At 39.7% G+C, this 144,179-nt stretch overlaps 2 pseudogenes; both read left to right on the top strand.

Moving 5' to 3' along the window:
* Nucleotides 1-38,392: 38,392 nt before the first annotated feature.
* LOC103352042 (eukaryotic translation initiation factor 3 subunit C pseudogene) lies at nucleotides 38,393-70,502 on the top strand (annotated as a pseudogene).
* Nucleotides 70,503-72,721: 2,219 nt separating this feature from the next.
* LOC100352450 (fructose-bisphosphate aldolase A pseudogene) lies at nucleotides 72,722-99,335 on the top strand (annotated as a pseudogene).
* Nucleotides 99,336-144,179: the final 44,844 nt, after the last annotated feature.

The following is a 144,179-nucleotide window of genomic DNA, read 5'->3' as shown; positions in this document are numbered from 1 at the left end:
AGGTGCATAGTATGATTTGATTTTTTGAATTTACTGAGACTTCCTTTATGGCATAGTATATTGTCTATCCTGGAGAAAGTTCTGTGCACTGCTGAGAAGAATGTGTATTCCACAACTGTATGGTGAAAAGTTCAGTAGATATCAGTTAGATCCATTTGGTCCATAGTGTCAATTAGCTCTCTTCCTTTGTTGATTTTCTGTCTGGTTGATCTATCCATTGGTGAAAGTGTGGTGTTGAAGTCCCTCATTACTATTGTACTGGAGTCTATGTCTCCCTTTATATCCATTACCAGATCTTTTAAATACCCAGGCACCCTCTTATTGGGTGCATATATATTTATTATAGTCAAGTCTTTCTTTTGTATTGATCCCTTAATCATTACATAGCTTCATTCTTTTATCTCTTTTAACAGTTTTTATGTTAAAGTCTATTTTGTCTGATATTAGGATGGCTGCACTTGCCCCCTGCCCTTTTTTTCTGTTCACATATAATATCTCTTCCCATCCTTTCACTTTCAGTCTATGTGTATCTTTGTTGGTGAGTTATGTTTATTGTAGGCAGTAGATAGATAAATCTATCTACAAGATTTATCTATAGATAAATCTTGATTTTTAATCCATTTGGTCAATCTGTATCTTTTAACTGGAGAGTTGAGGCTATTTACATTCAAGGTACTGTTGATAAGTAAATACATTTTTTTCCATGAATATTTCTATCATTTACTTTGGGTTTCTTTTGTACTTTCACGGGGGGACTTTCTGTCTTTGCATTATTTCATGATGGTGGGTTTCTTTCTGTGTTTCTGTGTGTAGCACATCTTTTAGCATATTTGTAAGGCTGAACATGTGGTGACAAATTCTTTCAATTTCTTTTGTTGTGGAAGGTCTTAATTTCAGCTTCATTCATACGTGAGATCTTTGCAGGTACAGTATTCTGGGTTAACAGTTTTTTTCTCTTAACATTTGGACTATATCTTGCCATTGTCTTTTAGCCTGTAGGGGTTCTGATGAGAAGTCAGCTGTGAGTCTAATTGGCGATCTTCTGAAAGCAATCTGGCATTTCTCTCATGCACATTTTAGAATCTTTTCTTTATTCTTTACTGTGGAAAGTTTGACTACAATTTGTTGTGGTGAAGATTTTTTCTGGGCATACCTATTAAGAGTTCTATTTGCTTCCTGTACTTGGACCTTCTTTTCTTTCTCCATGTTAGGGAAGTTTTCTATAATTATTTTACTAAGTAGGCCTTATATTTCCTTCTCTTTTTCTACTCCCTCAGGAACTCCTAAGACCCTATGTTGGGTCATTGAATAGTATCCCATACATCCCCAACATCATTTTTAAGTTTTCTAATTTCTTCTTGCTGTTTTTGGTCTGACACTAAAATTTCCAGAGATTTGTCTTCTAGCTCAGATATTCTTTCTTTTACCTCACCAACTCTATGGTTGTGGCTTTCCACTGCATTTTTTAAAAAATATATTGAGTTCTTTGTTTCATGTATTTCATTTTGATCTCTCTTTACAATCTCAATTTCATGTGCAAAATTCTCATTCATATCATATATGGTTTTCTTAGCTCATGTATTTGCTTTGATTACTTTTGAGTAATATTATGATTCTTTTTTTTTTGAATTCTATTTCTGGCATTTCCTCAATCTCTTCATCTTCACATTCTAATATTGAAGTAGTGTTGTACTCCTTTGTGGAGGTCATAGTGTCTTCCTTATTCATGTTTCTTGAGTTTTCACATTTTATTTTTTGGAATTTTTTTTGACAGGCAGAGTGGACAGTGAGAGAGAGACAGAGAGAAAGGTCTTCCTTTGCCATTGGTTCACCCTCTAATGGCCACCGCGGCCAGTGCGCGGCCGCCGGCGCACCGCGCTGATCCGATGGCATGAGCCAGGTACTTCTCCTGGTCTCCTATGGGGTGCAGGGCCCAAGTACTTGGGCCATCCTCCACTGCACTCCCGGGCCACAGCAGAGAGCTGGCCTGGAAGAGGGGCAACCAGGACAGAATCCGGAGCCCCGACCGGGACTAGAACCCGGTGTGCCAGCACCCCAAGGTGGAAGATTAGCCTAGTGAGCCGCAGTGCCGGCCTATTTTTTGGAATTTTTATAATTTTTTTCCTCTGATGGCTTTTTATCTTTGAACTATGCCTCTGTGGTTTAGTGAAATGTTTATTCTTTCAGTGAATACCAAGACATGTGTGATGGGTGTGACCAGGGAGTTCTGGTTAGCGCTCCAGGATGGGGTAGTATCTTCAGTAACACCCAGATTGGGCTTAGTAGCTTTCCTCTTGTAAACTGGATGGAGAGGAATGATCACCTCTATTGGTGCAACTATTCTTTCTCCTCCAGGCTGAGGAGTGCCCGGGTGTTAACCCCCAGTGTGTACAACACTTATGCACACCAATGCAAATTTGATCTGCCCAGCTCCTTCTGTGAGCACTGTTCCCTCTCCTATGAGCTACTTTTAACCACCCAGGAGCTCTGAGAGTGTGCGGCAGCACTCAGTGATAGCCCAGAACCCAGCCACTCTCTATCTCTTTTTATGTGCTCACAGTGTTTTCTCAGTCTCAGCACTCAGGGTTCTTGTGTTCATAGAATGCAGGTGGAGCCATTCCACATCGCTAGCCTATTCTGACAGCCGGGGGACTACAGCACTCCTAGAGCTGCTGTCCATGTGCGTTCCAGCCCGCTGGATCGAGTCCTGTCCTCCCAAACAGATTCTATGCTAATGTGGTATATGGGTTTTTCTTTCAGGCAAGATCTCTGGGTCACAGGTGCGCACTGTACCCACCAGCCACAGTCCTGCTCACTTCATAATTGTGCTGGGCACTTAGGAAGAGTCCCACAGGCTGCACTTCTCTTCTGTAGGGATGGCTCCCCCGCCCCTCCCATTGCAGAGTGAGTAAAGCTAGAGTGATTGAGGACACCTCAATTGGCTGTTCCTGCACTGCTGTGAGTGCCCCCGCTGACTGGGTGGAGGGTGGCCTTAAGAATTGCTGGGTGCGTGCACACAATCTGGGGTGGCTGCTATGTGCCTAAATCCAAAAATGGCACCTGCCTTCCCACTGCTGGCTGCAGGCCACTGTTGCAGGAGTGAGGAGGGGAGAGAGAGAGACATACTGCCTTTTTTCCTTTCCTCCTCCACGCAGGGTGAGTGGTTGCCCTGCTGTTTCAAAAGATCCCTGGTGGGCTTGAAGGGATACAGTTCTCCAAGCTTTGCCTCTAGGGCACAGCCCTGGAGTCCGATCTCACCTCCTTTGACAAGGCAGGCAGACACCCCCCCTTCCTGGATCCAAGTTGCAGGTGCTCTATAATCTTGCTGTACCCCAATGCATGTCTTCAGCTTCTGCCCAGATTCTGGCAGTTCCTACTGCTTTCGCTGGATGTTCCACTAGTTTACCCTGAGGCTTTACCCTGAGAATGCACTTTCTCCACTTTTTTTATATTAATTTTGTCCTGCATAAATCAGACCACCCTGTTGCTATTCCACTGTCTTGGAACCTGTATTTTTTTTCTTTATACAACATTTCCACACATTTCTAGCTCTTCCCTAGTTTAAGTTAATGTTTCTTGTAGAGCACTTATTAAGTTTTATGTTGTATTATAACTGGATAAAATAATTTGGCCACTTCTCAGCCACAACTTTTGCAATCTGTGTTTTATCAACCTAAAATTCGGGATACTATTTTCAAAGCTATGATACTATTAACAGGTCTTCTTCTTAACAAGCTTTAGCTTTTAAAATCTATTAAATCTATTTAACTTTGAAAATCTTTTTAAAATTTTTATTAAGATCTATTGACAGCAAGCACATGTGGATATTACATATGCATACACATGACCTAGAGATACCATTAAATGCTATTCAAGGAATATGTTTTTTTTTTGTTTGTTACCAGAACAGAAACAGCTGTGTCTTATTTATTTTATTATCCACAATAATAATGGTAATAGCTAGCATTTATTGATTTTTCCAGTGTACCCAATTGATCACACACATTTCATCTTCATAAAGGTTACATGAAATAAATGTTGATTTAATTACAAAGGAGAGAAAGATGCCACAGAGCGATGAAGCCACATACTCCAAAATCCCACACCTGGACCAGCATTGTGACACAGTAGGTAAAGCCCCCATTGCGATGCCAGCATCCCATATGGGTGCTGGTTCAAAACCAGGCTGCTCCAGTTTCCTGCTCTGGCCATTGCATCTGTTTGGGGAGTGAACCAGCTGATGGAAGATTCCCCGTACCCCATCCCCCATATTAAAAACTCTGCCTTTCAAATAAATAAATAAATCTTTAAAAAAAATCCACACTTATTAACTCAGACCACAGGGGTTTTTTTTCTAGTAATATTTTAATTGTTTCACTGCTTACTTTAAAGCATATTCTATATGATGCCTATATCCACAGACTCAGGATAAGTAGCTGAATTTCTTTTAGTTAAGCTGGCTAAGCTACGTAACAGATGTTGATTTAGAGTCTAAAAAGATCTCTGCAGATAAAGAATCCTCTTTTCTCCCTTAGCTTGCTAGGACAGGGAAAGTGGTACACCTTTAAGTTGCCAAAGTCATCATTTATCTTACCTGTTAATCAGATTTCAATTTTTGTATCTTGTCCTCCTGAGGGATGTCTTGCCCTTCTGAGACTCACTCATATCCATTGATCTTTTTGCCTAAATCCTGAGAGATAGCTACTTTTTTTGATAAAAATCCCTACTGTCATTTTTATTTGCTGAATCATCAAAGAGTGGGTAGTGAAAACCGAAGGTAAGAAGACGACTTAGCATCCACAGGACTTGGTTCCTGATTAGAAGGTAAAGAAGTCACCAAAAGAAACAGAAAATCCTATAGTGACTGTGATTTTTTCCTATGTAAAACTAGGACAAGAAACAGTGTATTTAACAATAATGGTAAGGACAGATAGCATTTATTGAGAGCTTACTATATATCAGCTTTATTTTGAGAATGGTACTGTGTTAACTTATTTAATTCTTAGTTCATATTTGATACAAATGAAAACAAACACATAGAAGCAGGGGAGATGAAGCAACCCGCAAGAGGTAGGGAATTATGTAGTAAAGTAATCAAGAAAGGGTTTCTACTTGAGTTTTAGGCAGTAGTAGACACCAGTTGGAGTTCTGTGATTATGTCTACTTATTTTATTCAGCAGAAGGAAGTGTGGACTGGTAGCCTGGGTTGGTGCCCTTGTTACCACGTACATTAGCCTTTGGACTTCACAGTTTTCTTAACTACAAAACACACTGAAATATTAATCCCATGACTCTAAGTTGTCCCTAGGACTGAACAGGGTAAAGTCTGTGAAACATCTGGCCCACGGCAGATTCCTGACCCATGCTACCTCCCTCTTGCTTTCCCTCCTTCTCTGTCTATGCTTCTGTAGGAATAGCTGTAAGCAACAAATAAATAACAACCATGAAAAATGGTATATAAATACAAGCTGATTTATTTACAAACATTTTTAGATTATAAAAGTAAAACTATTTCTCATTACACAGAGCAAAGAAGAAAGGAAGATACAAAATCATGTTCAATAGCATCATTCAAATATAACAGCTTTTACCTAGGTCATAAGCTCCTTGAAGGAACAATCCAGATCTGTACTCAGTTTTATTAAGCATTGTATTGCCAACAATTATCTTAAAATCTAGCATACAGGCAGAGCTCAATATAGACTTGCTGAATAAATAAATATAAATTACTTCGGAGCTGGTGCTATGACGTGATGAGTGAAGTCACCTCCTGCAGTGCCAGCATCCCATGTGGATGCCAGTTCAAGTCCATGCTGCTCTGTTTCCTATCCAGCTCTCTGCTATGGCCTGGAAGGGCAAGTCCTTGGGCCCCTCAGCTCTGGCCCTTGCAGCCAACTGGGGAGTAGTCCAGCAGATGAAAGACCTCTCTCCCTCTCTACCTCTCCTCTTGGTGTAACTCTTTCAAAGAAATAAATAAATCTTTTTTTAAAGATTATTTCTTTGAAAGACAGAGTTACAGACAGAGGTACAGAGAGAGAGGTCTTCCATCTGCTGGTTCACTCCCCAGATGGCCGCAATGGCGGGAGCTGTGCTGATTTGAAGTCAGGAGCCAGGAGCTTCTTCCGGGTCTCCCACATGGGTGCAGAGGCCCAAGGACTTGGGCCATCTTCTATTGCTTTCCAAGGCCATAGCAGAGAGCTGGACTGGAAGAGGAGCAGCCAGGACTAGAACCAGCACCTATATGGGATACTGGCGCTTCAGGCCAGGGCTTTAACCTGCTGTGCCACTGTGCCGGCCCCAATAAATCTTATTAAAAAGAAAATAAAAAGCATTACTTCAATCCTACCATGTTCCTAACCTAGTAATTTTTACTATTTATAACTCTAGTAATTCTTTTCTCTTAGCTCTGTGTGTGTGTGTGTGTGTTTCTGTTGTAGAGATAAAGTGAACTCCAATGTGCAGTCTCTTCCTTACTGTTGACTCTTTGGTTTCTCATTGCTTTCTGGTATAGCTTATTCATTTATATCTTTTAATGGCAGTATTATGTTCTTTTAGGAATCTCTGTATGCCTTCATAATTAGCTCTTCAGTACCAATTTTCAGATACAGAATTGCTGGGTCAGTCTGTGTACTTTCAAATTTTTAGACACATATTTTCAAATCATCTTCCACTAAATCATTATGTAACTAACATGTAAGATATCTTAAAATTTGTTTCACTTGCTTGACATATTCTCTTATCAATTGTTTCTTTCCTTCACAACTCTTAGGAATATTTTATATACCATGAGGAGACACATGAACAAAGAACAATAAACACAGTAGAAATTTTACCCTTTTTGTTTTAGTAATCACAGGAAAAGACTGACATAATACCGCAGTAGGAGATGAAAGTGTGGTTTGAAACACAGTAATAATTCTGAAGTCTATAGTGGCCTCTTAAACAAGAGAAGATTGTGAAATATTCAGCCAAACTGTTAAAATGTAAGAAGAAAAACATTCAGCAGGTATTGGATGTGGGGACCAAATGGCCTCTGGCTATGAAGAATTTTCTTATTCAAATAATTTGCAGAAGATGCTGAAGAATCCCTTTATTTGAGATTCCTTTACTTTACTTTGTTTACTTCCCTAATGTCTAGATTTTTTCCTGTTTGGCTTGAGAGAAGTTACATTCTACTTGAAGATAGGAAAAAGAATGGCCTAAGTTATTTGATCAAACCTGTCTCAAATTTACTGTGTGTGAGACTGGACAATTCATTTGCCTGTCCTCAGTTTCCCCATCTCTCAGATCTATGACAAGGCTCAATTATCTGGTCCCATCTCCTTTTCTCCTCAGTTTATCTCCTCTGTCCCCACTAGCTGTCCTTTCTTTTTAAAATTCACCAGCCCTTTATGGCTCAAGACCTAAGATGTTTCTTCCAAAATCAACCAATTGATTCACTTTTATTGGTCATTCAGTTCTTTTAACAAAAGACCCTCCAGGAATCATCTTCATTCTACTTCATGCCATTCTCCTTTGCAGCATTAATTACACTGAAATCAAATACGTATCTGTGATTGCTTTTATTGACAATCTGCTATACTGCTAACTCTGAAAAAGAATGCCATGTGATCATTTCCCTTGTTTTCTTAAAGCAGCTGCTAATGTGTCCAGAGCATGAACTAGTTGTTTGATGCTGTTGAATGAAGAGGGGAGGAAGAAGAGAGAAGGAAGGAAGGAAGGAAGGAAGGAAGGAAGGAAGGAGGGAAGGAAGGAAGGAAGAAGGGAGGGAGGAAGGAGGAAGGGAGGGAGGAAGGGAGGGAGGAAGGGAGGGAGGAAGGGAGGAAGGGACCCACATTGTTTCAACAACTGAACTACCCTTTTCTTTCAACAAGCATTTATTGAGATTCTACTGTGTACCAAGCAGTGGGCTAGACTCTGGGGATGTAGCAGCAAACATTTTCGTGAGGGAAACAGTGGGTCAATGCGTGGCCTTCAGCTAAGAAGCAGGACAGGGAGTGTGGGGGTCAAGCAGGAGCTCTCGGAGGCAGTGGCGCTGCAGCTGAGACCCGGACAACAGGAAGGAGTGGGGAGAGCATTCCAGGGAGAGGGAAGAACAGGCCTCAGGGGGTCCAAGAGACAGGAAGTCCACTGTGGCTGGAGGGTGGTGAGCAGCGGGCAGCATGGAGCAGGTCCGAGCAGGTGCAAAGATGGTGAAAATACCCTAGTGGTTTGTTTCCTCTTCCTTCAAACTGTCATGCCCAGCCAGTCTCTCAACCCGTGGGCTCAGCAGGGCTCAGTAGTTCAGGAACTACTGCTGGGGGTAGGCGGAGGGTAGGGTGGGATGTGGCCCTTGTTCAAATTTGGCTATAAAATTGGATGCAGGGAGGGGTCATAGCCAGACAACAGTCTGAGAGTCAGCAGCTACAGAGAAAGAAAAGAGATCGCCTTGCACCTTAGATTCTCTCTGCACAGTCAGGGTCCGTGCCGCCCTAGAGGAGAACAGCCTGGTCTGTTCTTTCCGAAGAGAGCAGCCCTGTGCATGGAGAGCGCTCAGGATGTGCTAGGATGAAAGTTCCCACTTGGCCAACTTCAAGGATAAAGGAGGGAGGAGAGGAGAGGTCAGAGTCAGGTTCTATTTCCCTTTCCCAGTCCATGCTGTGACTTCTGGAGTTTACTCCTGGTGACTCTTACAGTTAGGACTCAAGATTTCTAGGACAGCATAGCTTTCCAAGCAACATTTTGCAGAATGACAAAATTCCCAAACCAACTCCTAGCCAGCAAGCCTTCAGCAAGCAAAATGTTATTAAACTCTTTAAAGAAACTGAGCTCTAATCAACTCATACATTTTCCCAGTAGTAGGACACAGGGTGCTAAGGAGGGCTGTCACACACACACACACACACACACACACACATCCAAGTGACTATTACGTAAATTTTCTTTCTTACACAACAGCCAAAAAACAAACAAACAAACAGTGAAACAGAGGAATGAGTACATTCTTTGGAAGATGTGTGGAAGCATGAACAAAATGTCTTCAGAACCCAGTATAAGATGTAAACAGGCAATACTTGTAGAGGTTTTAAGAACTGCTCACTTGCTGTCTTTAGGTAGAGTGTGCCAGTGAGGATGGGGTATCATGCACTGTGACTGTTCTTCAATCTACACTCCTCAGAGGATTATTCTAAAGACACCAACAAGGCAGCATAATAATACCTCTGCAATGCTGCTGCTCCTTCCATCACTTGGCAGGATGCAAACCTAGATCTGTCTCAGTTCATCCTTAACCCTCTATTGGTTCACTTTTCAAATGACTGAGGGCAGCTGTAAGAGAGAAAAGTTCCCCCATCCTCTTTCCTCAATTTTGAATCTTTAGAAGGCAGCCAGGTTGAGGAAGCAGCAGTTCACCAGACTGAGGTAATACCAGGTGCCCCGGGGCTTCTGTGCAGTGAGTTCTGAGCCTCTGGCAAATCGCCTTCCAGTAGCTAAATTTAGATCATCATGACTTCTCTGTTTTCCTGTATTCTCTCTACCCTACCCTACCCACGCTCCAATTCTATACCCCTGCTAAAAAGTCATATTTCTAAAATTGTGCTCCTTGACTGTTCAACCTTATGGATCTTCTAATTCTTTTCTCAGTGTCTTGTGGATGCCTATGATTTACCCAATTTCATTGCTTAAAATGTTGTGATATTGGCCCATTTATTGTAGAATAAAAACCAAACACTTTCATATGGCTTAAGCTCTATTTCCTTCTTTCTTTAGTTACTTTTCCCCCCCAAAATTTTGTCTTCCTCTCTTGATTGAAAGTATCTTTCGGTTCCTGATACGTATCATACATTTGTTACAGACATTTGTGCAGTTCCAATTTGCAATAATGCCTCCTACTTCCCTGATCTTTTACCTGCTTCCCCTTCCCGCCCTTCAGATCTTATTGATCTTGCATCCTCATTGATCACTGCATGCAGCCACTGGAGTAACTGTCCATGGTCCATCTCCCAACTGGACCATAAGAGTTCATGAGGGCAGGGGGCTATATCTACTTTTACACTATTGTCTGTCTAGTACAATTATAAGGTAAGATATTACTAGTAGTTCACTAATATTTATATTCCCATTATAGACATCCTAAACTTTAGCAGGCACTAAGATCACCCAACCACATACTACTAAATATTCTAGCTCTCCTTGCAACTTGGTGTGGACAAGGAATGGACTTCTGATCATTAAGATGTGAGCAGAAACAATGTCACATACAATAAATATTTGTGTACAACCATCCTCTCTAGCCCCTTCCTGATAGTCAGAAGGAACTCTGAACAGAAGAGTCACATTAGAGCCAGAAATGAAAGCCACATTTAGGGGATGGCAGAGCTTCCTACCAGGCTTGGACAGCATAATTCTATAGGGACACATGAAAGAAAAGTAGAATTTCAATTTGTAAAAGTCACTAATTTGGAATCTTTTCATTATAGCCCAGATTCTAAATTTTGGTACGTAAGTGTTCAGTAAATATTTCTTAAATGAATGAATGCATTTGTGGAGTTTGAGGAGCAGCTTAACTTTGCTGTTTTAGTTTTGATCTCCACATGTTTACTGGGTCATTCTTTCTATCTTAGGACGAAGAATACGCTACGGTCAAAAAATGTGGAAGTGACCAGGGATTTGTACATGATATACTTTTACTAAATTCTAGTTAGCAAAGTGTTATGCACTGCTGTAGGTACTTTATATTCACTAGTTCACTTGAAACTCATAACCATTTTATGAATAGGTACTACTGTTATCCCCGTTTTACAGATGGGGACACTGAAGGACATGAAAGGTAAATGTCTTTCTGAAATTAGACATGGTTTAACCCAGGTTCTCTGACTCTAGAGCCTAAATTCTTTTTTTTAAAGATTTATTTTATTTATTTGAAAAACAGATTTAAAGAGAGAGAGAGAGAGAGAATCTTCTATCTACTGGTTCACTCCTCAGATGGCCATAATGGCCAGAATTGGGCCAACCCGAAGCCAGGAGCCAGGGGCTTTATCTGTGTTTCCTTACCGTTGTAGAGGCCCAAGCACTCGGAGCATCTTCTACTGCTTTCTCAGGCACATTAGCAGGAAGCTGGATCAGAAGTGGAACAGCTGGGACTTGAAGAAGTGCCCATATGGGATGCCAGCATTACAGGCAGCAGCTTAACCCACTATGCCTTAATGCTGATTCCCAGATCCTAAACTCTTAATCATTCTATCATACTTCCTTCTGAAGAATACAAGTCATCACAAACAGTGTCAGAGCTGAAGAAACATTAATCTAATGTAGCTTATTAATTTTACAGATGAGGAAACTGAGGCCCAGGGAAAGGAAATAATTTGCTGATAGTGACACAAATAGAAAGAGAGTTCCTATTTCCTACAGAAAGAGTTGTTCCAATGGACATCTCCAGGAGAGGCAAATTTGATCAGTTTCATGTTAAGAATAGGTGAAGCAGAGTGCCATGACAGAGAGAAGTGATACATGACACGTGTGTAGGAATAGTGAACAGTAGAAGGCATATGTGGTAGATTGGATATTGTCTAATTCCTCATTCCCCTGTGGAGAATTACGTGTTCATACTCTATGTCATCTGACTTTTCATAGTCCTCCTATTGTGCACAGTGTACAACCCCACACTGTTAATAATGGGCTTGTTCATGTAATTTGATTTAGTTGATGGAATGTTATCAGATATCACATGAGAAAGGTAAAAATGTGCTTGCGCAAGTTGGTTTTTTCACTTGCATTCCTGTGATTTTTTCACACATCAAAGAGTTTATTCAAGGACAGAATGAAGACATATGGAAGTACCAAAACCAAATACAAATCCTAGCAACAGACTCATTGAACTTGAAGAGCAAAGCAAACTTCCACAGCTGAACTACAGACTCTTTGAGACAAAAAAATGCTGTGTTGCCAGCTACTGAGAGTTGGGGTGGTTCTTCATTACATTATTATTATGCCAATAGCTAACTAAAGCATTACGATTCACCATGGCTACCTTGTCTTACACTAGGCTATTTTATAAGCATTTCACCTTTCCTTGAAATCAGTTTACTGCCTCGAGTTTCTAGTTTGGAATTCGAAGGAAGATGAATAGCATCCAATATGGTTTTATGAACTTAGAGAAATTTGAAGGGGTGTGGAAAATACTGATGGGGAGCTGTTTGGAATACGTCCTTCTCCTAAAGTCTATGAGACAAATAGTGACTATCCTGTAGGAGTCCCAAGAAAGGAACTAACGTTGCAGCCTATAGAAGCAGCAAAATGGATGGAAAGGCTTATCCCTTAGGATCTTCAAATAATAATTCTGGTTGAGTACAATGTGGATAATTCTTGCCACTTTGTTCATTGTGATGTAATTTTGTGTGCTCAAAGCTGCTATCTCTACAACCAGCAAGTCAATGAGTTAAGGGCTTGAACTTATTTCATCAAAATCTAGCTTAAAATTTTGATAGCATTAGGTGATGTTAGAGCCAGAAATCTAATAAATCCTCAATTTCTGTTGAGTTAATCACCTCTGCTTTTCTGGGTCCCTAGGAGTTAATAAATAACTACTACCATTAAAGGACTAAAGAGAAATAGTAATTGTCCAAGCACCTGATATGGCAGTACAGCACTCTAGGTAAAGATTAGGTTGGTGCACATGACTTTAGTTTAATGAAAATAGGGTGTTTTAATCCTCCTATTACACCTCCTCTGCCCCATTCCCAACATAAATCTTGAAAATTATAATTTTAAAAAATTAATAAATGTATTTATTTAAGAGGGATGCACTCACATCTGCTATTTTACTCCCCACATGCCTGCAGAGGCTAGAGCTGGGAGAGGTTAAAGTTAGACAAGATTGAATTCTTATGTATAAGGGACCCAGTGACTTGAGCTACCACCCGCTATCTGTCTGGGTGGACAGCAGTAGGAAACTGGAACAAGGAGCAGAGCTAGAACTGGAATCCAAGTCTGTTATGGGATATAAGCATCCCAAAAGGCATCTTACTGCTGGGTCAAATTCCCAGTTTCAAATTCCACGATTTGTTGACAACTGGTCAAAGGAAATGAAATGAAGATTAGCATAGCACAGCACAGTCAGGTCTCAGAAGCTGTGTGTGGCTTGTCTCTTCTACCACAGGGGTTAGAAGCTAAAGCACAAGAGAGGAGACTTGCTTGTCCCAGGTGTTCCACTTGTTCTTTGAGTAAGTACGTGAGAAACACAGGATCCTGTATTTAAGGTATGGCAACCCTGTTTCTTAGAGAAAGTGGTTTCTGATTGCACCAGTAAAATGATTCCATCTTTTTTTTTTTTTTTCTGACAGGCAGAGTGGACAGTGAGAGAGACAGAGAGAAAGGTCTTCCTTTTGCCATTGGTTCACCCTCCAATGGCCGCCGCGGCCAGCACACTGCGGCCCATACACCACGCTGATCCGAAGGCAGGAGCCAGGTACTTCTCCTGGTCTCCCATGGGGTTCAGGGCCCAAGCACTTGGGCCATCCTCCACTGCACTCCCTGGCCATAGCAGATAGCTGGCCTGGAAGAGGGGCAACCGGGACAGAATCTGGCGCCCCATCCGGGACTAGAACCTGGTGTGCCGGCGCCGCTAGGCAGAGGATTAGCCTATTGAGCCACAGCGCCGGCCCAAAATGACTCCATCTTCTCTACTGAGTGACACAGGCTAGACTGACATGGAGATAAGGGTCCTCAGTGCTACTTGCCCTACACCATGAATCACTATACCTGATCATCTACATTAGGTACAAACAGATTGCAGTCACTCAAAAATATTTGCTGAATAAATAAATACTTGTGATAAAAACAATTGAGGCTAGCAAGCCCAAGTAATGATCCACATTCTGGAAGAGTTGATAATATATCAGGAGAAACATATCCAGAAATTGATCAATACATATTTATTGTGCTCAATGTGCTAGGACTTGGTGATAGAATGCGCATGAGATAAAATGTCTGCTTTCAGTGAACTCATAGTCTGGTGAGTAAAACAGTCACTTCTAGTGATAGTTTCAGAGGAGTAGATGGGATAAAGAGGGGTAGATGAGGCTTATATTAGATATCTCAGGATTTTCCAGAGGGTTTAAAATATAAGCTGAATTTGGAAAATGATTTAAGGTCAGAAAAAAAGACATGTTCCTTTGTTCTTTCAGGCTGCTATTTCTTTAGGCTGTATATTTTATCAATAACATGCATTATTTATTCACAGTTCTGGAGGTGGGGAAGTCCAAGGTTGAGGCACCAGCAGATTTGGTATCTGATGAGGATTTCATCTCTACTTCATTAGATTGTGCTTTCTCACTGCATCCCCACATAGCAGAAGGGCCTACAAGCTGCCTTGAACCTCTTTATGTGGGTACTAATCTCATTCATGAGTGCTCCACCCTCCAAGGCCCACCTGCTAAGACTATTGCAGTGGGCATTACATTTCAACATATGAGTTTTGAGGGGACACAGATATTCAGACCAAAGTAGGCTACAAAATCTTGGCATGCTGAGACAATGAAAGTGAAATTCTGTGTGGTTCAAGTGTAGGTTGTATATGTGTATGTTGCTGGACAATTAGAAAGTAGTGGGGCCAGTGTTGTGGCACAGCAGGTTAAGTCACCATTTGTGACACCAGCATGTCATATAGGTGCCAGTTTGAGTCCTAGCCGCCGTGCTTCTGAACAGCTCCCTGCAAATGTACTTAGGAAAGCAGTGGAGGGTGACCCAAGTGCTTGGGTCCTTGCACTCACGTGGGAGACCTGAATGGGGTTTCTGGCTCCTGGATTTGGCGTGGCTCACCCCAACTTTTTTTTTAAAGATTCACTTATTTATTTGAAAGGCAGAAACACAGAAAGAGAGAGAGAGAGGTCTTCTACCCATTGGTTCACTCACAAAATGGCTGCCACAGCTGGGGTTGGGCCAGGCCTAAGCCAGGGACCAAGAGCTTCTTCCGGGTCTCCCATGAGGGCACAGGGGCCCAAGCGTTTGGGCTATGCTCTGCTATTTTCCGAGGCACATTAGCAGGTAACTGAATAAGAAGTGGAGCAGCTGGCACTTGAATTGGTGTGCATGTGGGATGCCAGCACTGTAGGCAGATGCTTAGCCTTCTACGCCACAGTGCTGGCCCCAGATCCCAACTTTGTGGCTATCTGGGGAGTAAGGCTGTGCATGGAAGATCTCTCTCTTTCTCTCTGTCTCTCTTTGTATTTCTGTCACAGTCTTTTAAATAAAATAAATAAATCTTAAAAAATAAAATGGCAAATGTTATGCATCTGAAGTTCAGTGTAAGGTCAGATAAGTACAAGACAGAGATAGAGCTAGAGAGGAAGAAAACATTATTTGTAAATGAGGCAGTGATACTAATATTACAAGAAAAATTGGCAATGAATACAGCTCTTTATCCTTTATTGTGTGCCATATGTTTTGTATGTATCACTTCATGGTATCCTTACCATCTCTTTGAAGTAGCTGTATTTATTTTCCACATTGTCTAGAAGGAAATGGTCTCAGAGAAGTCGAGTGACTCACTCATCACACACCAGCAATTCTGAAGAAAGCTTGTCTATTCTCAAAACAGATTCTCTTAACCTCTGACTCCTCTAATTGTGAAATATGCTTTAATGGTAGACGAAGGATAGAGATGCAGAGATGAGGTTTATACATTTTATGCAAAGGCTGCAGCATTAGTCATCTCCAGAATTGTGAGGTATCGGGGCTCTCAGAGATCCTGAGATATCACAAAGATGATAAAATGAGTCCCCAGGTATCTGTGCTCACCTCCCTAATGCATTCTCCCAGGAGAGCCTGCCGTCATCCAGTCCAAGAGATGGATATTCACCCTGAACTCGTAAAGAGCAATTTATAAAATGTGCACCAGAAAAGTAAAACCCAGCACTTGAAGCTGATGGTTAGACAAACTAGGGCAGAGCATAGTTTGTTATTATTCTTTAATTTTCCACAAAGGGTTCAGTTTCATCCTATTATAATAAAAGCCACCGATAGAATAAAAGCATCTCATCACATCAGCAGTCATTTCTACAAATAGAGCATTGACGCTTTAGATATTAACATGTGTTATAAATGTCATTGATATATTAAGACTGCTCAGACTGTCTATCTAAAAATAGAGGGAAAGCCAACGAGAGGGGAGAGAAAAATACAGAGCAAACGAGTTCAATAAAAAAGGGGAACTTATTCTTGCCCAATTAAATCCCCTATTTATGCACAATTCAGGTAAACACACAAATCTGATTCATGCCTGGGATTTAATTCATCAGCAGAGTCTAATGCAGGTAGAAGAAAGAGGCAGGGAGAACGTGAGGAGGAGGAAGAAGTGTAGAAAGAGGAAGATTAACAGGAGGAAGAGAAAATGCATGAAATTAAATGATTTTAACATAGGAAAAGACTTAAAAATTATATTCTCTGATCCTCCATTTACAGCTGGGAAAAGAATCTTGTAAAGTTTATACAATTCATCCTGGTTGTGCGTTGCTTGATAAAAACAAAACAAAGCAAAGAACACTTCAGAAATCTGACTACCAAGTCCAACATTTATAGGAGAAAGTTGAAAATTTTTTTTTCTAAAGGGAAGTGGAGAGCTCTGTGTGTGGGGGTGAGGGAGAGCATTGATGTGGAAGGCTTTGGAGGCATAAATACAAAGGAAAAGAATGGGAACAGTCACAACATTCCGAATCTGTCTTTGGATGGAAATATTTCCAAAACACACAATTTGATGTTCAAGCCAGCCCTGGAAGGAAGGGCAATTGGAATCATTTCATTCAAGAAGGCCCAGAGAAGTTAAGGCACACGCTTATGGACTGGTAACTAAACTGGCTTCACTGGTCCCCGCCACCTAGGGGTCAGACTCATTCTTGGCTGCATGGTCCCCACTCCACACATTAACATAAGCCTCGACTTTGGCTTTTCAGTGTCACAAGGCAACATTGCAGTTACCTGGGCCAAGGACTGCCTGCACAAACGGCAAGACTGAAGATCAGAGGGGAAGGGTTCTTCGGAGGGCTCACAAAAGCTGTAATTACCTAATTCAATGAACAGAATAGAAATCAGTTATTGTGCAATTGTCTTATATTGGTGAGCTGTGCAAATTGGTAAAAGCCTAGTTTAAGATTTGAATTCAGGGCCAGAACTGTGGCTTAGCGGGTCAAGCCACTGTCTGTGGTGCTGGCATCCCATTTGTGCACCGGTTCGAGTTCCAGCTGTTCCACTTCTGATCCAGCTCTCTACTGTGGCCTGGGAAAGCAGTAGAGGATGGCTCAAGTCCTAGGGCCCCAGCACCCACATGGTAAGACCCAGAGGAAGCTCCTGGCTCCTGGCTTCGGATCAGCACAGCTCCAGCCAGTGTGGCCAATTAGGGGAGTGAACCAATGGATGGAAGACCTCTCTCTCTCTCTCTCTGCTTCTCCTTCTCTCTCTAACTCTGACTTTCAAATAAAAAAATAATTTTTTTAAAAAGATTTGAATTTGACTCACCATCTCTGTATGTTGCAGACCACTTGATGGGGGTGCACTATGGGGTGGAAAGGGAATACGAGAAAAAGGACAGACAAGATTAGAGAAAGTAGAGATTGTGGGCAATTTAAAAAAACCAAATGCTGTGAAAATTGCACTTGTAATTTGCTGGTGTAAACCCATGCTGTTGACGTTACTGTTATTATTCTGGGGCCTTCCCTAAGATTATCTGGCACTCCACAGCCATGAAGAAAGCAAAGGAAGGCTTTTCTGTTACCTCTGCTTCTCCTACTTGCTTCTTCCTCCCCCTACTCCTTCATCTTCCTCTGCCTCCATCTCCTCCCTTATCTTAACTTTCCCTTTTTCTTACTTGCCTAGTCATTAAAATTATAAATGTATACAAATATACCTCTCACATTATATGCTTAGTTCATAATAGCTTTTAATATTCCCTGTGGCATTTTGCCTCAGCTTTTTCAAAATATAAATTATTTCATAATAAAGACAATGTTTGTTTAGTGTAGAAGTGCACTAAACAAAATGGAAGTGCAAGCCATGGAGATGGAGTTCTTCAGGGATCTCACCCCCAGTCATACCCCAGCTGAGTATGGTGGAAAAGCAGAAAGGGGCCTGGGAACCAAGGTTCTGCCTTCCTTTCTCTTGAGTTTGTGTCCCTAATCTGTTGCTTCCCATCTGTTAGACTTTGTGTAAGTGCTTCAACTTCTCTGAGTCAGTTTCTTCAGTGAAGAAACTGGGACTTGATATCATAGCCTGCTTCTCAAGATTTCTTGTGAAGTTGAACTGAAATGTATTAGTCCAATTTCTGTCCCACATGGAGCGCGAGCTACCATGCATTAGCTGCTACAGTACATCCCTCCAGACACACAGCTGGATGGGAACAATTGGGCTCATTCTCTGTATTATATATAAAGAATGCTTTATTCCTCCTAAAATATCATGTGAACATCTTCTAATATCTGTAGACATAAGCTCATCTTTTAAAATATAGCTGTACTGACTCAGTTCCTCACAGATACTCATTGGGAAGGTGTCCTCAGCTCCTTGGTCTTTTCTTTGTGAGCAACGTTGCTGTAAATGTCATAACTCGGGCATTTGAAAGCCTACTCAGTTCTATCACTTAAGTAGTCTGTTTGTTGTACGAAGGCCTGCTGGGTTGCATGAGTCCTTTTGAAAAGATGAGGGGAAGATTCCCAGCAGTCCTTTTGCTTGGACTCTCTTTCCCTGACTGGGCCTCCCATGACAGTTCATTCAGCGAATATTTATCAGGACACCCTTTGTGTTCAAAGTAGAAGCTAGCACAGTTCTGAGTAGGAAGACTGTCCGTCTGATGGAAGGAAGGGATGAGATGCTACAGAGATGCTGAGGCTTTGCACACTCAACAAAGCAAAACACTAACTCTCAGTTTCTCCAAAATCTGATTAAAAATTGTTAGAATTTACATTATTTCTACTCTATAAGTGCTTTTCTGATTCTGGCTACCATTGAGATTTTTGTAAAGGACAATTTGATACCATACCTGTCTTCTCACCCCATCACTGATGTGTGAGTGTCCTGGGTTTTAGGAGGGCTTGTCTCTGGTTATCTGTTTTGTGTCTGTTTCTGGTCTCCTTGGCATCCTATTGCAACCACTGTCAAAAGCACTGTTAGAAACTCTGGATTTTCTGCTTCTCTGCTGTTCAACTCTCTTGTGCTTAGGGAAATATTATCTTATAATGTTTCTATTGCAAAATATCAAGACAGAAACCACTAAGAGTTGGGTCAGCAGCAGTGACTGGGAGGAAAACAAGAGAGAACAATAAAGAGGGAAAGGAAAAGGAACAACTGACATTTCTCCAATGCTGAATAATGTATTTGAATGTTTCATTTTATTGTAGATTGAAAGGGGCTAAAGGGGAAACAAGATGGGAGAGGGAAGCAATGAAAAAGATGGGGAGGGGTGGCATGTGTAAGTCCCAAGAGATGGGCATTGTCATCTAGAAAGCTACTTCTCAGCTTGGCTTTGTTCTTAAAGTTCGACTCTGAATTATGTGTTGGATGTTTGGGGACTTACCCCCGGTGCACTTGTAACACCTGTAATAGAATGTTCTGGGTGTGGAATTATCCTTCTATTTGAGTAACTATTGCAACTTGTTTGGTTTTTCTACGTTTATGTGTTTCAACTTCTTTAATTTTTCACTCTTCTTTCTCATCTCACATTTATTTTAAGTTATAGAGCACAGACTTGTAGACGTTTGCTTACAGCCACATGAACATCTCTTTCTGTAATATAAATTGTATTCAAAACAATGGGACTGGATCAACCCCACACTAAATATGCTTCAGAAAATATATAAATCCAGCAGAACAAAATGTGCTTCAATTTATCCCTGGTGATTGGTCTTCAATGTCTGAAGAAAGTCTGCACATACATAGTCTGAGACTCTCATGAAAATGTCCTTTTGAAAAATAAATTGTTTTAAAATGGGTTAAAATTAGTTAAAATTTCTGTAAATCTTGAATAGCTGATAGTATTTAAAGAAAAATATTAAATCACCAATTTAGTTGTAATGGCATTCAAAATAAGTTGCTAAATACAACTGCAAAGCAGATGAAAAAATTTGTATTAATATTTGGTGCAATTACTTAATTTGAAATCAGAAAAATGCAATTGCTATAAAACACAGTAAGAAAAAATGTTTCTAGGGTAACTTAGTATCTGAGAGTTATTCTAAGGATAACTCTAAGGAGGGAGAAAAGGATCGATTGGAGGAAAGAAGAGAAGGTGTAAAATAGATGCAGTGAATGGAAACCAAGGAAAGGAAAGAGAGACAAGAGGTCAGGGCGAATGGATGAAGGCAAATAGTTATCATTGCTTTCCTCTATTATATAGGAAAAGGAAGCATTTCAAAAAAAGAAATACTCATTGTGAGTTGCTGTTGGGAAAGTCTCTGTGGAGAATTCAAAGGAAAATTATCTGAAAATCTTCAAGATCCTGGCTATATCAACAGCAGGAAGTAAAGGGGAATGTTTAAGTACCCGGCTTAATTAACAACCTTCAACGTCACATTAGACTTTGGTTAATTTACCACTTTTACTGCTTACTAAAAAATCCAGCTTTTGAAAGTAATTTACATGGGCCTCAGTTCATTCATATATAAAATGGGAATTAGAATGTCTAGGGCCATAGAAGGAATGGGATGATGTAATATGTACTGAGAATTCAGCACAGCAGCTATGCAGATGAGTTACCCCTCATTGCTATTATCATGATGATTATTATTTATTGACCTTCTGGAAAACAGTGGCTTAATATGTAGAAATCATCATGCATGTATTTATTCCCTTTGCCCCAGGAATCCTCCTCTTGAAAATGGATCCCAAGAAAATAATTCAACAAAAAGATAAAGCTAAGTGCTTGGTGATGATCACTATAGCATTAGCTATAATTATCAAAAAATAGAACAACTTAAATGTCCGTCAATAGGGGAATAATTTATAGTAAATTATGTATACCAACATAATAGGATATTATGCAATATTATGCAACCATTACAATTATAATTACAATGACAATGTAGCATCATGAACAAATGCTTATAATTTAATGTTAAGCAGAGAAAATATAAAATGATATATATAGTACAATTGTAGCTTTGTAAAAATATGCATACATATGGGTGAGAACAGGCATCTTCTAAGCAGAATTTGAAATAATTATGCATGGGTGTGCAGTTAAAGTTTTTTTTTTTCCTTTTCACAAATTGTTTTTTAATATTGTTTTCAAATCATCTATTCAATAATAAAAACATGCAGCAGGAGATGTCTAAATAGAGAGGTATACTTTTATAACTCACATTAGTAAATTAGTGGTAAAAACAGATTTGCTTAGGGACATGCCATACAAGGGCTTTGGGGCATTTAAGTGTGTAATATTTATAGATAATAAGCAAATAGCTAACATATATAATTTTTACCATGAGCCAGGTACTGGTTTGAGAGCTTAGTTCATTTTCTACAGTGAATTTTTGCAAAAACATCATTTCACTGTTAGGAAAACTGTGTTAAGAGACTGTGTGGTTAAGCAGTTTGTCTAGAAGTCATATAGTGACTAAATAATGACTAGTATTTGAGCCTATATAGTCGGATTCCAAAATATATTCCCAAAACTGTCACATATGCAGTATTTAGCTGTGAACTGGTCTTTCACACTATATAGGGCCTGCATATGGGATTTATTGAATGCTTGGTTATTGATGGCTGAAAATTTTAAATATTATCTCTGAATTTGCCTTTTATAAATAAAATCTGATGTGATAATGGAGTGTGGGCAGAAGACATAGATAGGGCTGCTACTCTCATGTGGCTCTGCCTCTTTCTGGATTTGTTCTCTGCTCCTGCTCTCCACCCTTGTACCTAATCTCCACTTCCTCACATCCACCCCACAACCACTGTCACCCTCCATTAGGATGTCAATCGAATCACAATGGTGGAAGGAAACTGACTTCCACCACCACCCTTTTCTCCAGTGGAGGTCTGCATGAGGTCATTGGGGAAGGTTACCATCTGGAATGAGTCTGATGATATCTTGGGGGCAGGGAAAGGCAGTGGACTCCTTGTTCCACGCTGGCATCACCATGATGCATTCAGTGGGCAACTTTCAGCAACCTTTCACTAACCCCTCATCTAGGTACCAAGCATGTGTTGTTGTAGTCAAAGGTTGTGATGTGTTAGGGTATTATTTGCCTGCCATGAATTGGGGTAGTGGATCTGTGGGATCTTGGTCAGCCCATTCCTGACCAACACCTAGTACATTTATATAATGCTGATCCCAAAAATCATAAATGTGATTAAAATAGAGATTCTTGACTTTGATCTACCACAAATCAGAGGACACAAAAAAGGGTAGAATTACAGATATAACACTGCTGCCAATGACCTGAAACAGGTGCTTTGTACAACGTAAAAAATAAGTAGTATTGTCACAGCTTCTTCAAATATCAGAAGTTAGCAGCATGCTTTTAGCAGACACTGAATCATCTAGGAGATGATGCTGTTCTGTGGTTCACACACATGCTTGTCATCATTGTCCTTGGTCTGGAGTCCCAGAAATGCCATAACTGCTTCACTTGTGCGGCCTTGAACTGGCCACTTTATCCATTAAAGAAAGTGTAAGGTCATCATGCCACAGAGTTGTTCTCAGGAATAACTCAGATAGTATCTGTAAAGTAGCTCAGCACAACACCTGGCTCAGAGCATGCCCTCAGCTTGACTTATTATCCTGAGTTGAGGCTCATCAAGCCTCACAGACATGAAAGTGAGAACTTGAGACCTCAGAAACCACATGGGAGAGGGGACGGTGAAGGCTGACATTCTGTTGGGAAAGTTAAAGAGCAAGACATTTTAACGTTCCCATGAGTTAAGCATACCTTAACAGCAGGTACTAACAGGTAGAGCTTATATAAAGTCTTGGTTGAGTTCCCAAAGTCACTGAAATGCCACATCGTGGAGACAAGTTTGGTTTAACAAATTAAAGCAGGTGCTGTCAGCTCCTGCTTTTGTCCAGAAAAAAAAAAAAAAAAAACACCATCTCAGCATTTCCATATATAGTGTGATATTTTTAGAATTTCAAATGGGTTATTAAATTCGTAGGAACTCACAATTTCAAGGGCTTTTACTAGTTCTCTTCTAAAAATAAATAATTTAGCTAAACTGTGAGAGAAAGAACATATTTTTGACAATTTTTAGTATGATAAAATTATTTGTACATCCTAAAATCAATTATATTGAGGAATAATTTATACATAATGAGGGAAATTTGTCCATTTTAAATACACAATGCAATGAGCTTTATTTTTTACAAGGCAATTATTTTTCAGAAAGGCAAAATGATAGAGAGAGGGAAAGACAGAGAGAGATAGTCCATTCACTAGAATGATTAATTTCCCAAATACCCACAATAGCTGTGGCTGGACCAGGCTGAAGCCAGGAGGCCAGAATCCCCTCCAGGTCTTCTATATGAGTGACAGGGAGCCAAGCAGTTGGCTCCTCATTTGTTGCATTCCCTGATACACTAGCAGGAAGCAAGATGGGAAGTAGAGTAGCCAGGACTCCAAACAGTACTCGGAGATGGGATGTAGGTGTCATGACTAGTGGCTCACTCAATGTGCCACAAGGTCTACCCCTATAATACAAGGACTTTTAACAAATGCATTATACCTATAATCACTACTTGGTTTAAAATAGAGAATCTTTCAATCATGAAAAATTCCATTGGGTCTCTTTCCAGTTAATTCCTTACCTTTAACTCCAGTCAACCACTGATTTGATTTGTGTTACTACAGACTACTTTGCCTATTGTAAAATTTCACATAGGGAGAGTTATATGGCATAGACATTTGTGTTTGGCTTCTTTTGCTCAGCACAATGCTTCTGATATATTGCACGTTCTGGTTAGCTTTTTTTTTTTTTTTTTTTTTGCATTGTGGAGTAGCATATGTACTATGATTATCACTCATTTTGCTCATCTATTCACTTGTTGATGAACACTTTTTCAGTTGTTGACTTCTTTAAATAAAGCTGCATGAATAGTCCTGTAAACATATTTTCTTGTGAATACATATTTTTATTTCTTTAGGGAACACTTTCATTTCCATTGGGGGAATTGCTAGGTCATAGAATAGGTATATATTTATTTAGATATTTATAAAAAGCTTTATACAAGTCTGCTCAGCTGTTTGGTTTTTTTTTAAATATTTATTTATTTATTTGAAAGTCAGAGTTACACAGAGAGAGAGGAGAGGCAGAGAGAGAGAGAGGTCTTCTGTTGGATGGTTCACTCCCTAGATGGCTGCAATGGCCGGAGCTGCGCCAATCCAAAGCCAGGAGCCAGAAGCTTCTTCCACGTCTCCTATGAGGGTGTAGGGGCCCAAGGACTTGGGCCATCTTCTACTGCTATCCCAGGCCATAGCAGAAAGCTGGATCAGAAGAGGAGCAGCCAGTACTAGAACCAGCACCCATATGAGATGCTGGTGCTTCAAGCCAGGGTGTTAACCCACTGCGCCACAGCTGTTTCTTAGTGTATGTAGTATTTATACATCTGCCAGCAACGTTCAATAAATACTTGTTAAGTTACAAAGTATTACATACTTCATAAAAAATGAAAAAAAGGATTTGGAGCACTTCAATTATCCACAAACTAACCCTTTGTGAGAAGTTATTTCATTTCTTAACAGAGTAATAGAAGGTCATAGGAAATTCCTGTCTTAGTTCTCGCTGCTGTAATGCAGCAGCACAGAACAACAGACGTTTGTTTTCTTGCAGTTATTTTTACTGAGGTAAAATTCACATATCATACAATTTACCATTTTAAAGTATAAAATTCCATGGCACTTAGTAAATTTTTAAGTGTGGCACAAATGCCACCTCTGTCTAGTTCCAAAATATTTTCTTTCTTTCCTTCTATTCAAATACTTTAACTTTTTATTAACATGTAATAGTTGCGCATTTTAAGGGGTACAATGTGATATTTCAACATGTATACATATTTTCCAGTTGTAGAGGATGAAAGTCCCATATTAGAATGCCAGCATGGTTGGGTTTTAATGAGGATCTTTTTTTTGGTGGCAGACTGTATCTTCTGGCTGAATGTTCACACGGAGGAAAGAGAGCGAGAATTCTCTGGAGTCCTTCTATAATGGATTAATCCCGTTGTGAAGGGTCCTATTCTCAAGACCTAATTACTTCCCAAATTCTCCCTAACCCCCAATACCATTGCGTTGGGGATTATGTGTTCAAAAAATCAATTTAGAAAGCACAAACACTCAGTGTCTAATAACAAACTGTTTTCAGGAAAAAGTCTTCAGATGTTATGCAATTTGTACAACCAATTTTAGCATGCTGCTATAAGGAGAGTTTAAAATATCAATTTGATGAAAAAGATTCAGAGTGAGCAACATAGATAGTATGCTATAAAGCAAGAGAAGGTTCCAATATATCTACCACAAATAATAGACTTTGGAGATATACTGCCTTTGTAATAGATTAGTGGACTATATTTCAGTTAATGACAGGATTATATATATATCACAAGTTATGGCTGTGTTTGCATTGCTCATGAAATGTCAAAAAATAGAAACTGATTAGAGGATTAAAATTAGTACAAACTGAAATTCCAAATTCTGTCTCCATAGTTTCTTGACATAGACTCAAAGAGAGAGGAAGCCCTTAAAAATGATTGTATTTTTTATTGCATCTTACATATCCAAGAGCAGTGCCAAGAGCCCTCAGTTCTCAACAGGTGCATAGCAAATGGAATTAAACTGATCTTTGTGTCCAGCATGAGCTTAGATCATAGTGGTATGCAAATATTAATGTTTGTATAACACTTTTCAGGCCCCGAAACACTTTATTCTATAGGGTCTGACATGACTGAGTGAATATTCTGTGAAGTTCACAGAACATGAACTCTTATTATCTTTACTTCCAGATGAAGAATTGAGGCTTAGTAGGGGCTTAATAGGCTTGCCCTAGGCCACTCTGACAACAGCACTGCCATAAACTTGATGTCATGGCAGATTGAAGACCCTTATTCTGTCCCCGACTTCAGTGATCCTTGAATCATCATCATCATCCTACAACTGAATTTTGTATGTTTAAATATATTTACATATTTTTCAATAGCCAAGAGTTTTATTATCTAAATCATAATATTACCCCTTTTCATCTCTTTGTTCGAACCTTTCTGGAGGTAGCCTGAGGCTTATGGTGTAGGTGTGAATTGAACTTGCAATTCCTGATGACAAAATTCCCTAAGCCATGCACTGGACTGTGTTTACACATAATCATCTCACCAGGGGGTTATGAGACCTAATTAATTACTGTTTGTAAAGCAGCCTGAGATAAAAAGATGAAATCTTTCACTAGAGTACACTGTATCAGCAACAGCAACTAAGCAAAAAATGACACCCAACCAGTGAGGGAGAGAGTCAGGAGGGAAGGCCTAATTAGTGGGATCCTTGTAACACCCTGTGATATTCCCAGAAGCTGCAGGTTCAAATTCCAGTAGCTCATCCTCAGCCTCCTCAACTTACCCATGCAGTCGAATGGACCACGCTACTGGTGAAACTTGGTGGTAGCTTGAATTTAACCTTGAAACTTGACTGTTTAGCTTTCATGCTTAAGGGACTGTGTTTATGGAAGACAGATTAATGGGATAATAGTTCAATGATTACCTTCATTTGTAAGACCACACTGGGAGCTCTTAAGAGTAATTTTGCCTCCCTTTCTGGATAGACTAGTTAAACTGTTATATAGAACTGCGGTCAAGTTCACAGGTGTGGAGGCAGATCTGAGTTTGAAATCCTATCTCTCCAGTTGGGTTAAGTTGATCTAATTACTGAGTCCTCATTTATCTTATCTGTAAAATAAATTATTTCTAGTGAGAGATTAAGTGAGTGTTTGGCACATTATGACCGCTCCAGAACAAAGAGCCTACATTGTACCTTCTAGCCCCATTGTTTAGAAGATGAGGAGGCCCAGGAGAGGCAAAGTTGTTTGAGATGAAGCAAGTATAAAATTTAGGTAAGCAGAATGCTCAACCCACTGTGAAAATAACAACAAATCTTAGAGGAAGTAAATTCTATTTTCTCTTATTTAAGAACAGATGCAATCTACTGTTACGGACTGATTGTTTATGACTCACTCAAAATGCATATGTTGAATCATTAAGCCCTAACGTGATGGGATGAGGAGGTGGTGTCTTCTGCAGGTAATTAAGGTTTAGATGAGGTAATAAAGGTGGAACTCATGATGGGATTAGGTCCTTACAAGAAGAGGAATTGACTGGTGCTCTCCTAATCTATGCCGTTGGAGGGTACAGGGTAAGAGTGGTTGTCTGCAAACCAAGATGAGAGGACTCACCAGAACACAACTGTCCCAGCACCATGATTTTGGATTTCCAGTTCCAAAACTGTAAGAAGTACATTTATTTGTTTAAGCCATCCAGTCTATTATGTTACTTTTCCTGAGCTTCCATATTATCTATCTATATCTCTATTTCTATCTCTGTATACCCATAATAAATAATCATTTCAAGGTTCAGATAAAGCCAAAACCCTAGCTGTAACATGATGGATGCATTCAATAAATACTAGTTTTCATCTCTTCTTTTATTTCACCGTAGATGTCAGTAAGTTAGCTCTAGTTCCTTGTTGAATAAATGACCTTACTTGTTCTTGAACAACAGGGTTGACTGTTTGACAATCATTCTAATCACTAAAGTGTTTTGGCATATGAGATAAATATTCAGATGAAATATTTATTTCACCTTTAATTTAATAATTATTATTGTTTCTCTGTACTCAAAGAGAGAGAGGTAGGAAGACAAAAGCCCCAAGAGATTAGCGGGAGTATGATTTATTCAGATCTTTCCATTCAGTAGGAACTGGAGTGCACTACTACTTACCAAACATTGCCTTTAAACCATCTGAAAAAAAACTGCAAGAGACTTTTGCTTACTCTGTCTGGCAAGCTGAGACAGTAGAAGGGGTTAATATAGTTCAAAATGAAGCCTGATGTATAAAATATGCCTAGTAGCCTATGAATATGGATGTGATTTCTACAAATGGAAAGTTATATGGCCAATAACTGGGGGAGGCAATATTTAAAAATGCAATGCCATAGCAGGGACTAAAGCGAGGAAAGAAGTTCAGGAAGAGAGTTACAGGAGTTCAAGAACAGTGCTGGTTGGCAAAAGCAGATAAAGATCAAGAGGGCAAGATACAGAGGCTACTCTGATGCTCAACACAGATCAACCAAGGAGAGTATGGGAAACAAACTGAGAGGGATCAGAAAATGTTAGAAAGAAAAAGTGGGAGCCCTAAGCAGTTAGAGAAGACAGGAGAGAATAAACAGGTCAAAACCACCTTGAAGTGTTCATGTCTTCAGAGAGAATGAAAAAAAAATCTTAATAATGGATTGGGGAAAGAAGTTTTGAAAGTCTTTCCTGTGGCTTTTAAGCTAATAAATATGTATAACTCTTAGGGACTGTAAGGTGTATGGTATACGGAAACAGCTATTTTTGGTATGTTTGATTAAAGAATACTCAGTAGAATATAGTCAGCTGTCCTATAGGACTGGTCTCATGACTAAGCTTAAGAACTTTAGTGCTTGGAAGTTTGGTGTAGGTTCTAAAACTTCATACCTGGAGATCAATCTTTAGGATTTTCCAAATAGTTTGATTGACTTATTAAGCATCTGAAATAGCACAGAGGTAGTAATAAAGGAAAGGACATTGTGTGAGGTTCTGCTACAGCCAGGCCTTTCACCTAATAATCTAACCTATTTCCCCAAGAATCTTAGGTCTTTGCCTCATTTAATTTCTTACATAGAGACTAAAGCATTATTTGGTAGCACATTTCCTGTAATTTCTAATTTACTTGTATCTAATCTGACAATAGGACCCCAAATCTTTCCTTTCCTGTTCTTAATCCACCTTGGTTATATCAAAAAGATTTTCTCTTAAGCTTTCCAGGGACAGAGATATTTAATCAGAGTATCCTTTAAATCTGATTATAGTCCCCACTGGTTACATCAGAGATGGGTAAAAAACCCAATTCTGTACTTATATAATTTTTTAAAAGCAAATAATAGTAATCAACCAGGAATAAACAAGGGTTCAGTGTTACCATGTTTGACTTTGTCAATGTAGACCTTTTCTGAGACATTTAAGTTAAAAGGAAAAATACATTATTTCCTCTATTTCTCTCTCTCTCTCTCCTCCCCTCTCCTTTCTTGAGGTGTACCACTTATAAATAAGCATTCTATTATTGATTCTGAAACTAGTTTTTTTGGTGACATTAAATCCCACATATACTTTTGGGGAATTTCATAATTTACATCAACACATGGAAGTATAATCAAGTTCCATCTTAGCTAACTGCATTTAGTTTGCTTTAATATAGCAATTCCCAAAGACATTTGATAATTATATTTCTTCAGAATACCTACGTATATGTCTTATAATAGACACTTTACAGAATGGTTTTAAGGATCTGTCAATCTCAGAGAATCCTTAAAAGGATTATAGGGATGGTATTGTCATTATTATTGTTCCTCTTTTCATACAAATAAACTGAGGCTTAAATAGATAACTTATTGGATAAGGTCCAGAGTAAACGGCAAAGTTAGAAGATGGGAAGAGAAGCCAGCTCAAACCTATACTATAGATCTTGATTCAATCCTTGAGGTCAAAGAGAGCCCAAGAAAATAGCTGAGAAATCAGAACACAAGTCTCATAATTTTTCCGAGGTTCAACAAGAATACTTGCCAAAATTTCTGTAGAACCACCACCAAATGTTCAATTACTGATGCTACTCTGAATACAGAGAAGTTCCCTTTTCATTCAGTTTTTTCAGATATATTTTGGTAAATTTTGGCCATGTCCTGGCACCTGCATTCAAAAAGCTTATGCTTGTACTTTTCATATGTCTAAAGGCCATATTTTAATATTTTATTTTTTTTAATTTTTTAAAAATGTTATATTTCATATATACAGATTTATTAACATAGCCCCCTTACCCTCCCTGCAACCCATATTTCAACCTTCCCCCACCCCCACATTCCTACTCTCAATCTTTATAAAGATGTATTTTCAGTATACTTAATAATCACACAGTTAACCCTACTCTAAGTAAAAGAGTTCAACAAATAGTATTAGGAGAAAAAAAAAACAAAACACTTTTCCTCAATGGAAGAAATAAAGGCTATTAACAATCACTGAATCTCAAAATGCCCAGTACACTCCAGTACATTACATTTCTGGTACTCTGTTAGTTACCTTAGATCAGTGAAACAATTGATATCTGCTTTTTGATACTGGCTTATTTCACTAAATATAATGTTAAAAATAAGAGTGGGAATAAGAGAGGGAGGAGATGTACAGTTCGGCACATGCTTACTCGGGCTTACCCCTAATGGTAGAGCTAGAAATGTGTCAGGGGATTCCAAATCAATCCCATCAAGGAGGTATGTACCAATGCCATCTCACTAGTCAGAATGATCAGTTTAAGCTCATAATTGATCATAAAGATAGGATTAAGTGTCAAAGAAATCACATAAACGAGACTAGTATCTGCTAATAATAACTGATAGAATTAAAAAGGAGAGAACAATCCAACATGGGAAGCAGAATACACAGCAGACTCATAGAATGGCAGATGCCCTAAATAGCACTCTGGCCTCAGAATCAGCCCTTAAGGCATTTGGATCCGACTAAAAAGCCCATGAGAGTTTCTCAGGCATGGAAAGCCAAGATACTGTGGAAAAAAAAAAAAAAACTAAATGAAAGATCTCTGAGTGAAATCCCAGTGGAAAGAATGGGCCATCAAAAAAGGAGGTACCTTTCTCTGAATGGAAGAGAGAACTTCCACTTTGATTATGGCCTTGTCTAAATAAGGTCGGAGTTTGTGAACTCAAGTGGCTTCCATAGCCTTGGCAGCTCATGAGAAGAGCCTAGGGTGATTACTCAACATCATAAATAAGAGTGTCAATTGTTAAATCAACAACAGGAGTCACTATGCACTTATTCCCCATGTAGGATCTCTGTCCTTAATGTATTGTACTATACAAATTAATGGTAAAACTAGTACTCAAAAAGTATTTTATACTTTATCTGTGTGGGTGCAAACTGTTGAAAATTTTATTTAGTATATACTAAGTTCATCTTCTGTATATAAAGATACTTAAAAATGAATCTTGATGAAGAATGAGATGGGAGAAGGAATGGGAGATGGAATGGTTGTAGGTGGGAGGGAGGTAACGGGGGAGAAAAGCTGCTATAATCCAAAAGTTTTACTTTTGAAATTTATATTTATTAAATAAAAGTTAAAAAAATGGTTTACAAGTACATCCATATTGTTGCCAAAGATAGAATTTCATTTTTTTACAGCTGAATAGTACTCCATAGTGTATATACATGATAATTTCTTTATCCAGTCAAGTGTTGGTGAGCATCTTTATTGATTCCATATCGTAGCTATTGTAAATTATCCTGCAATGAACATAGGGTACAGATAACTTTTCATATGCTGATTTCTTTTGATTTGGGTAAATTCCCAGGAATGGGATATCTCATCCTGAGGTAGGTCTAATTCAGATTTCTGAGGTATCTCCATACTGTCTTCCACAGTGACTGTGCCAGTTTACATTCCCACCAAAAGTGGGCCATCGTACATTTTTCCCCACATCCTCACCAGCATTTGTTTTTTGTTGATTTCTATATGTGAGCCTTTCTAACTGGAGTGAAGAGAAATTTTACTATGTATTTTTTTTATTTGACAGGTAGAGTTACAGATAGTGAGAGAGAGAGACAAAGAGAAATGTCTTCCTTCCTCCAGAGATTAATCTTAACTGGTTTGTCAACGATAAGTTAGTTGTAGATGCAGTTTCTATTCTGTTCCATTGATCTAGATGTCTGTTTTTGTGCCAGTACCAGGCTGTTTTGATTATATCTGCCATGTAGTATATCTTGAAATCAGGTATTGTGATGCTTCCAGATTTGTTTTTGTTGTATAAGATTACTTTAGCTATTCAGGGTCTCTTGTGTTTCCATATAAATTTTAGCACTTTTTCTAGATATGGGAAGAATGTCATTGGTATTTTGATTGGAATTACATTGAATATGTAAATTGCTTTTGGTAATATGGACATTTTGATGATGCTGAATCTTCCAATCCATGGACATGGAAGATTTTTTCATTTTAATGTTTTCTTCCATTTCATTCTTTAATGATTTGTAATTTTCATTGTAGAGTTCTTTGACATCCTTTGTTAAATTTTTATCCCAGGTATTTAATTCTGTTTGGAGCTATTGTGAATGGGAATGATCTTATAAGTTCTTTCTCAGCCATGCCATTGTCTGTGTATACAAAGGCTATTGATTTTTCCTTGTTGATTTTATGTCCTGCCACTTTACCAAACTCTTTTATGAGTTCCAATAGTCTCTCAGTGGAGTTTTTTGGATCCCCTATATATAGAATCATGTCACCTGCAAATAAGGATAGTTTGACTTCCTCCTTTCCAATTTGTATTCCTTTGGTTTTTTTTTTTTCTTCCCTAATGGCCCCTGGCTAAAACTTCCAAGACAGTGTTGTACAGCAATGGTGAGAGTGGGCATCTTTGTCTGGTTAAAGATCTCATGGTTAATGCTTTCAGCTTTTCTCCATTCAAAGGATGCTGGCTGTGGGTTTGTCATAAAATCACTTGATTGTCTTGAGCAATGTTCATTCTATCCCCTATTTGCTGAATATTTTATCATGAAAGGATGTTGTATTTTACCAAATGTTTTCTTTGCATCTATTGAGATAACCATATGGTTTTTGTTCTCCAGATGGTTAATATGATGTATCACATTTATTGATTTGCAAATGTTGAACCATCCCTGCATACCAAGGATAATCCCACTTGGTCTGGGTGAAGGATATTTCTGGTGTGTTGTTGGATTTAATTAGCTAATATTTTGTTGAGGATTTTTGCATGTATGTTCATCAGGGATATTGGTCTATAGTTCTCTTTCTCTGTTGTGTCGTCTTCTGACTTAGGAATTACGTTGATACTGGCTTCATAGAAGGAGTTTTGGAGGATTCCCTCCCTTTCAATTGTTTTGAATAGCTTGAGAAGAATTGAAATTACTTTTTAAAATGTCTGGTGGAATTTAACAGTAAAGCTGTCCAGTCTTGAGTTTCTCTTTATTGGGAATGTCTTTATTACTGATAAAATTTCTGTTTTGTTTATTGGTGTTTAAGTTTTCTATGCCTTCATGACTCAATTTTGGTAGATCGTATGTGTACAGAATCTAACCAGTTCTTCTTGGTTTCCCAATTGGTTGCCATACAGCTCTTTGTAGTAATTCTTGATGATTCTTTTTATTTCTGTGGTATCTGTTGTTACATTTTCTTTTTCATCTCTAATTTTATTGATTTGGGTATTATCACTTTTTTTTCACTAGTTGCACCAATGGTATATCAATATTGTTTACTTTTTCAAAAATAACAACTATTCATTTAACTGATTTTCTGGTTTCTTTTGTTTATTCTTCTGCAATTTTAATTATTTCTTTCTTCCTACTAATTTGGGGTTTGCTTTGTTGCTTTTCTAGGTCATTGAGATGCGTTGATAACTTATTTATTGGTTCTTTTCCAATTTCTTTATGTAGGTACTGACTGCTATAAGCTTCCCTCTTCATACTGATTTTGCTGCATGCCATGAATTTTGATATGATATATTGTCATCTTCATTTGTTTTCAGAATTTTTTTATTTCTCTTTTGATTGCTTCTATGACCCACTGTTCATTACAAACATGTTTGGTTCTCATGTGTTTATATATGATTTAGAGAACGTTGAGTTTTTTTATTTCCAGTTTTATTCCCTTGTGGTCAGAGAAGATGCATGGCATGATTTTGATTTTTTTAATACAGTGAGATTTGTTTTATGACCTAGCATATGGTCTATCCTAAAGAAAGTTTCAAGCATTGATAATAATGTGTATTCTGCTATTCTGAGGTGAAAATTTCTGTTGATATCCATTAGGTCCATTTGGTCTATAGTCTCAATTAACTCTGTTGTTTACTTACTGATTTTCTGTCTGGTTGATCTGTGCATTACTGAAAGCAAGATATTGAATCCCCTCTTATTATTGTATTGGAATCTATGTCTCCCATTACATCTATTAACATTACTTTAAAATAGCTAGTCACCCTGTGATTGGGTGCATATACATTTACTATAGATATACCTTCCTATTGAAATGATCCATTAATCATTACATAGTGACATTCTTCATCTTTGTGTCTGATATTAGAATGGCAACGCCTGCTTTTTTATTTTTTATTTATTTATTTTTTTGCATTAGCTTGGAATATCTTTTTCCATCCTTTCACTTTCAGTCTGTGTTTGTCTTTGTTGGTGAGATGTGTTTCTTGTAGGAAGAAATGAGATGGGTCTTGTTTTTTAATCCATTCAGAAAGTCTGTATCTTTTAACTGGAGAGTTGAGCACATTTACATTCAAGATCACTATTGATAAGTAACGACTTGGTCCTGCCATTTTTTCATAGTTATTCCAATTATTTATTTTGGATTTTTCTGTATTTTTCCTGAGGGAATTTCTGCCTTTACATTCTTTCATAATGAAGGCTATCTGTCTGTATTTCTGTGTGTAGCATACACTTAAGCATCTTCTGTGAGACTGGATGAGTATTGACAAATTGTTTCAATTTCTGTTTGTTATGGAAAGTCTTCCTTTTGCCTCCATTCATAAATGAAAACTTTGCAGGGTACAGTATTCTGGATTGACAGTTTTTTTTTTTTCTCTTAAGACTTGGACTCTGTCTCTCATTCCCTTTTAGCCTATAGCGCTTCTGATGAGAAGTCAGCTGTGAGGCTAATTAGAGATCCTCTGACAGTAATCTGGTGTTTCTCTCCTGAACAATCTTTTCTTTTTGTTTTAGTGTGAAAAGTTTGACTATAAGGTGTCATGGTGAAGATATTTTCTGGTTATGCCTGTTAGGAGTCCTATGTGCTTCCTGTGCTTGGATGTACCTTTCTCCACATGAGGGAAATTTTCAGTAATTATTTCATTAAATAGGCCTTCCAGTCCATTCTCTCTTTCCACACTCTCAGGAACTCCTAAGATCCATTTGTTGGGTCATTTAATAGTATCCCATAAATCTCCAACACTGTTTTTAAGTTTTCTAATTTCTTATTCTTCTTTTTACATTTTTGTTCTTACTTTAAGATTTCCAAAGATTTGTTTTCTAGCTCTTATATTTGTCTTCTGCCTCTCCAAGTAGGCTGTTAAGGCTTTCCTCCACAGTTTTTTTAAGATTTATTTATTTTTGCTTTTTCAGAAAGCTTTTATTTAATGCATACAAATTTCACAGGTACAACTTTAGGAATATAGTGGTTCTTCCCCCCATACCCACCCTCCCACCTCCTACTCCTTCTCCCATCCCATTTTTCATTGATTCATTTTTAATTTACTTTATATCTAAGAGAGCAACTCTGTACTAAGTAAAGATTTCAACAGTTTGCACCCACACAGACACACAAAGTATAAAGTACTGTTTGAAAACAAGTTTTACAGTTATTTCTCATAGTGCAACTCATTAAGGACAGAGGCCCTACATAGGGAGTAAGTGCACAGTGACTCCTGTTGTTCATTTAATAATCAACATTCTTATTTATGATGTCATTGATCACCTGAGACTCTTGACATGAGCTGCCTATGCTATGGAAGCCTTTTGAGTCCACAAAGTCCCTCTATTTATACAGGACCATAAGCAAAGTGGAAGTTCTCTCCTCCCTTCAGAGAAAAGTACATCCTTCTTTGATGGCCCCTTCTTTCCACTGGGGTCTCCCTCACAGAGATCCTTCATGTAGATCATTTGTTGCCACAGTGTCTCAGCTTTTCATGTCTGAAATGCTCTCATGGCCTTTCCAGCCAGATCCAAATGCCCTAAGGGCTGATTCTGAGGTCACAGTGCTGTTTAGGGCATTTGTCATTCTATGACTCTGCTGTGTGGTCTGCTTCCCATGTTGTAACATTCTCTCCTTTATAATGATATTGTTATTATCAGACATTTGGTTTTATTTATGTGATCCCTTTGAAAATTAACACTATCTATATGATCAATTATACAATTAATATGATCACTTTAACAGATAAGACAGCATTAGTACCACTCAGCTTAATGGAATTTGGAGTCCCATGGCAAGTTTTCAGCTTTACCTTTAGGAGTAAGTCCATGTGAATGTGTACTGAACTGTATAGTTCCAACCTCTCTTATTCCCACTCTTATTTTTTACTGATATCTATTTTCAGTTGGATTTGTACATCTATGAATAATACTTTGTTAAGTAAAGGTTTGACTAATGGTATTAAGTAGAAAAAGAAAATAAAAAATAATGAACTGTTCCTCTACAATCAAGAAAAGGATTGTTCAAGTCATAGATTCTCATAGTCAAGTTTCTCATAGTCAGTTTCATTTCTACAGATTTTTTTAGGTGCTCTGTTAGTTGTCACAGATCAGGGAGAACATATGGCACTTGTTCCTTTGGGAATGGATTATTTCATTAAGTATGATATTTTTCAGATTCATCCACTTTGTTGCAAATGACCAGATTATATTTTTTGGCTATTTTTTTTACCACTGTGTAGTGTCCCAGAGAGTACATATCCCATAATTTTTTTATCCAATCTTCTTTTGATGGGCATTAGGTTGATTCCATGTCTTAGCTATTGTGAATTGAGCCACAATATACATAAAGGTGCAGATAGCTCTTTTATTTGCTGATGTCGTTTCCCTTGGGGAAATTCCTAGGAGTTGGATGGCTGGGTCAAATGGTAGGTCTATTTTCAGATTTCTGAGGTATCTCCAAGCTTCCTGCCATAGTGGTTTTACCAGTTTGCATTACCATCACCAGTGGATTAGAGTACCCTTTTCTGCACATCCTCCACATTTGTTACTTGGTCTATTGAATTATTCATTTCTAATATTTCATTTTGATTTTTCTTTAAAATCTCAATTTCATGGAAGAATTTTTCATTCACATCATGTATGGTTTCTTCAGTTCATGGATTTGCTTCTGATTGCTTTTGAGTAATCCTATGATTAATTTTTGAATTCCATTTCCAGCATTTCCTCAATCTCTTCATCTTCACATTCTAATATTGAAATGCTCTTATGTTCCTTTGGGGGGTCATATTATCTTCCTTATTATTGTTTCTTGAACTTCTACCTTCGTTTTTAGGCATTTGTGGATTTTATTTTTGTTTTTTTTTTTTTCTTTGCTGGCATTTGTCTTTGAGCTATGCCTCTGTGACTTAGTAGAATGCCTCCACTTTCAACAAATACTAAGAAGTGTGTGGTGGGCACAACCAGGGAGCTCTGGTCAGTGCTCCAGGGTGGGGTGAGTATCCAGAGTAACACCCAAATTGCATGTGATAGATCCTAATACCCAGCTATACCCTGCATCATCTCATGTAACCACTGAGTCCCCACAGTCTCAGCACAAAAGGCTTCTACAATCGTTAGGTCCAGAGGCTTGTCTGTGCCTCACCAGCCCATCCAGTCAACAGAGGGGCAGATGTTCTCTGAGATAGCTCCACCTAGGCATCTTGATTCTGGGAGATGTCAGGCATCTCCCCATCACACATGGTTGCTGAGTTACCTCGCAGCCAGGTTCAAAGTCAGTGGGTTCTTCAAATTCTTCTTTCTAATAGAGCCTACAGATCACATGCATATGCAAAAGCCACCAGCTGGATGCTATTCCCTGCCCACCAGTGCTGCCGGTACTGCCAGAAAGTGTCCTGTCTCAGCCAGTCGCTCTGTGTGCACACAACAGCTTCTGCAGCTGTGCCTAAACCCAAAATGGCACCTGCTGTTTTTCAACCGGTCAGCAGACACTGTTGTGGGGAAGTTGGGGTGAGATAAATGTGCCCCCTCTACTTCCACTGGGTCTATGGGCAGCCTCTAGCAACAGCCAGTCCCCACATCTCCAGTCTGGACTCACACCGTGCTCTCCCTATGGCTATATCACCATGGGTTGCTGCAGTCTGGCCTCACCTCCATCTCTAAACTGCTGCTTGCTCTGGCTCTTGGCTGTTGCAGCTGTGTCCATGTTGTGCTGCACATCCTCACCTTCCAAACAGGTCCACACCATTTCTCTTCTTCTTGAAGGACCTCCAGTGCTGTTTTCTCTCCAGTTCTTCCCTAAGAATGCACTTCATACAGTTCTTTCCTTACTGTGTATCCCTAGCCTAGCAAAGCATTTCACTCCATAATCCACCATCTTGGAATTTCCCATTTGAATGCTTTTAACAGTTCTGGTCTCCTTCCTCCTTGCAAGGAAACAAGAAATATACAGCTATCATGTGGCAGGTATTTGGCCTAGCTGTTACACATGTGGAGTACGGGGATTCAAGACCTGGCCTCAGCTCTTTACTCCCTCCTGCTGCTAGTGAGGATTCTGGGAGATATTGTTAATGGTTCAAGTAATTGGGTTCCTTACACCCATGTAGGAGCTCTGGATTGAGTTTCACCATAGTGAACATTTGGAGAGTGAACAAGCAGCTGAGAATTTTTTTCTCTTAAAATATTGATTATTTTAAAAAGAAATACACAGCTTTTGTCCAGTAAGTCATGTGAGAGCTTTTTGTCCAGTGAGTCATGTGAGAGGCAGGGAAAGGTTCACAGAACATGGCCAGAAGAAGTGCAGAGGAATTCAGAGAAGAAAGTATTCAAGGGGTTAACATTGTGGCATAGTGGGTAAAGCTGCCGCCTGCAGTGCCGACATCCCATATGGGCACTGGTTCAAGTCCTGGCTGCTCCACTTCCCATCCAGCTCTCTGCTATGGCTTGAGAAAGCAGGAAAAGATGGCACAAGTCCTTGTGCCCCTGCACCATTGTGGGAGACCCAGAGGAGGCTCCTGTATCCTGGCTTTGGATCAGCACAGCTCCCGCCATTGCGGCCAGTTGGAGAGTGAACCAGCAGATGGAAGACCTCTCTTTCTCTTCCTCTCCTTCTCTCTCTGAGTAGCTCTGATATTCAAATAAATAAATAATCCTTTATTTTTTAAAAAAGAAAATATTCAATTTATCCCATAAAATGATCAGGGATAATTTCACATGAAGGTGGCTTCTTAGTTGAGTTTTGAAAATCATGGGATTCTGACAGATGAAGAGGATCAGGGGTGACATCTCAGAACCTCTAAGATCATCTCCACATATTTCTTTATTCCTCTAGGGCAGTGAACACATTGACCTCCATTTTGGCATCTGTCTGATTTTCAGTTGACTGGTGAGTACCATTTCCTAAAAGAATTGCTGGCAAGACCTATGTGCACATATGGTCTTAAAATGCCTCTCAGTTAAACTATCCTTGACCTACAAGCTTCTATAGTGCTTGGGGAGAGAAGATTGCAGATGCATACAAACAAAAGTACCCATTTTTAATGATCCTGGTGAACAGGAAGGATGTGTCTTGGAATAGACTCTTCTGAAAGATCAGTCTCCTGGATTGATTAAGTTTCTTTTAGCCCAGTAAACAATACCTAAATGAATATAAAGCAACTGAGGTTTTCACATTAGGATGTAAGTGTCAGTGTTTTCGTAATACTATCTGGTATTTATTTGGTTCTTCTCATGAGTCAGTTCTGTTGTGCAAATGATATCAATTCATTATCTCAATGAATCTCAGGAAACATATGTTATCATCATCCCTCATTTTCTAGATTAGTAAATTAAGGTTCAGAGATTAATTACCCCACCCAAGGCCATACACTTAAATGTAGATCTTGGATTTGAACTCAGGGTCTCTGAGTCTAGAGAACTTTGAAGTTTTTATGCTTTGTTTCCTTCCAAATGCCACCTCTTCTCCATATGTTGCCGCTGATGATTGGCACAGTGGCTACAAGGCACATAGTGAGTCACAGATGCTCTAATTAGAGTTCATGCTGAGTAATGTAGAAGAAATCTTCCATATTATTTCAGATTACACTGGAGGTACCCAGAAAGGAGGAATTAATGAAAACTCAGGATTACAGCACTTTTGAAAAATAAATGGATAGGCCAGCATTGTGGGACAGTAGGTTAAGCCACCACTTGTGACACTGCCATTCCATACTGAAGTGCAGGTTGAGTCCTGACTGCTCAGCTTCTGATTCAGCTCCCTGCTAATGTACCTGGGAAAGCAGCAGAAGATGGCCCAAGTATTTGGGCCCCTGTCACTCATGTAGGAGACAAGGATCAAGTTTTTTTTATTTTACTTGTTTTATTTTTGTCTTTTTTCCCCCAGGAATTTTTTATTTAAGGAACACACACTTCATGAATTTCATAAATATAACTTTACAACTTCAGGAATATAGTGATCTTTTCCACTGTACCTGCCCTACTACCCACACTCCCACCCCTCTTCCTCTTCCCTCTCTTATTCCCATTCTTATTTTTTACTAAGATCTATTTTCAATTAATTTTATATACATATGAGTAACTTTATACTAAGTAAAGAGTTCAACAAATTTTTTAAAAGATTGATTTATTTATTTGAAAGTCAGAGGTACAGAGAGAGAGGGGAGAGGCAGAGAGAGAGGTCTTCCGTCAAATGGTTCACTCTCCAGATGGCCGCAATGGCCGGAGCTTCGCCGATCTGAAGCCAGGAGCCAGGAGCCAGGAGCTTCTTCTGTGTCTCTCACATGGGTGCAGGGGCCCACGGACTTGAGCCATCTTCTACTGCTTTCCCAGGCCATAGCATAGAGCTGGATCAGAAGAGGAGCAGCCAGGACTAGAACCAGTGCCCATATGGGATGCAGGCGCTTCAGGCCAGGGCATTAACCCAGTGTGCCACAGCGCTGGCCCTGGCTTCAACAAAATTTATGGAAAAAAAAAAAGTGTTCCTCAGCAGTCGAGACAAGGGCTATTCAAAGTTATTACATCTCAAAGTGTTAATTTCACTTCTATATGTTACCTTTTTTAAGGTTTTTATTTATTGAATATAAATTTTCATATGTACAGCTTTTAGGGATATAGTGTTTCTTCCCCCCATTCCCGCCTTTCCACCCCCACTCCCATCCCACCTCCCAGTCCCTTTCCCATTCCATTTTCCATTAAGATTCATTTTTAGTTGACTTTATATACAGAAGACCAACTCTATACTAAGTAAAGATTTCAACTATTTGTATGCACACAAACACACAAAATACAAAGTACAGTTTGAAGACAAGTTTTACCATTAATTCTCATTTAACAACTCATTAAGGACAGAGGTCCAACATGAGGAGTAAGTGCACAGTGACTCCTGTTGTTGATTTAATAACTGAAACTCTTATTTATGAGGTCAGTGATCACCTGAGACTCTTGACATGAGCTGCCAAGGACTATGGAAGCCTTTAGAGTTCACAAACGTGGAAATGCTCTCCTCCATTCAGAGAAAAGTGCATCCTTCTTTGATGGCCCCTTCTTTCCACTGGGGTCTAACTCACAGAGATCCTTCATGTAGAACCATTTTTGCCATTATGTCTTGGCTTTCCATGCCTTAAGTTCTCCCATGGTGTTTTCAGTCAGGCCTTAGGGGCTGATTCTGAGAATACATTACATTTTAGGTACTCTATTAGAACAGATCAGACAGAACATATGTTATTTGTCCTTTTGGGACTGGTGTGTTTAACTAAGTATAATGTTTTCTAGTTTCATCCATCGTGTTGCAAATGACAAGACTTCATTTTTTTACCACTGTAGTATTCCATGGTGTACATATCCCATTTCTTTATCTAGTCTTCAGTTGACAGGCATTTAGGTTGATCCTATATCGTAGCTATTGTGAAATGAGGTGCAATAAACATGGACACCCATATTCCATATTCTAGTAACAAGGATTAAGTCTCACCTACCTTCATTTCTGATCCAGTTGTCTGTTAATATGCCTAGGAGGCATTGGATGATGGCTCAGGCATTGGAGTTCTTCTACTCACATGGGAGACCCAGATAGATTCCTGACTCCTGACTTCAACCTGGCCAATTCCTGACTTTTGTGCACATTTGGAAGTGAAACAGCACGTACAAAATTCTCTCTCTCTCCTTGCCTTTCAAGTAACAAAAATGAATAAATGTTGAAAAAATAAAAATTTGTTTATGATATAAATTATCATTTTCAAAAGTTTTATGTATTTATTTGAGAGGCAGAGGGACATACAATAGATACAGGGCTAGAGATAGGATTAGAGATAGAGACAGAGATGATAGAAATAGAGACTGGGAGACAGAGAGAGAGAGAAAGAGAGAGAGAGAGAGAGAGAGAGAGAGAGAGAGTTTCCATTTACTGGTTCCATCCAAAAATACTTGCAACAGTTACCAGCTGAGGCTGAATATTGCAATCCAGGTCTCCCACATGGGTGGTAGGAATCTAGTCAATTGAGCCACTTCCAGCTGCCTTCCAGGGCCTGTGTTAGCAGAAATCTGGGGTCAGGAGTGAAGCCAAGCATAAAACTCAGCTCCGAAATATAGGACATGAATGTCTTAACTGACTGGAAACACCTGCCCCTGAAATTATTTTTTTAAAATCTCTGAAACAGTATCAATTTTAACCAATGCATATATAGTGCTTACCATCTGCTGGATACTTCATATATCAATGAGCTCAATTATTTGAGGAAATCCAATTATCATTACCATTTTATAGATGGGTAAACTGAGTTACAGAATAGTTGAGTCTCTTGTCTGGTGTCCTATTGTTAGTAATTAACATTTCTGGCCGTGAAATTAGTCTGGCCCCAGACACTATGCTTTTGTCTACCATGTTCTACTGCTTAGAATCCATAAAGATGCAGTACTGTTTCTTGTCTTCAGGGCTGACTTCTTTGAGATCTCGTGGTATATTCTTTCAAATACCAGAAATACACTCATTATGGTAACAGGTTCAAACCTTGATTCAAGAACATCTTAAACTTAGACCTTGAATAACACAGGCACATTGGCATGTATGCTTGTCAAATGGACTATTAAAATATTTCCCAAATATAATTCATTTTAACATTCTCTCTTTTGCTCTCTTATAGAATTGACATTTGAGTAAATTTAATGCATTTAGTTTTACACTTGTTTTGGCAGAGGATTCATCAACCTCTTCACACCATGCCTGGAAAATCCTCCAAGTCAAATCTGTTTAGGATGTAACTCCACTCTACTTTTTGAATTATTTTATTTCTACAGAAGACTAATAATAAATTGATACCAAAATTCTTCAGAAAACACTTCATTTTCCCCTTCAGTTTAAAGACCCTGAGTTTGTACTCTTAGCTTCTCTTTCTTTGGAGTCTTAAACTTCCTACCCATCAATTGGAAATTCAGATTGGTTAAGTGTGAATTACTGAGTTAATATTCCTAGTATCTCCTGAACCAATCCATCTATCAGGTAACTAATGAATGCCTTGCACTGATATAGATGAAGCTGGTGATACAAAGAATTCATACAATAGCCCTTGTCCTTAAAGAGGGGTAAGACTTGCAAACATTTTAATTAGTGAATAACCACATATACACATTTTATGGCACTGAATTAAACATGCATAATGTATATAATTGTCAGAAAAGGAGAATATTGCCAATTAAATTTTGGAGGAAAGCATCTTTAAAGGAGGTGAGAAATGGGGCAAAATAGAAACTGACACTCCTTGAATATCTCCAATAATAGCACAAGTAGTAGTTGCAATGACAATATAGTTTTCTGAGTAGTTAATATGCTCTGGACCTTCTGCAGACTGCTTTTTGATCATAAACCCTGACAGTCATAATGCTTCTATAATATTGGCATTATTATTCAACTCTGAAGGTGAATTAACTGAGTCTAACATGTTAAAGGAATTTAACAAGTGGCACAACTGGCAAGGAAACCCAAACAATGCCCAGCTCCCATTGCCCTTGCTGCTCAGTCAGCATTGCACTGGTCCAGACAGTGATGTTTCATTGGCATGATTCTTATCAGATTGGGGATTACATTTGTCTCTTCCATACTGGAAAAATAAGATTACAAATTCACTCTTGCAGATGAAGAAGGAGAAACATGAGGGATGATACATACATTGGCCAGATTCATGTTCATTCGTTCAAAAATATTTGGGTAATGTACTGTGTAAGAAGTTAGGACTGTGTGGTCTGCAAACATATGACGCTGTCCTCTTGATGCTCAGAAGTTTGTGAGATATTGATTATCGCAGAAACACACATGTAACGGCAGGCTGAGATAAAAGGTACACAGAAAAGCGTGAGGGCCATGAACATGCATAGGACAGAGCTTAACCCAGTTTGAGAACCTGAGAAAAATGCCCATGGTAGAAAGACTTGTGACCTGCTATCCGTAGAAGGAGGAGGGGGCTAATTGGTGGGAGGCAGGGCAACTTAAACAGGGGACAATGGGTTTTTTGAGGCAATCTTGGTAGAGGAAAGACCTTATATGAATAAAGTCAGGAGAAAAGGTTCTGTAAAGAGACAGGAGTTTTGTGAGCTCAGAGAACAAAAGGGAGAATTGCAGAGGTGAGGCAGGTAGACCCAGATCATGCAGAGTCCTGTGAGCTGTGTTAAGGCATTTGTCTAGTGTTGTAGACAAACAGGAAGTCCTTGATGAGTTTTAAGCAGAGTGATTCTGCATTTTAAAAAGGTCCCTGGGGTTACAGAGTGAACAAACTCATATTAAATGAAAGTTGGAGTAGAGACAGGGAAGCTGGAAAGGAGGCTCTTCTGGGAGTAGAGGGGAGATTGAAGAGGGCTGTGGTGGCCTGACCCAGGCAGTGTCAGAGGGATTGAAAAGAAGTCAGTGGATAGGAGAGATTTTTAAGACATAAAATTAACACAGCTTGAAGACTAATTGACTTGGGGGTGGAGGAGGATAACGAAATGACAGAGTCAGTCATTTCAGATCCAAGTCTCAAGCTCTACACAATGTGACAATGCCTGCTGGAGCCAGGGACTTGTTCTTAATTTAGATCTTAACTATATCTGGGCAATGAACAGTGAGCACCAGGACTAGGGATACAGAAACTGGTTAGGAAATGAGGCCACTTCCCAAGTTCCACTACTGCATTTTGGATGCTGGACTTCTGGGAATCTGTGGAGGAACTGTGTATAGGGGTGAGTGAGTAGTGTGTGTTTGTGTGTGTGTGTGTGTGTGTGTGTGAAAGAGAAAGAGAGAGAGAGAGAAAGTTTTCTCTCCTGCCCCAGTTTCTAAGAGCTGCTCTGTCTTTTGTGTTCTTTGCCAAGAGGAAAGAAAACAGATTGTTCTTGCCCAGAGCATTCAGCTGACTTGACTGGTGCCAACCAAAAAGAAAACCCCTAAGAATATAATAATCATTGCTCATGTGTACACATCACTTTACAGTTTACCAAGGGATACACATTACACTCATAAAACTCTGCAGCAGGCATCCTGTTCTTAATTTTACTTCCATTTGAAAGATACTAAGAATATTCAGAGAGGTTAAAATGCCTGGCTTCAACCTTCCAGTGTATTTTCATAGTGCCTGTTCTTAGACTTTATACCCCCTCTATTGGCATTATCAGGCTTGAGTTCACTGGAAAGGAGCTGCCAATGATATCAGTCCCTCCCATTTAAAATTCCTTTCACACTGGGCAGCTCACTTTCATCAGCAAACCACACACAAATGACCATCTCATTTCAGATGAGAAAACAGAGGACCCAGACGCCGAAGGTCAAACAGTAAGCACATGGTTGGTGGGAAATCAAGCCTGTTTCTTCTTTTACTGACCTTTACTACTGCCCAGGACTACCATTAAGCTAAGGGGTATGGGACCTTAAGTTTATAGATTTTGTTTTTTGACAGGCAGAGTTATAGACAGTGAGAGAGAGAGACAGAGAGAAAGGTCTTCCTTCTGTTGGTTCACTTCCCAAATGGCTGTTATGGCCGGTGCTGAGCTGATCCAAAGCTAGGAGCCAGGTGCTTCTTCCTGGTCTCCCATGAGGGTGCAGGGACACAAGCACTTGGGCCATCCTCCACTGTCCTCCCAGGCCACAGCAGAGAGCTGGACTGGAAGAGGAGCAGCCGAGACTAGAAACCAGTGCCCATATGGGAAGCTGGCACCACAGGCGGAGGATTAACCAAGTGAGCCATGACGCCAGCCTGGGACCTTAAGTTTAGAGACACTGTTTTAAATAACTCAAATGTGGTGCGTGTTGGGAATGCTCTCAGAAATCTCAAGACCTGGTTACAGCCCTAAACTGAATGAGGCCAAGTCCACAACAGTGAGGAGCAGTTGGGTTAAGAGCAGCTGTCGTTGCAATCTCCTAATTGGAAATAATTGGGATTTTGTCTCAAACCACAGAGCCCTGATTTAGCCAACTCAGCCTCAACCAGGAAGCATCTGTTACCATCTCCAATGGCAACAGTTTAATCCCCACTCCAGCACACCATTCTTCCCTGCCAACTGGCAGGCAGCTATGCTCAGAGCCTGCAGGCTTCCAGACCTGGCCCTGCGGCCCCAGCAAGAATTGCGTCAGGTCAACTTCTCAAGTTAGAATAAGATGTAGAGAGTAAGGGAAAATGCTGAGCACAGCACTAAATGACTCTCCTTAGGGAAAAGTGAACTCATGTTTCTGAGGATATATTGGGCACTGTGCTGGGAGATGGATATATGCATAATTATTTCATCACCCAGTGAGATAGTGAACAGTGCTATTTTATGGAAGAAGAAATAGACTCAGAGAGGTTGTCCCGCTGGCTCAAGGACACAATGCCAGCCAGTGGTGAAACTACAATTAGATCTCTTGTCTCTCAGATCCCAGGGTTATGCTCTTCCCATCTTTCCACTTAGCCTAACTCCTATGCCTATGTTTTTAGACTCAGTGTCCCTGGTCTTATTTCTACCTGTTTCTCAATGCAGAGATTAAGAGCTACCTGCTTTTTTGAAGCTTCCTCTATCCCATCAGATGGAGGTATGCACAGATAATAAAGTTCCCAAACTTAGTCAGCAGGGAGAAGTCCTTGCAAAAGAAACCAGGCAGTTGCTGAGCAGCAAATAATGGCTGTTTTTATATTACCTTGCATGTGGGATATTGGCAAAGACTTCTGTTTATTATGTTAATGAGTCCTCTGTGATTCTCCATTGCTTATGTATAATTAAGATGGCCTTTTTAAAAATACCTCCTTCTAGAGTTTGGGAAAACTAAAGTGTTTGTTTGGATTGGTAATAACTAATAACAGGAAATATAGCAATTGCTTCCAAAGAACAGCAAGAAATGAGCTGCCTGATGCCACACAAGAAATCAAAGTAAATCCAATGCTGCTAGCAGTGTACGGAGGCAGGATAACGGAGGTAGCCTTCTGGGGGTAGGCATCCTATTTTTCTCGCGCCAAACCAAGTTCTACATCCCAAGTTGAATAAACTCCTTTGAGCCTAATTTTTAAAAATGAAGAGATTTTAAGGCAATTTTCATTTCTCAGTTATACTTTGCTGTTTGTTTAATGAGGCAATAATGAATCATGGACCACTTTGAGGATCTATATATCAAATATATACTGAGCACCTTTATATGCCTGATAAAAATTCCAGGTACTAATACAACAGGAATAAGTACAGTCATTCATTTCACAGAACTTACATTCTAGTAAGTGTGGGTTGAAGTAAGTAAGTAGGGGTGGTTGGGCATTGTAGCACAGTAGGTTTAAGCTGCCACTTTGGGCACCTGCATCCCATATCAGAGTTCTGGTTTCAGTACCTGCTACTCTACTTCCCATCTAGCTTTCTGTTAATATGCCTGAAAAAGCAGATGATGACTCAAGTACTTGAGTCCCTGCCACACACTTGGGAGACCAGGATGGAATTCTGAGCTCCTGGCTTTTCTCTGGGCCAGCTCCAGCTGTTGTGGGTACTTGGAGAGTGAACCAGAGGGTGGAAAATCATTCTTTCTCCCTCTCTCTCCTTGGGTCTTGTCACTCTTCTTTTCAAATAAATAAATCTTTATAAAAAGAGAAATATCTAAACAAAAATAGAGAAGATAACTTAAGACTGTGTTAGGGAATAATAAGAAAGCAAAACAGAATTATGAGGATCATATAATTAACAATCATCGGGAAAGTTAATCCTTTGGGTGTGAAGAAGGTGATAGTTAAATTTTATAGCTGACTTATCAGAAGGAAACAGTCAGACACAAACTTTTGGCAGGGCCTTCTAGGCAGAAGCAAGAGCTACACAGATTTCCTAAAGCACGGATTTATTTGTTGTGTTTTTGTAGTATTTTGGGAGAGTAGCTGTGGTTCGGTGAATTAAGGGGAAGGGGCTAGAAGATGAGGTCAGATTGTACAAGGCCAAGGCTTGGTATTAAGAATAGATTTTATTCTAAGTATAATGAAAGAAAGTCTTTTGAAGGTTTTCTTTTTTTTTTAACTTTTATTTAATGAATATAAATTTCCAAAGTACAGAATATTGATTACAATGGCTTCCCCCCCATAACGTCCCTCCAACCCGCAACCCTCCCCTTTCCCACTCCCTCTCCCCTTCCATTCACATCAAGATTCATTTTCGATTCTCTCCATATACAGAAGATCAGTTTAGCATACATTAAGTAAAGATTTCAACAGTCTGCTCCCACACAGAAACATAAAGTGAAAAATACTGTTTGAGTACTAGTATAGCATTAAATCTCAATGTACAGCACACTAAGGACAAAGATCCTACATGAGGAGTAAGTGCACAGTGACTCCTGTTGTTGACTTAACAAATTGACACTCTTGTTTATGGCATCAGTAATCACCCTAGGCTCTTGTCATGAGCTGCCAAGGCTATGGAAGCCCCCTGAGTTCACTGACTCTGATCATTTTTAGACAAGGCCATGGTCAAAGTGGAAGTTCTCTCCTCCCTTCAGAGAAAGGTACCTCCTTCTTTGATGACCCATTCTTTCCACTGGGATCTCACTCGCGGAGATCTTTCATTTAGGTTTTTTTTTTCCCCCAGAGTGTCTTGGCTTTCCATGCCTGAAATACTCTCATGGGCTTTTCAGCCGGATCCGCATGCCTTAAGGGCTGATTATGAGACCAGAGTGCTGTTAGGACATTCGCCATTCTATGGGTCTGCTGTGTATCTCACTTCCCATGTTGGATCATTCTCTCCCTTTTTTATTCTATCAGCTAGTATTTGCAGACACTATTCTTGTTTATGTGATCCCTTTGGTTCTTAGTCCTATCATTACGATCAATGTGAACAGAAATTGATCACTGGGACTAGTGAGATGGCATGGGTACATGCCACCTCGATAGGATTGAATTGGAATCCCCTGGTATGTTTCTAACTCTACTGTTTGAGGTAAGTCAGCTTGAGCATGTCCCGAATTGCACATCTCTTCCCTCTCTTATTCCCACTCTTATATTTAACAGCGATCACTTTTCAGTTAAGTTTCAGCACTTAAGAAGAATTGTGTATTGATTACAGTATTCAACCAAAAGTGACATGAATCCTTAGGTAGTGAGAAACATGGACTCTATACATAACAAAATGCACATGTTCACAAAATTCATTACTGTTCTAGTGACGCCCAGTTCTCCCTAAATCCCATTCATGTTGCCTCTCAGTTTCTAGCATCCTAAAGCTCCTTCCAGTTCTTACATAGTATGAGTTTGCACCGTGCTGAGTTGAAGAATTGGGGTCGTTTGGCTCAAAGGCAAGAACTAGCAATGATCTGTGATAATATTAGGAATGTCAGTCAGGAGAGTGTGGGTCTCGCAGAAGGGATGCTGCGCAGTAGTTAGAACTGCTAGCTCCAGTTTCTCGTGCCCTAAGCCTTCTATCACCTTCCTCACCCCTTGCAGCATCACTGTGTTGAGAGTTTACTGCTGGGTGGGAAGACAAAAGCCCTAACAAAGACCCATGTTATAAAAGACAAAAAGGGAGGAAGTATATACTTCCTTTTATTCAAGTCCTAACTCTATATTTCTTCCAAATACTTGTGTAGCATTTATTAGTAAATGTGTTTTACTTTTCAATTTGAATTTAAGCTCCTAGAGTACTGTGTTCTTTCATGATTTCAATTTAAGTAGGACCTTGGCTCTCCCACTATCCTGTAAAGATTGCAAAAGTAGGGGCCATGTTTCTTTTTGTAGTTTCTTTGTTTTTATATGTAATACAATGCCTGTGTTGTGTTTTGAGTTATGTAGAAGCGCTAACTCTTATTACCTTGGAGTTCATTGTTTTTAGAGATAAGGCTATTAAAGAGGTAATTCTGAGATTGGATGATTGTTTACAGCCCTTTTCTTTTCCATTGAAAAACAGTGATTTTTTTTTCATAGTATTTTTTGAACTCTTGTTATTTAGTGTAGTGTTAACTATATGATCATTAAGTAAACTGGAAATATATCTTTTGCAAAAATTAAAAGGGGGAATATGAGAGAGAGAAGGAGGAAGGGTTGGAACATGTGAGGGAAGGAGGGTCGCAGGGGAAGTTTCACTATGTTCCTAAATCTGTATATATGAAATACATGAAACTTGTATAACTTAAATTAAAAAGAAATAATTAAGGTAAAATGAAGTCATGTGGTTGAGCCCTAATCGAATATGAATGAAACAATGTTCTTATAAAAAAAGTATGCAGACATGCACATGTACTGAGGAAAGCCCTTGGCAGGACGCAGAAAGACAGTGTCTGTCTGAAAGCCAAGGAGAGAGGCCTCAGGAGAAACAAAGCTGGCCTGTACCTTGATCTCAGACTTCTGAATTCCAGAGCACTGAGAAAATAAATTTCTTTTGTTTAAGCCCCCCAAATTTTAGTGTTTCGTTATGACAACTCTGGCAAACTTATATGGCCTGCTACAGTGTGTGTGTGTTAGTAAATGGAATCAATCACTCTGGAAGTAAAATGCTTTGCTATATTGTAAGCTCTGTGAGAAAGATGTTAAGTTCCTGTTTGCATTGCTCTGTCTAGTTCAGCACCTTACACATGGTAGGCACATAGCATATATTTGTTCAATGAGGGAATGTGTTATTATGACTCCTTGGAGCTAGACAGGATCCTAAAGATCATCCAAACTGGTTGCTATTAAACTACCTTTTCAAAGAGAATCTCTTTACAAATAAAATCTTATGTGAAGACCAACTATAAGAAAATTTCTATAAACAGTCAATGAGTAAATATATATGATCTCTTTGCAACTATTCAGTTCTAGCATTGTCACATAAACACAGTCATGAATAATACACACACAAATGATGGTGACTATATTCCAATACCAATTTATTAACAAAAATAAAGAGGATCTGAAATTTGGCCTGTGGGTCATACTTTGCCAACCACTGGTCTAGAGCTTATCTAGTTTCCAGTTGTGGAAATGAACCCCAGAAGATACAATAGAATACTGCATTTATTAGGCCTTGCTACTGAGTTCATTTCTTGTATTTTACAAGAAAGGACATAATTTTTAGGACATATGACCATATTGATCTTCACTTTGTTCAAATGCTGCAGGGCACACCAATGCCAATGTAATAAAGTCCATATTCAGATAGTCTGGAATGTCCTCTGTGAGTTGATTGCTGCTAAATTCTCCCATCTTTTCTCTCCTGCTCCTCTATGATGTCAACTCCTCCCCACTCAATTTCAAATCCAGAGCATTAAGAATTTCCGTTTCGGGCCAGTGCCATGGTGGTGCAGGAGGTTAATACTCTGCCTGCAGCACCAGGATCACATATGGCGCTGGTTCTAGTCCCGTCTGCTCCTCTTCCAATCCAGCTCTCTGCTATGGCCTGGGAGAGCAATAGAAGATGGCCTAAGTGCTTGGGCCCCCGCACTTGCATGGGAGGCTGGAAAGAGGCACTTGGCTCCTGGCTTTGGATCAGTGCAGCTCCAGCTGTTTAGGCCATTTGGGGAGTGAACCAATGGAAGGAAGACCTTTCTCTCTGTCTGCCCTCTTACTATCTGTAACTCTACCTCTCAAATAAATAAATACATCTTTAAAAAAATTATTCTTTCTCGTGTCCCTAAATCTTTTTTAAAAAGATTTATTTTATTTATTTGAACGACAGAGTTACAGATAGAGGTAGAGACACAGAGAGAGGTCTTCCGTCTGCTGCTTCACTCCCCAGATGGCTGCAATGGCCGGAGCTGCGCCGATCTGAAGTCAGGAGCCAGGAGCTTCTTCCGGGTCTCTCATGTGGGTGCAGGAGTCCTAGGAGACTTGGGCCATCTTCTACTGCTATACCAGTCCATAGCAGAGAGCTATATTGGAAGAGGAGCAGCTGGGACTAGAACCGGTGCCCATATGGGCGCTTCAGGCCAAAGCTTTAACCCACTGCACCACAGCACTGGCCCCATCATGTCCCTAAATCTTTTAATATGTTTTTTTCCCCTGGATTTACTTTCTCACACCTATCACCCTGGGAAGCCCTTCCTATCATTCAAGATATGACGGAAGTATTAATCCATTCTTCACTGGGGAACTCTGTGTTACTTAGGGCACAGGGTATGGGCTATAATAACAGACAGGGTTTAAATACAATAGTTCAAATCAAAGACATTTACTTTTTGATATGATCATTTATCAGTCTGGAAGTAGGTGGCATTGCATTATTTTTTCTTTTCTTTTTGTTTAAGATTCTATTCATTTGAGAGGCAAAGTTAGAGAGAGAGAGAGAGAGAGAGAGAGAGAGAGAGAGAAATCTTCCATCTCTTGGTTCATTCCCCAAATGGGCACAACAGCTGGAGCTGGGTGGCTCCAAAGCTGGGAGCCAGGAGCTTTATCTGGGTCTCCCATGTAGGTGCAAAGGCCCAAGTACTTGGTCCATCTTCTGCTGCTTTCCCAGCCTCATTAGCAGGAAGCTGGATCAGAAGTGGAGCAGAAAAGTACCTAGAGGCTAAATGCAATGTTGTCACCACAGGTGGAGGCTTTTACCCATCGCTTCACAGTGATGGCCCTGCCTCATTTCTACAAGATCATACAGGAACCCAGGTTACCTCTAAATGATCACCCCACCTGCCTGCATGGGGGTATGGGTTTCTCCCAGGCAATAAAAGACTGGGCCATGAACACCATGTGTCTGTTAGACTCAATTTGGGGGAAAGGTAGTGAGTTGAAGACAGAAGTTCCCTTTGCAAAGGTTGTGACTCAGCAGTAGAATACAGCACTTCCCTTCCTATTCATTAGTCTGAAGTAGGCCCCATCTCTACAATGAAGTACAAGGCCATGTAGCCAATTAGATACCAGCAGATTCCATTGTTAAGAAGAAGTAGGAAAGACTGAATAGATTCAAAGAAAAACTTAGGAGTCTCCTCCACAATGCTTGGTTAGCATTAGTCTCTTCTTTCTCCTCTCCAACAGCATAGGTGCGACTTCATTCCCAAAATCATCACCTTGTTTTATGGTGGCTCGATGATTTGTCTAAATTGTGACAACTTCAAGGGCAGCACTTTTTCTTTGCTCAGTTTTGTGTCCAAAACTCCTAGTACTAGAGTTAGCATTCAGTCAATGAATCCCACCAGTACTAAAAAACAGAACTGAAATGATTTCCCAAATTCAGTCAGTACCAGAAAAAGAGCCTGAGTCTTCCTTACTCTGGTTTACACAAATCACAAGGAGATGGCCATGACAGCCAGATTCAAGGCAACCAAAGTTAGAGTTTAGGAACCGATGAGAACAGCTACCAGGAGAGGTCCATCTCACTTGAAGTTGGCCAGTGATTGGGGAATAATTCCTAGGCTCGCCAGAGCTGGGACTTGAGGGAGAGTGCTCAGCCCCTGAATGCAGATGGGAACAGTTCTACCATTTTCTTCATATCCCTGTCATTCTTCATCCACTTCCTACCTCTCTGCAAAGACAAGAAGGATTTTTCATCTGATTGGTCATGTTTGAATTGTAAGTTGGCTTGAATCAGAAACAGGCTTGCTGTGCTTCAAAATCAGGAATCAGATATTAGCACCTTCCTTACATGTGCTTTGTATCTTTAAGAAGCAGAAAGCACAAGTTAAACTAGATTCCCCTGGGGAAAACTGTCTTTCCCCACAGGCAATCTGAGTGTGATAGTGCAAGTTATAGTAAAGGAGCAAGAGGGTGTGCACTGAGGTCTTGAATCTGAGCATCAACTCCAATCCAACTAAGTCTCAAAGCTAAGCATCAACTTCAACCCAGATTTCAAATGGAGATCTCATCACTGTGTCATTAGACACTTGCATGAGTATTCACAAAAAGTGGTAAATGTAATTTTCCAGAGTCAATGTTCCTTTTTCTTCAAAATACAATGGGTGGGATTATGTTTGAGATCCCTGTCCATCCAAATCCTCTCCTTGGCTACCCTATCATCTTGCAGCCCCAAAGGCTCCCACCTCACTCAAGTTCCCTGATATCTGCGCAGAGACATTTGGGCTGCACATCTGTGGGCGGTTTAAGATCCTGTGAATTACGCAGATCCTGGCTCTTATATCATCAATTATTCTGGTCCTTCGTGTGGGTCTGTGTGGGCTGCATGGTGTGATTTCTGGTTCTCTCCCTGCGGGGATTCTTAGCAGCCTGACCTTTGAATCACTTCACTGAATCGCTTTTCTAGTAATGGTCCCTCCTCCCACCTTTCTCCTCCTGACACCCATTTTGACTAACATAATGGTGCCTAACCTGCACTGTTGTGTTCTCAGGTCCCCCTTTCTCCCTTTTCAGTGCAAAGTTTGTTACTCTCCCAAAGAAACAAATCAAGCATCACGTTCTCTCTTGGAGTCCTGATGATTTTAAAGCATTGATTTATTTCCCTAAATAATAGGAATAATACAACATTCTAAAAGAACATAGAAAAAAAAATCCTTGCTTTGAACATTAAACTCCCTTGAGATTTTTGCACTAATACATACACACATATGTACACACATGTTCAAATCTGCATATTTACGTACCTTACTTTTCTGAGGGAAAATAGTTGCTAGATAAAACAAATAAATGACACAAATGTGTATATAGATATAAATGCAATTTTCTGCCACAGTCTAACTGCAGAAATGGCCTCCTGAGGTCAGGTGCTCAGAGGGATCCTGTTCCCTTTCTAATAAAGATCCAGTGGCATTTATGCAGGGATATGCTGCCAGGTAATTGTGCTGTTGCTACTTTATTTCTTAAGTTCCCTAAAGCCAGAATAATGTCACCATCTCTAACAGCTGAATCTGGAAAGTACTAAGTTGCTATGAACCACTTTTCCCCAAATCCTGCAGGAGATAGCCACTGACACCACAGGGAGGAGCAGGACTAGTGGCACACGCTGGGCTCACATATTGTATGTATAGGAGTGGTCACACTCCTCAGCTTGTCAGGTGGCTGATGGTTTGGCTATATTTTCCTTTTCTCACTGATAAAGATCTTTGCCAAATCATGAATTAAACTTCTGCATCTGTATTTAATTGTAATTGTCATTCTTTCTTTGCCTATAAGTTTCTTTGTAGAATATGCCAACATAAAATAATAATGAGAGGCGCAAAAATAGTGCTTCTTACCCAAACCCCCCCTCAGTGTATCATCACACTGTTGAATCTATATTTAGAACTTGTCTCTTAGGTCTCCTCTTTGGGTAATATACTGTTCACTTTAGTACAATTTTAACTTACCAATAATTGAGGTTTTTCTGAATAACTTATGGTTATTGATTTCTAGGATAATTTCATTTAGTTAAAGTCTGTACTCTGTAGGATATTGATCTTATAAAATTTATGTTGACCTATTTAATATTCTAGCATATGGTCTATCTTGATACACATAACATACATACTTTATGAGTCTGTATTCTCAGTGTGTCTGAGCTTAGATTAATAAACTCAATATCCTTACTGATTTTTTGTTTAGTTACCTGTCAATTATTGAAGATGGATATTATAATCATCAATTTTGATTGTGGATTTATTTCCTTTTGACTTTAATTCTATCAGTTTTGCTTCATGTATTTTGAAACTCTTATTAGACACTTATACATTTCTGGTTACCATATATTCCTAGTGTATTGACCATTTTTCAGTATTGGATACTGCTCTAAATTTAAATATAACTGTACTCTTTGCTTTCATTTGACAATGACTATAGCAATAATAGCTTCAGATAAAATCAGTAGGTGAAAATTTAATTACAAACAGAATATATTTTGATGGTCTTAAAGTATCTCCCAAGAAGCAACATATTAATGACAAAGGCAAAAACAGTAATCTTAGAAAAACAAAAATTCAGCAGGCACCGCCTAACAAAGTGATCAAAGTTAAGCACCAGAAATAGGACAAATAGGCACTATTTTCTGGATATTTTGTAGTAAAAATGACACAATATTATCTCCAAAGTACTCCTGCCAAAAATGCATCACTTGAGCTTACTCATTAGAGAGCATCCTTCATCCAATTTGAGGAGTATTCGACCAAAGAGCTCCTGGGTTTTCCCAAAGCTCAAGGTTGTGAAGACAGAGGCTGAAAAACCATTCCACAATACTGGAAATCAATGGCACATGACAACTGAGTGCAGCATTTAATCCTGGATTAAATTCTGACCTAGGAGAAAAATTATTTTTGCTGTAAGAAAGACCCTTGTGAGTCAACTGTGAATAAATAAGTAGATTTGCTGATTAGATGATAATACAGTATCAATGTTAATTTCCTGATTTTGATCATTGTATTGGTGCTTACATAAGAGAGTGTCCTGGTTTTAGGGGAAACACATGATGACATACTTAAGCCTACGATGAATTTATGTATGAAAATAGCCTCAAAAATGAAGAAAAATTCAGTACACTTGCACATATAAATCTACACACAGATGAACAGAGAAAGGGAGAGGAAGAGGTTGGGGAGGAAAAGACAGAGAGATATGAAAAGAAAAATGTCAATAAATGTGATCAATGTTAACATTTGGTGAACCTATGTAGAGAACATGTAAAAGTTCTAGAAGCTCATTTGCAACTTTCAATGCATTTTAAATAATTTTAAAAAGAAGTTGAAGTATTCCTTATCTTGAAGTCTATTTTGTCTGATATTAATGTAGTCATTTCAGCTTTTTTAATCTTATTATTTACATGGTGTTTTTTTTTTTATTCCACCCTTTTGCTCCAATCTGTGACTTCGTATTTAAAGCACCATGCAAGGACATTGCATCTTGCTTTTTCAGTTTGACAGTCTCAGGCTTTTAATTGTAGTGTGGATTTCATTTAGACTTAATATTATTATTCATATGGTTGGATTTAGGTCTACTTTATTTTTATTACTTTGCTATTTGTCCTTTCTTGCTTTCATTTGAGTTAATCAAATATTTCCGAGCATTTCATTTTAATTCTTGTATTGACTTTTCAGCTATACTTCTTCACTATTTTTTAAATGGTTGTCAGAGAAAGTGCAATATATATCCTTAGATTATTACAGTCTAGTTAAAGTTAGTGCCACTATTTCTATTAAGGGGAAACCCTTGCAATGTTAGCATTCTAGTCATAACTCTTCTTTCCTCTAAGGTTACACATTGTATAGAGGGTGCTTCAAAGTTTGTGGAAAATTGAATTAAAAGATCAATTTCCAAATTTTAGTAGCACAGCAAAACTTACCTTTTAATTCCGTTTTCTAAACTACTTTGCAGTCATCTCATATTTCTATGATGTACTGCTTTGTTGTGTCCCATAGTCATTGAGGTTTTGCTGTTAAGTCTTTTCTCATTTTCTAGGCTCCATTATTATGTGTTTAAGTTCATTGATTCCTTTTTTCTGCTGTCTCTAATCTGCTCTTCAGGCAAACCAGTGAATATTTTATTTGGAATACTATATTTCTCATTTCTTAAATTTCATTTTGATTCTTCTCTAAAGTTTCCTTTTATGAGCTATAGATACCCTTATTATGATGTTATATTCCTTAGTGTCTGTCGCTCCCCCTCTTCGTGGAGGAACGACACAGGACCCTGCGCTGTTCTTTCGTCTGCTCGGCCCTCCCCGGGTTTGCTGCTGGTTCTTCCTGGGTTGGCTACTGTCCCTTCCACCTCCGTGGAAGGGCAGTTCCCCCTGGCCACATTCCCCACTTCTGCAGGGGAGCGGCACACCGCCGGCCGGCTCTCTCGGGGGCTGCACAGGTGTTCCCTTAGATATTCCCCTTAGATGTTCCTTGTGCATGCCGTCTCTCTCCTCCTTTATAGTCCTCCTCCGCCAATCCCAACTCGGCTGCCCACACGCCGAGTACGCTGCTCTCCTCCAATCAGGAGCAAGTCCTACAGTTTATTGGCTGAACTGGAGGCAGCTGTGTAGAAACTGTTTTCTCCTCTCCCAGCGCCATATTGTGGGAGAGCAGATGCATAGAATAAGTCTTAATTCCAATAACAGTCTAGTCCGGGTTGCTCCCCACAGATCCCCCTTTCTTTTTATTTTTTGGCGTTGATACGCGCCTGTCTTCGGTGTCCCGCGGCACACACTCTGCTCTACTTGCTAGAGTTGCCACAGGTTCTTACAAGTCCTATCAATCAGGCAAACCGAATCCGGGTCCTCTCTTCGCCATGTTGTGAGGAGGTTTTTAGGCGCTGATGCGTACCTGTCTTCGGTGACCTGCGGCTCATACTCTGGTCGAGCCTCCTGCTGGTGCTTACCGCCTTAATCAGGCAGACCTAATCCAAGCTTTCTCATTGCCATATTGTGGGGGAGACTTATTAGTGTTGGTTCGTGCCTATCTTCGGTGACCTGCAGCTCATACTCTGGTCGAGCCGCCTGCTGGTGCTTACCGCCTTACTAATCAGGCAGACCGAATCCAAGCTCTCTCATTGCTGTGTTGTGGGGAGGCCTTACTGATGTTAATTCGTGCCTGTCTTCGGTGACCTGCGGCTCATACTCTGGTCGAGCCGCCCGCAGGTGCTCATCGCCTCACTAATCAGGCAGTCCGAATCCAAGCTCTCTCATTGCCATGTTGTGGGGAGGCCTTTCTATTTCTCTATTTCTCTATCTCCGGGCATTCCTATTTCTCCCATTTTACTTCTATCTTCCAGCATTCCTATTTCTCTCATTTTACTTCTAAACTTCTGTTTCTCTTATCCCTGCGGCTTTCCGGCACCCGCCCCGAGGCTGCTTCTCGGTGCCTCGCTGCCCCGCGGCAGCTTAACGGCTCTGCGCGGCTTCCCGGCGCCTCGCCCCGCCGGCAGGCTCCCGGCTCTGTGCGGCTCGGCTTCACGAGCACACTCTGCAGTCTCCACGCCCTTCGCGTCTGAACCACGGCCTCGCGCCAGCCCCGCGTTCCCTATCTATTCACGCCCCGTGCTCTCTCTGCACGCGGCGGCTTCCGCGAGTCACACAGCGTAGCTTGCGTCTCCGCCACTAGCATTCAATCTAAGTTCCCCGGGCTAACCTGGCGAATTCAACCCAGCTCACGTCTCCGCCCCACGATTTGGCTTCCCGTCCTTTGCTCCCCGGGCTAAACAGATGGATTCCAACTGGGCTTACGTTTCCACTTCTGGTTTTAACTTTTTGCCCCCTATTCCCGGGCTAACTTGAGAATCCCAAAGTGGCTTTCGTTTCCGCCTCGGCCTGCCCCCCGCGGCTTCAATTTCCCTAACATTTTTCTCTACCCGGTATGTTTCCCCAAGCTTTCCTCCAACAATACTCCTCCCTCATTTCTCCTGGCCTCTCCCCACAGTCCGCATCCGAGTCTGTTTGTTCTAGCTTTCACTTTCGCTTTCGACCTTAGAGATTTCTCCCAGCTTCCCCCCGTAGTCCGTATCCGAGTCTATGCCTAGGTTTTCAATAGCTTCTTCCGGCACCTTTTTCGTCCGGCTTTCCCCTAGGCTGTTTTCTAGTCTCTCTCTCCGATATTTTCCACTTCTTCCCGTTTCTTCCCTCCTAAGTTTCCTATCCGACCTAGGTTTCCTATCCGAGTCACGGCACCATTATGTCGCTCCCCCTCTTCGTGGAGGAACGACACAGGACCCTGCACTGTTCTTTCGTCTGCTCGGCCCTCCCCGGGTTTGCTGCTGGTTCTTCCTGGGTTGGCTACTGTCCCTTCCACCTCCGTGGAAGGGCAGTCCCCCTGGCCACATTCCCCACTTCTGCAGGGGAGCGGCACACCGCCGGCCGGCTCTCTCGGGGGCTGCACAGGTGTTCCCTTAGATGTTCCCCTTAGATGTTCCTGGTGCATGCCGTCTCTCTCCTCCTTTATAGTCCTCCTCCGCCAATCCCAACTCGGCTGCCCACACGCCGAGTACGCTGCTCTCCTCCAATCAGGAGCAAGTCCTACAGTTTATTGGCTGAACTGGAGGCAGCTGTGTAGAAACTGTTTTCTCCTCTCCCAGCGCCATATTGTGGGAGAGCAGATGCATAGAATAAGTCTTAATTCCAATAACAGTCTAGTCCAGGTTGCTCCCCACAGTGTCCTTGAGTATATTCACAATAGCTTCTTTAAAGTACCATTTTGCTAATTTCAACACATGGATTATCTCAGGATCTGTTTAATGATTGAGGGTCACATCTTCCATCTTTTTGTTATAAATCTCATTTATTTTAATTTCTTTAATTGTTATTTTAATTTTTAAACATTTTATTTAAGCTATAAATTTCATGTATTTTCTATACACAGATTCAGGTACATAGTGATACTTTCCACCCTTCATGCCTCCTGCCCACATTCCAATCCTTCTTCCTTTGCCCTTTCTATTCCCATTCCTATTTTATAGAAAGATCTATTTCAGTTAACTTTATATTCATAAGATTAACCCTACACTAAGAGATCAACAAATACTGTGAAGAAAAAAAACACTATACCTAAACAATTGACACAAGAGCTGTTAAAAATTATAGAATTTCAAAGTGTCAATTTCCTGTGCTTCTGGGAACTTTTCTAAGAAGTCTTTCCTATGCCAATATCTTGCACTTTTCCCAATGTTCTCTACTAATTTGATAGTATCAGGTTATAGATTTAGGTTTTTGATCCATTTTGAGTAGATTTTTGTATAAGGTATAATGTACAGGGCTATTATCATAATTCTGAGTGTGGAGATCTGGTGTCCCCAGGACCATTTGTTAAAGAGACTGTCCTTGCTCCAGAGATTGATTTAGCTCCTTTGTCAAAGATACTTTGGTTGTAGATGTGTGGATTGATTTCTGGAGTTTCTTTTATGTTCCATTTGTCTACGTGTCTGTTTTTGTGCCACTACCAGGCTGTTTTGATTATGACTGCCCTGTAGTATGTCTTGAAATAAGGTACTGTAATGACTCTGGCTTTGTTTTTGTTGTATAACATTGCTTTAGCTATTTGGGATCTCTTGTGTTTCCATATGAATTTTCGTATCATTTTTTTCTAGATCTGCAAAGAATGTCATTGGGATTTTTATTGGGATCACATCAAATCTTTAAATTGCTTTTGATAGTATGGACATTTTGATGATGTTGATTCTTCTAATCCATGAACATGGAAGATTTTCCATTTTTAAATGTCCTCTTCCATTTATTTCTTTAATGTTTTGTAATTTTCATTATATAGATCTTTGACATCATTGATTAAATTTATTCCAGGATATTTGATTGTTTTTGGAGCTATTGTGAATGAGATTAATCTTAAAAATTCTTTCTCAGCACAGCTCTTCCCTCTCTTATTCCCACTCTTATATTTAACAGTGATCACTTTTCAGTTAAGTTTCAGCACTTAAGAAGAATTGTGTATTGATTACAGTATTCAACCAAAAGTATTAAGTAGAACAAACAAAAAAAAATACTAAGAGGGATAACATATCAAGTTACTCATCAACAGTCAGGGTGAGGGCTGATCAAGTCACCGTTTCTCATAGTGTTCATTTCACTTTAACAGGTTTCCTTTTTGGTGCTCAGTTAGTTGTCACCTATCAAGGAGAACAAGTGGTATTTGTCCCTTTGGGACTGGCTTATTTCACTCAGCATAATGTTTTCCAAATTCCTAACAGGGATCACTTTACAGTTAAAATATAAACACCTGAGAATAATTGTGTGTTAATTACAGAGTTCAACCAACGGTACTAGAACAAAAAAAAATACTAAAATGGACAAAGTATTACATTGTACTTCAACCCTTTTGGTTGAATACTGTAATCAATACACAATTCTTCTTAAGTGCTGAAACTTAACTGAAAAGTGATCGCTGTTAAATATAAGAGTGGGAATAAGAGAGGGAAGAGATGTGCAATTCGGGAACATGCTCAAGCTGACTCACCTAAACGGTAGAGTTAGAAACATACCAGGGGATTCCAATTCAATCCCATCAAGGTGACATGTACCAATGCCATCTTACTAGTCCCAGTGATCAATTTCTGTTCACTATTGATCATAATGATAGGAGTAAGAACCAAAGGGATCACATAAACAAGAATAGTGTCTGCAAATACTAGCTGATAGAATAAAAAAGGGAGAGAATGATCCAACATGGGAAGTGAGATACACAGCAGACCCATAGAATGGCACATGTCCTGAACAGCACTCTGGCCTCAGAATCAGCCCTTAAGGCATGCGGATCTGGCTGAAAAGCCCATGAGAGTATTTCAGGCATGGAAAGCCAAGACACTCTGGAAAAAAAAAAAAAAGAAAAAAAAAAAAAAAGCTAAATGAAAGATCTCCGCGAGTGAGATCCCAGTGGAAAGAGTGGGTCATCAAAGAAGGAGGTACCTTTCTCTGAAGGGAGGAGAGAACTTTCACTTTGACCATGGCCTTGTCTAAAAATTATCAGAGTCAGTGAACTCAGGGGGCTTCCATAGCCTTGGCAGCTCATGACAAGAGTCTAGGGTGATTACTGATACACTCTTGAAACAAGAGTGTCAAGTTGTTAAGTCAACAACAGGAGTCACTGTGCACTTACTCCTCATGTAGGATCTTTGTCCTTAGTGTGCTGTACATTGAGATTTAATGCTATAACTAGTACTCAAACAGTATTTTTCACTTTATGTTTCTGTATGGGAGCAAACTGTTGAAATCTTTACTTAATGTATGCTAAACTGATCTTCTGTGTAGAAAGAGAAATGAAAATGAATCTTGATGTGAATGGAAGGGGAGAGGTAGTGGGAAAGGGGAGGGTTGTGGGTGGGAGAGACGTTATGGGGGGGAAGCCATTGTAATCCATAAGCTGTACTTTGGAAATTTATATTCATTAAATAAAAGTTAAAAAAAAAGAAAAAAATTCTTTCTCAGCCATGGCATTGTCTGTGTATTCAAAGGCTATTTATTTTTCCTTGTTGACTTTATATCCTGCCATTTACCAAACTCTTTTATTAGTTCCAAAAGTCTATCAGTGGAGTCTTTTGGATCCCCTATATATAGAATCATGACATCTGCAAATAGGGATAATATGACTTCCTCCTTTCCAATTTGTAATCTTTTTCCTCCCTAATGGCCCCGGCTAAAACTTCCAAGACGATATTGAATAACAATGGTGAGAGTTAGCATCTTGTCTGGTTATATATTTTAGAGGGAATATTTCCAGCTTTTCCCCACTCAGTAGGATGCTGGCTGTGGTTTTGTCATAAATTCCCTTGATTGTGTTGAGGAATGTTCATTCTATCCCCTGTTTGCTGCAGGTTTTCATCATGAAAAGATGTATTTTATCAAATGCTTTCTTTGCATCTATTGAGATAACCATATGGTTTTTGTACTTCAGTTTGTTTATGTGATTTAACACATTGATTTGTGAATATTGAACCATCCCTGCATACCAGGACTGGGTGAATAATCTTTCTGATGTGTTGCTGGATTCAATTAGCTAATATTTTGTTTGGAATTTTTGAATTTATGTTCATCAGTGATATTGGTATATAGTTCTCTTTCTCTGTTGCATCTTTTTCTGGTTAAGTAATTAAGGTAATACGGGCTTCATAGAAGGAGATTGGGAGGATTCCCTCCCTTTCAATTGTTTTGAATAATTTGAATTACTTCTTTAAATGTCTGATAGAGCTCAGCAGTGAAGCTGTCTGGTGCTGGGCTTTTTGTTATTGGAAAGATTTTATTACTGGTTCAATCTCCATCTTGGTTATTTTTCTGTTTAGGTTTTCTATGTATTCATGACTCAATTTTGGTAGATTGTGTGTGTCTAGGAATCTATCCATTTCTTCTAGGTTTCCTGATTTGTTGCCATGCAGATCTTTTTGGTAATTCCTGATTATTCATTTTTTTCTGTGGTATCTGTTGTTATAGTTTCTATTTTATCTCTGATTTTATTGACCTAGGCAGAGAGAGATAGAATGTTCCTCCATCCAACGGTTCACACCTCAGTTAGCCACAATGGCCAGAGTTGTGCCAATCCGAAGCCAGGAGCCAGGATCTTCCTCTGGGTCTTCCTATGTGGGTTCAGGAGCTCAAGGACCTGGGCCATCCTCCACTTCTTTCCCAGGCCATAGCAGAGATCTGGATCAGAAGTAGAGCAGCCAGGACTCAAACTGGCAGGTTCACTCCTCAAATGGCGGCAATGGGCAGAGCTGCACTGATACAAAGCCAGGAGCCAGATGCTGCTTCTCAGTCTCCCACATGGGTGCAGGGTTCCAAGCACTTGGGTGATCTTCTACTGCTTTCCCAGTCCATAGCAGAGAGCTGAATTAGAAGAGGAATAGCTGGAATTAGAACTGGCACCCATACGGGATGTCAACACTTGTATAATCTAAAAAAAATTTTTAAAAATAAATAAATCAAAGTGTAAATTTATCTCCTGTGTATTACCTTTTGTATTATTAGGGCTACTATTATTGTTATTCATTATTATTGTTGATATTATATACTGGATGTTATGGAGGGTACCTTTTTGAGATTAGATTTTCTTGTACTCTTTTTAAAGAGTGTTTTTGTTACTTTTGCAAAAAGGCAATTGATTTATTACAGAGTTTTCCATATGTATGCGAAACTGTCCCCCATCATTTTCTGGAGCACCTCTTGCAACTGTGAACTCACTATCTCCTGAAAAGCCTAATCTTTCTGACAACTCTATTAAAATATTCTTTTTTTGTGTTTAATCACAATGTTCCATCTTTGTAATTTCACCCAGGAGTCACAGAGACATGTCTGTTACCTTTTTAAAATGACAGTACTTTTTATATCTAAAAATGGTGATCATGTTTCTCATCACTCATTTGTTTTTTTCTGAAAAATGTAGCTTTTGGTTCAATCAGCTCCTTTCCACTTTCTTTTTTTAATCAAAGGTTTCATGGAAGAATTTTTGATTATTGGTGAAGTCGTGAAACTGTGTCTAACTGATATGCTTTCTGTGTGTGGGAAGTTTTCTGGGAGGGGCTCTCATAGATTTCATCAGAGTCTCAAAGGTGTTAGTATTGTTAACTACTTTATTAATGTATTTATTAGAATCTTCTCTTATCTCTGAAACACTATACATAGGGCTTGGGGGGAAGAATGTGGAACAGCCCTATCTGGCTTTGAATTCTTGCTCTGCTGTGTGCTCATGGACCAGTTACAGTTTTCCTCACATATAAAACAAGGATGATATTAATCACCTACTTTGGGGACTGTTTTGAGAGTTAAATAAGGCAATACATATAAAAATCACTCACAGTGCCTAGTGTGTAGTGCTTTATGAAGATCTGTTATAATAGAATTAACATTTCTATTGGAATCATTCTAATCTATCAGGATAACTGGGTTGCCCTTAATCCACTGAGCATGATTTTTTTCTTTCAGCGCTTGTCAGGAACAAGCAGGTGATATATATTTCAAAGGGAAATCTAGGGCAAAAGCTAAGATGGGAGAGGGAGCAGATGTTACAGGTGTTGGAAATCTTCCCTATAATCTGTGAAAGTGCAAAGATCACCTGCAGTCGGTCTCAGACTGGTTCTATCAGAATCATCTGGGTCATGTTTAAAAATTTTGCCTTTTAAGCCCCCTCTCCGGTCTATTCTACTGGAATTCTTGGGCTGTGCCCCACACCTTTCAACCCTCACAGTTCTGAAACAGTAATGTTGTCACTATCCCAAGAAGCACTGTTCAGGGAAGTGCAGGCAAATGACTCCCAAGGAAAGGACCATCATGAGAGTAGCTAACTATAGGTAAGACAGTGATCAGCATCTCCATTGTTTTGATGATAGGTGCATAGAGGAGGAGAAGGGAAAAGTAACTTCAGTCTAATCATTCATAAAAAATAGAAAGGTCAGGCCTGAAACACATCTATTGCCTTCACAGTCAGTGCTTTCTCTGACATACAATTTCATCTAATAATTATTTCAGTTGAGTCAAAGACAGAGCCTCTATCATCTGCTTCGGAGGCTATTGTGACAAATGACCCATCTTGATTTTGTGCTTTATGAGAGTCATTATCATCTCAGTTTATCTCTCTCTAAAATTGGTACAGTCCTGACCTTAAAGAATTAGGGTGCTGTGAAGTTTAATTAATGTGGACTGAGTCCTCAGATGCCTCTGATGAGAGGTGCTGCCTTGATGCACAGTATTATTATTACAATTTACCATTTGTCAGGGCCAGATCACCTGCTGGGCTGTGCATTATGTTGCATTCGAAAGAAGAGCACAGAAATGCTAGCATATCAGCAGCTGCTTAGAAATCCAATCTGATCCTGAACTTGCTCATTCCCTCTATTTCTTTTACTTGAACATCAAATTTATCTCAGATCACAGGGTTGATTTGTAGCTCCCTACAAGTCCTAGAAGAAGCTTGTCGAGAAGTACTAGAATAAAGAGAAATGAGCTCCTGCTTCAGAGGCAAAAGATTATGGGCTTGACTCCTGGTCTCCTGCTCACTAGTTGAGTAACTATGGTAACTCTTTTCATCTCTTCTTGGTGTTGTGGAGATTATACCTCACTTTCTCAGGGTACTTTAGGAGCACAAATGAGCTAAAGTATGCAGGTCATTATACACAACATCTGCCTGAATGATGAATTCCAGGGAAAGAAATTGATGTGAAAGTACCAGGAGAGAGCAAAGTCATAAAACAGAAGAAAAGCACCATGGGCCACAGTTGTTATGTAAAGATTATATGGCTACATTGAGCTAATCAAGAAAATGTTTAGCAAATATTTTCAGATGAAATAAAGGTAAATAGATGTTTATGAACTTACTCTGTCCTTGTAGCAATCCTGATAGACAGTTTCTCCTGTTTTCTTCTCACAGATGCTGTCATTGAATTTCATGGGTAGACCTGGGATCACACAAGCATCAAGGGTGCAGATGTGCTGTTATTGATATTTTTGTTACCCAACACCTCACATCCATGTTGTGGATGAATGTGTGAAGTTAACAGTCACATGTTTCGCTTTTTTTTTTAACCCCAACAGATAATTTTGTATTTGACAAAGTTACTTTAAAGAATCTTATGAAATAAAACAACTTTAAGGAGTATCTTGTCATGATGTTCACTTGATTATTCCTTTGAGTCTCTCAGAAGCTCAGAAAATGAGAATCTGGATGGGCATTTTCTGCAGTGATTGGAATGATGCTTGGGATGCCCACATTCCATACTGGACTGCCTGGGTTCCTGTTCTGGCTCTGTTTCTGATTCTAGCTTCCTGCTAAACATGTCCAGGGAAGCAGCTGTTTTGGTTCAAGTAATTGAGTCCTTGTCAAGCACGTGAGAAAACTGGATTGAGTTCTGGGTTTCTGGCTTCACCATGGCCCAATCTTGAATGTTGCAGGCATTTGAGAAGTGAACCAGAGGAGGAAAATCAATCTCTCTCTCTCTCTCTCTGTGTCTCTCTTTCTCTCCCCTCTCTGCCCCCATCTCTAATATAAGCGAAAATAAATACATGATTTTTAATGTGCATCAGCTTTTTCTATTTTATTTACATTCAAACTGAGACCTGGAGAGATTAAGAACAAGTGAGCAACCAATTAACATGATTTGTTTAAAAATCAAATACCAGGTATGTGCAGGGGCTTACATGCTGCCTTTGATGCCGACATCCCATATGGATACCTATTGATGTCCTGGCTGCTCCACTCCCAATACAGCTCCCTGCTAATGGCATGAGAAAAGCAGTGGAAAATGGCCCAAGCATTTGGATTCCTGCCACCAATGTGGGCGACCCAGATGAAGCTGCTGGCTCCTGGCTTTGGCCTTGCCATTGCAGCCATCTGGGAGAATAAAACAGTGGATGGAAGACCTCTATCTGTCCTTCTCTGTCTCTGTAACTATGATTTTCAACTAACTAACTAAATAAATAAAACTATTTTTTTTAAATCATATGTTCTATTGGATTCTGCACACTTTCCACTTCCCTGTTTTGATCTTAGTCATAAAAGATTTATTTTTTTATTTATTTGAAAGTCAGACTTACATAGAGAGAAGGAGAGAGAGAAAGAGAGATCTTCCATCTGCTGGTTCACTCCCCAAATGGCCACAGTGACCAGGGCTGGGCCAGGCTGAATCCAGGATCCTGGAGCTTCATTTGGGTTTCCCAGTTGGGTGCAGGGACCCAAGTACTTGGGCCATCTTCCACTGCTTTCTCAGGCACATTAGCAGTGAGCTGGATTGGAAGTGGAAGAGCTAGGACTCAAACCAGTACCCCTCTGGGATGATGGCACTGCCTGCAAAGGCTTAGCCACAGTGCCAGCTCCAGTCATATAATAATCTAAGTCAACTTTCCTTAAGCCAGAACAAACTCTTTTTCTTTATCTCCCTAGGGTAGAAACAGTCACTTTCTACCTAAACTGAAAAGGCTTCCAGTAGATAAATGCTTTCCCTCAACACAATCAAATGAGCTCCCAGGTGGGATATTCTGTGCTCGTATATTCAGTCCTCATCTCCCATCCCTACCTGTGTCCCTGAGCACCAATAACGCACTATCTGCCAGGTGAATACCAGCTCCCTTGCTGTGTTCTCTCTGTGGTAGAAATGGTTCATCACAGAGGGCTGCCTTCCAGAGGGCACTCACAGATGAGCCCGAGACATGGCAAGTTTTACTGATGTCTAGGGATTCTCCCTGCTTTCTATTCCATCCTGATTAATTTCACAGCTAATGGTTCTTCAGATTTGGTGATGTATGATGCTCTGTCGAGGACAAAAATATTAAACTTTTACTAATTAAATAGAACATCTTCATGCAGTGAGAGATTTTGCAAATGAGTGTAATTCACAGAAGATTATGTTCGCAAGAGAGTTCCATGGAAAAACTTTCTGATGACCAGGGAGTGATGAAAGGGAGAACTAGTATAGGAGGGAGAAGAGAAGATTAAAAAAAAAGTGAAGAATGAAGATAATGACATGTGTGCATTTATAAAAGGAGACACACAAAAGAAATAGACATAGCTTGAGACAGAGGCAAAGGGATAAAAGAATAAAGGGAAGAGATATAGACAAAGCCAGATATGTGTTAAAGGCATATTTGATTATTTTAGTGAGTGGACTCAAGGCAATATTAAACACTATCATACATATTAGCGCCTATATCATATAAAGATGTCTCCTAGACTTCTGTTTATGCAAATGTATAAATTATTGAAAACCTTCTCTGTGAGATACTAGGCTTGGACCAGGGGATCCAGTAAACAGAAACATACAAAATCTCCTTTCTGAAGTCCAATTAAAAAGAAATTCATCAAACACAGAATAACTGGACATATCCAATTTTTATGTTGCAGTTACAGAGATGGACAGATCTATGGGTGTACAAAAGCATGTTTAACAAATTACATTCATGTTTTATATAAAGAATGAGGGATACCAATCATAGCACTTATTTTTCTTCATTTTTAAGGCTCAGAGATGTAAACAGATGATCAAACTCTTAGGAGCACAATGTATATAGAACCAGTAGCTAATACAATGACTTCAAATAAACCACACATTTTTATTTAGAAATTAAGTAACAATGGAATAGGTCAAACATTTAAAAAAAAAAAGGTATAGCAAATGACACATCAGCCATTCATTTTTCTAACACTGGCTACCATATTTAGTCTTATGAAGTTAATGTTTGTGTCTTCCCAAAATTAATTTTTTAAAATCCCAATACTAGTGTGCTATTAAGAGGTAGAACTTTCTGAGGTGGTTGGATCAAGTGGGTAGAGCCCTTAGGAATGAAGCTAGTGCCATTAGAAAGAGACCTAGATTGCCACCCCCAAGGCCATGAAGATGGGTGACTGGATGACCTGCCACAGTTTCCTCATCAACGAAAAGATGAATGGGAAAGTATGAGACCTTCTTCCTGAGGCCGACAAAGTTAGCACCATGCTGGTGAGGAAGATCCAGAAGAATCACTAAGGACATAGCTCTTCATTTACAGCAGTGTCTATGACTCCATCAGCATGGGGAAACTGTGTGACATGTTTGGGATATGATATGCCCATGGTGCACTCCATCATCAGCAAGATGATCATTAATGAGGAGCTGATGGCCTCACTGGATCAACTGACACAGACAGTGGTGGTGCATCACACTGAGCGCACTGCCCATCAGAACCTGGTTCTGCAGCTGGCCGAGAAGCTGGACAGCCTGATGCAGAATAATGAGCAGGTGTTTGACCACAAACAGCCTGCAGCTACTTTTGAGACAAGAAGGATGGCTGCCACAAAAATGAGGGCTGCATGCACAGGGGTGGTTACTGCCAGCAGCAGTCTCAGATGGCCTACTGAGTGCCTCACTTCTCTGTGATCTGCACCATTCATCCTTTGAGTCCTAACCATTCCCCAGTCATTAAAGGTCTATTTAGAGTTAGAGAGAGAGAGAGAGAGAGAGAGAGAGAAAGATCCAGAGATCTCTCTTAGCCTTTTCACCATGAGAAGACAGAGCTAGAAGATGTCCTATATAAGGAAAAGGCCCTTTCTGGATGCTGATTCTGCTGGTACCTAGGTTTTGGACTTCTCAGCCTCTAGAACTGTGAGAAATACATTTCTATTGTTTTTAGGTGACCTATCTCTGATATTTTGTTATAGCAGCCCAAACAAAAGCATCTAATAAGTTTAAACTCTGAACCATCTGAGCCTTCTGTGGTTCAGGTATTTCATTTGTATTACCTTTGATCTTGAGAATCTCATGATGTGGGTGTCATATCTCTTTTACAAATGAGAGAGCTGAGACTTAGAAGGTTAAGGATCTTCCCTGAAATGTGAAAACTTTTAACTGGTATAGCAAAAAATTCCCACCCAGTGCTATTTAATTCCATGTTCTTTCAGATATGGCACACTGCCCAAGAGTAAAAAGGCAGAAAAGAATAAAAAAAATTTTCAACACTGACATTTGGAAATAGGACACCAGAATACTTTTACTTTCTCTTCTGTCCCGCTTCTCCTCTTCTTTTTATTGGCTAGGTGATTAAGAGACTTATTTTTGTTCCTTAAGGATTACTCACATGCTTACCCTCACTTCATCTCAGGTCTAAGGAATGTTGGCAGGAAAAGTAGCACACCTGTTCCTTCCTTTCTGTTTCTTCCTTTCCTGTTCACATCAGCATCTGAAGCTGCCATACTTTGTTAACACATTGCCATGATCCTTAACTGAAGGCAATAGGCTGCCAACTTGCAGTTGTTGCTATGGTGACCATGATGTCATAAGGTGACATTACGTCTGATGAGTAAAATGATGATTTCTTAAATTTGCTATTAACTTCACAAATATAGAATGCTGGAAGTTAAAGTAGAAGGCATCAAAGTTATGCAGAAACCCAACATTAGTGCATATTTTTCTTAGTTATCAAGTTGGACTCAACAGCCTCCATATGGTCTTGCCCTGCTTTAAGATATTGTAATTATGGGAGATGATGAATAATCACTTGTTGCAGAAAGAAACAGGATCAGTGGCATAGAGTAGCAAGAGTTGGGATTTCAATTGAACTCTATGTTGAAGAGCAAGACGGTCTTCCAGAAAGTCATTCAGATTTTCAAAAATTTTTTTTAATTTTTTAGAATTTTATCTAAGGTAAACAAATTTCATGTATTTCATATATACAATATACAGATTTGGGAACATAGGGATATTTCTCTCCCTTCCCTCCCTCTCACCCACACTCATACCTTTCATCTTCCTTCCTCTCCTAGTCCCTCTCTTAACTTTTATAGATTAACCCTATCTAAGTAAAGAGTTCAACAAGCAGTAAGAAGAAAAAAAATACTGTTCTTCAACTATAGAGACAAGGGCTGTAAACAATCATCAAATCTCAAAATGTCAATTGCACTTCTATACATTACATTTGGTACTCTATCAGTTACCACTCAGCCATAAAAAAGAATGAAATCCTGTCTTTTACAACAAAATGGATGCAATTGGAAGCCATTATACTTAGTGAAGAAAGCCAGTCCGAAAAAGACAAATAGCATGTTTTCCCTGATCTGTGGTAACTAATAGTTAATAGGATTTGAGTTCACTTCTGTAGAACATCCATGAGGATTTATTTTCTCCTAGCCTCAGTTTCACTATCTGTTATATAGGAATGAGAGCACCTATTCTCATGGAGCTCCTGTGACGAGTGCATGAAAACATGTTTCAAAGCAGTTGGCGCAGAGTGGTCCCACATCAGTGTTAGTTCCTTAGCTTTAAGTTCTCCCAAGGATATGTTATCTCACAGCATGAACTCAGACCTGTCGTTCTATTTCTCTTAGGCAACTACTTTGTTGTTGTTTATAAAGATGGGGAGAACAGGAGAAAATAAAGATAAAGGAAATACATAAGCAAATGAGGAAAAAAGAATGCAATATTGTTAAAGCATTTCTACATCTAGATTCAAGAATCTAGAACCTAAAACAAATGATTACAGGAAGGGTACAGATTTGCCTGTGAGTATTTTTGGAACTATGCAGTCAAATCCAACTATTGCCAAATACGACAACTGTTGTCTTACAGCTATAGGCTAGCTAACATGGCTGAGTGGATTGGGGACACTGGATTTGAAGGGACAAAATTTACACAGAGAGCCCTGAAAGTTGTTCTCAACTCTGAATTTTGCATTTTAGAAGTGCAAGACGGGCTTGATATGGCTGCAGAAGTAAGGACAACATCCAGTAGATGAAACTTAAAGAGAATGTGATTTAGGTAGAAATTTCTTATGATCAGACTTGACAAGTGATTAGTGTTAAACCCTTAAGAAGGCTAAATCCATTGCTGAGAATGTCCTTTAATGAGTTAAAGAATGTGTTGAGGTGCTTAGAGTAGATTAACAGATGCAATTAATATGTTCACTGGCAGGAAGAGGATTCGGAAACAGTGGCCCTAACACCTCAAAGACTGATAAACAGCTCTTAAATATTAGGGGGACACTTTATTACTTTTGTTTGTATTTGTTAAGTTTGAAATTGATACATAAGCCAAAATGACTGTATGATAGTACTTATATACATACAGGTTCAATTCAGCTGCTAGAGTCTTATATTCTGGGGATAGCTTTAAAAGATGAGATCTCTAGTTGTCTAAGGGAGATAGTTATTTATAATGTAGGGGATTTTTAGGGTATCAGCTGGATAGCTGAAAAGTGAAACATAGTTTGTACTTGATTAAAAGAGGTTCTACATAAATTCATTAACTAGCCATGATCGTGTAAGCATCAGTCTGTTTCCATTGAAACCCAAAGTACCCTGGTGATATTGGAAGCTAAATAGAGGGAATGGAGAAAAATGAAATCACTCTAAAAGGGAATATCAAAAGTATTTTAGTTCATAGTGATGGGTCTAACAAAAGGGGTTTAGGGTACAGAGTGATATTGGCCAAACATGGTTGAGTGGAATTATATGCCTCATCAGTCATAGACTTGCTCATCTGCAGAATGCTGTAATGTGTTTTAAAAATTTTATGGGCAGTCATTACAAAAACAAGCAGACCATTAAGCTGATCATCTTGAACCATGGGCCAGAAAGATACTTGTGGACAAATAAAAGAAAAACATTGTAGGATATGAGAAGCTGTATGGTGATCACTCAATTTGGGGGTGATCCCAACATTTGTATCCATCTGTCAGTCAAATGCACCTGTCTCTTTGATAGATATGAATTGCAGACATCCTGGAAATGAACCAGGGTTCCACCAGATATATTACCTTGAGATAAAACTGTCCCGTTATCTATATATCAATTTCTTCATCTAGACACTATCCAGCAGGGAGCACAGAAGAGGGCTACAGCAACTAGTTTGATCTCCAGAACCAAAGCTCACAACTCTACTCTTCATAATTTCTCTGGTTGGCTCTCTGACCTCTATGGATCTCTCTAGATTAGGATACCTCCTTTCTATCAGCTTTCACAGAAAATTCAATGTCCTAAGCCCAGATTGTTGGTATTAGATATTTGTAGTTAGTCTTTTTCACTCAACAGCTATGTGCCAGGCATTGTGCTAAATTGGAAAACTATTTTTGAAAAGGACCAGACCATAGGTTTTGCATTTCTTAAAGTCTTTGTATCAACTACTAAATTCTAGCATTGTAGTTTAAAATCAGAGATGAATTAAGCATAAGACAATGGGAATCGCTGTGTACCAATAAGACTTCATTTTCAAAACAGATAGAATACTCAACTGGGTTTCAGGGCCACAACTAGAAGTCCCCTGAAGTGGATGTTTTGCATTACAACTTCAATAAAATCTGATATTTGATATAAGAGTTTAAACTCTCTGGCCCATTCATTTTTGTTTTGCCTATCACTGCTGTAATGCTACAATAGCAGAGCTGAGTGATTCTGACAATAAAAAATCTCAGGGCCCACAGCACCTAGAATATATACAATCTTAAGGCTTGCTGAAAAATGCTTGTCAATTTCTAGTTTAGGATAATAGCAGGGTTATTATCAGAAAATACTTAGGAATAAGGAATTAGGAATGAGACCGATATTGTTTCAAATCCAGTAAAAATGCTATTAACAATAACAAAAATAACCGTGTGTCAACCATGTGATAAGCATTTTATAAATAATTTTTAAATTGCACTTAATGTGCTAATCACAGCAATTATACAACATAATTATTGTTGTACTCAATTTACAAACTCAGACATAGTTTACTAAGCCACACACCAATTAGAATATAAGAACTCAAACCCAGCTCTATGTGTCTCCACAGCTCAGGTTTAATTAATCTGGATCACGAAGGATGAATAGAGAATTTGCTAAGTTGGAGAAGAACATTTGAGACAGAGAAAACAGTCTCTGCAAATGTGCTGGGGCATGAAGGCAAGTTCAGAGAACAGGAAAGCCCTGCACTGATGACACGAAAGAGTTTGTCCTTGCATTTTCCTTAGCTAAGGTGGGTTGGTGTGGATAAAATACTTAGTTATGGTAGAGAGCTTTAAAATCCTGGATTGTGGGTTTTTCCCAAATATTAAACTCCTTGGTTGCATTATGTCAAAGTTTTGATGTCAACTTGACTAATTATGGCACAGGCATCCCTAGCTTGTTGTTCAGGTCCTTTGTTGGATCCAACAGTACCTCATTCTATTCAGAATTCTGGTCTGACACTGTTGTTAACCTCTGATATTTATTTAGAGAAATTAAACAGCCAAAATATTAACCTGCAGGGGTTACTATGGAATTGGAGGCCTGGCTCATTTCAGAAGTTCCCAGAGATGTTAAATTATCTAAAAATAGTCATAAGAATGCTCTAGGACATTCACTTTAAGGTCAAGGCCAAGTGCTTTGAAATGTCTTGGTTCTAAGCCCTATTTACAAATCAAGAGCAGTCAACATAAGGCGTGACAGGTCTGCATTCTCCACATCTCCAGAAAAGGAGACTGAAGCCCCAGGGAGAGAATGCTCTCACCTGAGTCATAGCCTTTCTTGAACACAGGCTAAATGACAGAAAGGCTACGTAATTTGAGTTCCAGATAAGACAGAATAGTGAACGGTACTGTCTAATTGAAATCTGACTGGTGAATCATTTGACTACACAGATAAAATATGCTTAACGACTTTGACTGAACAAAGGATTGTGGCTCCTGAAAAATCATGTTTCATAGATGGATTGGCCATTTCGGCAGAGGAAGCTCAGTACTTGGATTTGCAAAGAAAAGCATATCTCAATTCAAAATATACTTCTGCAAATTACAAATGACTGTGGAATCATCTGAGTCAGTTGGTCTCTGAGAGCTTGCTCATCATCACCCTCCACCCAAGGAAAATCTTACAACTAAGGAGAATGAATAGGTATTCATAGAAATCCAGGAAAATCAGTCTCAAAATGGATTCTGAAAGTACAAAATGCAAATCAAGACTTCTGTTTTATACAAAAATTGTATGCAAACTTTACTTTAAATCCAACAATGTGTGCCTTTTTGTATCCTACAATATGTGAATTATCCATAACATTGATTCTTGCACACTTCTGGAAGTTTGGAAACCCTATTTTGAACAGCAGAAACTGAAAACATGTAGTAATTATCCTATTAACATCTCTTTCTGATTCCTGTCCAGTGCATATATTTGAGTGCAGGGTAATTTAAAGTCATTCATGTTCCTTCTCATTCTGCGAATCTATGAGGTCAGACTTCAATGAATCCTTACACCATTACATTCCCAATGGACCATTGTTTTCATCCTTATTACAGTAACTTTTATGCTACACATTTAAAATATTTCATTGTATTAAACACAAATATACAGAGAGATAAATTTTTCAACATGTTTCATAAGAAAGATACACCTTAGATTATGAGCTTTGCATTTAGGCATACTTGATTTCAAATTCCAGTTTTATAGAGGTGATCACTTCTGTGATTTTATTTTTTTTTATCTTTTATTTAATGAATATAAATTTCCAAAGTACGACTCATGTGTTACAATGGCTTCCCCCCCCATACCGTCCTTCCCACCCACAACCCTCCCCTTTCCCACTCCCTCTCCCCTTCCATTCACATCAAGATTCATTTTCGATTATCTTAATATACAGAAGATCAGCTTAGTATACCTTAAGTAAGTATTTCAACAGTTTGCTCCCACACAGAAACATAAAGTGAAAAATAATCGATGATTTTTTTTAAATGATGATGAAATCAGATCAGACCTATTGTCATGTTTAATCCCAGTGAGAATCAAGTTGGGAATTGATAATTTCTTTTTTTTTTTTTTTTTTTTTTTACAGAAGATCAGTTTAGTGTACATTAAGTAAAGATTTCAATCGTTTGCACCCCCATAGAAACACAAAGTGAAATATACTGTTTGAGTACTCGTTATAGCATTAAGCCTCAGTGTACAGCACGTTAAGGACAGAGATCCTACATGAGGAGTAAGTGCACAGTGACTCCTGTTGTTCACTTTACAAATTGACACTCCTGTTTATGGCATCAGTAATCTCCCTATGCACCAGTTATGAGTTTCCAAGGCTATGGAAGCCCCTTGAGTTCTCCGACTCTTATCTTGTTTAGACACGGTCATAGTCAAAGTGGAGGTTCTCTCCTCCCTTCAGAGAAAGGCACCTCCCTCTTTGAAGACCTGTTCTTTCCACTGGGATCTCACTCACAGAGATCTTTTTGCCAGAGTGTCTTGGCTTTCCATGCCTGAAATACTCTCATGGGCTTTTCAGCCAGATCCGAGTGCCTTTAGGGCTGATTCTGAGGCCAGAGTGCTATTTAGGACATCCTCCATTCTATGAGTCTGCTGAGTATCTCACTTCCCATGTTGGATCACTCTCCCCTTTATTTATTCTATCGGTTGGTGTTAGCAGGTACTAGACTTGTTTATGTGCTCCCTTTGACTCTTAGTCCTTTCATTATGATCAATTGTGAACTGAAATTGATCACTTGGAATAGTGAGATGGCATTGGCACATGCCACCTTGATGGGATTGAATTGGAATCCCCTGGTATGTTTCCAACTCTACCAATTGGGGCAAGTCAGCCCGAGCATGCCCCAAATTATACATCTCTTCCCTCTCTTATTCCCACTCTTATGTTTAACAGGGATCACATTTCAGTTCATTTTCAACACTTAAGAATAACTGTGTGATAATTACAGAATTAAACCAGTCATATTAAGTACAAGAGACAAAAAAAAATACTACGAGGGATAATGTATTAAGTTGTCCATTAGCAGTCAGGTCTATGCTGATCAAGTCACCATTTCTCATAGTGTCCATTTCACTTCAGGAGGTTTCCTTTTTGGTGTTCAGTCAGTTGTCACCGATCAGGGAGAACATATGGTATTTGTCCCTTTGGGACTGGCTTACTTCACTCAGCATGATGTGTTCCAGATTCCTCCATTTTGTTGCAAATGACTGGATTTCGTTGTTTCTTACTGCGGTATAGTACTCTAAAGAATACATATCCCATAATTTCTTTATCCAGTCTACCATTGATGGGCATTTAGGTTGGTTCCAGGTCTTGGCTATTGTGAATTGTGCTGCAATAAACATTAGGGTGCAGACCGCTTTTTTGTTTATCAATTTAAACTCCTTTGGGTAAATTCCAAGGAGTGGGATGGCTGGGTCGAACGGTAAGGTTATATTCAGGTTTCTGAGGAATCTCCAGACTGATTTCCATAGTGGCTTGACCAGTTTGCATTCCCACCAACAGTGGGTTAGTGTCCCTTTTTCCCCACATCCTCGCCAGCATCTGTTGTTGGTAGATTTCTGTATGTGAGCCATTCTAACCGGGGTGAGGTGAAACCTCATTGTGGTTTTGATTTACATTTCCCTGATTGCTAGTGACCTTGAACATTTTTTCATGTGCCTGTTGGCCATTTGGATTTCCTCTTTTGAAAAATGTCTATTGAAGTCCTTGGCCCATCTCTTAAGTGGGTTGTTGGTTTTGTTTTTGTGGAGTTTCTTGATCTCTTTGTAGATTCTGGTTATTAACCCTTTATCTGTTGCATAGTTTGCAAATATTTTTTCCCATTCTGTCGGTTGTCTCTTCACTCTCCTGACTGTTTCTTTTGCAGTACAGAAACTTCTCAATTTGATGCAATCCCAATAGTTGATTTTGGCTTTGACTGTCTGTGCCTCCCGGGTCTTTTCCAGAAATTCTTTGCCTGTGCCAATATCTTGAAGGGTTTCTCCAATGTTCTCTAATAACTTAATGGTGTCAGGACGTAGATTTAGGTCTTTAATCCACGTTGAGTGGATTTTTGTGTAAGGTGTAAGGTAGGGGTCTTGCTTCATGCTTCTGCACGTGGAAATCCAGTTTTCCCAGCACCATTTATTGAATAGACTGTCCTTGCTCCAGGAATTAGTTTTAGATCCTTGATCAAATATAAGTTGGCTGTAGATGTTTGGATTGATTTCTGGTGTTTCAATTCTGTTCCATTGGTCTATCCATCTGTTTCTGTACCAGTACCATGCTGTTTTGATTACAACTGCCCTGTAGTATGTCCTGAAATCTGGTATTGTGATGCCTCCGGCTTTGTTTTTGTTGTACAAGATTGCTTTAGCTATTCGAGGTCTCTTGTGCCTCCATATGAATTTCAGCATCATTTTTTCTAGATCTGCGAAGAATGTCTTTGGTATCTTGATTGGTATTGCATTGAATCTGTAAATTGCTTTTGGGAGAATGGACATTTTGATGATGTTGATTCTTCCAATCCATGAGCATGGAAGATTTTTCCATTTTTTGGTATCCTCTTCTATTTCTTTCTTTAAGGTTTTGTAATTGTCATCGTAGAGATCTTTAACGTCCTTGGTTAAGTTTATTCCAAGGTATTTGATTGTTTTTGTAGCTATTGTGAATGGGATTGATCTTAGCAGTTCTTTCTCAGTCATGGCATTGCTTGTGTATACAAAGGCTGTTGATTTTTGTGCATTGATTTTATATCCTGCCGCTTTGCCAAACTCCTCTATGAGTTCCAATAGTCTCTTAGTAGAGTTCTTTGGATCCTCTAAGTACAGAATCATATCGTCTGCAAAGAGGGATAGTTTGACTTCTTCCTTCTTGATTTGTATTCCTTTGATTTCTTTTTCTTGTCTGATGGCTCTGGCTAAAACTTCCAGAACTATGTTAAATAGCAGTGGTGAGAGTGGGCATCCCTGCCTGGTGCCAGATTTCAGTGGAAATGCTTCCAACTTTTCCCCATTCAATAGGATGCTGGCTGTGGGTTTTTTATAAATTGCTTTGATTATATTGAGGAATGTTCCTTCTATACCCAATTTGCTTAGAGTTTTCATCATGAAAGGGTGTTGAATTTTATCGAATGCTTTCTCTGCATCTATTGAGATAATCATATGGTTTTTCTTCTGCAGTCTGTTAATGTGGTGAATCACATTGATTGATTTGCGAATGTTGAACCATCCCTGCATACCAGGGATGAATCCCACTTGGTCTGGGTGGATGATTTTCCTGATGTGTTGTTGTATTCTATTGGCCCGAATTTTATTGAGGATTTTTGCGTTTATGTTCATTAGGGATATTGGTCTGTAATTTTCTTTCAGTGCTGCATCTTTCTCTGGCTTAGGGATTAAGGTGATGCTGGCTTCATAGAAAGAATTTGGGAGGATTCCCTCTTTTTCGATTGTTCTGAATAGTTTGAGAAGAAATGGGATTAGTTCTTCTTTAAATGTCTGGTAGAATTCAGCAGTGAATCCATCTGGTCCTGGGCTTTTCTTTGTTGGGAGGGCCTTTATTACTGTTTCAATTTCTGTTTCAGTTATGGGTCTATTTAGGTTTTCGATGTCTTCATGGTTCAATTTTGGTAGATTGCATGTGTCCAGGAATCTATCCATTTCTGATAGGTTTTCCTGTTTGCTGGCATACAGGTCCTTGTAGTAATTTCTGATGATTCTTTTTATTTCTGTGGTGTCTGTTGTTACGTTTCCTTTTTCATCTCTGATTTTATTGATTTGGGTCTTTTCTCTTCTTTTTTTAGTTAGTTGGGCCAATGGGGTGTCAATTTTGTTTATTTTTTCAAAAAACCAGCTTCTCGCTTGGCTGATTTTTTGTAATGTTTTTTTGGATTCAATCCTGGTAATTTCTTCTCTGGTTTTAATTATTTCTCTTCTCCTACTAGATTTGGGTTTGGTTTGCTGCAGTTTTTCCAGGTCCTTGAGGTGCGCTGAAAGCTCATTTATTTGGTACCTTTCCAATTTCTTGGTATAGGCACCTATTGCTATAAATTTGCCTCTCAATACTGCTTTTGCTGTATCCCATAAGTTTTGATATGTTGTGTTGTTGTCTTCATTTACTTCCAGAAAGTTTTTGATTTCTCTTTTGATTTCTTGAATGACCCATTGTTCATTCAGGAGCATGTTGTTCAGTCTCCATGTGTTTGCATACTTTCTGGGGTTTCCTGAGTTGCTAATTTCCAGCTTCATCCCGCTGTGGTCTGAGAACCTGCATGGTATGATTCTAATTCTTTTAAATTTGCTGAGACTTGCTTTATGGCCTAGTATGTGATCAATCCTAGAGAAGGTTCCATGCGCTGCTGAGAAGAATGTGAAGTCTGTAGATGTAGGGTTGAAAGTTCTGTAGATATCTGTTAGATCCATTTGGGCAATAGTGTCAATTAAATCTGCTGTTTCCTTGTTGATCTTCTGTCCGGATGATCTGTCTATTTCTGAGAGTGGAGTATTGAAGTCCCCCAGTACTATTGTATTGGAATCTAAATCTCCCTTTAAGTCCCTTAACATATCTTTTAAATAGACCGGTGCCCTGTAATTAGGTGCATATACATTTATAATAGTTACATCTTCCTGTTGAATTGAACCCTTAATCATTATATAGTGCCCCTCTTTGTCTCTCTTAACAGTTTTTGTATTGAAGTTTATTTTGTCTGATATTAATATGGCTACACTTGCTTTTTTTTGGTTTCTGTTGGCATGGAATATCTTTTTCCAACCTTTCACTTTCAGTCTGCATGCCTCTTTGTTAGAGAGATGTGTTTCTTGTAGGCAACAAATAGTTGGGTTGTGTTCTGTGAGCCAGTCAGCCAAACGGTGTCTTTTAACTGAAGAATTCAGACCATTAATGTTCAATGTGACTATTGATACGTAGTGACTTTGCCCTGCCATTTTCCCGGAAATATTTTCTAGTATATGCTTTGAGCTTCCCGTGCTCTTTTACTGGTAGGTGTTCTTCCTTTCCCTTCTTTCATATTGATGGTCGTGTTTCTGTGTTTCTGAGTGTAGCACATCTTTAAGTATCTTTTGCAGGGCTGGACGAGTGGCCACAAAGTCTTTCAATTTCTGTTTGCTATGAAAGGTCTTTATTTCACCTTCATTCACAAATGAGAGCTTGGCAGGATATAATATTCTGGGCTGGCAATTTTTCTCTCTTAGCACCTGTGCTATGTCTCGCCATTCCCTCCTAGCTTGTAGGGTTTCTGATGAGAAGTCAGCTGTGAGTCTGATTGGAGATCCTCTGAGAGTAATCTGACGTTTCTCTCTTGCACATTTTAGGATCTTTTCTTTATGTTTCACTGTGGTAAGTTTAATTACCACGTGTCGTGGTGAGGATCTCTTTTGGTCATGTTTATTGGGGGTTCTATGAGCTTCCTGTACTAGGATATCTCTGTCCTTCTCCAAACCTGGAAAGTTCTCTGCTAGTATCTCACTAAAAAGGCCTTCCAATCCTTTCTCTCTCTCCATGCCTTCAGGAACTCCTAGAACTCGAATGTTGGTTTTTTTAATAGTATCCTGTAGATTCCCAACAATATTTTTTAGGTTTCTAATTTCCTCTTCTTTTCTTTGGTTTGACTGTATGTTTTCCTGTGCTCTATCTTCTAAGTCCGATATTCTCTCTTCTGCTTCACCCATTCTGTTTTTAAGGCTTTCTAATGTGTTTGTCATTTGATCTATTGAGCTCTTCATTTCATTTTGATTTCTCTTCACTATAACACTTTCCTGTTCTACTAGTTTCTGAGTTTCATTTTGACTCTTCCTTAAAATTTCATTTTCACGAGAGAGATTTTCAATCTTGTCCATTAAGGATTTCTGTAGTTCAAGGATTTGCTTTTGAAAACTTCTAAATGTTCTTATCATAAATTTTTTGAAATCCGTATCTTGCATTTCTTCTATCTCATCATCTTCATACTCTTGGCTTGGGGTGTTTTGCTTATTTGGAGGCATCATAGTGTCATCGTTGATCTTGCTCCCTCTATTTCTGTGTTTGTTACTCGGCATAGTTAATTCTTCTTGCGTCACTGTGCGTTTTTTTTTTCTTTTTTTTTTTTTTATACTGTGTCCGTGTTAAGTGGACTGCCTGCTGTTGGAGGAGCCTTGGAGGCTTGAGATGGGTGTGGCCTGAGAGCTCTGCCTGGTTCTTCCTGGTTAAGGGTATGCAAAGGTGACACCCTCAGGTTATGCGTGGTAAATCTCTCTCTTTTTATTTATTTATTTATTTTATTTATTCAGGGGGTAAGTAACACCGCAGGGCATGGCTGTGCAGAATTGATGGTATTTAGCTTCCAGTCTTTGGCTCCTCTGGACTCCCACTGGGTTGCCTAGGCTACTGAATTGTAGTGACTCAGTTCCTTAGCTCTCCCCCATTGATATGTAAATCCAGAGAGGAGGCCTGCTCTTTGTCTCTTGGGAATTCTTCAAGCCTTGCAGCCTTGTAACCTTTGCAAGGTTAGGGGGAAGAGAAACCCCGAAGCTTTTTTTTTTCCTTCTTTCCGGTAGTGAGTTTGCTGCACTTTCTGGCCCCCCTCTAGATTCTGACCCCCGTTTCCCCACCAATGTCTCGGGTTATTGAGCTCACCTCCCCTTCCAGCGCCGATGTATGGACTCGGAGCCCTGAGCGTCCCAAGTCTCCCCGCTGTTGTCTGTGTGGCATGCACTCCCCTTGGAGCACTGGCGCGCAGACCCTGGGGCTTCTGCGGCTCGGTCCCGCGACTTGGCTTCCACGCGGTGGGTGACCTTGTTCTCCCAGTAGGTCCTCCGATTCACGGCTGCTCCATCCAGAAGGGTTTCCCGTGCAATTTTTTCCTGGTTCTTTTTTCTGCGGCTACCGTAACTCCCCTTTTATTAAACTAAATTTTCCCGGACTATCGGTGCGCGCCCTCACTATTCCGCCATCTTGGCTCCGCCCCCACTTCTGTGATTTTAGACATGCGTTCTCATCTTGTTTAATCTCTGTTTTTTTCCTATAGAACAAGAATGAAAACAAGTTCCTTCCAGAAAGATGCAAGGATCAATGAAAATAAGGAACATACATTTCTTATTATTATGCCCCAAATAAGTAACTTATACAGGGAACAGTAGCTGGTGTGTGTCTCTAGTCTCTATGTGTCTGTGCATGCATACACATACTTAAGCATTTTCTGTGTGTATATGATTGCTGTGACAACTGTAAAACAATAAGCTTGATAAAAATATGTAGACTTAAGCATAGTTGAGTCATGAAATGGAGACAGACGGTTTTAAGGATTCCAAGCCTAAGATGTAAATGAAAAAACAGTACATTAACACCATTTGTTCCTTTACTTATTGGCTCCAGGAGGCTTCTGAGCCCCAAGAAATTCTGGAACTCAGTTATGCAAAGCTGAAAGTCCGAACTTCTTCTGTTCTCAGACATTCGCACTGCATCCCTAGACAAAACAGATGGCCAGCTCTTTGCACACAAACTAGTTTTGTGAAAAAGCATTGGGTATACAGGGGAGAGAGAGAACATCTCCATCAGTGATACTCTCCCTGAATTGAAGAATAGATTCCTGCTACTTCTTATCATTGACAACAAAGAATTAACCAGACTCTTGGTATACACTCCAAACCCAGAATTACCAGTTGGTGCCTCTGATAACATTCAATGTCTTTTCATTAAAATGTCTGCTCCCAAGATGTGCCACAATGCTGCAGATTAAGGAGACAGGCCTAATTATTTATCTTTCCCTTTGAGACGGACTGTGCACCAGACATGCTGAAGTTCAGAAGTCCTTTATCCACTGTAGGCAATAGGAACTTCAACCAAGTCATTTAGCTTGCCTGCAGTTAACTACCTAGGAGCAGCTCACAGCATGTACCAAGCTATCAAAGTACTGCAAAAAATTTAACTACATATAAACTTAGTGAAATATATTAATAGAATCTCCTATCTATATATTTATGTATTTCAAATGTATAAATCCATAAAATAAAACTGTTTGTAAAATCATTCTCCTGTTTGTTAGCCCAAGATGTTCTTCTTCTCAAACTAGCAGATGGGGTCTCCTGTTTCTCACTCTGGGACCCTTGGGAATTTCAAGGCATTTGTATATTCAAGAATCCTTATGTTGTGTGAATGTTCAATGCTTAAATTTTGATTATGGTTGTGCACATGTCTTCATTACATAAAGGTATTCAATAAAAGTCTTGTTATAAAATTAGTCTTTGCCAAGGTGTCTACCACATATCTTCCAGTCTTGTCAAAATAACTTTTGTTGTTGTTGTTTAGGCTGTCACTGATTTTAGAAAATATTTTGAGCACCCACATCATAATGAGAACACAATGCATCTCACCTGCAAAATGAAATTGTGAAAGCTTCACAGTACCATGAAGTTGATGACAGTGATGCTCAGGTTTGCTGGGAGCACGTTCCAAGCCATTGGCAAATGAGGATTTGGTTGAGTTAGACCAATTAACAATTGAAAAAGAGAAAATCAACACTGAAGATGATTAGAAGCTTCAAAGGAGAAATATTTGAATATCAAAGGATTCAGAGAAGCCTCAGGGAAAAATGATGAATCTCTCAAATATTTTTACAAAAATTACCTTTCCTCCTAATCATGATATGAAAGTTAAATTCAAAGTGAAGGATTTCATTTCATTTGATCATACAATTTTGTCAGAAAAATTACTGTTAAAAAATCAAGACTGGGCTCATTTTCTCATCATTTTATGAATTAGCATGCAGCTGAAATTATCAAATAAATTCTTCTGACTATATAAGCTAGAATAAACTTATATTCATGTATTTTAGTTTCATTTGCCAAACAGAACTTCTTGCATGCTTTTCTCTGGAATTATGTTTCTATTCGTGATAGATTCACTTGAGAGTGGATTTGATTTAAGAGAATGATGCTGTAGGATAATTAAGGTAACTAGGACCATGTGCAATTTCTGGAGCCATGATACTGGGCTTAGAATTCAAGTTCTGGTATTCTTTGTGCAAAATGGAAAGGTTGTTCACATTGCTTTTACCAAACTTCTTCATCTAAAAGATGGAATTAATAGAAGTCCTAGCTGATCAAAATATCCTGGTTGAGTTGGGGCCTATTGTATTGATATTCATCTGGCTGGCCTTTTTTTCTCAGTCCTGCCTCTAAGTATTTCTTGAAGCCCTGCCAGACCATTTCTTATATCATACAAGGTTGGGGGCTCTTTGCTATGATCCTTATGAAATTTTGTGAATATCTCTGTAACTATTCTGCTTCAATTCTTTCTTTTACTTCCCAGATCTGCTTCAGGAATGCATGGTTTTCTCAACTATGGGAAGCACACACACATATACACACACCCTCTGTTTTTCTCATACACATTACAGGACACCTCCAAACAGCATCAGTGAGTGAATGATTAATCCAGCAGACAGGATAAGCAAAAAGAACCTCGGAACGTAGGGCATTGCCCAGATTAGACCTGCCATTCACTGGCCCTGGATGTTTGAACAGCTCATCTTCTTCAGACTCATTTTCCATTTTTTCTAGAGTGGAGGAATTGGATTTGTTAAACACTTCGAGCTCTCTCGGCTTAATGTCTTATGGTTCGGTGACATCTACATAATGAGGTTCTAAACTTAAAAGGAGCTATTTTTTAACCAATCTGTAATATGGTCCTGAGATAGTGAATGAGGGCTGTTATGCTCCATCTTTGTTCATCAATTAATATTTGAGTCTGGAAGTCTCAATTTAGATCAAACTGTATGCTTTCTGTTCTCTTTGTAGAGCTTCAGTTAAGATTACAAGGGTCATTAATCCTTGTTTGAGGGCTCATGCCTCTGGCTATGCATCCTAATCATCACTAACACCATTTCTCCATCACTGGTAACTTTCATTACAACCTATCCTCTGCCAGGCAATATTTATAAAAAGTTTTTCGTGCATTATCTTATTTAATCCATGCACAATCTCAGAAAGACAAAACTGATAGTCCTTGTTTTATGACTGAGATAATTGAGACCAAGAGAAATGAAAAAGCATTCTGGAGTTTTCTTTAGCAGTAAATTTTAGAAATTCAACACCAGTACTACACCCCCTTCGCCTCCGTCTCTGTTTCTCTGGCTTCAGATCCTATGCTCTTAACCACCGTGTTCCACAACCTCCTGAGTTGCATCTACTTTTATTTAACCGTGTCCATTGTCCAGCAAATTGATGGGGTTTGAGAGTCCCTTCTTTTAGGTCACTAACCAATTGCTGCCTATATCTGTGTGTATTGTGGATGGAATTGGATACATATTGAGTTGCTTCATAAAATTTGTGAAGGCCTTGGGCATGCAGAAGAGTCAGAATGGCATAGTGATTGAAAATGAGGACCCTGAACCACCAATTTTGAAACCTAGTTCTGGCACTTACTGAGTTGCTTTGGGTAAGTTACTTAACTGCAGCACCATGTGTTGATTTTCTCATTAGTAAAATGTAAACAAATGTCATTTCCTACCTCCACAAATTGTAGCTATGAGTTGGCATTTGGTGCTGCAGTTAAGACTGCACTTGGGTCACTCACAACCCATGCCTGGATTCAAGTCCTGCTTTTCTTCTAATTCCAGCTTTCTGCTAGTCCAAACCATGGCAGTAGGCAATGGCTCAAGTTCCTGGGTCCTAGCTAGTTACATGAGGTCCTGGATTGAGTTCTGGGTTTTTGACTTCTGCCTAGTCCAGCCCCGTTTCAGGCATTTGATGAGTGAATCAGCAGATGGATGGTCTCTGCTCGCTTGTTTCTCTTCCTTTCAAATTAAAAAAAAATACAAATACTACAATTAAAGATAGTAGTTTCTGCAGACTTTCTGTATATTTTTGAGAGAACAATTCAAATGACACTTTTTCTATATTTTGTTTCCAAAAACCACATGTTGGGCCTCCCTTTTCTAATATCTCATTATGGTATTAAATAAACAAACAAATAAGCAAGAAAAATGCCATCACACTACAACCCAAACAACAAAAATTTTAGAAAAGCACCACTAGATCATTTTACTTCCTGGTATCAAAACACCTGTTAATTCAATCTCTTCCTCATTTCTATAGGTGACTCAGCCCCATGTTACATAAATCTTACTTTTTGTAGGCTTTTCCCTAATGCAAAAGAAAATACATTTTGTTTACTTTATTAAAATATTTATTTATTTATTTGAAAGTTGGATTTACACAGAGAGAGAAGGAGAGGCAGCAACAGAGGTGGGGGAGAGAGAGAGAGAGAGGGGGGCCTTCCATCTGCTAGTTAACTCCACAATTGACCGCAATGGCCGGAGCTGTGACGATCTGAAACCAGGAGCCAGGAGCCAGGAGCTTCTTCCAGGTCTCCCATGTGGTGCAGGGGCCCAAGGACTTGAGACATCTTCCACTGCTTTCCCAGGCCATAGCAGAGAGCTGGATCAGAAGTGGAGCAGCCAAGACTTGAACTAGCACCCATATGGGATGCTGACACTTCAGGCGGTAGCTTTCCTCTATACAGCACAGCACCAGCCACTTTTGTTTACTTTTGATCCCTTGTCTTGGCTGCCACAATTCTGAGAGTCATATTTTTGTGTTAATTTTTGTAATAAGTAAAATCATATAATCTGCATAATCTGAATTTCCCTTCATCTAAAATTTTCATGTAATTTTTAGGGTCTCTGACTTTAATCAATTTGTATTTTCCCATTTCATTGTAAATCTTTTGGTAAACCTCCTCACAATCTCGATTAACTAAAACAGCACAGAATGAGTTAATACAGTGAAAACTATTTTCATCTTTGAAACTACATAGCTCCTAGGATTATTTTACATACATAGCTTTAGTTTGAATCACATGAGCATGCCAACAGCCAACTATTATATATATATTATATATATATGTATATAGTGGCTTGTGATAGTTTAACCTAATATTGGTCTTACTAAATGTCTGTTTTTTGGAAAACTACTAAAATTCTGATGTATTCGTAATGAAGGGAGGGAAACAGATTGTGTTTTCTTCTTTAAAAATCAAAATGACACTTCTTTATTGTCCAGTCCCCCTTTCTCTGCCTGTCAATAGCAGCTATTTATTAAACAGATATTACACCTGTCCTCCACAGCTCTAATGTGACATGTCCTTGGTGCCTGGGAGCACTGTTACTTCCAACTGCATTTCATATTTAATTTATTACCTAGCTTTCCATTACTGCTTTTATTGATGAACTGTGTACTGTAAAATGATTATTTGTTAAGCATTTCACAGTATTTCTTCCAGCTTGATAGCTATAAAAAAATCCATCCATCTGTAAATGCATTTGAGAGGAAAAAATCCAAGATAAAGAACTTGAAGGATTAAGGATCTGCTCTGGTTAGTCCCTTCATCCCCTGCTTCACATAAACACAGTGGCCGTACTTTTCAAATAACCTTTCACTTAGGGAACAGATAAAAAGGGATTCAGTATATGTCTACAAATATTTAGGATCCACTATCTGTCAGGCTGATGATAAAATTTCAAACATAGATGGCACTGCAGCTCACTTGGCTAATCCTCTGCCTGCAGCGCTGGCACCCCAGGTTCTAGTCTCAGTCGGGGCGCTGGATTCTGTCCCGATTGCTCCTCTTCCAGTCCAGCTCTCTGCTGTGGCCTGGGAGGTCAGTGGAGGATGGCCCAAGTGCTTGGACCCTGCACCTGCATGGGAGACCAGGAGGAAGCACCTGGCTCCTGGCTTCGGATTGGTGCGGCACGCCGGCCACAGCATGCCAGCCGTAGCGGCCATTTGAGGGGTAAACCAATGGAAAAAAGAAGACCTCTCTCTCTCTCTCTCTCTCTCTCTCTCTCTCTCTCTCTCACTGTCTAACTCTGCCTGCCAAAAAAAAAAAAAAATAATTCAAACATAATCATGTTTCCTACCACTGAGGTACAGCACATGGACTCATACTAGTGAAATACATAAACACTTTCAAGTGGGATATGATACATTCTTTACTTCTGCTTTTTAATTGAAGTTTTTTCTTGCTTTTGATAAATAATAATCTTCCACAATCAGTCCTATTACTTGCAACTTAAAGAAAACAATGCTGTGACTAACCATCAAACAAAATTGTGATTTTATTAAAATGCATTTTTAAATGGCCCTGCCAATATCTCTGAAGGCCATTCCTCCAGCCCTAGCCTTATAACAACCACCGTAAGTGAGATTAAACTCAGAGGAGCTACACAGAGGCCCTTTCCAAAGTTAGAAAAAACATGAGAAGTCACACTTAAAAAATAAAGAAAACATAAACTCCAGAATGACTGATACCACAACTATTTGAACCTTCTTATTCCCTCATTAACCAGGTCACCAAAAATATTGACTGTGTTTTCACAGATTGATGGCCAGCGTTCTAGCATTTTTGATTTGAATAAAATCTTAGAGACTGCCTTGTGTAGAACTTGTAGTTTTTGGATGAAAGAAAATGAAGATCAAAGAAATACAAAGTTTTGTCTAAAAATAGGGTACAGGACTCTACCTAAAAAATCTAGTGCTTTTCCAGGGTCTCAGATACACCCTTTTAAAGCTTCAATAATTCCCCTAGTTGTGATGTCACCATCTGTATCCTATTCTAGCTTTACTTAAAACATACACCTTTTTATTACTATTATTATTATTTTATGGTTGATGCCCATTAGCTCATCATTGTGAAGTAAGAATATAGGACTTGAGTGTTTTTGGTTTTTTTTTCTTTGTCTCCTTATATTTGCCATTCATCATCATCTCTTCTGCTTCCACATTCCCCTAAATGGGAGGAAGTTGATGGTGTACAATGAAGATGGAGAAATGCCTTGTGTATCTTCAATCATAGAACATAATAAACAAGATGCAACTGCAGGGCTGAAGGTAATGTACAGAATGCAATAAGAAGAAATACGTCTATAGTTCCTTGGGGCTTTCACTGAATCAGCCAAGGGTAGAGGCAACCTGGATGGCGAAGACCTCCTTGAACAGGTATACCAGTCAGTGAACTCTTGGAACATCAGTGTGTACTTTTCCAAAAACATATCTAGAAGACAATACCTGGACTCTGTTTCCGGGGGGAGCCACAAGTCCAGAGGACAAGGAAAATATTAGAGATGAGGAAGAAGAGGAAGCCAATAGAAAGGAGACGATACTCTTAACTTCACATCCATGATGCTTCATTAATTCATTGTTGTTTGTCATGGTCATTATCATATTCAGTTATTTCAAACAACTTCTAAAGCATGCAATTTTATGGTCACAGTATAGTTTAAATTCTTTAGCCAAAGAGGCCAAGGACCTGCTGGGAAACTCCCTGGCAATAAGAAAAATGCAGAACAAATCCTTACACAATCATTCAGTAAACATTTATTGCCTTTCATGGCAAAAACCCAGGAGAAACAGCAGTCAATAGGAGAGACAAAGTTTCCATCCTTTTGACACAGGTCTGACTTCAAGAGTAGCCCAAGAGGGCCGGGGCCGCGGCTCATTAGGCTAAGCCTCCGCCTTGCGGCGCCGGCACACCGGGTTCTAATCCCGGTCGGGGTGCCGGATTCTGTCCCGGTTGCCCCTCTTCCAGGCCAGCTCTCTGCTGTGGCCAGGGAGTGCAGTGGAGGATGGACCAAGTGCTTGGGCCATGCACCCCATGGGAGACCAGGAGAAGTACCTGGCTCCTGCCATCGGATCAGCGCGGTGTGCCGGCCTCAGCGTGCTGGCCGCGGCGGCCATTGGAGGGTGAACCAACGGCAAAGGAAGACTTTTCTGTCTCTCTCTCTCACTGTCCACTCTGCCTGTAAAAAAAATAAAAAAAAAAAGTAGCCCAAGAAAAGTTGCCAAGTTTTTGACAATCAGAAAATAAATACATTTCCAAAGTTCTGACCAACTTGAAGATTACCAAGAGTAAAACCAGTTTAAAGCTAGGTAAGATTCACAGCACTTTAAATCTAAATTGTGTATCATTAAATATAATTAGCAATTCTAGTAAACATAATTTTCCTGTATCTAAAAAAAGATTTCTATTGTTACAAGGAAAAAGCATAACTGAGCAGAAAGACTTCAACACAGATAACCACAGTTCAGCAAAGTAAAACTATTGAAACCAAAAAGCAAAACTCTGGTACCCCTATCCATGTGGGGGCAGCTTAACATAGTCTTTGTACTAAGAGTGATAAAAATAGCATCTGAATGGCTAATCTTTCAAAACCAAACTTATAATTATGCAAACATCTACCCAGGACATTAGTTCACTTCAAAAAAGGATATTTCAAATATGTCCTTTGACTTTTTCTGAAATGGCTTAAGGTGACTTAGCAGTTAAAACAAGTAGGAGGAATAACATGTAAGGTTATTTGAAAAGACATTTGGAACAAAAAAAGGCAGATAGAATTGGCACCTTCAAGCCCTTGAGTTGAGAAGATTATAGTACAGGGACAATTAGTTTATTTTTTGGCAGTTAAGCTGTAACGAGAAGCATTATGAGTTACACAATATTCGGAAAGTACAAATTCATCCACAGAGAAAATTCTTCTCAGACCTTAACACAAGCATATACCCCCATTTTTAAAGTAAAACACAAACATCATTCAGTGCATTTTATGTTCAACCAGAGTTTTACAAAAGATACAGAAATGGTCTTGTGCATGATTCACATACTGGCCCTCCATAAAGGCAGAGGGTGTGACACTAAATCATAACTCAGGGCAGGCAATTTCGTTCAAGGCTGATATAATGGTGTCCAAGGGCTCAGCTTCCGGATGCCCTAACTTAATGCTTGAAAAGAATGTTGAAACTTGAGATGAATGCCTAGTTAGCAGGTCTATTAGACTGCCTTCTTGCTATTTGAAAGTATTTGAAGCAAGCGTTGTAAAAGGACCGTGTCTCTTTCACTCTCAGGGAATCACTTAGAAAATACTGTTTTTGTCACTAGTCCACAGTGCTTCTTTATATAGGGCATGTAATGTCAACTCATCTGTTTACGCCTTCTAAACTTGGTTTGAAGAATCAGAAACCAGGGTGGTACTGATTAATAATTTTTATTACAGCTCACAATTTTAAAGCTGTGCTTTCGGTTACAAGGTAAAGAAGCTAGTGGCCTTTCTTGTTGCTTTAGTATGATGAACAAGATGGTTTATCAAAAATGTTGCAACTATTCACCTCCCTTTATTCAGTTTTTGCAATGTGACTTTGTAGCCTCTTCCATCAGGAGATAGAGTTCACTCCCTTATGGCTTGAAACTGTGTTGCTCTTCAGACTTGCTCTGGACAAATATGTTATGGTTGCAATGACTGAGTTTGTTCTAAGCCTAAACCTCCAAGGTGTTATTCCAACCTGAGCTGGGCTGCTTGGAACCTTGCTACTATCTTAAGAAAACAAACTGGGACTAGATAACCTATTGGATGATGACACTTGTGTGTCCACAACAGCCTAGTCAACAACCAGCTGACCTCTGGTGTAGAGTTAACTAAGTGACCTGCGGCTTACTGAATGTGCATGTTGGAGCCCAGCCAACACTAGGTCTACTAGGTTGAACAATGCTTGATTTTCTGACCAATAAAATTGTGAGCTAAATAAATGATTATTGTTTTAAACCACCAGCTTCACATGGCTTATTTCCATCAGTTGTTAACTGTTAAATATACCAAGAAAGTGCCAATAGTATCACCTTTTTTGTATAGAACCTATTTTTTGAAAGGTATCTTGTATTTATTATCTCGGCTACCCTCTGTGCCGAGGTCCCTTATTTTTTTAGCATGAGCAAGCCAGGCAGGATAAAGGATTGCAAATCAGGACTTTTGATGGGTTTTGTCCCCGCCTTGTAATTGAATGTTAAGCTGATAAGTTTTTTTTTTTTTTTTTTTTTTTTTTTTTTTGACAGGCAGAGTGGACAGTGAGAGAGACAGAGAGAAAGGTCTTCCTTTGCCGTTGGTTCACCCTCCAATGGCTGCCGCGGCCGGCGCGCTGCGGCCGGCGCACCGCGCTGATCCGATGGCAGGAGCCAGGAGCCAGGTGCTTTTTTTCCTGGTCTCCCATGGGGTGCAGGGCCCAAGCACCTGGGCCATCCTCCACTGCACTCCCTGGCCACAGCAGAGGGCTGGCCTGGAAGAGGGGCAACAGGGACAGAATCCGGCGCCCCGACCGGGACTAGAACCCGGTGTGCCGGCGCCGCTAGGCGGAGGATTAGCCTAGTGAGCCGCGGCGCCGGCCAAGCTGATAAGTTTTTAATTCCCCAAAATTGCTTAAAAACTCCAGTACCATGGGCCCCTTCAGGTTTTTTTCCCTCTTGGAGCCCCCCTGCATGCTGCTCTGGCTGGAGGTCTTTGACTCTAATACATCTTGCTTTTAAACCTCAAATAAATAATAAATAAAAAATAAATAAATAAATAAAGCCACAGATTCACAGTTTCCTTAGATGATTCTTATAAGGCTTAGCGGAAGACTAAGTGCTAGAACTAGTAGGTGTTCAATGGGTCCCACATCCCTTATTCTGTATTACATGGTTTCTCAATTTCTTCTTTCCCTGTTAACACACCTAAGGATGAATTTCATATATTGTTATTTCTGTAAACAGCAATTTTCCTACTCTTGGGGGAGCATATTGTCTCAGTGTCATTGGGAATGCCTGTTGTATTGGTATCACAATGTACATTACTTTTTCATGTTGACCCTGGAGTCATGAAATGATTTTCATTGGGTCATGTAGTTTAAAAACTGCAGTTCCAAAAGGTTTACCCAGGGCATTTGACTCTAGGCCATCACTCTTGTTCCTCTATCAGAGAGCTTGGGTTCAAATGTTCATTTAATCTAAGGTTGGATAAATTGAATCGTCTATCTTTACAGGACTGAGGTGAAAACCAACTAATTAAACTGTTTTTAGTTGTTAGAGGGAGAAGGAGAGAGAGAGAGAGAGAGAGAGAGAGAGAGAGAGAGAGAGATGTTCTATAAATGCTTAATAATTACGTTGACAAAATTGGAAGATGCAGTTTGCTTCTCTGAGTATACAGATTTCTTCAGATGAAGAGAATTCATTCTCTGGGGCCATCCATCTAGCCCTCACTAAATTCCCTCACACTACATTTCTTTAAGGATTTATAAGACAGAAAAGAAAATAGCAGTGAGACAGATGAAAACATTTCCTTGACACAAGCATAAAACTCTAAGGATGGAAGCACGGAGGGGAGCCGCAGACAGGGAAAGATTGGAGAAGATTAAATGTGTACATGTCACTAATCACTATATTCGACCTTTGGAAACGCTCTTTTTGAGGAAAGTCATTTGAAAAATGAGAGCTTATAAGGAAATATGAAACCGACCCTAGACACCAAGTTCCCACATCAAAGCATGATGTTGATTAAGCTCTGAGTGGTTTGCAGTCAAATGTGGGGTTTTCCATGTCCAGTCGGTATAAGCTCACTTGGATTAGAGAAGCAACTTGGTCTATACATATGAGGAAGAGGGGTTGTGAGGAGCTGCAGAGTACAAACACTTGGACTCTTCCCAATATTCTAGTGTTTAGTTCTCAAGGATCACAGAGCCTGACTGATTACTAAGCAATCATCAGCAAGTTCCTAAACTGGTTTCCTTCCATAGGCTCCGGGTCCTGTTTGAGGAGCCTTTGTCTTTCCACCCAGGTAAGAAAAATTAAATGAGAAGTGTTTTGTCTACCCCAGTTATTTACCAACATATTAAGAAATGACAGAAGTAAATATTTAAGAGGGAAAAAGAAAGGAATGTAGAGAGGATCCTCAGAAACCACTATTTGCTATTTTATAGTTGGGGGAAACTGTAAAGCACTATCGCTATTTTATAGGCGGGGAAACTTAGACTTTGATGAGGCAGGAAATGATAGCTTCCAAATCCAGTGCTTGAACTAAAAGCAGAGCGTGTTTATCTAATGCACTTTGTACCACACCAGACCTTTCCTCCTATGAAACAGTGATCTGCTGCCCTCTGAAGTATGCATTTAATTTATTCTACTGCTACTTTAGGAAAACCAACAAACCAAACATATCCTGGAATTTTCTGATGCTTCTTTTCCATTCAGATTAATTTGCATGAAGATTGTTTCTTCTTGTTAAATTTTAGCCTCTCCCAGTTCCACCAGGAGCACTTGCTCAAGTTCAGAGACAATCCAGGTTAGGAATCATCTATCATGGATTCTGAGCAGCCCCTGACCCACCTTCTCACTTACACATTCTTTTTTTTAACTTCTATTTAGTAATTATAAATTTCCAAAGTACAGTTTATGGATTACAATGGCTCCCCCGCCCCTTAACTTCCCTCCCACTCGCACCCCTCCCATCTCCTGCTCCCTCTTCCATTCCATTCACATCAAGATTCATTTTCAATTATCTTTATATACAGAAGATCAATTTAGTATATATTAAGTAAAGATTTCATCAGTTTGCACCCACACAGAAACACAAAGTGTAAAATACTGTTTGAGTACTAGTTATAGCATTACTTCACATTGGACAACACATTAAGGACAGATCCCACATGAGGAGTAAGTACACAGTGACTCCTGTTGTTGACTTAACAATTTGACACTCTTGTTTATGGCGTCAGTAATCTCCCTAGGCTCTAGTCATGAGTTGCCAAGGCGATGGAAGCCTTTTGAGTTTGCCGACTTCGATCTTATTCCAACAGGGTCATAGTCAAAGTGGAAGTTCTCTCCTCCCTTCAGAGAAAGGCACCTCCTTCTTTGATGGCCCGTTCTTTCCACTGGTATCTCACTCGCAGAGATCTTTCATTTAGGTCTTCTTTTTTTTTTCTTTTGCCAGAGTGTCTTGACTTTCCATGCTCAAATACTCTCATGGGCTCTTCAGCCAGATCCGAATGCCTTAAGGCCTGATTCTGAGGCCAGAGTGCTGTTTAGGACATCTGCCATTCTATGAGTCCTCTGTGTATAACTTGCACACTCTTATACCGAAACCCTTCTTCAAATAGAACTTTTGGTACCAATTGCTTTTCTTAAATATTTTCCTTCCATACAATTTTTCATTGCTGCCCAGTGCATGCTGCTAGTCTTAGTGGTTATTCCCTTTATGCACAATTCATGGATTCTGGAAGTCCCCTAATCTTTCTCCCTTTCACCTTCCTTTCATCCTTCTGTTCCATTTTTCATGGCCTTGATATCCATCCTGGCTCTTTCAGGAATACAAGTTGGTGATTTCACAGGGTAGACTTTTTTTAATGATTTATTTATTTATTTATTTGAAAGGCAGAGTTACAGAGAGGCAGAGGCAGAGAGAGGCAGAGAGAGGTTTTCTATCTGCTGGTTTGCTCCCCAGATGGCTGCAATGGCTGTAGCTGCGCCGATCCAAAGCCAGGAGCTTCTTCTGCACCTCCTATGCAGGTATAGGACTTGGGCCATCTTCTATTGCTTTCTCAGACCATAGCAGAGAGCTGGATCAGAAGTGGACCAGCTGGGACTCAAACCAGCATCCAAATGTGATTCCGGCACTCCAGGTGGTGGCTTTACCTACTACTCCACAGCACCAGCCCTGTTGACTTTCTAATACCTACATGAGGCTGTCTTGCATGGCATAATCTGTGACTCCTGCCATGCCCTTGGCCTATCTCACTCCATGAACAAGCACCTCCTTTGATTGATCCAAGTAATCCACGCTCTCCTGGTCTTTCCTGTCTTTGGGGTCTTTTGATTCACTTCAGAACTCATCAGAGTGTAATTATGTTGAATGGTCCCTAGACCTAACCCTGTCTCTGTGTTTCTTCAGAAGGTCCACTTCTAGTGTTGAACCTGTCCATCACTAGCTGTAAATGTGAAGCTAATCTTGTCACTCATTGGACCTAAGTATTCCCACTTACAAATTGAGTAGTAGTGTTTCAATATTTATCCATTGACTCATTCATCCACTTATTGACTCAGCCACTAGTCTTTCCAGGATGCTTACTGCTGTCAGTTTAAGTAATCCCCAGGGAACCTTCACCAATAGGTCATATGAGGTCAAATTCTTCACAATGAGGTCAGATTCCTGCATAATGCAGAGTGATTCATTCAGGACAGACAGCAGATTGTCCCAGCCAGAGATTCTGTGGAGTAGGGGCACCCCTTATCTACAGGAATAGGCTGGGGTTGGAGGCTTGGTTTGCAAAAGGAGAAAAGGAAGGTGTGAAAGAGCAGCAGATCTACCATTTCACAAATCCTTCCCACAGCATCCCTGGTTGAAAATAGATAGGACACAGGACAGAAATAGCAGCACCTGCGTAAGTCTGCAGTTTTTCACAACCTGAGCTCCAAGAACAGGATGCGCTTGCAGGTGAACTCTCCTACTATGGGGAACTGCTGCAGGGCAATGCTGGTCCTGAACATTCCGTTAACTACTCTGGTTCCTGTATGCCCTGTGTCTCTTCTTTCCCTTTCTTTATAGGTGTATGGGGTGATTGATAGAACACTGGGTAGAAGTCTGGGGCTGGACTAGGGTTGGACTTCAATGTGCTCCATAACTGAAGACAGGACTTTGATCCTTCCTAGGTCTCCATTTCCCTACTGGCATAATCAGAGTATTTGTCTTGATAATTTGCTATAGTTCTCACTGTCTGGACCAGTAGCTTTCCTCATTACTTTTATACCTGCCTCTCCTCCCAGCCCACATTCTTTTCTTCTTTCCTTCCTTCCCACTTTCTTCTCTTCTCCTGCAGGAAAGTGGTTTGTGTTCAGAGCTCTGATGCTGGCCAGACAGACTGCAACAGAAAAGTCAAGGCTCACCTCCAGTCTGTGCATTAATTAAAGGGTTGGATGGGCTGTCTGAGCATTGTGCCCAGTATAAGAAAGATGGAACCGACTTCGCCAAGTGGCGTTGTGTGCTGAAAATTGGGGAACACACCCCGTCAGCCCTCGCCATCATGGAGAATGCCAACGTCTTGGCCCATTATGCCAGCATCTGCCAGCAGAATGGCATTTTGCTCATTGTGGAGCCTGAAATCCTCCCTGGTGGGGACCACGACCTGAAGCAATGCCAATATGTCACTGAGAAGGTGCTGGCAGCTGTCTACAAGGCTCTGAGTGATCACCACATCTACCTGGAAGGCACCTTGCTGAAGCCCAATAGGGTAACCCCAAGCCATGCCTGCACCCAAAAGTATTCTCACGAGGAGATTGCCATGGCAACTGTCACGGCGCTGCACCGCACTGTGCCCCTCGCTGTCACTGGAATTACCTTCCTGTCTGGAGGTCAGAGTGAGGAGGAGGTATCCATCAATCTCAAGGCCATCAACAAGTGCCCCCTACTGAAGCTGTGGGCCCTGACCTTCTCCTACGGCCGTGCCCTGCAGGCCCCGGCCCTGAAGGACTGGGGCGGGAAGAAGGAGAACCTGAAGGCTGCCCAAGAGGAGTAAGTGAAGCGGACCCTGGCCAACAGCCTCGCCTGCCAAGCGAAGTACACCCCGAGTGGTCAGGCCGGGGCCGCAGCCAGCGAGTCCCTCTTCATCTCTAAGCACGCCTACTACGCGGAGGTGTTCTAAGGCTGCCCCCTCAACACTCCAGGCTCCAGCGCCCCCCTACGCACACACACTTGCGCTTGAAGAGGGAGCCTCCTTGGGGATTCCAGGCTGTGTTTCGCATCACTCTTGCCTCCCTCGTGACTTTGGTGGGTGATATTGTCTGTGTACACTAACTCCATCACTTTTTCCAGCCCACTGCCAATAAACAGCTATTTAAGGGGAGGGGGGGGCTTTGAAATGGGACTTTGAAATGTAGAGGTAACTTTGATTTCTGTGGAGTGGCCAGAGCCAGAAGAATGCAGGTTAAGTGCCTGGCTGGGCCAATTTTGTGAGATCTACCATGGCTTTTAGTGGCTGTCATTTGACCCCATGGCTGTCTCAAATATGTCACTTCTTCCACCTCTCACTGGCCTTCTTCATCAGTTTCTTCCATACCAAACATCCATCTCTTCAGTGCACCTGCAGTTTTCTTATGTGTGAGAATACTTATCATTCATGCCCACTTGGTTCACATTTCCACCCAGGAGTCTTCCACCTACATTCTTCATCCTGTCTCTTTCCCCTTACTCTCTTCTCTTACATGCTTCCCTATCTTAGAGACTTTCCCTCCTCTGTCTCATGCTTCTCTTAGTTCTTTATTTACTGCATTTTATCCCTCATTGTCATTTCATTACCTACTGTGTCTTCATCATTCTTTCATGCCCTCTCCTCCCCTCCTCAACAACAGAGTGGTGGAAAGACCATTGTCTTGGATGTAAGAACATGGATGGGTTCATATTCTGTGAATTCGAGGGAGTTATTTAATACTCAATACATCTTTTACTCATCTTTAAAATGGGCCAAATTTGGGGCTTGTGTCATGGTGTAGTAGATAAAGCTGCCACCTGAGACACTGGTATCCTATATGGGCACCACTTCAGACCAACTCCTTGATAATGTACCTGGGAGAACAGTGGACAAAGGCTCAAGTGCTTTGACCCCTGTATCCATGTGGGAGACCTGGAGGAAGCTCCTGGCTCCTGGCTCCTGGCTTTGGGCCAGCCCAGCTCTGGCCAATGTGCCCATTTGATGAGTGAAGCAGCAGATGGAAGATCTCTCTCTCTCTCTCCCTTCACCTCTGTAGCTCTGCTTTTGAAATGAATAAAAAAACTTTTTTATAAAAATGGGTCAATAATATGTATTATGCAGAATTACCATGTTGATATGGCATAAAATTGGAGCGTAACTTCAATTATAAGGGGGCATCATTGAACACAATTCCTTAAAATAAACATTGGCTTTCATAATAATCACTATGATTTTCATTGTTGTACATAATATTAGTCCTCTTTTCCTTTCTGTTTTAAAATTCTGCCAGTCTCCATCCTGACTTTGGTTTCTCATGCATGATGTTAAATGTCCACATTATATGTTCTTATCACCTCCTGAATGCCCTTTTCCATAGCTCACATCACACTGAATTATAATTGATAGACGTTCCCCCTGTCTTCTCCATTTGGAGCAAGGGTCATGCCCTGTTCAGAAGTCTATCTCTAGGGCCAAGGGCAGTAACAGAGCATATTATTTATTAGGGTAGGACTAGTGTGTTGGGAGTGAGTTGCCTAGATTATGACTCTTCAAGAGACACTCATTTTCAGAACTGTGCACCTGAATCAGGTACTCAGTAAAAATGTATGAGTGGCTTAGCAGATTAATTTTACCTATCTCTCCTAACCCTGTAATTATCCAATCACATCCTCTTTCTGTTTCTCTCTTTTTCTTCCATGAACTCCTGTTCACATCTTTGAATTTCATGGCCTGACTCTGTCCCTTTGACAGGACCAGTGTCTCTATCCTTTTTTCCATTCCTCCTGCATTTTCTCCTTACTTTCCTGCCCTCTGACTCACTTCAGCCCTTGCTCTATCTACTTGCTCAGATCTGGCAAACTGTCTCCTCACTGGCTCTTCCTTTATTGATTTGTAAGGGGTTATTTTGTCCACGGAGGGAAAGAATTTCTTTTATGCTCCAAAGGATCAGACTGGGCACAAAAGCCACGGACAACTTTTGTTTGATGTGGACAATTTTATTCCCATTCAATTCCCTGGGTTTTCAAACAGTTGCAGATCTCTGAACTCAAAACATCTGAGCCAGTACATCCTCCCGCTCCTGAAAGGGCACAGGTTTTTTCCTTTCAGTCTTTAACAACCTTTCTTGTGTCTCCCTGCACAGAGGTCACATCATTAGTCAGGTCTTGAGTTCATACTGAAAAGGTAAAATTGTTAATTTAAGAAGAGAACTAGGTACAGGTACTTAAATAAAATGAAAGGCACAACTCATCTGCAACTCCTTCCTTCTTTCTGTCGCATGCTTGTTGTACTCTCCACTTCATAAGGTCAAAATCTTCTAATACTTACATCTACTATATGAGCTGCATTCACCATTAGCTGTGCAATCACTTCTCTAATTAGAATCTTCTCCAGAATAAAACTGCATTACAGAATTTTAAACATAAAGAATCTACCAAAGAAGGCATATTCTGAAAAATGATATGTAAACTTTCATGAAAATTTGTAGAAAAACTGAACAAAATGTTTAAAGAGTAGGTTTATTCCCTCTCTGGCGTCTCCCACCCCATTTTCTGTGACTCTCCAAAGGTTCACAATGTCCAATTTGTAAAGCACAATACTGGACTCAATATTTGCTCTAATCACTCAAGGACAAGGTGGTGATAAGTTCAAGGAAGTGAAAATGTAAATCATGGGAGGCCCCAGACTTTGCAGACATCATCTCTGTTTGGGCAACATTGGGACAGTGCTGAGTGGGTAAGACCAGGCAAAGACGGCAACAGGGTCATGGTGGACATAATGTCTACTATTTGCTGGAAGAATAAGCTGCTATATTCTCTTTGAGAAGAAATTTAGCAATATTTGATGAAATTTAAAAATGCATGTATATGCGCATACACATACATACATATAAGATAAATACAACGCAAACATTTGAAGCATTATTGGAAGTAAGACAAATGACTAGAAATAACATAAATAGGGGCCGGTGCTGTGGCACAGCAGGTTAAAGCCCTGGCCTGAAGCGCTGGCATTCCATATGGGGCCGGTTCTAGTCCCGGCTGCTCCTCTTCTGATCCAGCTCTCTCCTATGGCCTGGGATAGCAGTAGAAGATGGCCCAAGTCCTTGGGCCCCTGCACCCACATGAGGGACCCAGAGGAAGCTCCTGGCTCCTGGCTTCGGATTGGCACAGCTCCAGCTGTTGCAGCCAACTGGGGAGTGAATAATCGGATGGAAGACCTCTCTTTCTCTCTCTTTCTCTCTCTCTTTCTCTCTCTCTCTCTGACTCTCCTCTCTCTGTGTAACTCTGACTTTCAAATAAAAATGAATAAATCTTAAAACAAAATAACATACATAACCATCAGTGGAATAAATTGTGCTGCACTCATGCTCTGAAATATTTTGTAACTGCTGCAAAGAGTGAGTTTCTCTGTGCCACTATGGTAAATCTTCCTGAGAGAAGACCAAGTGTTAATGTCATGTGGAAGATGAGAACATTGTGATGCTTCTTGATGTGTCAACTTGGATCTGCTGAACTATTTTCCTGGGATGCCCTTAATGATATATTTCTTATTATGGAGAACAACAAGGGGTAGTCTCTCAGGAAAGCTGGAAGACAGGAAAAATATCTATGGCCATTTTGTAGCATGTGTATTCTTTCTCCTAGTTGTTCAATGAAACCATAATGTCAGTCTACTGTGAAGCAGTTTCACAGATATAAAGACCCAAATGAGTCGACTTTCAATTAATCAGTAGGGAGTGGATTCAGGGTGGTCCTGAGTTAATCACTTGGATGATCTCGCTAAGAGTATCAAGCAAGTTATGCTTATTTATTTTTTCTTTTTAAAAGCACTTCTATTTATTTCTTTTCATTTTTATTTGATGGAGGAAGAGAAGGAGAGAGAGAGAAAGAGAGAGATCTTATCTTGCAATGCTGATTCCATTACTGAGCCATGACCTGTAGATTAAATCCAGATCTCCCATGTGGGTGGCAATAGCCCAAATATTTAGGACCTCACCTGCTGCATTCCAGAGTGCACACATCAAGAAGCTGGAAATGGGAGAAGAACCAATACATGAATCCAGGTCCTGTGATTCGGGATGCAGACTTCCCACGTGGCATCTTAACCACTGCAGCAAATGCTCACCCCTTTTCTTGATGTTTTGATTGTAGCAAAAATACATTCAATAAAACTTCTTACCTTAACCATGTTTGAGTGTGCAGCACTGATGTGTTAATATACTCTCATTGTCACGAAATAGATTTCTGGAGTTTTTTCATCTTGCAAAACTGAAATTCAATACTTCTTAAATAGCAACTCTCCTTTGCTCCTACCCCACTCCTTTGTTCCCACCCCCTTGGTAAACACTATTCCTTATGCTTCTCTGATTTGGGCTACTTTGAATATGTCATAGAAGTGGGATCAAAACATCTGTGGTCATATCTAATTTTAATACAATGTTTGAAAGTGCTGCAAAGCAATCTTTATCCAGTAATACATTTCCTCACCAGAGGAAGACTCTCATGAGTATTGTTTGATGGGCTGATTAATTAACTGCTTTCTTTCACTTAAGTGCTTACTTTATACTTAGATTCCATTTATTCAACAAGTATTCAGTGACTGTCAAAAAGTCACTACCAGTAAGACTGAGTTGGACACCTTAGGACATTGATGTAAATAAAAAGAAATAATATTTATGGACTTTATGGGTGTCTGGGAACAACTAATAATGGATGTTACATGGTTACCATAGTTGTGGCATTGTTATTAATGATAAAGACTTAGACGGACCATGGAGGGCAATTCCTATGCTGTACTGCAAATCTTCTGCTTGAATATGGGGGAGTCTCCCTCACTGCTGTGGATGCTTACAGAGACAGATATATGGGCTAAAATCGCAGACTCCTTGGGATGCATTGAATTCTCATTTGTAAATAATCCACTGGGGCATACGTTTTACTGAAAAAAGGTACAAAGTTGCATAATGTATGAAACACTAGTTTACTTTTAGTTGTGTTTGATTTAACCCTAATTCTTTGGACAATTGAAAAACATAAAAACATGGCTCTGTATTCCTTCTTTTCTTCTCTACGCAGGCTACTATTACTAGAATCAAATGGTAATATTGTGAATTTTAAATGTAGCCACTCATTTGTAACATACTGTGTACCAGAAAATATTTTCAGTCTTTTATGAAAATAAGATATATTTATTTACTTGAAAGGCAAAGTTACAGAAAGGCAGAGAGAGAGAGAGAGAGAGAGAGAGAGAGAGAAGTCTTCCATCTGGTGGTTCATTCCCCAAATGGCTGCAACAGCTGGAGCTGGGCCAATCCGAAGTTAGGACACAGGAGCTTCTTCTAAGTCTCTCACGAGGGCACAGAGGTCCAAAGAATTGGGCCATCTTCTACTGCTTTCCCAGGCCATAGCAGAGAGCTGGATTGGAAGTGGAAGAGCTGGAACTCAAATCAATGCCCATATGGGATGCTGGCACTGCAGGCAGCGGCTTTAACCACTATGCCACCATGCTAGATCCACTCTTTTCAATTTTTTACCAGATGAATTTATTTAGTCTCTGTTCAAAAATATTTATTTATTTTATTTGAAAGGTACTGTTACAGTGAGAGAGAGAATGAAAAATTTAAACAGAGAGAGAGATTTTCCATCCACTAGTTTGCTCCCCAAATGACCACAATAACTGGGGCTGGGTCAAACTGAAGCCAGGATCCTGGAGCTTCATCCTGGTTTTCCATATGAGTGGCAGGGGTTTAAGCACTTGGATTGACTTCTGTTGCTTTCCCAGACACACTACTAGGGAGCCGGATTAGAAGTGGGGCAGCCAGGATTTGAACTGGCAGTTGTATGGGATGTCAGCATTGCAGGTGGAGCTTAACTTGCAGTGCCACAATGCCGGTCCCAGACTTAGTGTTAACAAAGCTCCTATGAAGTAGGTTAGTGTGAATATACTTATTTTTACAGGAAAGAAACGAAGGCTTTCAGTGGTCATTAAATGTACCATTGTCATTCACAGTCTATGTCTTTAGTTACTGAATATGCTGCTGTACCTTGGGCATAGGTAAGGTGAGCAAGAGGGCATAGATATGAAGAGATCCGGGCTCTGGCCTCAGAGATAGGAATGTAGAGCAGTGAATTCAGGCTATTGCTGAACCTCTATGTTGGATGCCACGTGTTCTTACCAGACTGGATTGTTCAACCCAGATGTCCTCTTGGCCAGCACTTTTAGAGTCAGTTAGCAAAAAAATTTGGAGCTTTCTCTTTCTCCTAAGATTACCCTGTTTTTTTTTCCCCATTCCTTGACTCACATGGAGTAATTACTGAATAAATATTAACAGATAACTTTTGATAAGTTTTATGGAATTTTGATTCTAGAAGACCCAGCTTTCAATACTATTCTATGAGTGTGTTACTTAACCTATTACTTAAGCCCTTGTCTAGAAAAAGGGAAATTATAATTGTGTTCAAACTTTATTAATAAGATGATTTGAAGAAAATTATTACCAGCACTTCTGGAATGTACCAAACACCTATGAAACAAGTGCTATGATTAAATTATTAATAAATGACTGAAAAATACTCAGAAGATTAAGACAATACAGGTTTTGGAAAAGCTTTCCAGAACCTCACTCTATATACAATGTGTGTGTGTGTGTGTGTATGAATGATCTTCACAAAGTTCATGAAAAATATGTATAATGCAAAAGTATACAGGAGTTTACTATATGTAACATCAAAATAAACTTATCTTCTAATTCCATTTTCCATGAACTTTTTGAAGTACCTTCCTATATACATGTGAGAGTGTGTGTATGTGTGTGTGTGAGTGTGTGTATAGAGATGCTAAACCATGTTTCTTTAAAATTCTACTCTGCGAAGTGTAGTATACATGGGCTATATAAATTTGAGATAAAAGCAAAGGAAGAAAGTCTCGTGTAATCTCTTTGTACCCTCTGTGACAGGGAGGGCTAAACAATGGACTGGTATACTGGTAGACTCCGAACCAAGTAATACATTTGAACTAATTGGAGCTTTCTCTGTACCTAGGGGGTGACACCGCTTGAATTTCACCTTGTTAGACCCTGGAATTTCTCACTGACAAATTTATTTCTGTCTTTCAACAGTCACACCACACCCTCTAGCTGCATGCGTCATATCCTTCAAACTTTCATCCAGTTGCTGATACCAAAAGGTTCTTTGAGGTTGTCAATGGATGGCTTCAGAATTGGGGATGAGGATCAGACATCCACATTCAAATCAAGTCTGTTACCCTAGCAATTTCCACTCTGTCTTCCCCTCCCAGATCTAAGCTGGAGTCTGGAAACTGCTTGCACATTACGGCTGTTACAGAACCAAGCTATAATTTTCAGGCTAATGGAAGATGTATTGGCAAAGTTGACATTAAGTGGAACTAATTGCACTGTAACTGCTAAATAACTAAGAAATAACTACCCTGTAATTTATGATGCAGTGTGGACTATTCAGTAACTTTGGAGCTCTTCATATAGCAAGGAGCTCAGTGATGCATGGGCTGCCAAACTTTCCACCATTCAGAGGGCCCCAGAAGCAGAAGATTGTGTGTTGTACAAACATGCAAGGCTGCCGTTTATAAAGGCAACCTGCCCTACTTAGGGATAATGGCTTCAATCCAGTGCTTAGTGGATGATAACTGTGCCTCATAGAACTTTAGTTGCAGGTCTCTTGTAGGCTGAAAACCCAAACTTGGTTCATACTTACAGAGTATATCTTATCCAGAATGATTCAGCTGATGGGCTGACATTCTGCTATGGACAAAATAAATTAAAGAACAAAATAAGGGCAAGTAATGAGGCATAGAGGACGTTTATCTCATCTGAATGAAAACCCTTGTGTTTTGGTAGGCTAAAATTTGAGTCTTCCAAGACATCTTCTGAATCACAGCATCTCTAGTAAGGACTGTATTAATTTCCCTTTACCTTTTCTGACAATCTTCTCATTGGTCCTCTCTCACTCTTTTTTTTTCCACCAGACTCATGTACCCACTCCATTTCTTCACAGTTCTCATTTACCTTTTAAGATCAGAAATGTGCTTCACTCCACTTTTTCTGCTTAATTTTCTAAGTGATCTCTTATTTTTGAAAGAATTATTTTTCAAAGCTGTGAACATGCAACACTAATCACAAGTGATGCACTTAAAAAACTTATCTGGATAAACAGATTTCAGAAATGCTCAATACTATTTCTTTCTCTTAGAAGCTCACATATTAAAGTTCTAAGAAATCCTATATTGCAGAATTTTTTAACTTTGGTTAGATTAAATTTACTTAAAAAACATTGTCCACAGAAATCTATGTGTGTGTGTGTGACATGGGTGTGTGCTTTGTGTGTGTGTGTATGTTGTAACTCTATACTCCAGTTCCCTCATATACCATAGTACGTATTCCTTGGAATGCAATTTTGAGAAATGTTGGTAACTAATTTAGATCCTAGCTCCAAAGTATGTAAACTTCTTTGATGACTTCATTTGCAAAAACAATTCTTTTTGGCACATCCCATAAACCCATCTCCATGAAACTTTTCCTTTACTGCCCAGGTAGCATCAGTTGTTCCCTTGGGATTTCATGGAGATATGTTCTAGATACATGCACATTGTTTGTAATTATTTTTCTCTCTTGAATTAATTCAGGATTTCACAGTTTAGGCACTGCTAACATTTTGGCACTGATAATTCATTGTTATATGGAGCTGTCTGTGCATTGTAGGATGTATAACAGCATGCCTGGCCTCTACCTACTAGATACCAATAGCTCCAATATCACCCAACCATCCCAGTTACAACAGAAATATTTCTAGATACCACCAAATGTTCCCCAGTGAGCATAAAATAACCCCCTGTTGAGAACCACTGATTTAAGTAGTGAGCTGCTAGTGTCGGGGAACGGGACAGCCTGGCCAGCTGTGCCCCTCCCGACATGTACAAGCACAAGAAGTTTAGTGCTGGGCTTTTTCCACCCTGCCCGTTGCTAATTGCAAGATCCTGTTTTGACTTTAAGCATCCTGTTATTGCATGTTTCCCACACTTAGTTGGTAACATGTTTTCTGTGAATGATATATATAAATAGGTGGACGGTGGGCGGGGGTAGTGAATGAACGCTGGTAAAAGACGGAGGAATGAATGAACGCTGGTAAAAGACGGAGTAATGAATGAACGCCGGTAACAGGCGGAGTTGTGAATGAACGCGAGTAGTAAGCGGGAGTGGTGAATGAAGGAGTTGTGAATGAATGCCGGTAACAGGGCGGGCGTTCGCGACATGTAACGCGAGTCTGCTGAAAAATAAAGTGGAAGCTGAAAAGCCGATAAACGCGTCTGGTGTCTCCGAGGTCTCGCTGGCGTTAACCTATCCGGAAGGTGTACGCCTGCATGCTAGAGGCCAGAAGTTTTATCATGCTACTCACACCTAATACCACACCTAACATCCATGGTTATTTGTATGTAAATGTTTAATGAGCAGTTATTTTTTTGTCTGAATCTTTACTGACAAAATAAATTTATTTCATTAGAAGTAATTTTATGCACATATTATTATAGTAATGTAATCATTCAATTACTGTAATCCAGCCACATTACCTGAAGTTCACTAGTTTTTGAGAGACTAATTGAGGGAAATAATGTGATAGAAAAAGTAAAAGTAGATTGGTTATTGATTCAGCAGACAGTACGAGAGGAAAATACTAGATAGTGATAGATCCTATATATTTAGAATTGTCACATTTGTCAGTTTACACTCTTACTCTCAAGGTTCCATTTGCAAAATGGATATACTGACGTCTAGACTGTCAGTCACAAATGTTTCATCTGGAAACAAATTAAAACATGTTTTACAAAGACTGAAAATTTTAGAATACTTATCAAAAGAAATGGTAATCTTTGTTTTGTTCAACATGCTTGAGGATGAGAATGTACTGTTCTTCTTATTTTCTCCAAGCAACTAAAATACAATGATCTAAAGCAAAAAATGATATTTCAATTTTAATTATCAGTGTTATTAGAAGCTTCTTTAAGTTACTTTACTAATTTTCCTGACTTTCTATTTACTAATTGTACTGTATTACACATAATTGAACTCTAATTTCATGAAACAGAATCATCATCACAATCATGTGCAGAGTGAGTCATTTCAACCTCCTTTAAAAGACTCAGAATGTTGAAAATTCTATTGTTCCCTGGTTCTCTTTATGTTGTATCATTTCTTACATTCTTCCATCAGTTGCACGCCTTGAGCCATCCCTCTTGCTGTTTTCATTGTGTCTTTGCCTCAAACTTCCCTTGAATAGTGCTGACCCTACTTACCTTCCATAACAATAAAAAATAGATACATAGATATATTCCATTTACTTAAAAGTAAAATGAGAATAAATAAAACCTGAAGATCCTTTCTATAAAGAGAATACATAGATATTACTGCACAGACACTATTAAGTATCAATTTGTGACTACTGAGAAATCTTTTCTCATTTTTCCTTCCAAGGTTTCAGACTCTATTGTTACAAAAAAATTACACTTTGTGTGTGGGGGGGGGGGTGGCTAGTCACTAGACAAGGAAGGAACAGTGCAAACAGACAGAAGAGTAATTAAAGTAGAGGAGGATAGAAAAAAGAGAACAAGAAAGGATTAAAAATAGAAAAAATAGGTCAGAACAGAATAAAGCAGAAAGGAGTTGATGGAAATGGATGTTTTCCCCCAACTAATTTATTCCATCTTATTGTCTTGTGACAGAAAAAACATTCTTCAGAAGAGGATTCTTCCAGAGGGTGTAGGAATATTCCTCGGATGAAGAGTTATTTCCTGTTTTATCTGTTTTTAGTCATACTAACATTAGGTACATCAGTCAACAGTTACCTTGAAACATAGACGCCTGATCCACGTGCAACAGAACTTTCCTGGGAATAGGGCCCCTCTTTGGAAAGGATTGATTGTTTTTCTCTAGGGACATCAAAACAAACAAAAAAATACACCTGAATTATTAGTTTCCCTTGTTCTCGGTTAGTTTTCTGATAAGAAAGGTTTATCCTGCAGTCTCCTCTCCAGTAGACTCCACACCTGCTGCTATAGAGAGTTTTAGCAAACAGAGAGCAGGCAATAATTAGCATCTCCTCTACATGTGCTGTGCACACTCTCTCAATTGCTTGACAAAACTTTGTTTCTCAGAATGTTGATCTCGGAAATAGGAGTCATTTTAACTAACTCAGTTCTTCAGTTTTAATGCAGACAGATTTTTGATTATGAAAAGATTTTGTTAAAATGTAGATTCTAATTTAATGTGCCTGGGATGTGGCCTAGGAGTTTGCATTTCTCTTTGTCTTTTTTTTTTTTTTTTTTTTCCGACTGGCAGAGTGGACAGTGAGGGAGAGAGACAGAGAGAAAGGTTTTCCTTTGCCGTTGGTTCATCCTTCAATGGCCGCTGCGGCCAGCGCGCTGCGGCCAGTATACTGCACTGATCCGAAGCCAGGAGCCAGGTGCTTCTCCTGGTCTCCCATGGGGTGCAGGGCCCAAGCACTTGGGCCATCTCCCACTGCACTCCTGGGTCACAGCAGAGAGCTGGCCTGGAAGAGGGCAACCAGGACAGAATCCGGTGCCCCGACCGGGACTAGAACCAGATGTGCAGGCGCCGCAAGGCGGAGGATTAGCCTACTGAGTCGCGGTGCCAGCAGGGGTTTGCATTTCTATCTTGCAATTGAATTTGTAATGTTTGTGTACTAATTAAAAGAGATAAAACTTAAAGCACTCTGCAAACTAAAAATGTTACATATACAATTGGAAGATTACTATTATTTTTTTCTGATGAACTGAACACAAGTTGGAAAGGTGAGATGGGCTTATTTAAATATAAAACATTTGAAATCTGAAAAATATGAGTTATAGTTCCATAAATTTGAGCAAATCATTTCACTTCTTGAGTAACAACTTCTGGTCATGAATAATGAGAATGAGTAGACATATGGCAATGGTTAAATCAGGAACTGTATATAAATGTCCTGTTAATGATTTTGAGACATTATGTGATCAGTCCATTGCAGCTGTTTTATTACATTTTTACAAAAGACACAAAGAATAAATATAGGCATCTCCTTCATTTTACACAACTTGTATGTTTCAAGATGGCTTCCAATTAGATCCAGAGGACACAAAGAAGAAAAAAAATACAATAAGATTAATATATGATAAGTGAAAACCTTTTTCTTTTAATTACTGCAAAATATATTTGTTGCTAAGACAATATGAGAAGAAATTTGAGTATGTATGAGGATATTCCACCACACATTTATTATCAATAAAAATAAAAATAAACATTTTCATGCTCATTAGAATTATGGGCTTGAAGTTTATAAATCTATATGTGTTTCATTTATTCTGAATAGTTCAGCCTGAAGTGGATTTAAGCCTCCCTTAGTCCTGTTTATGAAGAAAGAGTTTTGCTGTAGAAATTAAGAGTGTGACACATATCATGTGGAGGGAGAGGAGAGAAGAGAGGGTGTAGAAAGAGCAATGCTTAACTATTAGGTTGAGTCATAGTTCACTGCTAATTTTTGTTACATTAGACCTCTTTCCTAGTGCCTGTAATCCATTGCATAAGAAAATTTAAAATAAGTCCTGCTTCTTTTATGCTCTAATTGAATGTTTTTATGAATAAAGTTTTATTGTAACACAGGCATAGTCATTCATTTGCCTATTATTTATGACTTCGTTCACACTTTGATGAAGGGTTGAGCAGTTTTGATAGACTATATGTAGCAAAGTCTAAAATATTTATTATAAGATCTTTTACAGAAAGTGTTTGCTGAACTGCATTCCATAGGAAAATAAATCCAACATTTCATAATGATCTACTATATATGGTATACTTCACTCATGTAATTTTTTAAAATATTTATTTATTTGAAAGTCAGGGTTACAGAGAGAGAAGGAGAGACAGACACAGACAGACAGACAGACACACACACACACACAGAGAGAGAGAGAGAGAGAGAGAGAGAGAGAGAGAGAGTTTTCCATCCACTGGTTCACTCTCCAGATGGCCAGAACAGCCAGAGCTGGGCCAAGTCAAAGCAAAAAGCCAGGAGCTTCACTGGGTCTCCTATGTGGACGGCAGAGCCCAAACACTTGGGCTGTCTTCTGTTGCTTAGCTGGAGCAGCTGGGAGACCAATCAGCATCCCATGAGATGCTGGCATTGCTGACTATGGCTTTACCTGTTACGCAACAGTGCTGGCCCCAATCCATGTTCTTTAAATCAAAACAATTATATAAAAATTTCCCAAATGATCTCTATTTGCCAGAAAGTATTATATATATATTACAATAATCATATGACACAGTTGATGCTATGATATATTATGGAGGTGGATAAAAGTGATGCTTCTTATTAGGGTTCTTTGGACTCACATGGTAAGGATATACTATTACAATCTATGTGGCTATAGAATATAATATTACTTTGAGGCAAATATTATCATCCCCATTTTAAAAACAAAGAAACTGAGACTCAGAGGAGTTGAGAAAATCATCCAAAATCAGAAGCTAATAAACATTAAAGCTGTATTGGAAGAAAGAAAAGAAGGAAGGAAGGAAGGAATGAAGGAAGGAAGGAAGGAAGGAAGGAAGGAAGGAAGGAAGGGAGAAAGGCTAGGCCAGCACTGTGGCTCATTTGGTTAATCCTCTGCCTGCGGCACCGGCAACCCATATGGGCGCCGGTTCTGGTCCTGGTTGCTCCTATTCAAGTCCAGCTCTCTGCTGTGGCCTGGGAAGGCAGTGGAGGATGGCCCAAGTGGTTAGGCCCTGCACCACATGGGAAACAGGGAGGAAGCTCCTGGCTCCTGGCTTTGGATTGGCACAGCTCCGGCCATTTCGGCCATTTGGGGAGTGAACCAATGGACGAGAGAGACCTTTCTCTCTCTCTCTCTCTCTCTCTCTCTCTCTCTGTGACTCTGCCTGTTAAATAAATAAATAAAAATCTTAAAAAAAGGGAGAAAAGAAGAAAAAAGATGATTTGAAATAGAGCTGATGCCTGTTGCCCAAGTGTTTCTGTGCTTCTGGAATTTAGCTCAAAATTATTACATCCTTGATGTCTTACCCCTCATCTTTCCTTCCTGTCCTATTCTGGGTTCAGAAAAACATCTGTAGTTCTGACTGTATCTCTGGCATATTGTCATTCTTTAAATCCATTTATATTTGGTAATCGTGCCCTCATTGTGTCTGATTCACCTAATTTGAAGTTCTCACCAACATCTCGTTTATTAGTCTTTATTTAAAGCTCCTGATCCCTTACCCTGCTCTGACCACATTTCTACTCTCAGAACTTCTCTCAGAATTTCAGAGTCAAAGAATCTCTGTGATGCCCATTCATTTATCATGTTGGAACTCATAAGAAATTACCAACTTTGGTCAATTACTTTTGGGATGTAGAGGGATATTGCTAATTGTTAGGGCTTTGCCCATTTCTTCAGAAATTTCTCCAGAATTCACATACTAAAATCATCCCAGGGAAGACCCTGAGGCATGAGATCAGTAAACCTGGTTTTTAGTTGTACCTCTGAGTGTTATTTTCTCATTTGCAAAATTTAGATAATTACTAGGTTTCTTACAGACTTACTGTGAAATTAAAATGAACCAAGATTTGAAATGGTACTTTGTGTAAATACAGCTAATTGCACATATGTAGGGTGATAGCATCAATGTTAATTTTACTAATAAGTATTGTAAATTCATTTAAGGTATTATGCTAATATTTTAATATTGTAATGTAATAATGTGAAAAATAAGAAATTTGAAGATTGGAAGCACAATGTTTGCAGAATACTGCTTTGGGAAAAACTGGAAGCAGAGCATAATTTTGAAGAACCAATAGACACAAGGCCAGGAAACCATTAATTCACAGTAAAGTTGTATGCAATGGACAACACACACCCACTTTGTCTAGCTCCATCTTGAGGACTTAGAATTAGTTTCTCTAACTCAAAGAGACTAAATATTTCCCCCTGCTTATTTAATATTTTATTGTTTAATAAAATTGAGTGTATTTTGCAAATAAGATATATTGTTTCTTTTTCTTTTTTTTCACATTATTAAATCATAAGCATAGAGATTGGGGTCAATGTTATGCTACAGCAGGTTAAGCCATAGCTTTTGATGTGCCATCTCATATTAAAGTGCTAGTTTAAATCCTGGCAGCTCCACGTCAGATCCAGCTCCCTGCTAATGTGCCTGTGAAAGCAGCAGAAGACTGCCCAAGTACATGGGACTCTGCCACTCATGTGGGAGACCCCAAAGGAATTCCTAGCTCCTGGCAGCTACTTGGGGAGTGAACCAGTGGATGGTAGATCTCTCTCTCTTTCTCTCTCACTGCCTTTCACATAAATTAATTAATCTTTGTAAAAAGTGTGAGATCAACAGTTAATATATTTGCCTTCTTTTGGGGTTGGAGATGAACAAAAATAAATACTCCAAAATTGTGGTGATTTTGGCACAAAAAACATTGAAGTGTATACTTTACACCAATCTGCTATGGAAGCAGCACTCAATTTACCAAAAACATGCATTACATCATTTATTTAGATACATGGAAGGTCCATGATTGTTGGACATGAAATAGCAATGGGGGTAAAACCTAGTTTTTAACAAATCTGCTGGAATGTTGACATTGTTAGTCAGCATAGCCTAGCAATGATGAATGATAAGTCTAGCTAGTCATGAACTAAGCTGAAATTTCCCAAACCTTCTCTGCACAAGAGATTGAAAGGCAAGTTTATTATTTCCTTTTCAATATGTAAGCACCTCTGGAAGTAATTTCACTATCCTCCATTACTTCTCCAAAATTCACCATTCGTCAATTAAATAAGCCACTGCTCCCTCAACTAGGTAAGGAGATAAAGACCATGAATTGGTGAAGTAAAGGGACCATCACAGCCATGTGATTCCATTGGAATGAAGGCTCCTCCCCAAAACTGATGGAATTCATTTATGCTCGCTCAAGGAATCTGAGTTCTCAAATAAAAAGTATAACTGCATTTCACCACCCTCTCCCTTCCTTCCATTTCTCTTCCTCCCTAACTATCTCTGATAGTAAGGAGTAAGTGAAGTGATACATGGGAACACATTCTATAAATTTCAAGGGGCTATACCAATTTGTGCCATAATTTCCTCTTCTACATTCCTACCTTATTCATTTTCTAGAAATGTACTGAATCCTATTTGGATAAATGAATACAAATACATTCATTTTAGAAATTTTAAATAACTTCACATATCTAAACCTTTGTCTGATTTTAGTATGTAACATGTATTTATGTGTTACAATATTCTATAAAGTTCTGATCTTTTACATGAGTGAATTCTATGCTGAGAAAAATGTCCTTTTCTATAAAGGGAGAGAAATATGAAAATTGCTTCATAGAATCTGGAGTTTTGTCTATAAGTTATTTTCAATATCCTATAAGTTGTGACAGTTTCTGTTACTTTTATAAAGATTATTCAACATTCTATTTTGAGGCAGTACCTGTGGATGCAATTTCATTCACTGCTGTCTGAGAGATGCTTTGATTATCTGGGATCAGGAAGGATTAAAAAGAAGAGCACTGTGGAGACACATGTAAGACACATCCTTGGACCCACCTGTTGTTAGTAATAACAATGATAGTCTCATCTCCATCTATGATATCTTATTTCCATCTACCAATGTGTTTTCAAATTTCAATATCCAGCTGGGCCTTTTAGGGTCTACTTTTAGAGTGCAGATCCCTTCCCTCTTCCAAGCCTTGTGGACTTGCACTGTAAACAAGAATGAAAAGTTTTCTTTGTTCTGATGAAATTTTGATATTGTTTATTATACAGAATAAGCCAGTCCTCCATTAGCCAGTCCTAGAGCAGGATGGACAACTTAAACTCTCCACTGGAGGAATCGGGCTTGGCAAGAATAGAAATAAGAACTGTTGCTTATTGATTCCTTGTATCCCCAACAGTGGAGACCCACTAAATCTCTAACACCCCGAAATGACTCAGAATTTATGCTTAGATCTTTGCAATAATTTTGGTACTCTTTGTAATGCAAAATCCTCAATAGACTTGTTAGTAAATGCAATGATAAACAAAAGAAAATGAATAACAATAGAACTGGGGAAAATAAATTAACCTGAGAATTTTAAGGCTGATCTCTCCATGAGCCAGTTTTCATTCTGTGTTTTGTATTTGTCTGCCACAGGTAGCAAATAACTAAAGTTGTATTTCTATATAACAAAGGGAAATAAAACCAATGCTGTCAAAATGCAGCTGCCCCTCTTGCTACCAAATGAAAAAGAAATTGGAATGACTAATCCTAAGTTCTTTTTGGATTTAACATCATTGGTTTGTTTTTTAATTTATATTGAAACAAGTTTTAAGAATAAGGTTGGACTTTTCATATTCTCCTTTTGAAGTTCTTATGAGAAAAAATGGCAATTTTAAAGAAGTGGTGGGGTGGTGGGGTGGTGGGGTGGTGGGGTGGTGGGGTGGTGGGGTGGGGAAGGAAGCCTAAGAGATGAAGAGAGAATCATTACCTATAGAAATAAGCACAGTTTGGGTTCTGAAGACAGAAACAATATTTGACCATTAAAACCAGAAAGGCAGTGAGAAAAACTCCTATTAATGAATTTGGTAGTTGTGAGAAGTAAAGATGATAGTAGAAATGTGAGAAATAAAAATAGTAGAAGCCTTTAGAGATTAAAATCAATCTATAATTAATGATATACAAGGATGGAAGAATCCAATATTTTGAGCTTACTATGTGACAGGAATCATATTAAATGCCTATAACCTCATTTCCCCAGAAACTTTTATTGAAGATTTGTTATTTGATGAACATTTGCTAAGAATTTAACTATGTCATCTCATTTCATCTTATTTTAAAAGTGCTAATCTTATGACTTTTTTCAAGCCTTATTAAGGCATAATAGATAAATGATAATTTTATATAATTAATATATATGAGGCCAACACTGTGGCATAGTGGGTTAAGCCTCCACCTGCCGTGTCAGCATCCCATATGGGCGCTGATTCAAGTCCAGGCTGCTCCACTTCAGATCCAGCTCTCTGCTATGGCCTGGGAAAACAGTAGAAGTTGGCCCAAGTACTTGGGCCCCTGCACCCATGTGGGATACCTGGAGGAAGCTCCTGGCTCCTGGCTTTGGATCAGCGCAGCTCCAGCCATTGCACTCAGTTGGGGAGTGAACCAGCAGATGGAAGACCTCTCTCTCTCTCTGCTTCTCCTTCTCCCTGTGTGTAACTCTTTCATATAAATAAATAAACCTTAAAGAAATAATTGACATATATGCCATGCTGCTTTCATATAACAAACCCATGACCTCACAAAATTAATATTTTTTCTTTTTTTAATGAGACTACTTACCTACTTCTCTCTTAGTAAATTTTAAATACACAAAACATTATTTTTTTATTGCAGTCACCATGCTGTGTGTTAAGTCTCTAGAACTTACTCATCATATAACTGCAAGTTTGTGTGTTATGATTGTATCTCCCGATTTCAGCCACCCATCATCTCCTGGTAACCATGCTTTTACTCTTGATTTCTATGAGTTTACATTTGTATTACCATGTATAAGTAAGAACATAAGGTCTTTGTCTTTCTATGTCTGATTTACTTTGTGTATAATAATGCTGCCCATGTTGTCTTACAAAAATTCCAATGGAATTTTTCACAGAAATAAAAAAAATGCTGAAATTCTGTGGAACTACAAAAGACTTTGCATAGCTGAAGGACTTTTGAGAAAGAATAGAGATATCACATTTCCTGATTTCAAATTATATTACAAAACTATGATAATTAAAACTATATGGCACTGACCTAAAAACAAGCACACAAACCAATGGAACAAAAGAGAAAGTTCAAGCAATTTTCAGTCAACAAATTTTCAATAAAGTCACCAATGCACAAAGGGTGATGGATATTCTGTTTAATAACTGATGTTCAGAAAACCAAATATCTACCAACTGAAAAAAAATCAGGTCCTTCTTACATCACACAGAAAACTCAGTAAAAATAGATTAAAGACTTGAATATAAAATTTGAGACTGTCAAACTCCTAGAAGAAAACACAAGAGAAAATGAGATTTATTTTTTTAGAAAAGGTATTTTCAATATAACACCAAGAAAACAGGCAAGAAAAGCAGAAATAAACAACTGAGACTGCATCAAACTGGAAGCTTCTTCACAGGCAACCTATGAAACTGGAGAAAATATTTACACATCATGTATCTAATGAAGGTTAATCTCCAAACTATTCAGAGACTGACAACTGTGTAAGAAAACTTTTCCTTTGCCTGATTAAACAAAGAAGATGTGTTAAAAGACAAATAGCCATTTAGGCCGGCACCGCGGCTCACTAGGCTAATCCTCCGCCTTGCGGCGCCAGCACACCGGGTTCTAGTCCCAGTCGGGGCGGCGGATTCTGTCCCGGTTGCCCCTCTTCCAGGCCAGCTCTCTGCTGTGGCCTGGGAGTGCAGTGGAGGATGGCCAGAGTCCTTGGGCCCTGCACCCCATGGGAGACCAGGAGAAGTACCTGGCTCTTGCCATCGGATCAGCGCAGTGCGCCGGCCGCAGCGTGCTAGCTGCGGCAGCCATTGGAGGGTGAACCAACGGCAAAAGGAAGACCTTTCTCTCTGTCTCTCTCTCACTGTCCACTCTGCCTGTCAAAAAAAAAATAATAAAACAAATAGCCATTTTTCCAAAGAATGCATAGAAATGGCCAATAGGATAGAGTCCATGGAAAAGTGCTCAACTTCACTAATCTTCCCATAAATACAGGCTGAAATTCCAAGGAGATGGGCCCTTGCAACTGTTAAAATGACTATTATCAAAAAGTCGCTGGTGATGATGTAGGGAAAAGAGAATACTTATACATTGTTGGGGGGAAGTAAATTGATCTCGGTATTATAGAAAGCAGTATGAACTTTCCTCAAAACCTTAAAACTAGAGCTACCATATCATCCAACAATTCCACCACTTTGTATCCCAAAGAATATAAAAGAAATTAAATCAGTTCATTGAGCATTGTAAAATAGCCAACTTGTAGAATCAATCCAAGTTCCTATGGATGAATGGATATATATACACACACACACACACACACACACACACATACACACAAGAACTTCCAAAACATTTCTAAGCAAGTGAAATCATGTAATGAACATATTTGGGCATAAAAAGGATTGAATTCCCTGTGTAGTTTTCTCATAGTATGCATTTTCCATGAGCGTTTTGAAGACTCCTTGTGTCTGCCTGTGTATGTATATGTACAAGGGAATATGATTCAGCTTTTTAAAATGAGGGAAATCATAGCTAATCTGAACTACAATTCTGAGCAAGCTATCTCTATTTTTAGATGATGAAAGATAAACTATTTTTTCCAGAAAAAATAGGCAAGCCCCAATAGTCAACTGGGTAGTACTTTAAGGATATTATGATTTCAATCCTAATCTGGTTGACACCAAATCTCAGGTAATTTCCATGCTGCAGAAGTGTTCCCCAGAGTACCTCTACTTTGCTGCATAGTATACAACGCTCTTCCACAGCTTCCCTATGTTAACTTAGCACAAATATGACCATTTTTTTATGCAAAATGGAATTGCAAAGAATGTTTTCCCTTGAGTTGCAAAAGTACCAGCGTCTTTGAAACTTCCATTGGTACGAATGGAGTCTTCTAAAATAGTACAGAACAATAGTAATTTCTAGATTGGAAATAGGAATTTAGTTGCTATTCAGTCTTTACTAGGTTATTTCCTGACCCCTTTAATAATTAGTTCAATGTTCCTTTAAATGTGGTGGCTGTAAATGGATCACTCTGTGTTTGGTATAGAGGAATGTGCCCAGTTAGTTCTCACTCATTCTCTGGGTACAACATTCAAATTTGAAAGTTTCACTATAAGATTCATGAAATGAATTCTCTGCTACTTAAAGACTTCTCTGTTTATAATTGTTTGCAGCTCCCAATTGCCAGAGAAGTGATATAAGCTTCAGTGAAAAGAAATGACATTTCACTGACACACAGTGGACGGTAAAATGACATAATTATGTCCAACATGCATGAATATTTTAGAACTATGCCATGAGAATGTTAAATAAATCCCCTAAAATCCTGCAACTGCAGCAAGACTTTGTTTCTTCTATTTCAGTCTACTTTCTGCTTGCTGGTTTTTAAAATGACTTTTATCATTAGAAACCTGAAAGTTATTCCCTATATTTAGTCATCTTTACTATTTCTGTCATTCCCCCAAGGAGTTCAATGTATTTATCCCTTATAAACTTATGGATTATTTATTCAACACATTTCCTAACTTGCTAATTTTAAAATTCACAATTTTTACTTCTCCTACTTGAAAAAAGCAAAATGATTCTTTAAGGGCTATGTACAAATAAAGGAATTTCTCCTATTTAAATCATTCTTATCTTCATTGTACACTACACAAAGCATTGCAACTTTAGAGACGTGGATATGCCTCTTTCTTTTGTGGGGTGTCTGACATATGAAAGAGCTGCAATAATTACATGATAACTAAATAAATGTATTGGAATTCCAATCTGCTAAGGAAAATGTTCTTGCATGATAGGAAATATGGGAGCATGGACATGAGCCTTTGAATTTCTAAGATTCAGTTATTTTCAAAAGGGCAGAACATTGGCACCATAAATTCATTCGATGACTGTTGACCCTCAAAAATAATTTTAAAATTTTGGCACAGTTTACAAGGTCTGTTATTATCTAGTTTCTTCCTGTGTTTAATAGCAACCACCTACACACTTGTTTCTGCTACATTGTCTGCACTGGCCTTGTATAAGATCCCCAAGTGAGTTGAGTTTGTACACAACATCCCATTTGTACAGGCATCCCTCCCTGCTTGGAGTACTCTTTCCCTAGCATGGCTGACTTCTTCTCACATCAGCTTTTGCTTAAGCATTGCTTTCCCAGAGAGGACTTCTTTGGGTCTTCCTGATACAAGACCAAGCACATAGTGGGCTCTGAATAAGCAGAGTTAAATTATTAAATGTTTACCATATATAATATTCTTCCTCTTTACCTAAGTGACAGCAGAAAAAAAAAACAGCACAGTGTAGATGAAGTTTAACATTAAGGCTGAATAAAAAACAGATATTAGCTTATTTTGAAAAAGTAGTTCTTATTATTGATGTGTTCACACCACACCTTTTTGTGTGGATGACCTAACTTCTTGTTTTGTAAACAGTAGGTAGTCAAGGAGATTTGAGTTGCACATGAATGAACACGAACTATATGACCCTTCATCTAAAAGGCTTACCAGACATTAGAGTTCGTGAAGTTCACACCTACTGTGTCTGGTGCTTAGAACAGCTCCCTGAGGTGGGCAAATTTGCTCACATGGCCCCATTTAATGGATGAGGAAGCAATATAGTTATGATATGTATTTGCATGTACTTCATCAAAGAGATGGGACATGCAGGGTGGGCAGATAGGTTGTAGTTTTGATTTTTTTAATTACTTGTAAATAAGACAAAGAACAATGTTGGTTGTTCACAGAAAATAAGAAAGGGGTAAGTATTGCTTTCATTTTGTTTTCATGATGAGAATGTCTGTTATAACCAAGTATGGTTGCCATTCCACAGTTCAGGGCACATGATGGATCACATTGATGAATCAAGGAAGCTCTATCTTATACTTCAAAGTAAAGGCCACTCTACACTTGTAGATAAAGTATAACAAAAGTATAACTCATGCCTATGATCAAGCCATAGTCAGTAGATTGTGTTGAGCAAAAAACAACCCCAAAATTTCTAAGGCTCAAAACAATCGCGTATTTATTTTTTCAAGTATATATCCACTGCAGGTCTGCAGAGAGCTCTGCTAACTATTATAGTTGATTAGAAACCGTGACTGGTAGAGACCACATCCTTACATATGCTTCCAGTATTTTTTCAGCATTGCAATGTTTTGCCCTGATAACTAAATGTTTCCTCCTCAAAATTATGCATAGGATGTCTGATCACATATTCTGGTCAAATCCAGCCACATAAGAATTCCTAACTTCAAGGGAGTAGGAAGTATGATTTTTTCATCAGTCAAAAAGGGGAAAATCTGTAATATTTTTGAGCAGGCTTAATAACTACTGCAGTTCACTTTTCTAGTGGCAAAAATTATCTATTCTTCTGTTTGGAAAATAAATTCATTCCCATAAAGTAGCGACAACTGAAGAGCCTAACTTAAGATCAGGAGACAGCTCATGTAGTCAGTGGGACTAGCTTATAGTCCAGATCTCTGGTTCCCTGTTGCTTATTCATCATACCCAGAAGTAATGGCTTTGGGCCCAGAGCTCTGAACTAAAGAGACATAAGTCAGTATACAATAGATGGTCATGGACAGAATTACTGCACTAAACATTTCAACCATAAATGGTGGCAATTATTGGTCTATAGTAATTCAGAAATCCTGTGGTGAGATGTATCAAGGCTGTGGGAGTGGAAGTGTTCTCATATTAGGGCTCTTTTCTGTTCCCTGTCTGGGTCTCCCAGTCTTTTGTTTTCTCTTGTCCATGTTCCTGTCTTCTGGAGTTATTCCATTTCCATTAACCTTGGTCACATCAAAATGTTGACATTAGAGAACACGTCCTTTTCCATGACTTAGATGTATTTCTAGCCTATTTCCCGCTTAAGAGTTTGAGAGCCTTAGTGTTATTTTAAATCTCTAGTAGTTGCTGGCTTTTATGATTTATTTGCACTCTCACTCACTACAAAATATTAGTAGATTTCATATCTCTTTTAATCCAGCCATTTCTGTGTGCCAACAGTACCCTCACTATTCTTCTCCAGAGATATTGCTTAGATTCTTGATGCCTGTTTGCTTGTCTCCTTTGCCTCCAGCCCCCGCAACCTTAATTAAAGCAACTTCATCTTATAATGGTTCCATGCAAGCCAAGATTCTAGTCTTTTCTCCCTCTGAACCATTTTGTGCAATTGAATGCATTTATTGGATACCAAGTTCTTAATTATACCTTTTCTCTGAAACACCTTAATTGACTCAGAGATTTTAACAGTGGTTGTGATGGCCAATCCTTTCATTTGATCCTTGCTGCAAGTCTACGTTTTCTTTGGCCTTTGTTAAATTCAATGACATTCTCAGTGATGTCTTTTTATAGATCGAATTTGAAAAACAGTTTCTTTCCTCAATCCAAAAAGTGCCTGAACTTCTGTTAGCTTCTACTTCCCTTCAGTTCATTTCTGAACTCAACCTTTTTCTTGCAATATCCTAAGTAATGTTACCAAAACATTTATATGATGTACCAAATCACATTAGAATAGCAATAATAGTGATAACTATTATAATCATATAATGAGTTTTCAAAATGTTCATGGAAATACATATTATGCAAGAAAACTATGTGAGGGTTTCAAATATTTTTTGAAAGATTTATTTTATTTATTTGAAAGACAAATTTACAGAGAGAGGTAGAGACAGAGAAAGAGAAAGAGAGGTGTCTTTGATCTGTTAGTTCACTCTCCAAATTTCAGCAATGACTAGAGCTGAGCTGGTCCAAAGCTCAGGCACCCATGAGCTTCTTCCAGGTCTCTCATGTGGATGCAGGGCTCAGGGACTTGGGCCATCTCCCACTGCTTTCCCAGATGCATTAGCAGGGAGCTGGATTGGAAGTGGAGAAACCAGGACTTGAACTGGTACCCATATGAGATGCTGGTGCTTCAGGCTGGGGCTTTAACCCACTATGCCACAGCACCAGTCTCTCAAATATATTTGTGCTAAAATAAGCCAATGTTTTAATTCCACTTTTCCACAAGCTTTTTAAGCATTGTAATAATAATAGTGTCTCTTAAATCCCAGCATCTAACAAAAATCCAATATGGGTTAGCAGGAGATCTATGCTTGCTGCAGAATCTCAGGGCCTACGTGGTTAGAGATGCCATCTGCATACAGCCTTCCATGGTCTCTTTTGAAATGGGAATAGACCACAACAAAGGATATACTGTCGTAAAATTTCTTACCCTAATATTCTATTAGCATATCCCATGACCATATCCACCTTCATATAAGTGAGGAAGCACAACACTAATACATGGAAACCAGAAGTGGAGCTAGAAATATTTAGTGAACAGCTTTAATACTTACTCTGGCCTTTATAGCTTAAGGATTTTCTGCTTTACCTGTGTTCCCTTTGTCTCCCTTTTTTTCTTCCTTCCTTCTTCCTCCCTCCCTCCCTCCCTCCCTCCCTCCCTTCCTTCCATCTTTCCTGGTTTCTTTCCTTCAGTGTATCAGCCAAGGACATTCAATTCAGAAGGTCAGCAGACTGGGGCCAGTGATACAGCACAGCAGGTTAAGCTGCCACTTGAGATGCCAGCATCCTATACTACAGTGCTGGTTCAGGTCCTTGCAGCTCTTCTTCTGATCCAGCTCCCTGGTAATGTGTCTGGCAAAGTAGCAGAGATGGTCAAGTTCTTGCGACCCTGTCACACGTGTGGGAGACCAGGATGGAGTTCTGGACTCTTGGCTTCTGCCTGGCTTGTCCTTGTGTTTTGTAGTCATTTGGGGGGTGAACCAGAGGATGGAGAATCTCTCTTTCTCTATCAAATAAACAAATCTTCAGAAACGAAAAAAGAGGTTCACCAGATAGTTAAGTAAATTAGTAGATGTCTTTAGGCTTTTAAATGTACAGAATTATGTTCTGATAATATGAATGCTGGTTTAAATATTGAGAAGCTGTATATGATTGCTCAGGTAAAGAGTTAAACAGCTGCACAGAACTGTTAGGAACTGATAAGAAAAACATTTCTACACTGGGTTAGCTCCATATACTAGGAGAATCTGCTTTACCTCTGGGGCAGACTGACACGGTGGTCAGGCTTACTGTTGCAAAGCTTAGGACTTGCTAATGGAATTTTGTCTTTCACAGACTCAGGGAAGGTGACCCAGCACCGTTGGGGATTGAGTGTCTGCTGAGAAAAAATTTTAAATACTGTTCACTCCATCATAATATACTAACTTTCTCTATGTCCAGGGCAGACTGTGGTTTTAGGAATAGAGATCTTTTCATACCAACCCTGAACATTGTGATCATGGGGCATGGTTCGAGACGCAGCTCTCGAGGTGGATTTTGCCCACGAGGCCACAGTGCTGTCTTCTTGACCAACTTTTGAAGGCCCTTCATACTCATGGAGTTGTTGTCTGCTGACCTTGCAGATCCTCGAGGGTAATGGTATAGATAATAAAATGAGAAATTAATATATCAATATTCAAATTATTTTAATACCTCCAATATGAGTCAATAGAAAATTCTATCCAAGATCAGTGATTCTGGGGCAGAAGAGATCCAATTGCTCGCCCAGCTAAACTTTAGCTTTATATTACTAGTGAGCATTCATTTCTTCTGACCCAAATTTCCAACATAAATATTTAGCATGAGCAAAATTTTCTCTCAATGGTTACTGGTCATCATATTAGTGAAGAGATTCTCGGCTGGCGCCGAGGCTCACTTGGCTAATTCTCTGCCTGTGGCGCTGGCACCCCCCGGGGTTCTAGTCCCGGTTGGGGCGCCAGAGTCTGTCCCATTTGCTCCTCTTCCAGGCCAGCTCTCTGCTGTGGCCCGAGAGTGCAGTGGAGGATGGCCCAAGTGCTTGGGCCCTGCACCTGCATGGGAAACCAGGAGAAGCACCTGGCTCCTGGCTTCAGATTGGTGTAGCACATGGGCCGTAGTGGCCATTTGGGGGGTGAACCAATGGAAGGAAGACCTTTCTCTCTGTCTCTCTCACTAACTCTGCCTGTAAAAAAAAAAAAAAAAAGTGTTGTGCCAAATTATATCTTTGAATTCCACTTTCCTATTAATTTATTGAAGTACACTAATTATCAAGTAATTCTAATACATTGCCAAATTTGCTAACTGCTGTTGTATATGGCTCACTCTGAGCCATGTAAGTCACCATGTCTTCTCCTCTTTCCTTAGGGGATGGGTTCCCTCTGTAATGTAGTTGCCATCTGGGGGGTGAACCAACGGAAAAAGAAGACCTTTCTCACTCTGTCTCACTAACTCTGCCTGTCAAAAAAAAAAAAAAAAAAAAAAAAAAAAAAACCACACACACACACACACACACACACACAAAAAACAACAAAAAAAAAGAGATTCTCAGAAGAGGATCATAGCTCTTTATAAAGTTGGTCATAGCCATTATATGGAGTGGTACAAGTCGAAGCTTTCTGCAAATGACGTGAATAGCTCATCTGTCAGAGCCCAGCACAGATGTTACATCAACTTGGAAATCTCTCATGATTTCAAAATTATCTCATTCTTATTTATCAGGAAATCATTATAAACTACTGGTTTAGAGCATGGCAGCTGTGTCAGACTAACTCAGCCCCCTCTACAACCCTATCAGTCATTAGCTGTGTGACCTTGAACACATTACTTACCCTTTGGTCTGACATTTCTTTAGCTTCTACCATTTAACATTAAATTACCTGCCTTCTAGGCTTGTTGTAAGAATTAAATATGATTGTAAATATATTTTAAACACTTAGAAGAACACCTGAGAAGTGGGATACCTTTAATTTTTTTTTTTTTACTTTTAATGCAAAGGCACTGGAATTTGAATGCACTATGCACCTCCATATCTGTTTTCTATATTTAGACTGTGAACTCTGTGGCACTGGGGAGAGGTTTCATTTAGCACTGTGTTTAAACAATATCAACAATATAATAGTAATAATGATAAACAGAATAAACACAGATCACACCCTAAACATTCTTTTTTTTATTTCATTCTTGTACTTTGTAGCTCTTAATTTTTTTTAATTTAATCTTGTTTTATCCTTGAAAAGACTCAGGCTTAGATAATTCAAGAATCTTGTTTAGGTGGGTGAACTTAACTTCGAATGGTGGAAAACTCAAATCTTAACCACAAGGCTAGATTAACATAAGATATATTTTATTACTGGTTTGAGTTCTCAGTCCTCACCACAGATCTCACAGTTACCAAAGATTCCATAAGTGTTGGTAGAATTAAATGGGATCTCAGTTTTGAGGATTGATGATTATTTATGATTGCTTATATTTCAATTACTTGGTTATACTAAACATATTCCTCTATCGGCCTCTCATCCTATATTACTCTTTTTCCCCCTTTCTAAGGTTCAAATCTGATCCTGTTTGTTCTTTCTTTAAAACTTTCTATAGCTCTTCACTTACTACCAAATAAAAGCCGATTTGAAATTGCACTGTTAGCTTTCTGTACTTTCCCTCACTGTCGCTCCCCCTCTTCGTGGAGGAACGACACAGGACCTTGCCTAGGTTTCCAATCCGAGTCACGGCACCATTATGTCGCTCCCCGTCTTTGTGGAGGAACGACACAGGACCCTGCACTGTTCTTTTGTCTGCTCGGCCCTCCCCGGGTTTGCTGCTGGTTCTTCCCGGGTTGGCTACCGTCCCTTTCACCTCCGTGGAAGGGCGGTTCCCCCTAGCCACTTTCCCCACTTCCGCGGGGGAGCGGCACACCGCTGGCCGGCTCTCTTGGGGGCTGCACAGGTGTTCCTCTTAGATGTTCCTGGTGCATGTTGTCTCTCTCCTCCTTTATAGTCCTTTTCTACCAATCCCAACTCTGCTACCCACACGCCGAGTACGCTGCTCTCCTCCAATCAGGAGCAGGTCCTGCTGTTTATTGGTTGAACTGGAGGCAGCTGGGTAGAAGCTGTTTGCTCCTCTCCCAGCGCCATATTGTGGGAGAGCAGATGCATAGAATAAGTTAATTCCAGTAACTTAGTCTAGTCCGAGTTGCTCCCAGTTGCTCCCCACAGATCCCCCTTTCTTTTTATTTTTGGTGTTGATACGCACCTGTCTTCAGTGCCCCGCAGCACACACTCTGCTCTGCTTGCTAGAGTTGCCCACAGGTGCTTACAAGCCCTATCAATCAGGGAAACCGAATCTGGGTCCTCTCTTTTCCATGTTGTGAGGAGGTTTTTAGGCGCTGATGTGTGCCTGAGTTCAGTGCCCTGCAGCGCATGCTCTGCTCTGCTAGAACTGCCTGCAGGTGCTTATAAGCCCTAGCAATCAGGCAAACCGAATCCAAGCCTTCTCATTGCCGTATTGTGGGAAGACTTATTGATGTTAATTCGTGCCTGTCTTCGGTGACCTGCAGCCGCCCACAGGTACTTATCGTCTTACTAATCAGGCAGACCGAATCCAAGCTCTCTCATTGCTGTGTTGTGGGGAGGCCTTATTTTTCTCTATTTCTCTATCTCCGGGCATCCCTATCTCTCCTATTTTACTTCTATCTACCAGCATTCTGCTCTCCCACAATATGGCACTGGGAGAGGAGCAAACAGCTTCTACCCAGCTGCCTTTCACCAACTTGACAAGCTGCAGGAGCTGCTCCTGATTGGAGGAGAGCAGCGTACTCAGCGTGTGGGTAGCAGAGTTGGGATTGGCAGAGGAGGACTATAAAGGAGGAGAGAGACGGCATGCACCAGGAACATCTAAGGGGAACATCTATCTGAAGGAACACCTGTGCAGCCCCCAAGAGAGCCGGCGGCTTCCGCGAATCACACAGCCCAGCTCACGTTTCCACCACCGGCATTCAGTCAAAGTTCCCCTGGCTAACCTGGCGAATTCCAACCTGGCGGCCCACGTCTCTGCCTCTGGTTCCAGATTTTCGCCTTTTGCTCCCCGGGCTGACTTGAAGAATTCCAAGATAGCTTACGTCTCCGCCTCGGCCTGCCCCCGTGGCTTCAATTTCCCTAACATTTTTCTCTACCTAGTATGTTTCCCTAACTTTTCTTCCAACAACAATATTCCCCTCTCATTTCTCCCGGCTTCTCCCCATAGTCCGCATCCGAGTCCAAGCCTCCTCCAGGTTTCACTTTCGCTTTCAATCTCCTAGCTTCCCCGTCATAGTCCACATCCGAGTCTATGAAAGCTTTCACTTTCGCTTTCAATCCTAACTTCTTTCCCACAGTCCATATCCAAGTCTATGCCTAGGCTTTCAATAGCTTCTTCCGGCACCTTTTCCGTCCAGCTTTCCCCTTGGCTCTTTGCTAGTCTCTCTCTCCGATATTTTCCCACTTCTTCCCGTTTCTTCCCTCCTAGGCTTCATATCCGAGTCACGGTACCATTATGTCGCTCCCCCTCTTCGTGGAGGAACAACACTAAACCCTGCCTAGGCTTCCTATCCGAGTCACGGCACCATTATGTCGCTTCCCCTCTTCGTGGAGGAACAACACTAAACCCTGCCTAGGCTTCATATCCGAGTCACGGCACCATTATGTCACTCCCTGTCTTTGTGGAGGAACGACACAGGACCCTGCACTGTTCTTTTGTCTGCTCGGCCCTCCCCAGGCTTGCTGCTGGTTCTTCCCGGGTTGGCTACCGTCCCTTCCACCTCCGTGGAAGGGCGGTTCCCCCTAGCCACTTTCCCCACTTCCGCGGGGGAGTGGCATACCGCTGGCAGGCTCTCTCGGGGGCTGCACAGGTGTTCCTCTTAGATGTTCCTGGTGCATGTTGTCTCTCTCCTCCTTTATAGTCCTTTTCTACCAATCCCAACTCTGCTACCCACACGCCGAGTACGCTGCTCTCCTCCAATCAGGAGCAGCTCCTGCAGCTTGTCAAGTTGGTGAAAGGCAGCTGGGTAGAAGCTGTTTGCTCCTCTCCCAGTGCCATATTGTGGGAGAGCAGATGCATAGAATAAGTCTTAATTCCAGTAACTTAGTCTAGTCCGAGTTGCTCCCAGTTGCTCCCCACACCTCACTATATCAGTTGGACAACAAAACTGATTGAAGAGAATAGTATTAATATGCATTCAATGTCACTGGCTTTCACTTGTTAAAAAAACTGGCTAACCCAGGAGCCATATGTTAGCATTATTTTCATTTTACAAATGGGAAAACTGAGGCACAGAGATTTGAATTAACTTAGACAGCAAGTAAGTGATAAACTGAAGATTTCATCTCAGAGAATCTGGTTTCAAAGCCTGCAAATCAGACATTGAACAGCACTATACAGCATGGGATGGAAGCATGCACAAAGGAACCAAGCTTTAATTAAAAAGTCAGAAGAACATTATTGATGAAGAATGATCAAAGAAGAATCTCTCATGAGTAGAAATTCCTAAGACAGAGAAGTTAGGGAGCAGAATTTTTATTAAAGAGAAAAGAAAGAGAGGGAGAAGGAAAGAAAGAGGGGAGGAAGAGAGAGAAAGAAAGAGAAAGAGAGACTTCTGTAGAGAACTTTGTATTTTTATTAAAGAGAAAAGAAAGAGAGGGAGAAGGAAAGAAAGAGGGGAGGAAGAGAGAGAAAGAAAGAGAAAGAGAGACTTCTGTAGAGAACTTTGTAAAATATGTTAATAAGACATTGACCTCTTCTCTCTTCCTCCTTATTCTTGTCTCCTCTCCTTTCTTTTCCTTTTGTTGGGTAAATGTGAGAAAACAAAACTCAGCAGATTCCTATGCCTCTGTATCTCTGTACTCTCATATCTGTACCTTTACAGTAATCAATGTCATGGTATCTGGTGGACCGGTAGACCTGGAACTGCCATAGTTCTGTTATGTAACTGCCTGGTTGCCCCCATGCCACTGCTGTCTGTAGGTTATGGAAGCAATCAGGTGAGCATAACTAGTGGTGGCTGTTTGCGGATGTGTAGATGTGTGTGGATGTCTTTGTGTGTGTGTCAGACTCCAACTGCTGCCACAGACAGAGGCAGATATCTCTAGTGGTCCAACTGCCATCATGGGCTAGTGGCTGTTTATTGTATATTTCTCATTGTCACTGTGAATAAAGGAGGTATAAACCTACAAATAACTCTGGGTAGTTCTCTGGCCTGTTGGAATCTGAATTTGTTCTCACTGGAACTGAGTTCCAGATTCGTGTCTTTCCTTTTTTCTTTCCTATTTTTTTCTTATTTCCCTTTTTTTCATTTCCCCTTTTCTCCTTTTGTAATTTTCTCCCCTCTCTTTCCTTCCCCTCTCCTCCCCTCCCCTCCCCTCCCCTCCCCTCCCTCCCCTCACCTCCCCTCCCTTCCCTTCCCTTCCCTTCCCTTCCCTTCCCTTCCCTTCCCTTCCCTTCCCTTCCCTTCCCTTCCCTTCCCTCCCTTCCCGGCCAGGGTGAGCCAGGTGCTGGTAATTCAGTCTAGGTCTCCCTCACAGGTAGCAGGGACCTAACTACTAGAGATACTACCTTCTATCTTTCATGGTTGCAATAACAGGAAGCTAGTCTTTGGAAAGGATTCAGGACTTGACATAAGGTACTTTCTATGAACATTAGCCTCCTAACGGACATCTTAAGTACAGTGACCAATACCTGCCCTGACACTAAGTTATTAGGCAAATTGAGTAGCATGTTAAGATTTTTGTAGTGACTCAAACTAGATGGAGAGAGGTTTCAAGGAGAACCAGCCTGAAACAAGGAGATCAGTTAGAAAAGAGTAGAAGAAAGTAGCTATTGTGAGGTGTTAGTGCCTGAACTTCAGTAGTGATAGCAAAGATGGAAAATAGAGGACAGAATTTAGCAGTATTTAAAAAACATACTGGGGAGACTGGATATGGAAAGGAAGATTACAGAATCAAATATACCCTCTGTGTTTTTTTTTAAAGATTAGTTTTATTTATTTGAAAGACAGAGTTACAGAGAGGGGTAGAGAGAGACAGAGACAGAGAGGTAGAGAGAGAGAGAGAGGTCTTCCATCACCTGGTTCACTCCCCAGATGGCCACAATGGATGGAGCTGAGCTCATCCAAAGTCAGGACCCAGGAGCTTCTTCCAGGTGTTCCACATGGGTGCAGGGGCCCAAGGATTTGGGCCATCTTCTACTGCTTTCCCAGGCCATAGCAGAGAGCTGGATCATAAGAGGAGCAGCAAGGACTAGAACTAGTGCCCATATGGGATACCATTGCTTCAGGCTGAGGCTTTAAACCACTGCATCACAGCACAAGCCCCTCCATCTGTTTTTTTTTTTTATTTGTTTGTTTTTTGACAGGCAGAGTGGACAGTGAGAGAGAGAGACAGAGAGAAAGGTCTTCCTTTTGATGTTGGTTCACCCTCCAATGGCAGTCGCAGCCAGCGCGCTGCGGCCGGCACACTGTGCTGATGCGATGGCAGGAGCCAGGTACTTATCCTGGTCTCCCATGGGGTGCAGGGCCCAAGCACTTGGGCCATCCTCCACTGCACTCCTGGGCCATAGCAGAGAGCTGGCCTGGAAGAGGGGCAACCGGGACAGAATCTGGCGCCCCTACCGGGACTAGAACCTGGTGTGCCGGCGCTGCAAGGCGGAGGATTAGCCTAGTGAGCTGCGGCACTGGCTTCCATCTGTTTTTAATTAAGCATCTATTTACTTAGACAGTAATCAAGTTGAGGTGGAAGGTGGGAAGTTTGATGTCTGACAAGTGTGATTATGTATATGCTGAATTTGAAGAGTTTAAAAAATGTGCACATAGATCTAACAAGTGTTTACCCAGCAGTTTGTGTCCCTCTATGAGAACAGTTTTCTTATTTATTTAATTCAGAATCTATACTCAGAGCCTTGAATAGGAGTAGTATCAATCACATAGATCATACTACTCTCAGTGGTTTCCATCAACGAAAGTTTGTGCTGTGTCACCTTCTCATTAATGTGGATGAGTGGGGCTCTGCTTGCTGTACACACACTGTAATCTAAACTGATAGACACTTCATCACAACACAATGTTCATGTCTTCTAAGACAGTGAGAAAAGATAAAGTGACCCAGACTCTATCAATTAACCTTTAGACCTGAAATGGGCATGGCACTTCATGGATCAAAACAAATAAGATTGCACACATAATATTGAAAGACAGGAATGAAGAACTTTTGCTTAAAATGATATTCATGTTAACAGAATTATTGATAACCATTGGCAACCAATCATAGCAGGTATCAAGAGGTACAGGTTGAATTAGTCGACAGTGATGCATTTACATCGACATCTGGAGTTCAGAAGGTCAATCTAGATCTAAAGAGATCTTTAAGACCTTTTTAAATTATCTCCCTGATGCCGCTGTGTCACACCCTCTCACCAGATTTCCTGCTCTGCCCTAGATTTATCTCATCTAATGAGCCTTAGTGAACATTATGTGGAATATTGAATTTACAGTAATATCACGATGTTTAGTCATGTGTTTCAGTATGTGGTTTTGCTGTATATGTGAAAGCAAGGCCATAGCATGGGTGTCAGTATATTCCAAGTCTTTTTGGTACAATGATTATCTCCTTAAAGGCATCCAATTCCCAGTTTTTATTGGCTTTCTTCCTCTCTTTTTCTCACTCTCTCCCTCATATCTTTCTTTTCATCAAAATGTATACAAGCACAGGGAAAAAAAAACATACTCATATGCATAATACTCTAATAATAGTCTGCTAATCCATTATGGCACTGAAGTGAAAACACGCTGTGATAGTTCACAAAAGGGGGATCATGTGCTCTTTAACCTTGATGCAGTAATCTAAGTCATCTTTCCCGCTATCTGTCCAATACTATAGCTCCCAAGCTTTCGAATCTTTTCCCTTATAAATCTGGCTCTGTTCCTGACACACTGTTACATTTATGCTCCACTGAGATAGAAAGACTCAACCCAGTTCCAGCAGAAAGCACAGATAAGGAAACAGAGCAACATTTTGGTTAAACAGATTGAGTGTTACATGGTCTGAGACTTGTGAAAGCATCTGTTCAATCAGGACTTTTGTTGAATTAAAATTTATTGAAGCTGGATCAGCACAATTTAGTGACTTCAGATCTCCCACAGGGATAGAGAAATTGCATTGCTAACCCGAAAGCCACATTAGGTATCTTTAGTGAAAGTTGGTGTGTTTTTTTGTTTGTTTGTTTGTTTTTTGTTTTTGGTGATTGGAGCTGCAAAAGTTTATTGAAGAGAAAACTCCTATGGAAGAGATGGGGCTGAAAGAGAGTTTTATTAGGGGAAGTGCTTTAGGGGTTTTTATGGGCTATAAAGGGGAAAGTTCCCGTGACTGGCCTGGGAGAGATACAAATGAGGCACTTAGCAGTGGCTGTTTTGATTGGTTATTGACTATGGTAATTCGATGACAATTAAGTTTCTAATCACAGAAGCTGGTTGTATGACTTCTCTACTGATCTCCAAGACTCATCCTCACATAGTGGGGAGGGACACCCCCTATTCCTGCCTCCCTAACTGGTGTCTATCAATCCCCCTTCTGAAGAGGAGGCCCTCACTGCCATCAGGGAGTAGGGGCGACAAACTCTGGCTACTTGGAACTGGAGTGGGGAGCAGCTGGAAACAGTAGTCAGGGTTCCTCTTTCAGAGGCCTGTCCAGGTGTCTCCAAGGGAAAGACGACATCCAGGTTCCTTCTGCAGGACCGTCTGGAGTCTGGACAAGGATTCAAGTCATACAAAACTGCTTGTTCACACGGACGTCTGATGCCTGATGGTTCTGCAAGACCATTGAACCCAGCGAGTTCACAGTTTTCTTGAGGCTTGATGGCATCTATCATGGCTTCCCATCTTTAACTGTGAGTGGATCCTTTCTTCTTTTGAACAGCAGGAGTCCCTCAATAGCCTCATAGGAGCAGTCACCATTCTCTTTGAAAGTACCGCAGCCATCCTCTGGGGTCAATGAAAGGTTTATTAAAGGTTTATTTCCATCTTTGGGGGATTAATATGTATATAACATAGACATATACTTAGTATCATTGATAGAATTTTAATGCTGATCAGCCAAAACTTGTCAATTGAAACTTTTACATTAATAACAAGAGATGCCACTTAATCAGTTGCAGATCGTGCATCTAGTACTGTGCTATATTTGGAGGGTTTTGTTCCTGAACTCACCTGTTTCTGATATGAAAGAATTTGTATCTCAGTAGAACATTCCTGGCATCTTGCAAGGATTCTTATTCTACAGTTCCCACACAGGTGATAAGTGAGATGTTGATTTTCGGGTAACAAACATTTGTCTATGCTTCTAAATTAGGTACAGATAGGTTATTATAAGTGAATAAATACCAGAAATGCCTTCTCTTCCTTTCTTCTGTTCACCATTCACTCTGGGGGGATGAGGGAGCAGTGTTCTTGGATCAATTTCTACTCTGCCAGAGGCCATCAGAGGCCTGAGAATGTGGAAAGGCGTAGCAAGGGGTTTTAATAAGTCTATTTAGCATCACACATAATTTATATTGTTTTCAACTTTAAAATAAATTAATGCAATATTTTATTTCAAACTGAAAAATATTGATTTCCAAAAATATCCTTAAATATGTTATACACTATATGCATATGTGCATACATAGATCTATATACACAGAGATCTTAAAGTTATTATGAGGAATCAAATTATATATATGCCTATATCTATTATATATACATTATATAAAGGTTACTTAATGATACATACACAGCATCATCAGATATAACAGTAACTTAAAAAGATATATATTTCACTTTGCACATTTTACTACTTAAGAGATTTGCAGGATCTTTCTTGGAAATGTGTAGTCATTCAGCTAACATTCAAACCTAAGCTGGTTGAAATTCATATGTGATGCTCATAACAGATCTCAAATATTACTTAGCACTTTTCGAAGTGTGGCTGAACTGTTTATGAATATGGGAAATTGGATCTAAATTCTGCTTCTTATTGTCTGTGTGTTTTGCAAATTTTGAGAACTTGGGCATGAATTACTGCAAAGAGACTAATGAAAGAGCCATGGAGGTCCTCTGCATAATGTCTGTACAATAGTAAAAGGTTTAGTTTACGAATATGACATTTTGAAGGGGTGAGGATACAGGTTCCCCAGAGATAGTGGCAGGATGTTAGACTAGAAACTAAGATTGGACTTGGTGAAGGGTTTTTAACTCTGTGCAAAGAATCTTGATATTTTATTTCCTTGTTAGCAGTGATAAAACAAAAAAAATTATTGAAGATAACTTATCAAGAACTATGTTAAGTTTCTTAGATATTCCCTCCAATTCTAAAATAAACTTTGAAACACAGTTGCAATCATTTTCACTTTGTGGTGAAACTGGGAATCAGGGATTCAGAGCTTTCATAGAATTTGCTGAAGATCTCACAATAGAGCAATCACATCTTACCTTGTGAGAATGAGCTGGCCATTTGGAAAATAAGACATTGAGGTCAACTTTAAACAAATTCAAGTATGTGAACATTCAAATATGCGAAGACCTAATTCCAGGCTAAGTGAACAACCTAAGAGGAAACATGGAAATGGAAAATTAATAAGGCACCTAAGGGTTTGTGGAAAGCAGCAACCTAATATGCAACCCTGAGTGAATTTCATTGTGAGTGAATTGCAAGATGAAAAGTTGCTTAAACATATTCTTCATAGTTTATATGCATTCCCTCTTCCCATCTTGAGGTATAGACTCCATGGAGGAATTTAAACGAGGTTTCCTATTACTGAATTGGATGAACATCTTAAAAAAACAGCTGTATCTTTATCAAAAGACAACATAATATTAATTTCTCACTGGTGTTGGGAACTCATGTAAAATGTATAGGCTGTTTTTTAATTTTCTCTAGTGCAGGTGGCATGCTGTGGTGGGGATGGGGGTGTGGAAGGGGAGGGAGTTTGTAGCAAAATCAGTTAAGTCACACAGATCCATGCATAGAATGACCTTGCTTGTGTGCCAACTTTAGGCAGAACAATAATGAGAAGGTAGCAGAACTAATCAATTTGGAACAGGGCCCATTCCCTCTACCTCTCGGGCCACTTAGAATGCAGGCAATGTCCTGAGATGTTCCTCAAGTTTGCCCTTTGAACACAAATACAATGCTTTCTTTTACATAACTGAATAGAAAAATGTAGAATTGCCATCTAAAATAGGAACGGAATTAGTGTCTGTGCAAATGTAAGTTTTATTTTTCAGTTTTGATTTTGCTATCTCTTTTTTTCTTGAACTTCCCTTGGCTTTTGGACTTTAAGGAAGAGGTAGTGCACCTTACTAAGCTGAACTACATACCTGTGGTGGCCCCCAGAAATCAAGAATTCTCTGGCTTTCTCCTAGAGCATTTGTATGATCTCATTAAACAAGTGCCCAATTTCACTGGACTTTAACTTTTCCATCCAGCCATATCCGCTTTTTTTAAGATTTATTTATTTATTTGAAAGTCAGAGTTACACACACAGAGAGAGAGAGGCAGAGATAGAGAGAAAGAGAGGCTTCCATCTGCTAGTTAATTCCGCAACTGGCCACAATGGCTGGAGCTGTGCCCATCCAAAGCCAGGAGCCAGGACTTCTTCCAGGTCTCCCACATGAGTACAGGGGCCTAAGGACTTGGGCTATCTTCCACTGCTTTCCCAGGCCATAGCAGAGAACTGGATCTGAAGTTTAGTAGCCAAGAATAGAACTGCCACCCATACGGGATGCTGGCACTGCAGGCAGAGGCCTTAACCACTATACCACAGTGCCAACCCCTATATTTGCTTTTGAAAAGTAACTTTAATACTAACTTGCTAATTTTAGACAAATTTCCTAATATTTCTGAGGCTTGATCTTGCCTTTTATGAAATCTGAATTATTGTGTAAATCTTGTGAAAACTACTGTGTGGATTAACTGATGTAATATTTAGGATATAAATATTTAGTCTGTTGTTACTCATCTCTGTAATTTCCACAGCTCTTTAGAGAGTACATATTACTTGTACAGTATTAGGATATTAGGTGTTGATAGAATAATTCAATAATCCTAAATTAAGGCTAGCAATCTAGAATCTGAAATTTTTTTAATATATGCTATTCCATCTCTGTTGTAGATGAACACATTCTTCACTCACATGGGTGCTTTTTTCATTGGCTCCATAGATAGAAATCCAGGAGGAACTCACTCTCTAAAATTGCTTAAACTAGAAAGCTTAAGAGGTTACTAATCTCTAATAGTTGGAAGGCATCAGGTAGCTGGCCAATGGAGCAGCTCAATGAAGTTCAGAGAGCTATTGCAATGAGCCTGATTGTTCTCAGCATTTGCTAAGAATACAAATTAGGTTATAAATAGAAAAGCTTCTCTACTTTAGGACCTACAACCATGACATTTTCAGATAGTGGAACAGTTTGATGTCAAAGTAAAAACATATAATGTTCTGTCAATCACTAACAGTTGGATGTATTTGCCTACCTGGTATCAAATAGTGATATGAACAAGTGAAAACCGCAACAGCCTTACAGAACAATACATTTGATAGAGGAGTTTCAGTACTTGTAAATTCTCTGGAAACACACAGATAAATACACACACACACACACACACACACCCCTTCTGGATCTTTACAAGATAGTCATGTCTCAATCATGAAAAAAAAATGACAATAACATATGCTTTTTTAAAAGGTTGCATTTTTTTCTGGACTATTTTGATCCACTATTAAGATCAATAATGGTCTTAAGAGACTGAGAGTTCCCCTTACCAACAATGCAGTAAGGAGTTCTGAGAAAAATGACTCATATCAAGTCAATTGAGGAGAAGGAAAGTACAAATTGAGCTTCTACCAGGCGACTCTGTTTTGTAATAAAGTGTCAATTTCTTTTCACATTTATTCCATGTGATCTCCAATACAACTCCATGTCAACATCTTTATGGACATTTTATGAATGATGATTCAGATGCTTGAAACTTAGGTTAATGATGATTTGACTGCTTGGGATTTGCTGCCCAAGCATAACTATGCAATGTGCACAAGATGCATTTTCTAAGGATGATAGGTTGTGCTAATTAGAGGACCTTTTGTTTAGCTGAGCAACTGTGATGGCTTTGGATAAACAATTGGAAGTAAAGCTAGTTCAGGGGTAAGTTATGATATTGAAAAGAGGAAAGAAGACTTTGAAATGCTTAGAGAAAAATATTAAGGGGAAGAATTTGTAGTAGTCAACTTCTCATCGCTATGATGACATAAGTGACACAGGCTAATTTTATAAATAGAGAGTTGTTTTGACCTATGGTTTTGGAGGTACACAGTCCAGAATCTTCCAAACCTCATTTGTTCAGGTTATCATGATGATATTCTTGCTGGCAGAGTCCTGAGAAGTGCAGAATATGTCATGACAAAAGACAGGGAGACTTGCGTCTATCTATAGCACACGCACTCTCTTTCTCTTTCTCTCTCTCTCTCTCTCAATCTCTCTCTCCTTATGAAGTTATCAAAATTAGATAACTGAGACTCTATACTGACAATCTAATAAAATCTAATCACTTCTTAAAGCCTCCATTGTAAACACTATCATTGGATCAAAATTCCCCCATCTTACTACCATTAACACAAGACTTTGGTGACTAAACTCAGGCTTACTTTGAGATGAGAAATATTCAAAGCTCTACATCAATTGGAATGGTCTTTCCTTGCATTAAGAGGAGTGAAAAGGAAGCCCAAGTGATAATAGGAGGTACAAAGGGCTTCAGAAAAACTCTCTTGACATACGGCATTTCTAAGTTCTTTGCTTTTAGATGTGTGATGTAGTCTCCTGTTTATTTTTTCTAAATAAAATATTTTTTAGTAAATATGTGCTGCTAACCAAAGCTCTGGGGCAAGTGAATTAGTCAGAGGATTTTTAAAGGGGGTCAAGTTTCTGAATCCAATTGTGACACAAGATGAACCATGATATAGCACTTGGCAGGTATGGAGCCATAGTACTGGAGAGAGAGCTGATGTGTATGTATGAGGGAAGGGTGAGCGTAATTCCAACATTAGCTTAGTCAAAAGACTTCAACTCTTCAAATACAATGAGTTTAAGTTAATTGAACAGATTAAAGAAACTGTAGAATGTCAGGAAAATCAAGAATTCAATCTGATGTACTATATTATTTAAACTAACATCTGAGTTCTTGCTTTCTTCACCAGTGAAATAAGATTCTTGAATGATATGCTTTCAAAAGCCCTGTTCAGTTCTTACAGACTTTATTTCTGTAGCTACTTCAGTTTGTCTTCATACACAAATAAGACCATTGATTTCAAAGTCCTTTCCATGTGATAAGGAACATATCAGAATTCCTTTCCTTACAGCAAGCCCTGTGTTAATATTTCCAGTGTGGTCCCTGAGGTTACTGTGAGCAAAAGGATCCTGTTATACTCTGTGACATCAGTTCCAAGAACTAAGCTGCAGGCTTTCAAATTTTTACCGTCTCTTCTATCAGTTTTCAGCATTGTTACTACCAAACACCAATACACATGAGAACATTGCCATGAGAAATAACACCCAAAGTTTTGTCTAGAAATCAAGTGTGATCATTTTAATTGACAACATTTCTGCCACTTATTTAACAATTGTATTTCATGAAGACTTACAAAAGATGCCTGAAATACAAGAAAAAGGAGATAGACATTATCTTTGCCCTGTTATTGCTTAAGTATAGTGGGAGAGATAAGCAAGAAATCAATCAATTGCAGAGAAGTAATATTGTGGGCAAACGTGAGCTGGTATTAGATTGCAAAGAGTTATCTAATCCAGACTTAAAGATCAGAGAGTCTCACCAGAAGACATGAATCTAGATAGAGATAAAAGATGAGTATGACTTAGCCACACAGAACAAAGAAAGCATGTAAGCAGAGAAATCATCTCTCAATGGCCAAAAGCGAAAGTAGTGGGTTTAGGTATTCAGAAAACCAAGAGGAAGTCAACCTACGTAGACCATGGATTCATGAAGAGTATTGAAAGATGAATTAGAGAAATAATGGCCAGTGGCAAGTGGCCAGTTCTTCAAATGTTTGGGCAAGACTTAAAGATTTTGGACCCAGCCGGTGTTGCGGCTCACTAGGCTAATCCTCCGCCCGCGGCGCCGGCACCTCGGGTTCAAGTCCCGGTTGGGGCGCTGGATTCTTTCCCAGTTGCTCCTCTTGAAGTCCAGCTCTCTGCTGTGGCCTGGGAGGTCAGTGGAGGATGGCCCAGGTGCTTGGGCCCTGCACCTGCATGGGAACCAGGAGGAAGCACCTGGCTCCTGGCTTTGGATTGGCGCAGCGCGCTGGCCATAGTGGCCATTTGGGGGATGAACCAATGGAAGGAAGACCTTTCTCTCTGTCTCTCTCTCTCTCACTGTCTAACTCTGCCTGTCAAAAAAAAAAAAAAAAGATTTTGGATCCTTGTCTGTGATGAATTGGGAATCATTGTGATGAAGACAAACCAAATCTGCATTTTTAAAAGCTCACTTTTACTACATGTTGGAAAATATCTTAGCAAAATGATTATAGCAAAATCATAGTATGGATGAGACTGGTCGCTATGAAAATGGAAAGAAATGGTAATAAGGTATATAAAGGAAGTCAATTTTGTATGAGATGTTGTCATTTTAATTATTCTTTTGATGGTTTTCATGATATATTCTGCATTTGCTGGATTGTGCTACTTAAAGCGAATGTCACAATACTACCCAAGAAGAAGATTATGTCTGTTAATAATTTCTCAGTGTTAAAGATTCTTTATCTCTTTTATCAGTTTTCTAAGTAAAATCCTGATAATTTGTCATTTCTTCATTCTTTTATTGAGAGATACATTTATTGAATTCCTACTATGTGTGTGTGTGACTAATCTAGATATTTCAGGGAAAATATGAAGCAATGAGGACATGGTTCTGATGAAATATATAATCCATGAGAACTGCAGACAAAGGAAGTCAATAAATGAATAAAAATACAAACTCAGATAGTTCTAAGGGCTACCACACAAGGTGGTAAAATAGAGAGTTATTAGAAGTGGATAATACACATTGGGGAATCTGAGATCTCTCAAAAAGTTTGCATCTGAACTGAGACCAGCATTCTGAGAAACTCTTGAAATTATCTGTGTGAAATATAGGAGAGACAACTGTAATGACAAACAGCTTACAGTAAAACATCTCCCCTGGCCACGTTAGTTAACTTCACAATCTAGCTGCCATTGCCACTTAATACTGACTCCATCTGTACTGCACTACATTCTCGCTTTCTGTTTTGTAAAGGAATTGCCACTTCCTAACACGGTATAAACTTTACATTTTCTTCTTTATTATTTGTTCTCTCTCTCTCTCTCTCTCTCTCTCACTCTCTCTCTCTCTTTCTCTCTCTCTCCACACTTAGGATACTTAGGTTACAGAAAGATAGGAGATTTTATCCGTTTTGTTCACTGATGTGTTCCCAAAAATTTGGAAAGTTCCTAGCACACATATGCCACTTAACATTCTTTGAATGAATGCATTAAAGTGAGAGACACAGGGTTAGCAACAGAAAGCAGTTTTTTAAAAAAGAAAAGAAATGAAAAGGATGCATTCTGAGTGTAGGGAAGTGAAGTACAAAATGAAATAATGATGATAAAAGTAAATCATGCAGAGTTGTGTAGATTGTATCAGAGTTAGATTCTTAAATCTGTTCAGCTTCCACTAGAAAGTTTTGAGTGTCAGCATGAAGACTTTGAATTTACATGGTTAACGGATCACTCTGAGTGCTGTGTGGAGAAGGGATTTTAGAACATGGGAAAAGAATAGAAGGGCTAGAGAATGCAGACACCAGTGACTCATAAGCCTACATCCTCATCTTTAATGGATTGCTCAGTGCTCACTAACCTTCAAATACAGTCTGCATTAGCTTTACAGTAATGCATTATGGGGGATCTGCCAACTTTTCTCTGCTGGCATGGCCAAAGGTAACAACAGCCTGGAACTGAGTTTAGAGCTAATCTGGGGGAGCATCTTTTATACCAAGAAAGCATAAACATGCCTCAGAGATGCAGCCCTGATTAAAAATACATGGGCACTCTGTGGATCTAAGCTGAAGACATATGGCCTTTGATTGCCTGGCATTTTCAATTCATACAAGAACATTATGGTTCTGCATTATAGATGAGAAGACACATTTCACTATCTTAAAGAGAGGGGCATTATGTGCTTTTTTTCTCTTTTCCCTTCCATCCTCCATTACCCCCCACTTCTTGCTCAGAAATTGAACAGTTCAATTAAGGCTTGATTAACTGTATTTCCAATTTTGTCATAGGACTGATTTCCACAGCCCTGGTTGCAGCCGTTCTTCATGGGAGCGAAGGCTTGCTATGCCTCACAGATGAAGTTTCCATACCACCAACTCTCCTTCCTGAAAAGTTCTCCATGTGTCCTTTACCCTCCACCATATGCTACAGCTTTTATACACTCATTCCCATCTTGAAAAGGTGAGTCACCTAAATTTTGTATGAAGCACATACCATATGCATTTTCTCTGTATTTTCACTTAAATCTCACCAAAATATTTCTCAAGACAAAATGTTAGGAATAGAGACGCCATCTTTAAAATTACATGTGCAAAAGGATATATATTTGAATCATAGATCCAGAACAAACTAACTGTGAGATCCTGGATCATATTCATGGATACTTTTTATTCTCAATTCTCTTTTCTATGATAGAGGTAATTATAGTTCCTGCCCTGTGGATGAATATGAGGAGACAATTCTAGGAGGTAATAGTATATAAAGAGGCCGGCGCCATGGCTCAATAGGCTAATCCTCTGCCTGTGGCGCCAGCACTCTGGATTCTAGTCCTGGTTGGGGTGCCAGTCCTGTCCTGGTTGCCCCTCTTCCAGTCCAGCTCTCTGCTGTGGCCCGAGAGTGCAGTGGAGAATTGCCCAAGTCCTTGGGCCCTACACCCTCATGGGAGACCAGGAGAAGCACCCAGCTCCTGGCTTTGGATCAGTGCGGTGCGCTGGCCACAGTGCGCTGGCCGCAGCACACCAGCTGCAGCGGCCTTTGGAGGGTGAACCAACAGTAAAGGAAGCCTTTCTCTCTGTCTCTCTCTCTCTCTCACTATCCACTCTGCCTGTCAAAACAAAAATAGTGT

Source organism: Oryctolagus cuniculus, chromosome 1 (genome assembly GCF_051225735.1).
Source record: "Oryctolagus cuniculus isolate XC-2025 breed Fujian yellow rabbit chromosome 1, ASM5122573v1, whole genome shotgun sequence".
In the NCBI taxonomy this organism is placed as follows: Eukaryota; Metazoa; Chordata; class Mammalia; order Lagomorpha; family Leporidae; genus Oryctolagus; species Oryctolagus cuniculus.
This window is presented reverse-complemented; position numbering and strand designations above follow the sequence as displayed.